This window comes from Pituophis catenifer, unplaced genomic scaffold (assembly GCF_029215685.1).
Source record: "Pituophis catenifer annectens isolate HBS135680 unplaced genomic scaffold, rPitCat1.0.hap2 SCAF_1, whole genome shotgun sequence".
NCBI lineage: Eukaryota > Metazoa > Chordata > Lepidosauria > Squamata > Colubridae > Pituophis > Pituophis catenifer.
The window spans coordinates 316,398,096-316,542,274 of NW_027256881.1; the positions used below are offsets into that span (position 1 = coordinate 316,398,096).

Consider the following 144,179-nt stretch of genomic DNA (forward strand, 5'->3'; position numbering starts at 1 on the left):
TGTGACCACAGGTTGTTATAACCAGTTATAAAAATTACCCCAGTTGCCAACATCTGAATTGTCATCATGTGACCGTGGGGATGGTAAGTTCGAGGACAGGTTGTAAATCATTTTTTCTGATGCTGTCATTTCTTTGAACCATCATAAAATGAAAATTAAAGAGTACCTGTATTAGCCTTAAAAACATTGAAACTGCATTTAAATCTGTAACAGTCAAATTAACTGCACCGTTATAATATTTTATTTTATACATCTTCTGAATAAGCACAGCAGACTCTTAATCGTTACAAAGCTCCAGCTACTGCAAAGTGGTGAGCTATCTTTCTGAGTCCCATACTTGACTAGGAAACAGATGATTCTGTAGCATTTATCCTTAAATCCTCAAACCGTTTTGCATATATACCTTTGTGCACTTACAAAGGATCTTTCTCACCAATCAAAAACTAGTGAGATAGGGAGGATTTTCTGATGATTCAATTAACTGACAACAGTGCCATCTTGTGTTGTATTTTGTCAGCCACTGTATATTTTATACGTGTCTATGTAGGTACACACAGACACACAAACACACATTTAATATAAAAGCACATTTAAGAAAGTGTTTGAAACATGTCAATTATGCAAAATACTTTACTTATAGCATGATAATGAATAAGTGCTCTTTATTGTTACTTATTTTCCTTCCGTTGGATTTGTGTTTACTGTTGGCATGAGGGCAATTCAATGATAGCAACAGGGAACTTCTCAGAAAGCTTATGTGGATATATTTTGATGGAGCTGCAAATCAATATTACTTTCTAAATTTTTAATGTTTGCTCGTGCATAATGCTGCAAATAAAATAAGCTCATCTGTAAAGACTGTTCTTCATCGTTGTGCAATTTCAACAAAATTGCTAACTACAGACTATAGCTATGGCCTTAAAAATGTCTAGACTAATAAATCAAGACTAGAATTTGAATAACCTCTAGTGGCAGGTAATTTTTCAGAACTTCTAAACTCTTACTGTAGTTCTAACAAATTGGAGAAGGTGGGAGGAGAAAAGAGCCAATGCAGTGGATTACAGATCTAAAAGTAAAATTGGAGATCCAGTTGCATTATAGCATATCTGTATTTAGTGAAGTAAAATGCAAATGATGGTATTGATTACCAATAGCACTTAGGCTTATATACCGCTTCATGGTGTTTTACAGCCTTCTCTAAGCGACTTACAGAGTCAGCATATTGCCCCCAACAGTCTGGATCCTCATTTTACTGATCTCGGAAGGATGGAAGACTGAGTCAACCCTAAGTCGGTGAGAAACAAATGGCTAGCAGTCAGCAGAATTAGCCTGCAATACTGCATTCTAACCACTGAAGAATTAAAAGTGGATACAATTTGCACAGCACATGCTGGAATTGAAAACTGTTTAGAATCTTAATAGTGTAATCCAGTAACAGATTTGTAAAATGTTTAAAGGTAAAATTGTTTCCAGCATACTCTCTTAAACTTTGCCCATTAAACTAGCCAAAGGGGAATTGACTTAGTGGATTCATGATGGAATAGTACTTAAGTAAAATGCCGGTCCCCCATTATTTCTACCCATTCCATAACAGTGGGCATGATTCATAACCCATCCATTAAGCAATGTTATTTGACAGGACTTAGGAAATGAACCAGGGGTGGGTTCTACTTACCTTTACTACCGGTTCGCAACAGGGCAGTGCACGCGCACTTGCTTCGCTCGTGCGCACGCACACTCTTCTGCACATGCGTAGAAGCATTTTGGTGATGTCAGGGTCGGTGGGCGGGACCTCCCGCCAGTTTTACTACTGGTTCTATAGAACCGGTGCGAACCAGGGGCAATCCACCACTGAAATGAACTTCCTCTGTTTTTTCACCTGCTCTGGAATAGCATCTCCATGGAAGTTCAAAATGCCTCAACCTGAAAGCCTTTAAATGTTAGAATGGGATAGATTGGAGCATGTGCATCTGATATACAGTGTCTGTTTTGGTTGGGCTGTTTGGCTGGGCTTTCATACAAGTTACGTTCACTATTGTTTTTAATTTGCCTGTAGCACCTGTATCTGTTTTTAATTTACATCCAGAGTCAGTTCTGAGATGGGCAGCCAGATAAATCTAAATCATGACTGACTGATAAAGGAACTGGTAGTTTGCTGAAGAAACCCTTTCTGCCTTCAGAATATTTCATGAGCCAATATCAAATATCCATTTTCTGGGCAAGTTCCTTGAGAAAGTGGTGCTTTCAAATATAAGCTGCATATGTTCTTGGGAGGAAATTTATTATCTCACCCCCTCTCAATCTGAGTTCAGGCCTGGTTGAGAATAGCATCAACCATAGTTATCCTAAAGGCTTCCTCCTGTGAGAGAAAGGCAGAGGAAGTATCTCTGTATTGTTTCTGCTCTTTCTCTCAATAATTGTTGTGAATACATCATCGTCAGTAGTGTATTTTCTTGAGATAGGGATTGGAGCAGTGGTGAAATCCAAATTTTTTTTACTACTGGTTCTGTGGGCATGGCTTGGTGGGCGTGGTGTGGCTTGGTGGGCGTGGCAGGGGAAGGATACTGCAAAATCTCCATTCCCACCCCACTCCAGGGGAAAGATATTTTTTTATTTTATTTATTTTATTTATTTTTATCTGCCGCCCTTCTCCAGAGACTCAGGGAGGCTTACAATGCGTTAAGCAATAGCCCTCATACTTTTGTATATTTTATACAAAGTCAGCTTATTGCCCCCACAAACCAGGTCCTCATTTTACCCACTTTAGAAAAGATGGAAGGCTGAGTCGACCTTGAGCCTGGTGAGAATTGAACTCACAGTAATTGCAGGCAGCTGGTTGTTAAATGCTGCCTTAGTAAAATGTAGTAAAAATTAGCAAAATCTCCATTCCCACTCCACTCTGGGGCCAGCCAGAGATGGTATTTGCCGGTTCTCCGAACTACTCAAAATTTCCGCTACCGGTTCTCCGAACTACTCAACATTTCCGCTACTGGTTCTCCAGAACCTGTCAGAACCTGTCAGAACCTGCTGGATTTCACCCCTGAATTGGAGGCTGTATTCTGTGGTGTTTTCACTCCAACTTCTCAAAGAGAAGTATTAGCTGACTACTGTTCTCAACTTGGCAATCAATGGACATCTGTAGGAAGTTCCTAGAGGAAGCAATGAAGAATTGGGAGGGGGAGTAGATGTCATCAGTATTTTTATAATACTCATCTATGTGTCTCCATAATACCAGAATCAAAAAAGATTGTTATGCACATGTTATGAACCATTGTCTGAATGCAATGATGAGGTAGATGAAAATTAATATACTAAAATTGAATTCAGATAAAATGGAGACCTTGTAAGTAGGTGCAACAAGATCTCAAAAATTGGAGAGTTTGCTATTTTAACAGTTATGCTCCCTAAGAAAAAATAGATACATAGTTTGTGAGTCTTCCAAAAACCATGACTGCCATTGAAGACTTAACTGAGCTTTGCATGCCATTTACCTGTTTAAGGTTTGAGTTAGTATGTTAACTATTCCCTTTTCTGGATAGGCAGAGGATCGTTGCAATGCCTTATGCAATGGTAATCTCACATTTAGTCTACTAAAAGTATTACCACTGTGAATCTGTCCTTGAGCTCAATTGGGAAGTTGTAGAATGTTGCCACCAAATTGCAGAATGGCTCATTTAGCTATACGTTTGTTAGACTAATTCTAAGCAATTGCACTAGTGCCAATTAGATAAGCCAAACTCAAGGTTTTTATTTAACCAGTGTGAAACCTGAGATATGTCCTTCACTGCTATAAAAAATGAAAATGATTCAGAGGGGTTGATGTGTTACATTTAGGGTATTAAAATTTTTTACATTTATTTTTACATTTAATTATTGTTCACAAACTGATTCAAGATTTGTAAAATGGAAAGCAGTATAAAACTTGCATAAGGCATAGATCGCTTACACAGTACAATAGTTTTCACTCTTCAAGTCCTCAAAAGCAGTTTCACAATAGCTTGTTCTTCCTTGCTGCCCAAACCATTGGATTACAAGCCTTGTGGGTTTTTTTTTCTTCCTAGCATTTTTTGAACCAACCAAATGCGGTGACAGGAATTAACTGACAAGCTTGTCTCCAGAACTTAACATTGTAAGCTGAGAGGGAATGATTGGTCCAAAGTGACTTTCATGCCTAAGGCTGTACTAGAACAGGGGTGTGAAACGGTGGTGTCACATGATATATCGGGACTTTTCCCCCCTTCGTTAAACTGGGCGTGGCCAGGGGTTTGACAGCCTTGTACTAGAAGTAAGTCTCCTGGTTGTAGCCTGGAGCCAGGGGTGGGCTGCTGGGGGTTCACAGGGGTTCAGGAGAACCTCTAGCTAAGATTCTGTGCAGTTTGGAGAATCCCCAAATGCCACTCCTGGCTGGTCCACCCCTTTCCTCCCAGGAGTTCCCATACGGCCCGTTTTGGATGCAGGTAAGTGCTGGTCACCCATGGAGGCTCGGGGAGGGTGAAAAACGGGCCTAACAGAAGTTCAGGAAGGCCAAAAAACATGCCCATTTCCAGCCTCCAGAGGGCCTCCAGAGCCTGGGGAGGCCTTTTTCGCCTCAAGGAAAGCCTCTGGACCCTGGGGAGGGCAAAAGCACCCCGCCGCCGCTGCCGCCGTAGTGCAGGAGGCCAACTAGGCCATGCCCACCATGGCCACGCCCACCCAGAAAACAGGCAGAGAACCTATTGCTAAAATTTTTGAAGCCCACTCCTGCCTGGAGCCTTTACTCCTAATGTTTTGAAAGCGTCTTTAGAATATCTCTAGAATGGATCTGTTTGTGCCACAGTTAAATAGAGTTACATCAGCTCAACTGCCTAGTAGAGACAATGGTAGAGATTACAAGAAGGCAGAGACAATTCAGCACTGACATAAATGGTACATTTATAAGAGATATTAGATCACAGATCTCCTTTTAAAAAGGAGGAGACAGGAAAATATGCTCCCAACTATGACTCTTTATATATTATATCCAGGGACAGTATCATAGCTAAATGTTTCCCCAGGTACCTATTCAGTTAGAGACGAATCACAGGGGCATCAAAACATGAAGATGGTGGCCACAACCATCTGATCAAAGCCTTGCCTCTTTACTCCCAAGCAGTTAGCAGTTGGAGAATTGTCCCCAAGAAGTCCTGCTTCCTGGCACACTTTTTTTTTCATTTTTCCCTGAGGAAGGGTTCCTCAGATTGCCTTCTTGGTCTAGAGTGGGCATGCAGATTCTACTTATGTCGAAGCATCTTAATAGTAAATTGATGGTTGGACAGTTTCTATGATTTTTTCCCCCCAAACAGGACAAATTCTCCAGTAGTTGCTCAAATGCAGTACTCCCCCTTAACAAGGAAAATGCCTTGAGAAATCTAATGGGAGAAGTTCCTTAGAAAGTGTTCAGGTGTTATTTAATTCAATTACAAGAAGCCAAGTGTGGTATACTGGATTATTATTATTTGTATGTGTGATTTTGTATTGCTACTTGGTTATTTTAGCTTCCTGGTATATGTTGTAATTCTTGCAGAGTATCTGAAATTTGTTTATCTGGAGATTTCAGAAAAGCAAGCAGCAGAAAAACATAATCTTGACTCAAGTATCATTTGTTTGATTGGTTGAAAAGACACACCAGGAAGGCTGCAATCTGCTAGACAAAGAACTGAACCATAAAGAAGGCACAGCTATGCAGATGGCCTGACCACCTTGAACAGAGCAGGTACATCATGTTCCACTTTCTCCAAAATTATCTCCTTTTGGAAGAAATCATATAAACAACTTCATGAGACTGGATGAAGACTGGTAAATACACACATACACAACAATTTATCTGGCTAGGTCTAGTTCCATTGGTCACAATTTCCCTGACCATTGGAATATCAAGCAGCAGTAGCAGCAGATGATTGCAGCTTTTTAGATTGCCCAAAAATATTTCTAAAGGGCAGAGTGACCCAAAAAGAACCTGCCTACCACCTGCTACAAAGATTCCCATTGCTAATATTAGTAATATTTTCAAATTGTCTGTTTCCAAATGCTAACAACTCTCCTAGATGTAGCCAAACCATACAGCTTTTGTATATTTGATGGGATATCCTATAACTAGGATGGAGGAAACAGTCAACTTTGCTGCTAAAGTTTTTAAATTTTCATTTTTTTTTCTATACTATTTATGAAGAAGCTTGCCAATGTTAGGAAATAGTTAGTTAGTTAGTTGGTTAATTTATATTTCACCCATCTCACTATCCAAAGAAATCTGGTCAGCTATCTTACAGAAATGTGTATGTGTACAGAGTGCAGATAAGAAATGCTGACTTTAATGTCTAGAATTAATCATATCACACCCAAAATGAAAGTTTTCTAAGCAGATTAAAAAATAAAGTGTCTATCAATGAAATTTGACCGATACGAGATGATAGATAGATAGATGATAGATAGATAGATAGATAGATAGATAGATAGATAGATAGATAGATAGATAGATAGACAGACAGACAGACAGACAGACAGACAGACAGATAAACTTACTTGAGCAAATCAATATGTTAGAGGTTGTAGCATGCTGGCTTCCTATTATTTTTCTTCAATTCATTTAATTATCTTGGAAGATTACATTTTAACACATGAAAAATTCCCAAAAGATAAAAGCAATTCTTGCAGAAAAATAATGGGAAGCCACTATGCAGCAACTTTTAATATATTTACTTGCATTCTAAGGGCATTTGGGTCCTTAGAAAAGAGCCCAAATAAGTAAGCCTTCTCTTTTGTAGCTATTTGCCTCACTTCACATAGGAAATCCTTCCTGAGATGACTGAAGACTCCAGTGAAGACTATCTATCTATCTATCTATCTATCTATCTATCTATCTATCTATCTATCTATCTATCTATATTATTTAATTGGTATAGCCATGCATCTCAAACCAGTGACTGCATGTGGACAGATACCATGGTCGATGTGTATCTGAATCTCCAACTTAGCTGAAGCTTACTTGACCCATCTACTTGTTACAGATTTGAGCTTTGTTGTCTTGTGCAGAGATAGAAACACAGTTATCCACTTAGTAATACTGATTACAATTGCTTAAACTTCACCCATTCATACCAGTGGTGGGTTTCAATTTTTTTTACTACCAGTTCTGTGGGGTGTGGCTTGGTGGGCATGGCTTGGTGGGCGTGGCAGGGGAAGGATACTGAAAAATCTCCATTCCTTCCCCAATCCAGGGGAAGGTTATTGCAAAATCCCCATTTCCTCCCAATCATCTGGGACTTGGGAGGCAGAGAATAGATGGGGGCGGGGCCAGTCAGAATTTTTACTACCGGTTCTTCGAACTACTCAAAATTTCCGCTACCAGTTCTCCAGAACTGGTCAGAACCTGCTGAAACCCACCTCTGATTCATACCCACCAAGTTTCACTAAAATACCAACTAGGTAATACAAAGAACATTGGAGAAAAAAAAAACTGGTCAATAGATGGTTGCCTGAACAGATGAAGTCTTCTGACAAGCCTCTATTCAGCTGTTGTTTTTATTTCAGGCCATTAGCCCTCAATCACAAGTCACCTCTGTTATTGTTGTGCTATTGCTTGGTTAAGTATGTCTTGCTGTCTTCTGGTTCCTTTAGCTTCTTTATTCATATACTTTTGTCTGGTTTCAGCTAATTCCAGCTGGTTTGCTCCTAAGCATGTACATCATTCTCTCTGGGTTTTTCTTGATTATTGTCACTTCTGCTTCTCTCACTTTTGTTCACTTTAGTTCATATGACACATTCTTTTACATCCAGACTTCTTCACAATGTCCTAATATAGGTAGATTTTCCTGATCTTTGCCAAGAAAAAGTGAAAGCATAAAATAAATGAATAAAAAAGCATCATAATTCTAAAATATATAATGTATGATTTCTGTACCATGTTTCTTCCTGTTCCATCAATGTGGAAAACTAAGCTGTTTTCTTTAAATCTTGTCTGTGCTTAATTCTTAAACATACCATTGTATTTTTATATTTACATTTCTATTGGCTACCTTGAACACCAGTGGTTTGGCAATGTATGCACTTGTCCAGTTTCTCAATCATACAGGTCATATTACTGATGACAAGCACATATGAATCTATCTTGATAGGCATCTCCTGGAATTTCTAAAAAGATCTTACAGAGTCTTATTGCATATCTCCTTGCAATGATTGTATATTCCAAATGCATAGATAAGAGTCTTACTAATGAATCTCATTTGCATGCCAAGAAAGAGCCACTAAACATATTTTTTTTGAATAGTCTATGCATCTGGTTCCAAATTCACTGTCTTCTTAAAAATGTACAGTCTAATTTTTGAGAAACCTATATTATATGGAAAATAAATATATATTTAAATTAAATTATAGTCTTTTTCCTTGAAGATTACAATTGCCATATGCAAACTCTGACTTTTGAAGTAAAGTCTCAATGAGAAGAAAGAATCAATGATGAGCTGAAGAAAGTGGTAAAGAAAAATGATGTGTTAAAAATGAAACATAGAAACGGAGACCAAGCAAATGGGTAAAAGAAACTTCAGTCCCTAAAACATTAAGGGCTAATTTCTAACAAACCATTAGTGGTGTGGGATATTGTCAAACATTATTAAATGTAATTTGCCACATCTGTTTTATTAGGAAATTCATTTGGCGCATACATTATTGTCATTATACAATATTGGGGATTTTTGCTATAGTTGCTATCGTCTTTGTTAAACTGATCTACATACATACACTCTTGCCTCACAGATCTTTGCATTAATTCTAATTAGTGTGAGATTGTATTTATTCCTTTAACCAGGTCTAATTTTTACTGATGAACAAAATTCTGTTTTTAAATCATTTAAAACAGAGAGAATTTCTCATGAGTGAAGTGTGATTTTTAAACTATTTGTTTGTTTATTTGTTGCTACCCATCTCACCAGATTTTATCACCTTAGCACATGCCAGGAAGGAACTTCTTTTCTGAGACTTTATCAAGCTGGAAGGTCAGCAAGGGAGGTTTTAGAGGGATGGAAATATATGGTACAAGGAGCATAAAACTACTGGCTGGTCTGATAGCAAGTACATAAACTGAAGTATTTTTACAAGAGAGCAGAAGTTTGAGAAATTGCAATATTTAATTAGAAAAAAAAACCTGGCCTTATTTCCAAATATCTTGAGAAGAAGACTCCTGAGAATAACATAGACTGCCAAGAAAACAAACAAATGGATTACCAGATAAATCAACCCAGAATTCTCATTTGAGGCACAAAAATCCAGGCTCAACTTGTCTTACTTCAGGCACAATTTGTGAAACCTAGGTCTTTGGAGAAGGTCCTAATGCTGGGAATGAAGGAAGGAAGGAGAAGAAGAGGACAACCTGCAGCAGGGTAGATGGATTCAGTTACAGTGGTGATGAGTGCATTGTTGGAGACCTGAAAAAACAGGTTAAGGACAGATTGTCATAGAAAAAAATCTATCTATGCTAGGAGTTGAAAACAACGTAAAGGTATAAAATTAATCAATTCATAAAATACTAAATACTGTTCCATCTGCCCCTCTTTACCTCCCAATATACTTGGTGGCAAATGAGTGGCAGCAATATTTTACAGTACAGGATATTTTGATGCAGAATTTCTGTGGTACTAAAAACATAGCATTGTTTTTGATAAAGACAGAGAGAATTGGTGAACAATACAAAGAGGTTCAGGATTCAGAAACAATGTGTGAATGTGAAAATAAGGTTTACTGCATATTTGATAAGTTGGAGAAAACATACTAAAATGAATACACCTGAATTAGGGAAAGTCTTTTGCCAATAGGGAGTTGAAGGTGAAGATTAACTTGAAGATTACAAGTACAGTATATGTTGCAAAGGAAGCAGGCATAAATGGAAGGTTTAGCATATGGTTTAATACTGAAGGAAGTAGGGAGTAAGATTAAAAAAAAAAGATACAATGTCCCTTTGGCTTAGTGTATTTATGAATAAATCTATATAAGATGTGCTGATTGGGAATGGAATTGTAGGTGTATTTTTATAAGCAGATAGTGATTTATGTGAGGATACCAAATGAGTTTTGCTACAAATATTTAATAGATTGATTGCATGTTGCATTGTACATACAAACTTATGTTGCAACATCTATCAAACTCAGTCAATATGGTGTAATGGTTAAGGCACCAGCCTAGAAACTGGGAGACCATGAAGTCTAGTCTTGTGATATAACCTGAGCTGAGTTTCTTTTTTAATGAATGTTTGTAAATGAAACAGAGGGAAGGCAGAAATATAGTTCATCTACATATATGTGCCATATAGGTGGAACAGCCATATATGTATGTGTGTATGCATGTATTTTGGAGTCAGAGTTGGCAGAGTCTCTGTAGTTTTCTTGACTAGGTTTTGGGAGTGGCTTGCCATTGCCTCCTTCCCAGGTCTGAAAGAGTGTGACTGGCCTAAAGTCACCCAGCTGGTTTTGTGACTAAGGCAGGAATAACCTGGTCTCTAGGTTGGTGCCTCAACCACAATGCCAAGCATATCAATGTACTGAAGATTTTAAACTATTAACCTTTTTGGAAACTTCCCCTGGGAAGTGCCAAGTAGACGAAATGAACTGGCAGATAAATAGATGGCTCCCTTAAAGGACTTTTTAGAAGCAATTAGACCAATCCTTTCAAGAGTTTTGATACCTAGGCCATGGGGTTAGTTAGATTGTCTGGATTTGGTTGATCTGCTTTGAACAACAGGAACACTTGCAAAATAGCTGACTTTGATCTTCCATGGCTGGCACCTCCAGCAAGGCAAGGATGGAGAAGAGGATTAATGTTGTGAGGAAGTATCAAGAGATTTTTAAATTCTTTCCTCCTATCCTGTAATGCACAAGGGTACTTCATGGACAAGGAAAGTAATTACACTAATAATGACACCCATGATACCTACTCATTTAAAGCAATAAAAGCAGGGGTGGGTAACCTTGTGTAGCATGGGCTATTCCACTACCAAATTTTGGCATGAGGAATACATGGTAATACACTAGGAATTTGTTGTATATTATTAAATGCATTTTTAAATTCAGTTCAGACTTATTTTGGTTTGGCTCCAACATCATTTTGAACTATAGTAGATGATAATCCTAGAACGGGAATAAAATTCACCTATAAACACTTGACAAAGTTGGGCGGGAATGATGCTGCTCTGAACTGTTGGCATCTCTTTATTTCCATCCATTTGGTAGAAATAGTAAGTGGTTGCTAACTTTGAGGGGGGTGGAGATTGACAGGGTGGGAATGTGGATAAGGGTCTGAGCAACATTGTGTGACAAATGATTGCTCTTAATAACTTATTTGAGAAAGAAAAGCCTTCACATTACTCTGAGAGATCAAGATAAAAAAGTTTTTTCTTCTTTCTGTAGATTTAGAAAAGTTATTCCCCACTGTCCATACTCAGTATATTTTACTACTATATTTACTAAAAAGATATCTTCTTTCTCTTCTCTTTCCTTGCATCAACAGACCACATAAGGATCAGGTGATCATATTAAGAGCTGTAGTGGCGCAGTACTGCAGGCTACTTCTGCTGACTGCCAGCTCCCTGCAATTTGGAAGTTCGAACTTTACCAGGCTCAAGGTTGACTCAGTCTTCCATCCTTCCGAGGTCAGTAAAATGAGGACCCAGATTGTTGGGGGCAATATGCTGACACTGTAAACTGCTTAGAGAGGGCTGTAAAGCACTGTGAACCAGTATATAAGTTTAAGTGCTATTGCTATTAAAAGTAAACATTCTTTTAAAGAAATTAACCTGAGGAGAAAGAGCCCTCAGATTACAAAGCAGGAGTAAATTAGGATGTCCTAAAAGAAAAATATATTTGGGAAGGGAACAACTCCAGCTGACTCTTCCAAATGGATAGGAACTTTCTCTGGTTCCCAATTTTCCATGGTTTTTTTCTCCTTGGGTGAGCAGATTGAGGAGGAAGCAAGATCATTTTATTCTATCGTGAGCAGGAGTGGGAAAAAATCATGTCTCTTTTGCAAGAATAAAAATCAGTTTGGGTGGGTGTGGAGATTCAAACTGCCTTTAGGAAGAACTCCAGTTTATGAGTTTCTACAGACTGTAAGAAGACCTCTAGTTCAGCTATGCCCACAGTGCAGAACTTTGGATTCAACACCCCAGACCCCATTCAATAGTCTGAGAAGATGTTTCCACACTAGGAGGAGCCCAAATAATTTTGGAGTCAGAAGTAAAGATGAAATCTCCAGGTCGTCATACAAATTGCATTAAGGTATAGTTGCATTTTAAACCGGTAATGGAAACACCATCTTTCCTTACATATAAAGACATCAAGATAGCCAGGGTAGGTTTAGAGACATCCAGAGTTCCTTTCTCCAATTCCTCTTCTTCCAGAATCTGCTGCCTGAAATGAACATATCACTTTCTACCAGACAAAGGGCTAACTTTCCTCAAACACAAGAGAGCTGGCTTGTCATATTTTGATGTCAAAGTAATAGAAATACAGATCACTATCTAGAACAGGGGTGTCAAACTCATGTCACCACGGTGTCATCACACAACTTTTTTCCCCTTCACTAAACTGGGCATGGGCATGGCCAACAGGTGACGCATCCAGCCCGCAGTCCATGAATTTGACAGCCCTGATCTAGAAGTAGAAGGCTATATAGTCATTAAGCTCAGAACATAAAAGTATCCAGTTTCATTTCAGATCTTGATTAAACCCAGCACGGAAAAGTTGGTTCTGTCATATGATCATACACTAAAGAAACATGTATACAGGTAGTCCTCGACTTATGAACACAATCAGTGGTGAAATCCAAATTTTTTTACTACCGGTTCTGTGGGCGTGGCTTGGTGGGCATGGCAGGGGAAGGATACTGCAAAATCTCCATTCCCACCCACTCCAGAGGAAGGATACTGCAAAATCCCCATTCCCTCCCCACTCCTGGGGGAAGGATATCGCAAAATCTCCATTTCCACCCCACTCTGGGGCCAGCCAGAGGTGGCATTTGCCGGTTCTCTGAACTACTCAAAATTTCCACCACCGGTTCTCCAGAACCTGTCAGAACCTGCTGGGTTGCACCCCTGACCACAATTGAGCCCAAAATTTCTGTTGTTAAATGAGACATTTGTTAAGTGAATTTTGCCCCATTTTGTGACCTTTCTTGCCACGTTTGTTAAGTGAATCACTTCAGTTGTTAATCTAGTAACAGGATTGTTAAATCAATCTGGCTTCCCCATTGACTTTGCTTGTCAGAAGGTCGCAAAAGATGATCACACTGCAACCATCACAAATGTGAGTCAGTTGCCAAGCATCTGAATTTTGATCACATGACCATGGGAAGGCTGCAATGGTCTTAAGTGTGAAAAATGGTCATAAGTCACTTTTCTCAGTGCCGTTGTAAGTTTGAACGGTCGCTAAATGAACTGTTGTAAGTCGAGGACTACCTATAGTTCTAGACAGACTCCTCAAGTGGCTATGCACAGAGACTTTTGTGTGGAAGTTAGAGTAGCAGGTCATTTTTTTTAGTATTTTTTCCTTCCATGTAATGCCTTGCATTTGTACCATTGAAGGAATGCAGGAATAGCTTTCCCATCAATATCAGTGCGCTATTAAATATTTTAATAGAAGTATGCTCTGAATTGCATTAGCTTCCTTCTTTTTAAAGAAAGTCTAATATGTGAACTGATAGCCCATAAGCATCAACATCAGCCACTTCATCGAGTTTCAGCTCTAATCTTGATCAAAACTAATAACGCCATCCATAATGCCGCGAAGATTTATTAGTTCTGACAGATCTATACATTAAACAAATCACATTGCAGTTCTGAATGCTAAGTCAAACGACGCTGTGCCTTGAAAGGGAGGTTCTTGTGTGTGTGTGATTTACAGTTGTCTGAAAACTTGATTCCAAAGCAACAAGGGCACAGGAGTTCTGCTGTTTTCATGCTGAAAACAGTGATGGAGTTGAAGGATACTGAGACTCCCCAGGGACAATAATTAAAGCTGCCAGGTCCAGAGATCATAGGGATGGGGGGGGGAGAGCAAAAGCATCAAGAAGGGCGGGGAGATTTTTCAGCTGTAATTCCTTTGATCTTAGTTGCAATCTCACCCAAAAAGTAGCACCAGTACACATTGTCATCTCATAAGAAGATACTTAAGGAAGGGACCTTGAGAGTCATCTCATGCAACTTCCTGTACATGGCATTTCCCTTGATGCAGGGGGTACCTGTGGCCTTTCATCACCCAGGAATCTCAGCTAGCATTCCAAGAGATGCTAACAACCATAATTCAGAAAACCCTGGAGGACCAGAAAATTCATATTCTTGTCCATATACACTACCTATATGACTGCTTTGCTTATGCATAATGGTATGTGGGAATGACCTTGGGAGACAAGGCAAAAGAAATACAACCAAGGCAGGGATCACATCAACGGCAACTTAGCCCATAGCAGAAATGTTGGTGGGGCAAGATGCTGAGAAGGACTCTCCCTAGTTTCTTGGACTGTAAAGGGGATGGGCGAGAGAAGTAGACTTAGGCTTAGAATAACTTTATTGTCACATTCAAAGTGACAATCAGCATACATTAAATCAGCATACATTAAAATGAAATTTCGTTGCATACAGCTCTCAAAGGGTCTCCATCTCCAATATACACTACATAAACATGACTAAATACATACATACATACATACATACATACATACATACATACATAATTATGCATATACCCACATATATTATATGACACGGAGAAACAACACAGTCTAGTTCATATTATACATGTACATGATGAGAGAAACAAATCTTGCAAATTTACCAGATGAATGGCATAGGGAACAAAGCTGTTACAGAATCTGGTAGTCCTACTAGAAATACTTTTGAAACCTCCTCCCAGAGGGGAGAAACAGAAACAAACTGTAAAGTGGGTATGTGGGGTCTCTAACAATGCTTTGAGCTCTAAGCACATAATGCTTATAAGCAGTATCTTGAATAACAGGAATCTTCTCAGCTGTCCTTATCACTCTCTGTATGGAGTTTCTATCTGAGGCATAGCTGCCACCAAACCAAATAGGGATGCAGTTTGTTAAAACGCTCTCAATTGTGCCTCTGTAAAAAATGGCCAGGACAGAAAGAAAAAGATGTGTTCTCTTCATCTGACACAGGAAATGCAGATGCTGGTTTGCACGTTTCATTGAGGATGACGTGTAGAGAGACCAGTTCAGATTGTTAATTATCTGCAGATACAATACTGTTGGCCACCTCTACTTTCAGACTTGCAAGATTCTGTTAATGTAATCTTATAATAAAGTAAAATTAGCTTATATGGTGAGGTTTCCTGTCTATTCTGATACCATGTCCCAGAGACAGCAGAAAATTATGGGTCCTCTAAATATTGCTGCCTCCCCAACACACAATTATCATGTGTTTTGGCCATTAGGTAAAGAGTTAGAATTGTGGCATCTCTTGGTGCCATCAGATGATCATCCAGATTTGTGCGGTTGCTGAATAAGTGCCATGGAAGAGCTAAACTTTAAAAAGGAAAAGGTTAATGTAAGAGTTGTAAATTGTCATATTATTGCATGAGGAAAAGAAATGAGGCGCTAAGGCTTCTGGAAGCAGAGGCATACTGACACGTCCTCTGGAAACAGTGGGTGCCTTCACCAAGGGCAAGAAGGCTGTGTTGATTTACCAATATTCACTTCTTATTTCCACATGATGATTCCAGTTCTGTCTTCTGTGTAACAACATAAAACAAAATTGCTCCAGCATCACTACAAAAGTCATTCTGATATACAAAGACTGGTACTGAAGTTTCCCTTTAATTTGCGTTTCTCTAATATATAAATGTGTGACTCATTCTTAGCATAGTTTAGAATGATGATTGAAATCATGTTTCATAAGGTGTTAAAGCTACAAAACTGAAACCCTGAAGAAGCCAGCCTTCATTTCTTTAAATTATTGTGCTATTAATAAGCAGTGGCTTGTGGCCAATCTTATTTTGGCTATTTAGTTTACTTTCAAGTTAGATTTGAATGGAGACCATCACTATTGCCAAGAATATGGCCAAAGAAATTGTATGAATGTGTCCATCAGTCTACCACAAATGAGGCTCAACTTGAACAATATGTTCCAGTATCCCAGTCCTCTCCTAAAGAAAGATCAAGATTTACAGTAGTGCACATTTGACCTAAATGGTGTCCTCATTTGTGTTATGCTTTCAGTCAGTAAAACCTGTCATCCAGCTTTACCGTGTCAATAGTTTCTAGACCTTTTCATTGTTATTGTAATAAATCTTTCTCTCTCTCTCTCTCTCTCTCTCTCTCTCTCTCTCTCTCTCTCTCTCACACACACACACACACACACACACACACACACAGCATGCATACAAAGATGAACATACCTGCACAAACTCTCCTAGCATCTCTTTAAAACCTCAGAAATAAATCTGTACGTTCTTCTGTCTTCCTTTTTGCCAATGTATTTTTGTCACTGTCAACCACATCTAAGTACCTACTCTAGTAAGGTTGTACAGAGAAAAACAAATATCAGTACTGTCCAAGAGTTCAGTCTTGTTCAGTCCAGGACTGAAGATGCCTTCTATGCACTGGACTTAATCATGGTTAAGACAATGCAAAACCTAATAACTCTGGACTTGTGTGAGAAGAAACTTGCCAAAATGTTATCACCTCTCACCCCTACCTAATTTCCACACACAAAAAATGTATTTAATCCCAACACGAAGATACGTTTTTGTCATTTGTCCTTAAAAATGTGGACCTGTTAAAAAAAAAGAGATTGCAATCCTCAATCATCCCCAGCTTTAATGAAAACCTCCAAACTTACTGAATCACGAGGATCAGATCTTTGAGTAATTATTCTCTCTCTTCTGGACAAGTAATCTCTCATGCTTTTTCCCACATTTGAAAGATGTATTAAGAGAAAGAGACAAGAAAAGAGTTTGATTGAACCCAAGTTTTTAATTTAGTTTCAGTGATTGCTGCTACTTTTGCTGCTTTAGGCTTTTTCATCCTGAAATATTGCCTTTACCAGAATGCTTAATTTGATCATAATTAAAATTTCTTTGAGATACCTTGAAAGGCTTCCACTAATAAGATAAACTAACAAGCTTATTTAAAACAATCTAACGCCTTTGTTTATCATCAAAATAAGAGCCATTTAATAGATATGGTGGCCCAGGAAGAAAGACAGAGTCTTCCAGAAATGCGTCAAGGCAAATAAAATAAATGTCTGATCCACCTAAGAAGCAGATTACTCACAGAGGCAGTTGATAGAATGTAACTGTGGAAAAGTATCAGGTACTCTCATAGCAAACAAAATTTTAGTGGTCTTCAGGATATCTCCAAATATCACACTCTTTTGCATTAGTTCCCATAAATTTCCTGGTTCTGGAGAATTCTAAGCAATACAATTGACTGTAAATATACAGTCATACTGCATACCTCTACAATTCATTTGTGCTTGAACTCAAACAACATGCAATGATGGACATTATAATTGTAGTTGCATTCACAATCATAAATAAAAAACAATGTTTTCCAGAAGAAGGCTTTATCAAAATAATATATCTGAGTGCAACGCTTCCTTACCCCACCCCCACCCTCAGAACAACTGTTCCATTAATAGAAGAGATGCTACAGCTTATTTTCTCAACCTGGACAATTCTCAGCAATGGAAAATTCAGTAAAGCCATACTCGAAGACTCTCAAATCTTTGAGAGAAATAGTATGGAGTAATGGTCTTTGTTGAATGTTATTCTTATCAGAATTCAGAATGATCCCATTGTTTAGAGATTAAAAAGAGAGAGGGATTTAGGGAGGACTTGCAGTTTAGAAGGACAATCTGTGTTTTCAATGCAAAAGGGCCCAGATACAATCCCTGCCAACTGCATGAAGGAAAAAAATTCTGGCCTGAAACTCTGCAGAACTGCTGCCAGTCCGTGTTAATGTACCTCAGCAAAATGGTCTCAGCAGTCAATATGGCAGACACAATGTTTGCCATATGGTTTATTGTTGAGGGATTGATGGATGGATTGATCATTGTTTCATAAGTAAATGTTAGTGTAGGGATGGAGATTGGAAGTCATGGTATGCTAGAGGAGAAGGAATAAATTTAATTTATTTTAAAATATATGCTCCCTTCTGTGATTGGCTACCTTGCAATAAGGTGTCTCAGAATTACTTAGCATCTGTGCAGAACTTTGAGAGTTAAATATCTCTGCTCCAGCCTGGGCTGAGGAAGATTAATTCATCACCATGGCCACAGTTTTCATCATGCCTCTTCCCCAGCCTAATAAATCTCTCTCAGCCCTTTTAGTTCCAGCAATTTGTCCAGAAACAACTCCACCATAGCCCTTTACAGTTTTCAGCACTAATATTCAGCACTATTGCAGCTTTTGTCAGGGTTCCAAGTAACAGATCCAACAAAATCAAAACTCTGAGGCCTGGAGTTTCCTCAAAGTAAAATTTTATTAGGAATGCCATCTTGGCACAGCTGGTGAAAACCTGACTCTGAAGGATCCAAAGTTTTCCCCACCTAAATCAAAACCCAAAGTTCATGCCCCTCAGGTCACACATCCATCACATGGCCCAATCAAGTCATAGTCCTCCTCCAGCTGTTTTTGGTCCATGCAGTGGTGAAATCCAATTTTTTTTACTACTGGTTCTGTGGGCGTGGCTTGGTGGGTGTGGTGTGGTGGCTTGGTGGGCATGACAGGGGAATGATGCTGCAAAATCCACATTCCCTCCCCACTCCTGGGGGAAGGATATTGCAAAATCTCCATTCCCACCCCTCTCTGGGGCCAGCCAGACGTGGTATTTGTCAGTTCTCTGAACTGCTCAAAATTTCCACTGCTGGTTCTCCAAACTGCTCAAAATTTCTGCTACTGGTTCTCCAGAACCTGTCAGAACCTGATGGATCTCACCCCTGGGTCCATGCCTTCCAAGCACCTGGTGGGGGCATCCTTAACTCCCATGGGAAAGAATGATATTTTGCCTACACTTTTCCCCTAGCTATCTCTATCACCCCATTCATGTTCCCATAGCTGTAACAGGCCTTGCTGTGGCAGTCCTGAAGATTTCCAAAATGGTTTCAGGGCTGACAGCTTTCTCTTTTTTCCTGAACCCAACCCAAATCCAACTCTTTTCTAGTGTTTTGATGGCCTTCTTATTCCCATCCTGGTATTGATCATGATATCCCTGACTTCCAATTCTCCTCCAGACTTTGAAGATACTTGCAAGAGCCAAAGGTTTTTGTTCAACTGACAAGGTCAAAAAGCCCATCCAAGTTTTCATATTTGCAATGGCTAGTTTACCTTCGATGCTGGACTGAATGCACAATATATGTAGCCAAGTATTAATTATCAGAGCCCATAAATCATAGTTCAAACTATGGTCTAGCCATACCAGGACATGGGCGTTTGAAATTTTCTATCTGATTTCTCTAAATATCTCTAGAGGAAGGATAAATTGTCCATCAATTATTCAAGGGCAGGATACCTGTCAGCCCATTAGGCCATCTTTTCCTTTGGATCTTCAGGGCTGCCACACTTGGTGGATGGACATGCTGTCGGAAATGGGAGGGGGGTTGGATGGAGACGGGGTGAGATGTATAGCCATAACAACATTCTTTTCCCTGGGAGTCAAGGATGTTCAGCCTGCACCTGGAGAGGCGTGACTAGGAAACAACTCCAGTCACCATGGACCTGATTATACCATGTGATGGACATGTGGGTCCAGGGGAAGGGACTTTGACTTTCCTTTGGGTGGGGAAAACACGGGGACATTTCAGATTCGGGTTTTCCAGATGTGCCAATATGACATCTCTAATAAAATGGAACTTTGAGGAAAATACCTGCCTTAGAGTCTTACTTCTGTTCAGGGTTACTTGTCAGGTTATTTGGAACCCTGACAATATCCTTTTAGTAGTGACAGGGGAATCAATCTTTTTTTAAAAAAAGCCAGTGAGACGAATTCACTCAGGAGGACTTAACCTAGATTTTAATTTCATTATAAGAGCCTAGGAAGCTTACAGATCATTGGAGAGACATCAGTTCAATAAAAGTCCAATCATTTCTACACATCTCATGTCCACTTTGTTACTAAATGAACAAAAAAAGAACCTGGTGCTTAAAACAATTTTTCAAAAATCCTCTTCACCTTTTAAAGAACCTTTAATGCAAATTCTCAGAGAAAGGTGAGTGACAATTTTGTTCTGAGCCCAAGTCCATAACCTAATCCAGGCAACCAAAAACTGCTTCCATCCAGAGGTTTTGAAGTACAGCTCCTATTAAATCAATCCCCAAGCACCAATGTCTAGAGATTGTGGGAGGCCTATTTCAAATTATATCTGGAGGGTAAAAGGTTGCCTACCCCAATTTCTGGTTTAAACGGAGATGAAAAATTCCAAAATTATAGCTCCGAGCCTTCTTTAACACCAATTTAAAAATCTTTTTATTACTGTATTATCTGACTCATGTCCTTAAATGCAGATTTTTAATACAGCTACTGAATCATATTATTCTCTTTCTCAAAAGAGTCCTAACAGGAAATTGAAAGAGGAGCTTTGGTTTTCAGCCCCATATTTCCATTAAGAGCCTCCATCTTCCATGATTCATTGTTTCAGAGGAAAAGAGTTTATGAGTAACTGAGAATTTAATTGGCTGCCCTTTTATTTTAATTTCCAATGCTTTGTATTCAAGAATAAAATATAAAGAGGGGGATTTCTAATAAACAGTACTATGTCAGATAATATTTGCCCTTTGTTTTTGTTGTTGTTCTTTAAAGACATTGGGTTTGGGTCTTCCAAAAATCCAAAGACTGTAATGGAAATCTGCCTTCAACATCTCAAAACAAAGTGATAAGACCACTTTCCACATGAAAACAACAAATACTCTCTTCACCGTCGTTATTTTTACAGCTCACCTACCTAACCTGAAAATCATAGACTGAACCAGCAAGAGGAAAGGCAGGTCCAAAATGCCATTAACATTGACACAATATGTTCTTCTCCTGCCCCCGTGCTCCCTACAAAAGACAGCATCATGTAAAGTTTTTTTCAAAATGTTTTTCACACAACAGAACTAGAATTAGAAGGCAAGAACACTGCTATCTTAAGAAATCCTGCCATCAAAAAATAACAAAGGTGAACAAACCTTTTAGCATGGGGTGCAGTTTATGGGTCAATGTCTCTCCCCTCCTCTCTCTCTCTCTCTCACACACACACACATACATACACACACATGGAGGGGGGGAAGAGACTTTTAAATACAATGCACTCATACAAAGCATCCCTCCAATGATATCACCACCAAAAGTAGAAGGCACAGCCATCTGTTTCATTAACATTGCTGGATAAGGAGAACTAAAGTCTGAAACCCCCATCTCTTAACTGCTCTAACTTCATCAGGGAGAAAGATTTTCTTTTATGTGGTTTCAGTGGAGCCAAAGCAGTCGTCTCTTTGCTGCTCTAAGCACTGGGGAAACGGTCATTTGAAGCAGCATCAGCAAAAGAGAAACAGCTTTAATTTCCACACCCAAAGAATCTCAGCTGCATCAAGACCCCTTGGAAGGGAAAATTAGAGTGGGCTTTCCCCCATTCTTCACTGAGATCGCTGGTAGCAGGGGATGAGGAAAGTTCAGTGGAGTAAAGGAGTCCAAGAATATATGGCACATTGAAGAAAAGGACTTCAGGAAGCTGGATGCAGTCCATATGTGTTGCCTATATTTGCACTAAAACTGATGCAGTGCAAGCCTCCCACCACCCCCTTCTCTCCTTATTTTGCTAAGGTTTTCTATCTCTATTTTATCCTCTTAAGAATCTGGCTGGCTGATTACACTAAGAGGTAGTGTTTGATGGAAGATCATCATCAAAACAGAGACCCAATGGATTTGGGCAGAGGTGGGTTTCACATAACTTTACCACTGGTTCGCCGTGCACCAAAAATGTGAGTGTGTATGGCTTGCACCCATGTGCGCTGCTTAGAAAATGTCGCTAAATAGGACACCATAGCACCAGAGTGGGTGGCCGGGCCTACCCACAAGTTGCCACTTACCAGTTCACCTGAACTGGTCCTAACCGGCTGAATACCACCACTGGATTTGGGTCTTTGTATTTCTAATTCAAAATAAAGCATTACACCATTTGACTATGTTGACTTTTATTGTGTTCTCTTCAGTATCCAGTTCTAGATTTTAATTTTACAAAGACGTACTGGAGTTTATTCTGAGGATAATCATCATGGCTGAAGGATCTGAAAAGAAGGAAGAGCTTAGCCTGGAAAAAAGACAGCTGGAAGGAGGAGCGCTGTGATAGTGTTCAAATATGTGTTATTGGATCAGGCATGAAAATTACAGCGAAGCAAAATTCTCTTAAAATTTAAAATAGAATTCTCAATGTGAACTTTTAAAGAACAAAGCCAACTATTTGAGACAATCTCTCCTTTATGGAAGAACACTTAAGCAAAAGATGGGTATCCTTCTCTCTGCACTCTCTATGCAACATCCCACTCAACAGTAGGACTCCGTTCAAGATCCTTTCCTGCTTGCATTTCAGGGGTTTCTGAAATTCTTTGGAAATGTATGGGCAGCTCCTAAATGAAAAGTCTGACAATAATGAACCAGTCACTGGAAAATGCCTTGTTGCTTGTCCTTTTTGATTCCTTTGCAATGTGCAATATAGGAAGTCCTTTTTTGTGTGTGACTTGCTGACCTAGGGGAACCAGAGGCTTGGACAATGCAGATTTGTAAGAAGTATATTAATTCTAGAATATGCCTTTTGAATTATTTACAACATGCTAAACTGCTTGATCTCCCAGTATAAATAACTCGCTTCAATCCTGTGTTGATTCATTTCACAAGAAGTGAAGCAAAACTTTCTAAATTCCTGATAACTTCTTTTCTTTGATGAACCCAGGATGATAGCAAAAGCCTCCATAGGGAATGGTTGCTCAGTAAATGTGAAAAATTATAGAGATGGTGGGAAAGGAATGGAAAAGGTAGCGATAAGTCAGTTGTCAACTAATTTCATAAATGGCAAATCCATTCAGATGGGGAGAAATCTGGGAAAAGGAATCTGGGAATTTAAGTATTTATAGCAGATATTTCAACAGGAAAGAGAGGTTAATTATTTTGCGGCTCACTCTCTCTGGAAGCAGTCCTGATGAATTTGCACCCAACCAGACAAACACACCCAATTTGGAGAAAGAATATGAATTTGTGCAATTTCCTTCCCTTTCTCATCCAGGGAATAGAAGCAAGGGGATTTTTTACTCTTAGACTTAAAGCAGCTCGGAATAGATCAGTGATTGTTAACTTCTTGTTCTCAGAATCACAAGAAAGAGACGATTATCATGACTCATTTTCAAATAGCTTTTTCAATAGAAATGATGGCAGTGTGGAATCATCTCTATTATGATTACTCCCCTGTGTTTAATAATTGGCCCTTTTATGCTATTAAAAATTGCAAACTGCCGGCAGTTTTATAAGAGACCTAAACCGTTTAAGACTTCATGTTTTGCATCTCTGCTCTTTATTACGGCAATGAAGTGAAATTATTGCAAGATAGTGGGGAGGAAGGCCAAAGCTGACAGTGTTTGTTCAATTTTCTGGAGCCTGAAATGTTCAATTCAAGACATATCCCATGTAAAACCAATTGAGCTTATTTCAAGGGGAATCTAGTACGGATGCCTCAAAAGAATATTTCATAAAAGCAAAGCTGTGCATAATGATGCCTTTTACAAGTCTGCATTTGATACATCATTACCATAAATTTGTGCAAAGAAAAAAGAAAGGAGAAGGGAAAGACCACCACTCTCTCCATTCTTTTCAGAGCTGCGGAAAAAAGACAAGGGAATGCTTTTCTACTCTATCAGGTCTTGTAATACAGTGCAAGTCAGACTGCTGAGCAGACCGAATAATACCAAAGAATCTCACTAAGTACCCAGCCACAGCTTCAAATTACAAAGCTCTGACACTCTTCAATAATCTTCTTTTTAAAAGAAATAAAATTGAAGGAAGCATGTGGAATTAAAGAAAGGAAAATAGAAGGCATGTGGAAAACCCCAAAGGTACCTTAAATGCCTTGGAATGCCATTCAGAGGGATTATTTAATGCCAGCTGAGATGCTGAAAACATGCTGGGTTTTCTTTGCTTTTAAAAAATATCTGACTCCTTTAGGTTCAGTAAATCTCCAATAAGATAATTCATATACTGTGTGTCATGCATTGCCTTCCAACAAAGAAGTAAACCCTGGATTATCTGTCGATGCTGAAATAAGACACTTTTTATCAAGCATAGGCATCACTAGAAAGTCTATCGGCTCCTTGATATGATTTCCCATATCTTTTCCATTCAAAGGGATCAGTCAAAGATAACACCTCCTGAAAATTAATATATGCATTCATAGAAAATATTTCTTTTTGTTTTTATAGAAAAGCATACCTAAGGCTAATCAAAATAGTTAAAAATAAAATAGCCACTTCTAAAATAGCCGTCTGGAAAGTTGAAGCCATCAAAATTATATTTTATCAAAACTTCAAAAGACAGGGAAAATATCAGGAATTCATTCCATTCTTCAATATCGTTTGGAGAAGAAAAGGTAAGTATGCCCCCTACAGCCCCCCCCCCAAGATAATTTTTTGTACAGCTCCTGAGTCCAGATGGCGGCTACTGATGGTAAATTCCAGGTGTAACAAGACCACTTTCATCCAAGATTTAATTGATGATGAGCAAGCAAACCTATAATTCCTTAGCAAAACCTGGTTGGGCAGGATAAGTCCTCAACTTACAACAGTTTATTTAATGAACTGTTTCAAAGTTCATTAAATGAACTTTCAAAGTTACAACTGCACTGAAAAGAAGTGACGTATGACCATTTTTCACACTTATGACCTTTGTAGCATCCCCATGATCATGTGATCAAAATTCAGATGCTCGGCAACTGGTTCATACTTATGACCGTTGCTATGTCCCAAAGTCATGTAATCACCTTCTGTGACCTTCTGACAAGCAAAGTCAATGGGGAAGGCAGATTCACTTAACAATCATGTTACTAACTCATCAGCTGCAGTGATTCACTTAAGAACTGTGGCAAGAAAGGTTGAAAACTGGGGCAAAACTCACTTAACAAATGTCTAATACTTAGCAACATAAATTGTGGGCTCAGTTGTGGTTGTACATTGAGGGCTACCCATATAGCCCTTTCTTAAAAATGCCCTTCAGGGTTTGGGGATCTTTAGCAGTTCAAACACCAGGGATGGGAATGACGTAGCAATAGTCTTAAAAGAAACCTTGCATGTAGCCTGCTAGACAATAGAGACAATTTGAGAGGCCTGTTTGTATACTGACTTTTCTCCTCCCTAATTAAGTCCTTGAGCTTCTGGATCCTGTCACTGTGCTGGTAATGGAGTTGCCTTGTGGTGCTGAGAGACTTCAATGTTCATGTCCTGACAGCAGGTTATTAAAAAGCTCAGGGCTTCATGGGCTTATCCCAAGTAATACTTGGACTAATTCACATAGGCAGATATGCATTAGACCTAGCTGTTGCCTTGGAGTGGATGGTATGTGATCTGGATGACCTTTGCTATAACAGGATAACATTCCGGGGATGTCTGCTAGATGGTTGACCCTATTGATATGGCCTGCTTAATGGATCCAAACAGATTCCAAAAATGTGCTTCAGGAATTTTCCAGCCATTTGGCAGGCAGCCCTATTGCACATCAGTTTGCTTCCTGGAAAAGGGAGACAACAAAAGTCCTCAATGTGACTGCTTCCTCCCAAACAGCTTTTCACTGTTGGCCAATCCCAAGGAATTCCTTGATTTACTGAGGATTTCCAGGAAATAAAGTGGCAAAAGAGGCAATTGGCATGACAGTGGAGGAAGACAAAAATGTATCTTACCTGAGTACAGATATGAGTTTCTGAGCCTACACCAACGCAATAAGAATGGCGAAACATTCGCCCTTCTGTGCTTTTATTATATAATGGTTTGTATTCCAGCAGTCTTATCTGAGGTGGGGACCAATGAGCAGGAAATTTTGCTGTCTGGTCACGATGACCTGTTAGCACAACATGTTGCTGATGAAGTCACTGCAGAGGGAAGCGGAGATAATGAACAGATGCAAAAGCCACAAATATATAAAAGAGATGGTAAACTAAATGTCAACTTTGAAAAAGAAGTGTAAGGCAGAGACTTAAAAATAACCTGCCTTGATTCGGATTAATATAAAGAAAGGACAGAAGGAAACTTGGGCAGACTTTCAAGATTCTGTTAATACACCCAATCACAATAAAGTTCCAAAAATTATTGTACTATCTGATTCCTGATTGGGATTACCTTGAAGGGCTGTCAGTCATTCATATTTACCATAATTTTGAGCAGAATCTAATGTGAGGCTTGAGGAAATGTCCTGTAAAGTTGAAGAAACATCTTGTAAATGAAGTAGAGATGATGCCCTGTAGTAGGACCTGTGCCACCTGTGGCCTTGATTCCTACTCCTTCATATTGCTGAAAATGAGATGAGTCTAGCAAATTGGGTCCTGAAAATAGTCCATACTTCACAGGAAAAGCAGGGTGGGGGTGTTTCTGCCAGCAATTTTAGTCACTGATCCAACAATGAGAATAAATTACTGAGCAGTGTCAAAAAATGAAGTAGTTGTAGTGAGTGCAAACAAGGAACATGAGTTCTTTGGAACTCACAAACAATAGCAATTAAACTTTATCCTGCATTTAGTTATTGCTTTCTTTGTTCAATTTCTCTCATCTTCTCCAAAAGATGCATTGGACATAATTTCCTTTAATTTCTCCTCTCAACAAGCCACACTTCTCTTTTTTATTTCCTCAACTCACTTACTTTCTGCTAACACATCTAACAAAAAAATATACCTTTCACATTGTCTTCACTTTTCTCCCAACCAACTACCTTCTCCAATTCCTTCAATAATGGAATCATTTAACATGTTTTTCTTAATGTTGGTTTCTTCCCTGCTTATGTCAACTCCAACAAAAGAGCCATTTTTCACTGTTTCCCACCCCTTAATTTTGATCTCCAACCCTATCCACCTTCTCTACTAATAAGGCCAGCATATTATTCTTTCACTTTGAAGTCTTTGATTCTACTTTGCAGCAGTCCACCTAAGATAGCAGCTATTATTCTGGGTAAGTATCGAAGTCAAAGTCTAGCTGTTGGGAGTTCTTTCTTCTTTTTTCAGAGTGCAGAAGTAAGGCTTAGCTGTTCCCATTTCCTCCACCTTCTTCTCAATTACAATTGAGAAAGAAAACATTTTTTATGGCATTGGGATAGTAGCATTAAATCCAGGCAGCAGTAGCTATCATACCATTGACAAAGCGAGAAAGAAACCAGCAAAGAAAGGAAAGAGCAACTTAGAAGAATCCATGGAGAAGGCAAGCACATTGAGGTCAAGCTATAAGATGAAACAGGCAACATTTTTTTGTCTACTTTCTAAAATATTTAAGGTTTCATTTGTTTGGCTTCCAAGGAACTCAGGAAGTATAATGTTGAGAACTGATGGCAGCTGAAATGATGGAACTGAACTCTTAAGTCTTGTTTTCATTTTGAAGTAACTTGTTGGAATCATTTAAATACTTATTTTCAAATAGCAAAGAAAGAAAGAAAAAATCACACCACCTACTCATCAGTTTGCCACAAATTTTTCACTGCAAACTTAAGCCCTATCTTGAGACCCAACAAAAATCAGGTTGGGACCTGAATGTAGTCTGTAAGTCTTGGGTACTCTGTCCTTGCCATGGGTAGAAGATGTCAGTGGGAAAAGAAGATTGGCTTACAGTGCAGTAAGGGTGGCTCTGGCCTTAGAGAAATGGGTTCTTAACAATCAGGTGCAGCCATCATAAGCAGATGTGGGGAACAATGGCCCAGCAGTTAAAGATGCTAAGCTGTCAGCCAGCATTTAAGACCAGAGCACCTTTTGATGGGGTGAACAGTCTATGTAGGGGTTCTGCCACTGTTGCCTTGTCTTTTAGGAAAATGGCATAAAAGTTTAATAGTCCCAGGAAGGCCTGTAACTCTGCCTTGTCTTTGGGGATGGGTGCTTCTCTGATTGCCCTGATCTTGCTCTCTGTTGGGTGTATGCTGGTGAGTAGGGTCAGGTTTGACCTCGCAAGCAGCCTTCTCTGGAGCCGGCTATCTCTCACTCCACAGATTAGTTGCTCTAGGAGCATCTCATCCAGGTCTCGGTACTCACATTGGGTTGCGGCCTTACGCAGGGCAGCGACGTATTCGCTGATCGATTCGCCCTCCTGCTGGAGCTGTTGCCAGAAATCATAGCGCTGGACGTACTTCGATGGCGTTGGTGCATAGTGGTCTTTTAGCAGGGTCTGTAGCGTCGACCAGGAAATGTTGTGGACCAAATTCGGCTCCGACAATGCTTCGGCTGTGTCGAAGACCCTAGGCCCGCAGTGGCTCAGGAACAGGGCTTTCTTTTGAACGTCCGGTAGCCCTTGCATGTCGTTTGCCACCATGAAACACTCGAACCGAGACATGTAGGATCCCCACTTCTCTTCCTTGGGGTCGAAAGGCGCTGGCGGGGTATAGGCAGACATCGTTTCGGGATTCTCCTGTGCTCCGCTCGCTCGCCTGGCTGGATTCGGATGCGGTCTCCGGTCCCCTTCTCCGAATGTGGCTTCAGTCTTTTTCCTCGAGTGTGGCTTCAGCTCTGCTCTGCTTCTGGCCTCAAAATCCCACCTTCATCGCCAATGTTAAGTTGGGTAAATGAGGACGCAGCAAGCCAGAGTAGTTAGTGACAACAGCTCTTTATTATATGGTGAGACTCCAGCAACTGACCCAGGGAGCCAGCTCCCTTTATATACCTTGCAGCTGTGGTGGTCAGCCAATCAGCTGATGGTCAGTTAATTCGAACTTCCCGCCAAACAAACCTATTTACATAACACCATGCACCTTGGTATACATGGCCACGACCACAGAAGTATCCTCAGCAAACGCTGATTCCTCAGCTAAGCAAAAGAGATGAGCATCACCCTCTAGAGTCAGACACAATTGAACAGAGGAAACCTTTATCTTCACTTTTATCATAAGCAGAAGTTAAATAAAGTATGTTCAAAATTCCGAAGGGGGTGCAAGTATAATATGAGCCATACATTTCCCACCTGTAATCTGCACTGGTTATAAGCAGTTCTTGAAAGACTGCTTACCCAGCCTTTCCTAGGAAAACCAGGGACAAAACCTGATGCAAAGCACTGTGTTCTGTCCATGAGCTATAATGTTTCCCTTCAGTAACTTTTCTCAGTTACTCACTTCACATTCTCTAAGGATTAACTGATTGCAATGGATACAGGTGAGCCGTGTTTTGTTTTAGCAGCACATTTACAACATGGAGAAGTTCCTTTAGGGATTATGGGTTACCCATAATTTGTCTGACCTTTTCTTCACTGTTAATGGCACTATCCATACAGTAGTATATCATCATCATCTTCCTCACTCTCATGATGCATTTCACTAATAGATCACTAGGAAGGAAGCTCCATCTGAAGATATATTAGTGTAATACATCATTGTGAGAACAGATGTGCTCCCCCCATGGCAGAAGAAGGCAGTAACCAAGAAGAGGCAACACCAAGAACCAATCATTTAATTATGTAATGATTAATAGTCCCTAGTTGCTGTTCATTATTACAAACAACATTTTAGATTATTAAACATCAGCGTTCCTTGCTGTTCTACATTATACTTTCCACACAGGAGCAAATGGCTTGTCAATTTCACACTCATTTCTAGTTAGTTTCATTTTCTGGGTCTCTTGGAAATTAGCACAATGCTTACTGTTCAGATTGCCAATTATCCAGAAGAATATTTCACCATTTTAAAACAGCACAAAAAGCTTTTTGCAATTAACATACTGAGTAACAGCTTCTATTAAACTCACTATATTAGCCATTGGAACAATATAATTTCCACTTTGGAAGTCATAGGTGGAAAACTTCTGCATTAAGTAATCAGATATTAGTAAGCTGATAGTCCCATTTTACAGCACCTCTGTGATAACCACTATTACCTGAAGAAAGAAAAAACAATACCAAAATAAATTTATTTTCTCTCCATAAAATAGCATGTATTTTATTCCTAAAACTCTGTTAGTCCTGATTTCAGAAAGTGAAATATTCCTAATGCATGAAACAATATACAACTTCTATTACATTTAATACATTTTAGATTGCTTTAATAATAATAAAAAGCCTCCTTTTTATTAAATTATCCCTTTAATATACATCGTCTAACATACTAATGATTAGAGCTAAAGTGGAAGAAAAACTCAGGAGTCAAATGGAGGGCAAAGTGAGAATACAGGTTCAGTCTTCCTGAGTTGGGAAAGGGATTCTTTTAAAATATCCAGAGCATTTGCACTCATCATAGGAAAGAAAATGCATTTATTTATTTAGGTATGGCAAAAATGTTAAAAAGCACATCACTATTACATTCTCAATAAACAAATATAAAATTATTCTATTTACAAATTCAAAGGTAAACTGTTTATATAGTCAATACAAGATGTTCCACAATATGTCCCATTGTCTGCTTTTGGAGCACAGGTGCATTCCGAAGAAGAGAGCTTTCCCCATTTATGGAAGAGACTAGTGCATCTGACATGTTGAGTCCAAATCCTGTTGAGGATTGACTTTTTTTTTTTTATTGCAAAAGTTTTACAATTACATTTTCACCCCTTCCCCCCCCCCTCAACCCACCCAAACTTCCCAACCTCATCCTCCCTAGCCCTCCCTAACCCTCCCCTCCCCCCGGACTTCCATACAGTATACTCAGATCAAGAAAAAAAAAACCCTTTGTATAAAACTTGAACCCCTCCCTCCCCCTTATAGTTTTTCATCCTCCTTACATTAAAATATTTCTATCTTAATATAACATTTTCAAATAAAAGCTATTTGATACTTCCTGGTTTGATATTTGTTCTGAACATAATCTATCCACTTTTTCCATTCCCATTCATAAGTCTCTTGTGAACAATCTTTTAAATATGCTGAAGCTCAAGGACTTTTTTTTTTTATTTGATTTATATGCCACCCTTCTCCGAAGACTCAGGGCGGCTTACAATGTGCTCAGCAATAGCCTTCATCCTTTTGTATATTTATACAAAGTCAGCTTATTGCCCCCACAACTGGGTCCTCAATTTACCTACCTTAGAAAGGATGGAAGGCTGAGTCAACCTTGAGCCTTGGTGAGATTCGAACCCTGCAGTAATTGCAGGCAGCTGGTCTTAATAACCAGCTTAATAACAGGGTGCCTTAAACCCCTGTACTACCAAGGCTCTTGATCCTATGGGTACATTGAATCTTTGTGGTTCAGCTGTAAAGCAGGGAATGTGTGACACTCTGGAGGAGCAATAGAGGACCATTTTTGGCCATAAGCAGAATGGTCCTCTATTGCTCCTCCAAAGTGTCCCAACATTTGGAGCTGAACCAAACTAAGACCTGGTCAATCCTCAACAGGATTAGGACTCAACATGTCAGATGCACTAGTCTTTTCCATAAATGGGGAAAGCTCTCTTCTTCGGAATGCACCTGTGCTCCAAAAGCAGACAATGGGACATATTGTGGAACAGTGGTCTTTGAGCACATAGCAGAGAAACCCCAAAGACTTTCTGTATACAATTCCATCATGTATGGAGAAGAACATTAAAATGTAATTCAGGAACATCTGAGGGCCATATGTGCTCTATCTAATCTATTGTTTCAGATTTTCCAAGTGATAGTGCTTAGTTGATCATGGTGATTACAAAAAAAGCTAAGTAGGGTTTGACTTGATCATTTTTTAAATAGGCAACTGTCAGCAAATTCCTGTGCTATAGGCTAGATTGGGAAATTTTAAAAAAATCCTATAAGAAAACAGCAACAAACCACTTCTGTATCAAGATTTGTTGAAAGAAAAATTTATATATTATACCCAAAGTATTTATCTGGATACAGAACATTGCAGGTTTAATCCTTGGAACATCTTAAAGATAGAGCAAGAAAAACTACTGTCTGAAATCTAGACAGTAGCTGACTGTACAATGCATACATCATTCAGACGTGCACATTCATAACCCATCCATAAATTTCATTCCTGCGCCCAGCGCTGCACTTAAGTTTTAAAACAGCCTTCATGAACCTCCATCATAACTATTTTAAAGCCAGGTCAAAACAGGGGATGATTTCTTTAATGGGATTCACCATGGGTAGCAGTTAGTCTTCCTCTCCTTCCACAGAAGCCTCTCTCATGCAAGAATTAAACAGCTTTTGTCCATATCAACAGTTATTTTAAAGTTTTCTGAAAGGCTTTTTCCTATTTGGACTGTTCGGAGGTTAGACCTGTTATCCTATCCTGGATACAAGGACAAAGCCTGAAAAGGTTGCAGAACTTGGAAAACCTCTCTTCCTGCTTTACAATAGTGGCTTGATAATTCCTGCTGCTATCTCATATCTTCTAGGAGTATTTCACCAAATATAGTTTATAGTTTACTTTATTGTCATTGCACATGGTACAACAAAATTAAGTGCCGTCTTCAGTGTACATTATAACTATAAAAATAAAAACACAAACATACATCCTTTACGTTCTATATATAATTGAAATTGAAAACCCGATATTGCACTATACAGTAGAATTCAATATGGTTATTGCCCTGGGATAGAAACTGTTTTTCTGCCTATTTGTCCTTTTTTTTATTGACCTGTACTGTCTGCCAGATGGTAATAGTTCAAAAAAGGGGTACCCAGGATGAGATGGATCTTTAAGAATGTTTTGAACTTTCTTAAGGCAGCGGGAGCCACAGAGCTCTTCCAAGGAGGAGAGAGGGCAACCAATGATCCTCTGGGCAATGATGTTGACCCTCTGGAGTGCTGTCCTATCTGCCACTGTGCAATTGGCAAACCATACACAGATGCAGTAAGTTAAAATACTCTCTATGGTGCAGCAGTAGAAGGTCACCAGCAGTTTTTCATTCTGTTGTTGTTTCCTGAGACATCTCAGGTAATATAATCTCTGCTGGGCCCTTTTGACCAGTGCTGCAATGTGACTGCCCCAGGTCAGGTCCTTTTTTATGATAACAGCCAAATACTTAAAACTGGCCACTTGCTCCACTCTGTCTCCATTGATAAGCAAGAGCTGGATGTCTGATCTATTCCTTCTATAATCCACTATAAACTCCTTGATCTTATTTGTGTTAAGGACTAAGTTATTGTCTCCACACCACGAAAGCAACCGTTCCACCATACTCCTAGAATCCTTCCACTATCTGCAAGGGATGTGAGAGAGAGGCACTGTTTTTCTGATCATGAAAAAGTATGAATGTAAAATCTCAATAGTGCCACCATTTGCATAGAGATGTGCTCTCAATCCTACATCTCCCCCTTAACAAATAATAATAATAATAATAATAATAATAATAATAATAATAATAATAATAATAATAATAATAATTTTATTTCTATACCGCCCTTCTCCCGAAGGACTCAGGGCGATGTACAGCCAATTTAAAAACACAAGACAAAACAATGATTAAAAATTAAAATAATTAAATAGATTTGGCCCGGTTTAAAACCCCGGAAATTTAAAATACCCCAGTTTAAAATTATTATGTTGATAGCCCTGCCTGGCGGAACAACAGGATCTTCAGTGCACAGCGAAACACCCGGAGGTTGGAGATCTTACGTATTTCCGGGGGCAGTTCATTCCACAGGGCTCATAGCAAAGAGAGAATGTAAAACTTTAAACTTGTTCAAATACAAGCATTCAAGTGCTGAAGGATATACAGTATATTTTTAGCCTCTCGCCAATCGATTGGCAAAAGTGAACAAACAGGTATTTGGCAAGAGAGCTGGAAGAGGCAGAAAAGAAGAGAGGAAGAGCTGAGGGAGAGAGATTGCTGACTTTGCTCTTCATGCTGCTGCAGATTTGACTCTTAACTGCTGCTGATAATTTCTTAAGTGCTAGTGGTTCACTGCAGCTAGTTTCCCGAGTCTTTGATTGGATCTTGGTTTTGCTGACCTAGATGAACCAGCTCAAGGTGGCATGTAATAAACTCCAGTTTCCAGGGGTGAGTTCATTGCACTGAACTGTCAGCTTGAAGTCTCTGAAGGACGAGGTCCTCAAGCAGATTGTTAAATTGTTTGTATTTGTAAATACTTGGATATGCATATGAGGGGAAAATAGGATCCAGCATAGGTTGGTTTCAAACAAATCATATACTAAACTCATCTTTTTCTTTGACAGGGTTACTAGCTTAGCAGATCAGAGGAATTCTGTGTACCAGGGTAATAGCAGAATCTTCAAAAGAGGGACTCATGACATTCTCCTCACAGCAACTGTCTTCTGAGTGTATGAATCTTCACCTCAGATGTGTATTTCATAATTTTGTCTCCAGCTCCCATTTTAATTCATCCTGTTCATACTCATCATGCTTCACCCAAACACATTTTAATCAGTTCCTGTGAGGTACCACTTATCACATGTTAGCAATTTAGGTACCTCAGAAACATTGTCCCCAACAATTCCAATCTATAATTGCATAGGAAATTATTTTCTGATTCTTTCCACATTTCCAGATGTAAATGTGCAGGATCTGAATCTCCACCCTTTGTCATAATGGAGGAGGCAGAGCACCATTTCAGTCCTAAAACTGGTGCATGCTGACTTCTAAGAATGCAGAGTTAAAAGCATGGGACAGTTAATCTGCTTGGAGATCCTTCAGTTCTGTTGTCATTTCCTCCATTGCTTTCAGTTTAAAGCCACAGTAATGATGTGGCAGGCAGTGAGAAGTTCCCACACCCATCTCTACCTGAAAGATAGAACACTGATACTTGCAGAGGCTGTACTGGCACATTTGCTTAAGTCTCTGTATTATTATTTTTTTTAATTTGATTTTATATGCCACCCTTCTCCGGAGACTCAGGGCGGCTTACAATGCGTTAAGCAATAGCCTTGATACTTTTGCATATTTATACAAAGTCAGCTTATTGCCCCCACAAACTGGGTCCTCATTTAACCTACCTTAGAAAGGATGGAAGGCTGAGCCAACCTTGAGCCTGGTAAGGTTCGAACCTGCAGTAATTGCAGGCAGCTGTGTTAATGACAGGGTGCTCTAAACCAGTGGTCCCCAACCCCCGGTCCACGGACCGGTGCCGGGCCGTGGAGTACCTGGCACCGGGCCGCGCAGCGGCCGGGGGACATGAACGCTGCAGCGCAAAGGCTCCTGGGCCGTGCACAAAAGCTCCTGGGCCGTGCGCAAAAGCTCCTGGGCCATGCGCAAAGGCTCCAGGGAAGAGAGCCCCGCGCAGGTACGCACGTGTGGCCCAAAGCCCCCACCCCTGCGCGCGCTCAGCGGGCCACGGTAAAATTATCAAAGGCTGATTGGTCCGCGGCGATAAAAAGGTTGGGGACCACTGCTCTAAACCACTGTACTACCAAGGCTCTGTATTGTGACTGTAACACATTAGTGCCATAAATGCAATAACGAATAAATAAATTTCTCACCAAAATGCAAAGAGGGTGTATAGTGTTTTGTATGACGGCATACAAAACATTTTTATTTTACAGAAAGCTACAAACGAATGAATGGATCCAGTTTTTAAAGATTTAAAATGTAAATCCATAAAAAGAAAGAAAAATAACAGATCAGAAGACTTTCCTAACTTGTTCTCCCATCAGCAAAGGCTCCATCTACTACGAGAAGCAGATGGACTGTTATAAAAGAAAATGCACTATTTAGCATAAGCAGAATGGATGGATCAGGCCCAATGGGTCAAACATATTTATCTTTCGAATCCAACTTCTTGTCAAATGATTTACTGCCTCGTTCTATGGGATATGAAACAATTATTCTACTTGTGGCGCTTAGACAAATGATACTCCCAAACTGACAAGATTCGTCTGCTGGCATTTATAAATCTAAGACTGCAGCTGTTGGACTTGATCTAGCTGTCTCTTGTGGACACGGGGTCTAGGAAGGAAATACCAGGGAATCCCCCCCTACAAGAGCATCTCTGTTCCTTGAGAGACCGCTTCTTGTATAAAAGGAAATACATGCCAAAGACAATTAACCTCTTCCAAATGAAGACCGTCTCCCCATACAGGAAGTATTAAGTAATGGCCTGCTATCTATCAAACCACATCATATGAGGTTAGATCAGTAATTGGCAACCTCTGGCATTAGGGCTCTTTTGGTCCCCAGTATGTACCTTATTTTTTCACTTAATTTTAAACCCAAATCAGCAAAATCAGCCTTCAGCCACTGTTAATCATAACATACCTAGTTCACTTATTCTTTTCCATTCCAACCCAAACAAAAAACAAACTTACAGAAAAGGAAACCATAATTCCAGCTCCATCTCCTCTGTTAAATTCACTGAGTCTGCAGATACTCAATTCTAAAGAAGGAAAGTGCAGCATTTGTTTGGGGTTAAAAATCCCTCTTCTAGGGATAAGCAGGCCTTTCATTTGAACTTCTGAGAAAACTGGAGAACAGAGAGAAAGAAGAAGAGAGAAGAGAAAGGAAAATAACTATTGCAGAACCATACATTGAAATTAAGCACTGGGTATCTCTGATCGAGAGATTCTTGTTTCAATAGAATAGCAAAAATATATTTGGGATAAAACTGGGTTTGATGCCACTTGTGAAATACATGTGGAAGTATATCCAAACTGAAGGCTGATCTGCATTTTTTGTTTCCCTCAGCACAAAGACAGGCCATCTAACTATTCCAGGAGGGTATATTGGATGATGTTGTTGTCATCCTTCCCCTATGTTGCTGGAAATGCATGCTCTAACAATGTTTTCTTGCTCTGCACCAGTGATATATGTGTTTATTATATAGGTATACACTTTTGAGAGCAAGAAACAGAATTTCATTTTAATGTGTGCCACTGTACACATGTAAAAAATGACAATAAAGGTTATTTATACTGGACTGCCTTCCCTGAAAGGCTGCTCCTTCCTTCCGTCCTTCCTTCCTTCCTTCCTTCCCTCTCCCCCCCTCTCTCTCTCTCTCTCTCTTTCTTTCTTTCTTTCTTTCTTTCTTTCTTTCTTTCTCTTTCTTTCTTTTCAACAATGGAGACAGAAAACATATGTCCACCAGTAGGAAGGCAGTTGCTTTTTTTATTTTATTTGCATGAGTGGGAGGAAAATTAAGTAAATTGATCCATCAATCTGAGTCACATTAACCATGGTGTGGACAGTACATGAGACCACCACTTTAGTCAAAGCAGAGGAAGAAGCTAAAATCCAGAAAGGAATTTGTCAAACTGGCTTCATTTCTAGCCAGATTATGTATGAGTGTCCAGCTGTTGAAGCAGCATCCCTAAATCTGATACAGATTTTTTTGTCAGGCAATAAGGGGTGATCGGGTGAAGTATAATCTGATGTGGCAAGAACAGCCCTTAATTTATTGACTTTATTAGCATCGATCTTGAAAGAACTTCCTGACTCAAAGGCTGCAGATAAAAATGGATATTAAGGATTACTGGATATATTGTATAATATATATATTAGAGAAGTGTATTAGCAAACTTAGATGCTGGAGAAAATTACTTGTAATTGCAGATTTACTTACAACTTTAAAAATAGAATTCACTGAAAATTGGCAAACTTACCAAAGTTTTGAAAGCATCAAGTGCTTCAAGGCTGATGAAAAAAACAAAAAACGTGGATTTGGGGAAAAAATTGATTGCTAATATGGCAATTTAGCAAAATCTTGAAAGCCTGCCAAAGCAATTCTCCAGATCAATTTATACCTAATGCAATTAAGAATTACTCCCTTCTCCATGTTCCCAGCATTTGTTAAATATTCCATCATAAGAAGTATGGTGTATTGGCCCAGATTTAGATTGATGCATTTTAAGCCTATACAGTACATGGCCACTTAGATTTGAAGAATGTTTTTCATTAGTGCATAGTCTTGTAGGACAGCTGCAGTGGCTGGACAATGCTTCTGTAAAATTGTGAATGCTGAAGAAGTGGATCGTTCTGGCAAGGAAGAGCAACGGAGGCATTTTGCTTCAGTATTAGAAGTGAGGGATACATGTTATTCTACAAAGCAGCTTCATGGAGGAGCTTTCTTTAACTCTTCCTCCAAAATCTGTACCAATGTTTCTCAATTTCAGTGTGTTTAAGATGTGTGGACTTCAATTCCCAGAACTCCCCGGTCAGCATGAGTTGAAGTCAACACATCTTAAACACACCAAGATTTGGAAACAATAATCTATACAGGCCTAATTTACATATTTTAAATACTAGCTGTGCCCACTACTGGCATGTTGACTCTGATGAACTACATTGAAGGAATATAGTCCTCAACAACAAGTTTTCTTAATCTTAGGGACATCTGAGGGGCACCTGATGGTTCAGAAAAGTCAAGATGACAACTGTGACACCATTGAAGTCACAACTTTTTTTAATGTTTAAAGAGGGACTACCTTCAATCACATAATCATGGCTGACATCTTCACTTTTTTGCGACTCCCTACTCCCACCTACACCAAAGAGACTCCCGCTTGGTCCTTGGTTGCATCTTTGTCCTAACCCTACACAAAGCAGCCTAACTGAGTGAGACCATTTCCTCTTTTTTTTCCCTCTGGTTATACTTAAGAATTATAAACTTACAGAAAATTATTTTAAACTCTTGCATTCTGTCTTAGTCTAATGGCTCCTTCTTATTTCTCTCTGATGAAATAATATAAAAAATATACATAGCAGAGCCATTGTAATAATTTCCAGTGGATTTTTTTTATTAAACTTCCATAAAAATTCAATTAAAAAGCAATGAGCTCCAAGAGTTTTCTTTCAAATATGCAGTAAACAAAATTATTCAATTTTTTATTTTTCTTCCTTTTTTATTTTCTTACAAAGAATATTTCAGCATGAAAATAGTGTTGCTAATCTCAGGGGAGCAGTGTGTAATGTCTGCCAAAAGCAATTTTCTTTTTATTGTTATGCTGCCTTGAGCAACTTACTGTTTTCTGAGATGTTTCAAACTCTAGAAAGATCCCAAAGATCATGCACTGAGACCCCTGAAGCAAGATGTCATCCATCCTTGAAGTGTAACTTTCCTTATGAATAATTCCTTTGTACTACATAAAACCTGAGTTATAAATTCACCATAGATGCCAGCAAGAAAAGCAGAGCCTGTACAGTCCTTGTCTATTGAATATACATAAGACTCAAGATAGGCAAATTCTGCAGTCCTTAGCATTTTTCATGAGTTCCCCATAAATCTATTTGCCCCATTTCCACATAAAATGTTTTATCTAATTGTATATATCGCCACCGATGGAGAATTACATGTCTGGGATTGAAAGGGGTTTAGAATGGAGGATATATTGGCTATATTCAGAATCCAGCAGAAAGATGCATTGGGAAAACTTGTTTTTCCATTTTTTTTTCCATAGCCCCTGGTCACATGGGGCTCATTTTCAAACTCAGTCTATCCTTTGCCAGTTTCTCCCTCCATACCTAATTTGGTCCACTTCTGTTTAGTTATGGGTAAATTATTCTGTTGACAGCTGGTGTTTCAAGCCCCCTTACTATTCTATTTTATTCAGTTGGAAAGAGTAAATTCCTAGCAAGAATGACAAGTTTGAAAAGCCTATCTGCTTTTAAATATCCATCTCATTCTAAAGCAAATCTTAGAAAAATCAGCTGCTATTAATTCTCCTTCCGTTTTTTTAAAAAATAAATCCCTACCAGCAACAATTTCCTTGCTCAGGCAATTTTGCAGTTTTGTCGTATATTTTGACACAGTGCATTATTGTTTTCTATAAAAGGCAGCTTTCCTCTACTCAAAGCAGCTTCTGATCTTGAAAAACTGTTATGAAGTCCTTGAAACAGTTGTAAGGTTTATTCTTAGCATGAAAGTATTGCTTTTAGAATCTTATTCCCTCTATAAGAATCTGAAGCTGAAGAAGGAATTTTCTCACAAAAAGGAATGAATTATAAACCAGTGATAGGAATGAGGGGTGTTTATGAAATTTCCTGACTCTTTCCCAATGTTAGCCAAATTAAGTTCCCTTCACAGCCCTTGTAAAAGGAGAAGCTATTCTCTTTAATTTCCACAGATTCACAATCTCAAAGAGGAGCTGCCTTCGTGTTATTTCTGGAATATGGAAATATAGAAAACTAATAAAGATGATTTTCTAAGGTTGAGAAGAGTTCTCTTTCTCCTGAGTGGGGTAAGAAAAACAGTAAAAACAAGCTACTAAGAATTTCTTCAATTAAAGCAATCCATAACCAAATAAGGTCTCATAAACTGTCAATAAAACAATCAGTGTGGAAATGAAAATAAAGTTCATGTAAAATTGTAGTTGGGCGTGAAGAATGGTTGACAGAAATATAGTATCATATACTAGGACAAGGAAAAAGACTTTCATATGGTCAACATTTCTGGAATTATTCTATTTATAAATTAATTTTCTAGGCTTCCCTTTTTCCTTTTTTCCCTTATTATTATTAGGCTTATTAATTTTGAAGCTATATTATTCCACTAATATTCTTGTGTGCATTTATGCTTTTTGTTAATTAGTTCTCCATATTAGTTTAATATAATAAAATATATAAATGTAATATAATCCAATTAAAAAGGCAGGATCCTCTGTTTTTTGTGCTCTGTAAGCTATGTTCACATTCAAAAACAAATACAGATTTCCTTTGTACTTTTGGTTGAAAGTTTGGTTGAGAGATGGAGAAGATAGAAATTAGGTTTAGCACTTGTTCATCTATTTTCAGGCTCTCAGAAATTCTGGTGAAGACTTGAGATGAGGTTGTTTCTAGTATGCCCATCCTATTTCCTCTATTGTGGGCATAACTTCAAGCAGAACATGGATTATTTCAGAAGTTACTCTGGAATCCTCTGCTGCTACCCCTGTCTTTTCACCCTTTACCTATTCTAGAAGGTAGAACATAAGTAGTTCCACCTTGTAACTCCAGAAAATATCTCACCTAACAAAATGTTCTCTCTTCTCCACAGGCCTGATCCCCATTTTAATTACCACATGCCACATAGAAAAATGCCTCAAACTGCACAAATGTGAGCCCCCTTTTGGTCTTGTACAGCAGTAAGTCTAAAGATTTTTCTTGAACTAATAGATAGATGCAGCCCAGTATACTAATGCATTTTCTCATCTTCTTTTCTCATCTCTTTGTTTCTCCAGCTTCTGCCTCCGGAAATTACTATTGCTCCTCCATCCCCTGTTTTGTAGTGATTATAAGTTAAAGCTTTATTAATATGAATGGAAGGCTTGCCAGAAACATTATACTTGAATTTAACCACCGTGCAACTGACGTCCATATGTATTTCCTTTTATGTGACCTTGATAGATGTGGCTGCCTTAATAAGGCTAAGATGAATGAACCAATAATTTTAGACAAGACGGCTGACATGCGAGACCCTTTGATTTACAGTGCTGTGGTAATAAATACCAATGGCATGTTTAGTTTTTTAAATTCCTAGATGGGTCCCAAGCTATTTTCTTGCTCAGGTTCCTGGCTCATATTCCACCAGGGTGTCAGCCATTCATTTTAAAATATGCAAGTATTGCACAACCGGATGGTAACTCCATAAAAAAATAATTTAGGTTTTTTTTAACCCCCTCTTGACATGCAGATCATAATGCATCAAATATCAAAATAGGTGATTAGAATTACCAAGTGTCCGAAAAACAAACTAATAATGGAGCAGAGGAACCATGGTGGATAAAAGGGAAACCAAGACTTAGGCAAAAGAACTATGTTTCAAGAGTGAACCCAGCACTCTTGAATAAGTAAAATGAAGATTAAGTCTTGGGGGAGGGAGTTGACTTTGAAATAAATCAGGTAAAGACATAAGCACACACAAAGTGTATCATGCATTGTCTGGTTACTCATTGTATCTAGCAATTTCATTGTATTGGTTTCCTTCCTGAATTATGGGAAGTTTCTCTCCCTTAATAAGGGGCAGAATGGCTTAACTTCCCCACAGCCAACTGCTGCTTTCTAGTGAAAATTCTGAATAATAAAAGCAAATTCCTGCCTCACTATTCAATCTCAAGAGGAAATTTTTGTTTGCTCGGGGATTTAGCCAACTGGCCATCTTTCTTGAGGTAAAAGAGATCCCTTTACCAATCAGTTTGATCTAATTGGGATTTCTAGAAGCTTGCATTTCTGGAGAAATGAGTCAAAACTGAGGAAAATTTGTGCTGTCAGAAACTGGCAATTTTGCCTTCAGATTTCAGCTAGGTAATCTGATTATGCTCTGAGCATCAAAATAGGAATAGGATAGGAAGTTTTGAATATGAGCCACGTCGCCTAAGCCTGACTAACAGTATGTCAGGAAAAAAGGATAAGGTGTTTTCCCCAAATCCATTTCCTTTCTTTCTGCTGTTCTCTCTATATCTAATTATGAGCTGTATATTTAGAACTTCTGATGTTGCATCCCATAAAGCACCACACATATGAATCAGTGGTGGGTTGCCCCCAGTTCACACCAGTTCTATAGAACCGGTAGCCCACCGACCCCACCATCATCAAAATGCTTCTGCGCATGCGCAGAAGAGAGAGAGAGCACGCGAGCACAGCAGCCCCGCTCCAAACCAGTAGTAAATGTAAGTAGAACCCACCCCTGATATGAATGGTATTATGTATTTATTTATTTTTAATTGTCTAGTGTTAATCATGTTCCAGGTTTACTGCTTTAGGACTAATTCTAAATGTAGTTGAGGCCAGAACAAAGAAAGGATGGGCAGGTAATTTATAGATGTATTGTAATGTTAAGAGTATTAATGTATTTGCAACCCATTTAATGTTATTTAATAAAACATAACTCAGTTCATTGTTTAAATGTTAAATGTGCTGCTTGATATCTACCCCATGTTCCAGTTAATCATGTTACCTCATATACCTAGGATAAAAATAGAGGAAAACCAAAAGAAAAGACATTTCCAAATCAGAAAGGTTTGATGGTAGCAATAAAACCAATAGATCCTTTAAAAACACTACTGGGTTAATTTAGAAGGAAGGAAGGAAGGAAATGACACCAAAAAAAGAAGAGCACACAATAAATAGCAAGAAAAAGAAGTGGGAAAGGGAAGAGACAATTAAATTGGCATTAGCGCAATTTAAATGTAATTAAAAGTACACTTGATAATTGTACAGCTTAGAAATGTAATTCTTGTAAATGGTATTTAATTATGAAATGTAGCTTACATAAAATAAGGGCTACATAAAGGCCATGACTAACATTATGTACTGCTTTGCTAAGGAGATCTCAGCCTTTGGATAATCCTAGTTAGACAGGATTTACGTTACTGGATTAGATAGATTAGCACTCTTGCTCAGTATAAAGCAGCATCACGCATCCTGGGATTAAATAGCATTCAGTTAGTATGGTTTACTTCTATGTAAATAATTTCTTTTTTTCCCCTAAATTTGATGGGAGATTGGGATTTCTCCTTTCTTACAAATCGTTCTCAGTAAAGTGTGTTAAAGATTCATGCTACTGATCTGCTATGTTTCCTGTCTCTAACTGACAATAAAGTGTTGGTGCTGATAATTCATGTTTACGATGCTGTACCAGAACAATGGCATGATTCAATATAAAACATCCAATAGAAAAGAAAATTTGTAGCTTCAGCTCGGTACCCTACAATATAAAATATCTTCTTATGTTCTGTGGATTCTTATGTTCCTTGTACAAAAGGAAGAAGAAAGTTCTATTTATTTTATTTTATTTATTTATTTAGAGAATTTATATAGCCGCCCACTCACTCTCAGTGACTTTGGGTGGCTTATAAAATTTTCCCACTTCTTCCTTTTGAGTTATTTTTCATTGGAGTAAGCTCAATTGTTTAACAAAGTCATTAATACTCTAGTGACTTAGAGTATTAATGTTTTCTAGAATCCTCCAACCATCACTGAGATGATACAAAGTCTGTCTGCTTTATTGCTATATCAGCAAGATAACTGGATGGTTCCAGAAGATTCTGTAGGTCTTTATCAAGTATCCTGATTATGATACGTTAAGATCATTCCTAATTGCTGGAATCCCTTACATCTGAATTGTGGTCTAAGCATTCAGACAAATGCCTGAAAGTTTTCCTGAAGCTGTAAATCTTTTCTTCCTTTTAATTAGAAAAAGCATTGCCATTTTAGACTCTACAATCTGCAGCATTCCTAGCCTTATGGTTGATACTTGTTGCTTAGAAAGTGCTGTTTCAGCCATTCTCCATAATCATCCTTGCTGTGAAATAGCAACCTCCATAAGAATTTCATGCAAGTATATTAGACTTATTATAACAGTCATCCTATTTTAATAGCAATTAACTCATAATGGGAAAGGATATTAAATTTGAAGCAGTAAGGCTATAAACCCTGATGCATAATAGGAATCACATCAGTTTAAGTGTTGGTTGAATTTGAATTTCCCACATTTGTAAACAGAATGAACAAGCTTTTGTTGGCTAAAATAGCCATTCAGTTCTGAAAGAGCACTTCTGCTTCCACACTAATTATTTTTTCTTTTTCATAAAAGCATTGACTATGCCTTTATATACCACTTTAATGTCTCCAAATATTTCATCTTTTTAACAATCCTGTAAGATAAACCAGTTTATTATTTTGACCTTGCAGATGGCAGAGACTGGATGAGTTGTGAACAAAGAATTTCAATGCTCACAGCTTGCTTCTTTAGTATAAGGTGGGTAGAAGAATCTTAATCAGAGTCTCCAGGAGTCAATTCTAAGGCCTCTTGTGCTTCCAACATTTTAATTCCTGTCAAAGATTAGACAGACTTGATTATGTGGCAGGGATGAAAAACTGCTAATGTTTTCCAGCTGCTGTTGGACATATATCAGCATTTGGTCATGCTAGCTAAGGTTCATGCAAACAATCCTATGAATTGTCATAGCCTCACCTCAACTGAGATGCTACCAATTCCTTCCTTCCTTCCTTCCTTCCTTTCTTTTTCTTTCTTTTCTTTTCCTTTCTTTCTTTTTCTTTTTCTGCCTATCTTGCTTTACAAATAAACTCTGAATATCTTACAGTTGAATGAATAAATATTAAAATATTAATAAGATTAGGTACCAAACTATAAAAGCAAAAGCAAAAGCAAAAACAGTATAGTGGTGGCATCTTCCCTATCAGTCCACCAGCCACCTCCTTTGGCATCTATTACTTCTGGATCTTCTCTTCTTTGTTCATATGCACTTCTTTGGTGTTCAGTTTCAGCCACCCTGGGGTCTATGACAAAACCTGGCATGTAGCAATTAATATGTTTATAAGTGATCCCAACTAAAACTGGATCCAGGAGTACCTTAATGTTTCTCCAAAATAGAGGTAAACAGTCCACCCAATCATGAGGTTTAAGCAGCCTTCAGCTTCATTTTCTGCTGAAATTTAGTGGCAAATTGCCAATTTTTAGAATCTAGATCAGGCATGTCCAACTCATGGCCTGTAGGCCACATGCAGCCCTGGACAAAGAAAGTTTGATCTTTATTTGTTTGTTTACAAAATGTATTGGCCATCCATCTTACCTCAGGGTCAGTAGTGAAATGTAAAATTTGTTACTACCGGTTCTGTGGGTGTGGCTTGGGGGGGGTGTAATGTGACTGGGTGGGCGTGGCCAACTTTTTTTTTTACTTTTAAAAGCATTTTTCTACAACCTTAAGAGGTTGCAGAAAAAAATGCTTTTAAAAGCCTCTGACGATCCCAGCTGAGTCGCACGATCATCAGAGGCTTTTTTTTTTACTTTTAAAAGCATTTTTTCAGCCAAAGAGGTTGTAGAAAAAATGCTTTTAAAAATTAAAAAAAAAAGCCTCTGATGATCACGCGGCTCAGCTGGGCATGGGGGGGGGCAGAGATTTTTGCTACCAGTTCTCCGAACCACCCGCCGCCATCGCTACCGGATTGGGCAATACAGTCCGAACCGGGAGCATTTCACCCCTGCTCAGGGTAACTCTGGGCATTATATACATTGTGTAAATGTTCCACTTATGACTGCATGATTGTAACTTTGTTGCTTGTATCCTTACTTGTATTGTTGCTTGTATCCTTACAATTTATATTGATATTGATTGTTTCCTAGTATGACTTGATTGCTTATTTGTACCCTATGACTATCATTAAGGGTTGTACCTTATGATTCTTGACGAATGTATCTTTTCCTTTATGTACACTGAGAGCGTATGCACCAAGACAAATTCCTTGTGTGTCCAATCACACTTGGCCAATAAAGAATTCTATTCTATTCTATTCTATTCTATTCTATTCTATTCTATTCTATTCTATTCTATTCTATTCACTGTATTATATATTATTATAAATGTATAATTATATATTTATATATTTTATACATGACCCAAGTCATTCCCTCTTGATTCAATGTGGCCCAGGCAAGCCAAAAAGTTGGGCGCCTACCTCCTTCTCCTCCTTCTCTTTCTCTTCCTGACAAAAAATAAAAGCTAAAGTAGATGCTTTATGCCATATGTATGCCTAACACATCAATGTTGCTTAGCTCCTCACTAACCTTGCACCAAGTCTACATATCCTTCAATACCTCTGAAGACTATTTTTTTTAAAGTGCAGGTCCTGGCTTCCATAAAAAAAAAATAGCCATCTAAAGATTCAAAATGAGGCTTTTTGTTACATGCATTCTCTAAAGCTCTATTCTTTCCTTCTTGGCTCACCTCCCTGGTTTTATTCATAGTTTCCAATTTCATGATACTATTGTTCGCTGTTATATCCATATAAGCGCACCACAGTGTTACTAGTCTTACCAAACCAATATTACAATGTATAATTTTATTGTGGTTCATTTTCTTGGAATAGAGAACATATTCAATTTATATTTTAGTCACTTATGTATGACAAATATGGGCTGAGCTTACTTGCAAGTCATTCTTAACTCAGGCATGGAATGACAGGAGTTAAAGCACAGAAGTAATTTTAATTCTGGCTGCACCAAGAAACATTCTAGAAGGTCATTGGTGTGAAAATATGAAAATATGTCAAGACTGGATTATGTTGGGTTTTTTTTAAGAAAAGGAAAAAGTATAAAACATTCCCACACAAATAAAAATTGAGTGTAGCAAAGAGGAAACTATGGGAAATACAGTATTTATTGCTACAATGTTGTAATATTCTCACATCAATCAAATTAATATTGCCTTTTGATAGCATGACTATCTTATCATAAGTTCAATGTACAATGGCACTCTGTGATTAATTTAACATCCTATATAACTTTAGTAAAGAACAGATAAGTATGGATCAACCAAATACAGGCAGCTCTAAAGATTTTATGGAAATAGTTTTAAAATGAATTCTAAATCATCTTTATTGAAAATTATAACAAAACACATTCAGGCTTTGGAGAGACATTTGGACTTCATATGTGATTCTGATAACAATATGGTTATTTGTTAGTTTAAGAAATGCTGGAGTCTTTCTTCCAAATAATGCTCTCTTTATTTATTTATTCATTTGCTTGCTTGCTATATTTCTTTCATTCCTTTTCAAGGCAACTTGAAAAATTCATAAATTAAATTCACAGTTTAATCCAGTTAGAAAGAAATATGCACTTAAATATCGCAGTGAAAATAGGGTAATGAAAATAATATACTGCATAAAAGTAACACAAATTTTTTACTTGTTGTAAAAAAAGAAAACAGTCCAAAAAAAGAAGAAGAAAGAACCATGGTATTAAATAATAAACAATGCTTTTCCTAGTCTCCATTAAATTTCAGTACACAATGCATGATTGCCATAATGTCACAGAGAGTATAGAACTCTCTGACACAATATGATGCCTTCAAATTTAAATTGCTTTAAAGGCAAATGAATTCATCAGGGAACCATCAACTTTTTTAAAATACCGCCACATGTTTTGGAGGCATCAGGTTGGGAAATGTATTTGGTGACATTTATGGGAAAAGAAAAACTGTAAGAAAATGGTTAGTTTTCTTTAACAGCAATAGCTCCACTCTGTAAAGGTTTTGCCATCTTATTTGCCATCAAATTTCTGTCAAGGAATGGGAGTTTAAGAATCATCTTAGCTGAGATTTTGAGCACTGCATCCTATGAGTGGTTACTCTGATGGAATAAAAGGGTCCATCCTTTACTTCCTCCTTTTATCATTTCCTACATCTAGGTAATTTCTGCTCCTGTCATCCAATACTAATGGGAGGGCAGAGGTTGGTGACTATGAACAGAAGCTAAGTTGTCCATTAGAGCAACTTGTCTGTTAGGATATGTCAATCAGGGGGAAAAGGGCAAGGAACCTCCTGACTTCAACACATGCCTCATTTACTCTTCTTCAAAACAGAGAAGCTGGACCTAATGATCACCCAGGCAAAAATTTTTCCTAGGTTCAGCTCCTCATCTCTTGGACTGAGAGATGCTGCTTGATTGATGGGGTGGGGAAAATGTCTTTGTGTATCCAACAGTGCTTAATTCCTGAAGGGTTTTAATGTATTTGGAAAGAATAACCATTGATGTGAATTCATAAAGCTGATTGAAAAACTAAAAGCAGTGATTAGTTGTTTTTGAGGGTCCCCTTACCAGGGTAAGGGGGATGCGCATCCCCCCTTCCTTTTAATTGGCATCAGATATGTTCTTCTATTGCTTTTTTATTTTTTTATTTTTGCTTTCTTTCTGTTTTTAATGCTATGTTAAAAGGATGCTACCAGAGTTGCATGGCCAAATCAATAAATAATGAAATAAATGTTGTCTTGAAAGGTAAGTGATTTCCTTTCAGGTCAACAAAGCCTAACAGAGTGTTCTTGAATAGTCGTAGAAAAAGTGGGGAATGACTAATTTACGGATAATTGTACAGCTTAGCTTGTCCTAGTCATGGTCACACATTAGATGATAGACAGTCAGTCAGTTGACAGATCATGTTGGTGCCAGGGTTTAGGCAAGAGGTGAAGGGCCCATAGACTTGAAAATATGTCAAGCCCTACAAACAGAAAATGTTTTTTGAGAATTTCTACCTCCCCATTTTCTCTACCTCAAAAGTCACCAATCCAGAACAATATTTTAAATCAGGCCCAGTAGTATTAAATGGAAGAAGTTATTAGAATTTTTAGGAGATGGGGAAAAAAAATTGAAAATCTCAACAGGAGGTTCATTTTTGCCCTTAATTTATCTTTTGTCTTTTTTGGAGAGGGACTCTAAACTCTAGAAAGAGTGCAGAGAAGAGTAACAAAAATGATTAGGGGACTGGAAGCTAAACTGTTCATCAACATATGATGAACAGTTGCAGGAACTGGGTATGCCTGGCCTACTGAAGAGAAGGATTAGGGGTGACATAATAGCATTCTTCCAATATTTGAAAGGCTGTCAGAAAGAAGAGGCAGGCAACCTATTCTCCAAAGCACCAGAGAGAAAAACAAAAAGTAATAGAGGCAAAATTATCAAAGAGAAATACAAGCTAGAAGGAGAAATTTCCTGACAGTGAGAACAATTAACCAGTGGAACGGGTTGCCTTCAGAAGTTGCAGGTGCTCCAACAATGGAGTTTTTAAGAAGAGATTGGACAGCCATTTGGGCCAATGTCTGCTTGGGCAGAAGGTTGGACTAGAAGACCTCCAAGGTCACTTCAAACTCTTGTTATTTTATATTCTGACAGTTTTGTCTTATGCTTTCTGGAATGTGGTCTTTCTTTAGAAAGATTTGCTTATTTTTAACATCCACCTTTGATTTTGGGGATAATCTTGCCTTTTTTTTTGCTTTGATCTTTGGGACTGGGATAAATTCCAATATGCTTATTTTCCTGGTTTCCTAAGTTTTCTCCCTCATCATTTTTATTTTAAGGCATTTTGTTGCACTTTTGTTGCTTAGCAGCACTAAGTTCTATTTTTGCACTTCAGTTTCTGCATTCCATCATGAATTATTTTCTCTGTCAGGACCTTTCTGAAGAACTTTGGATTCATCCCAATTTTCATCTGAATCCTCAGGATCCTACAGTCTGCTGCTGTGGAAAGCTTTGCTTCCCTTTGTTTAACATCTGATATACTTTAGTTGGGAAAGTTATAAAGAGTTACTGTTACAGAGCTGGATTGCAGGAAGTCTAGATGAAGTTAAAATCAAATGATTGCTGGCATAATTGCATAGGCTGTTTGAATATTATATTAGTAGGCTGCTTCTAGCCAAAGTGATTGTTTTATTTATGTATTTCTTTCAAAGTGGTTTGGGAATCTCATTTTCAGAAGAAACAAAGAGAGGGAAAGACGACAGACTTCTTGATGGTGCCTGATTGACAAGGTAGGTATTGAACTGCCAGCTGAGAAACAGTAAAATTTCAGAGCCATCTGGGACTGGTAAGATCTGAGAGTGATTCGGTGGAATCAAAGGATAAATTCAGAAAACTCTACTCTGGAATTTGGAAAGAAAGAAATTTGGCATACAGTTGAATGTGTAGGGAATCTAGGACTAGGGTGGAAGGCAATTGAAATTAGGAATATCAGTGGGAATACGCTATGATTTGGGGTAGAGAAAACATGTTTGGAGGTGGGTGGAAAGAAATGTGGTCTGTTCCTAAAAGAAAAGAATATATAAATTCAAAAAAATATATTTTTGTGTTAGGACCCACTATAGCTTTGAATTCTGGTGCAAATTATTTTAGCTTATTGATTTACTCATTTGTGGAATGGGCATTCTATAAGGGACCTCACCCACTACAGCCACTATTCTGTACATGAGTATCCCATCCCTGTGACATCTGTGTTCTGACAGTTCCCATAACATTTTCTTCTGTTGCCACTGCCTCTGAAAGTCTGGCTCTTTCTATTAATAACATTCACCCAAACAAATTCCAAATTGTTCATTAAAGGCTTCATATCAACAAATTGTGAAGTAGGACTCTTTAGGAAGACTCCTCAAATTTCTGAAATATTTGTTACTTGGTGGTTTCTGCTTGGGATGTCTACAGTTTGATGTTCTGAACATCAAGCCAACCTAACATCAAGCCATGTATCCCCACATTATAGTGAACTAAGTCTACTCACAGCTCACAGGCTGCCTGCCATGTCCTATTTACTTTTTGCAAAATACATGGGCCAATAGCCACAGGGTTTCTGATAAAGTCAGTAGGTGTGACTCTCCCAGGAACATAGTAAAGAAGCTGGGTTGCACCAATTACCTGCCAACCGTAGCTTAGACTACCAAAAGCTGTTGGTTATTTGCTAAATGAAATCTAGTTATTTATTTAAAGAATGCAGTTTTATTTACAAGTCACAGTGTCCAAATGTTTGCTAGGCAATTTAAGACAGATGCAGGGATTCCTAATAAATCTCTTTAATTGTCATCTCTTGCTTATCATCCATTATGAAAAGAAAGAGAAATGAGAAAAAGTGGTGCATTTTGTGTTGAGAGCCCAACCTGTATTCTGATTGTTCCAATTATCCAGTGGTGGACCTGCTTTAAATCATCCATTACAGAAATATTATTCAAAAGGCAGAATAAGTTCATTTCGGTAAATAGAGTGCTTTATCAGATACCTACTGAAGCTCATATTTGGGACTGGCCCATGATCTTTTATAATGGTGCCTCTTATCCCAAATCAAGATATACAATATCCAAAACTGATAAAGTTATTGAACTTACTTAAAAAAAAAAAAGTTCTTTCTAAGAATAAAAAATACAATAAAAATGCATTAAAGAGTCACCACTTGCTGTGCTTAATGGCAGATTTAGATGGTTTTGGCCACCCTGCCATGCTGCCTAATGTGAAGGGAAGCTCTGAAAAAAGCTCCAGGGCTCTGGAGCAGATCTTGGATTGCTGCTTCTCCAGCTTGCTCTTGCTGTTGGTTTGCAAGGCAATGTAAGAAGGAACAGCTTCTGCCTTATTCTAACATAAAGCTTGTTTTGGGCATCCCAAAAGAAGCAGTAGTAATAATGAGGAAGAAGAAATAAAGTGACAGCAGGGAGTCTGGGAGTCTCTTAAAGGCAAGTTCTACCCTAAACGCCTTGGGAAATCCCTACCATTCTGGATCCTTATTATTTTTTTCCCCTGGTTTACATTTTCTGAATAACAATGCAATTGGGTCATTGACTTCAATGTTCTCCTAGTGCATGAGGTTTGGGATCCTTTGAGAGCTCAAGTATTGTACAACTATGAAGATTAGATTAGAGATTTATTTATTTATCAAATTATTTATCAAATTTTTATACCCAAAGGGTATACCCTTCTCCCAAAGGGACTCAGGACGGTGTACAGCCAAGATAAAAAGCAACAATATAAAAGGTAAAAACAATTTAAAATTATTACATAGTTTGGCCAATCATCTAAAACACAATACTCCATTAAAATAATATTTTAGGCCAGCCCTGCTTGATGGAATAATAGCGTTTTAAGGGCACGGCGGAAGGTACAGAGGTCGGAAATCCGATGAATCTCCGGGGGCAGCTCATTCCAGAGGGCAGGTGCTCCCACAGAGAAGGCTCTCCCCCTGGGGGTCACCAGTCGACACTGTCTAACCAATGGCACCCTGAGGAGACCCTCTCTGTAGGAGCATACTGGTCGGTGGGAGGCTATTGGGGCAGAAGGCGGTCTTGTAAATATCCAGGTCCTATGCCATGGAGCGCTTTAATGGTAGCGACCAACACCTTGAATCGCACCCGGAAGACCACTGGGAGCCAGTGCAGCTCGTGCAGGAGTGGTGTTACATGGGAGCACCGAGTCGCCCCCATAATCACCCGCGTGGCCACATTCTGGACCAGCTGGAGCCTCCGGATGCTCTTTAGGGGAACCCCATGTAGAGAGTGTTACAGTAGTCCAGACGGGAAGTGATGAGGGCGTGAGTGACTGTGCGCAAGGTGTCCCGGTCCAGAAAGGGGCGCAACTGGTGGATCAGGCGAACGTAATAGAAAGCCCCCCTGGCCACAGCCATCAGATGGTCTTCTAAAGACAGCTGAGAGTCCAGGAGGACACCCAAATTGCGAACCCTCTCTGAGGGGGCCAAAGTCTCACCCCCTATAGTCAGTGATGGAACCAACTGACTATGATGGGATGCCGGAAACCACAGCCACTCGGTCTTGGAGGGGTTGAGCCTGAGCTTGTTTCTCCCCATCCAGATCCGTATGGCCTCCAGGCACCGGGTCATCACTTCAAGGGCATCATTGGGGTGGCCCAGGGTGGAAATGTACAGCTGAGTATCATCAGCATACTGATGGAAATCCACCCCGAAGCCACGGATGATCTTACCCAGCGGCTTCACATAAATGTTGAACAGGAGAGGCAAGAGGACTGACCCCTGTGGCACCCCACAAACTAGGTGCCTCGGGGTCGACCTCTGCCTCCCTGTCAACACAGACTGCATACAGTCAGAAAGGAAGGAGGAGAAGAACCACTGTAACACGGTGCCCCCCACCCCTAACCCTCCAACCAATGCAGCATGATACCATGGTCGATGGTATCAAAAGCCGCTGAGAGATCTAACAGGACCAGGACAGAGGAACAACCCCAGTCCCGAGCCCTCCAGAGATCATCAACCAATGCGACCAATGCCGTTTCCATGCTATACCCAGGCCTGAAGCCCGACTGGAACGGATCTAGATAGTCCGCTTCATCCAGGTACTGGGGAAGCTGTCGCACCACCACACTCTCCACAACCTTCGCCACAAAGCGAAGGTTGGAGACTGGACGATAGTTTGATAAAACATCCAGATCCCGAGAAGGCTTCTTGAGGAGGGGCCTCACCACCACCTCTTTCAAGGCGGCGGGAAAGAGACTCTCACTCAGAGAAGCGTTGACAATCCCCTGGAGCCAGCCTCGTGTCACCTCCCGGGAAGCCAGCACCAACCAGGAGAGCATGGGTCCAATAAACATGTGGCCGCGTTCAACCTACCCAGAACCCTGTCCATGTCCTCGGGAGTCACAAGGTCAAACTCCTCCCAGCTAACATTCTCAAGACCCACCTCCATCATCCCATCTGGCTCTACCCAGTCGGAGTCCAGACCCTCCCGAATCTGAGCGATTTTGTCATACAGATATTGCACAAAATCCTCAGCCCTGTCCTGCAAAGGATCTTCCCGCACTCCCAGGTCGAGGAGGGAGCGGGTCACCCTAAACAGGGCAGCCGGGTGATTATCTGATGATGCAATAAGAGCAGAAAAATAATTACATTTTGCTGCTTTTATCGCCACTAGGTAGGTCTTAATATAGGACCTTAACAGTGTTCGGTCGGATTCGGAACGGCTGGCCCTCCAACCACTCTCCAGGCATCTTTTTGGGTGCTTCATCTCTTTCAGCTCCTCAGAGAACTAAAGAGCCAATTGAGAATGGCGCCGGGTCAGAGGCCGCAAAGGCACAATGCAATCTAAAGCCCCAGTGGCTGCCCTCTGCAAGGCCACCACTAGTTCTTCAGTCGAGCTGTGAGCCAGTGCCTCAGGGAATGGCCCAAGCTCCATCAGGAACCTATCTGGGTCCATCAGGTGCCTGGGACGGAATCATCTAACTGGTTCCGTCTCCCTGCGGCGAGGGTTAGTGGTTTGAAAATCCAGTTGGAGGAGTGAATGATCAGACCATGACAAGGGCTCGGTGACTAAGTCCCCTATTTCTAGACCATTCTGCCACTGACCAGAGACAAAAATCAGATCCAGATCCCCCCGTGTGTGGGGGGCCATGAACTAACTGGGTCAGGTCCAAGGCTGTCATGGAAGCCATGAACTCCCGAGCCATTTCACCGACCGATGGGAGGTTGAAATCCCCCATAACCATACGCCTGGGGGTATCAACCGCCACCCCGGCTATCATGTTAGGCAGCTCAGATAGGGCCGCTGTTGCATAGCAGGGAGCCAGGTATGCAATCAGCAGGCCCACCTGCACCCCCTGGCCCCACTTCACAAGAAGGGACTCACATCCGGCTATCTGAGGAACAGTGGCCTCCCTCGGACATAGACTTTCATTAATAATAACCACCACCACCACCACCCCCCACCCCTTCCCTGAGCCCTCGGCTGATGGAATGCCCGGAAACCCAGCGGGCACATTTCAATGAGGGGCACCCCCCCTTCCGAGCCCAGCCAGGTCTCCGTAATACCCACCAGGTCCACATACCCCTCCTGGATAAAATCGTAAATGAGTGGGGTTTTATTTACCACGGACCTGGCATTGTACAACATCAGCCAGAGGCTCCAGCCCTGAGGAACTGAACAATCTGGGGAACGAGAAAAGCATTGGGGACCGGAGCGTGCAATCGCTTGAAGATAGCGAGTGCGCACTCCCCGAACATGATATAGCCCCCTGCTGCCACCATATCTGCCCCTCCCATTCACAGTACTGATAGAACAGCCCTACCCAAGTCGAGCTCCAGCCCCCTCCCTAACCTCCGACCCTTGTCCCTAATGCCACAGCCCCTCGCAGGGCCCGGCCTTGACCCTGGTGGATTACCCCCCAAACCCACCCTGGTCCCCCGCGAATCCCTTAAAATTTTAATTAAAAACCCACTTAAAAAAGCCCCCTGTCTCTTCTTTGCCACATGCCACTTATAAGAAAACAGTGACTATCTGTAATAGTATTTGTAACTGAATACATGCTTAGCTGGTACCTCTGAGTTTAAAAATTTGGAAAGCAAGAAGTTTGGAGAAACAGCTGCAGCTTTGTTGGGTCTATTTCAAGAATAGCAAAAGAAAGAAGAGAGGTAATTTAGAGAGATTTTGCTCAGCCATTTTGTATATAAGTGAAAGCTTTTGTAGGTCAAAATAAGCCAACATTTATGGCCCAAGCTATAGTGCTTTTTTAAAAAAAATTGGCACTGGTGTTTTTCTCACTTGCTACTCAGACAGGAGCATTAAACATCCTACCCCAGTATAAACACATGGGAACTTTCTGTATTTAGCTCATATCCAGATGGAGTCTTTAGCAAGCTGTATCATGCATGGAGGTTCAGGCAAGTAAATGACTTGATAGTTCCATAGGCAACTGTACCTGGGTGTGCATTGTTATTGTATGCTTTGCTGTGCATTTTTATAGATATACTGTATCTATACTAGAAGCAAGAAGCTCCTTTCAAGGTGATGTCTGGAATTCTCCATTGAAAAAGCATCAAAGAAGCACAACAAAGAATGTTCTTTCTGTGCCAGCTCAGAAAGCTCAAACTGCCCAAGGAGCTGCTGATTCAGCTCTACAGAGGAATTATTGAGTCTGTCATCTGCACCTCCATAACTGTCTGGTTTGGTTCTGCAACCCAACAAGACAGACACAGACTTCAGAGGATAATTAGAACTGCAGAAAAAACAATTACTACCAACCTGCCTTCCATTGAGGACCTGTATACTGCACGAGTCAAAAAGAGGGCTGAGAAAATATTTACAGACCCCTCGCATCCTGGACATAAACTGTTTCAACTCCTACCCTCAAAACGACGCTATAGAGCACTGCACACCAGAACAACTAGACACAAGAACAGTTTTTTCCCAAACACCATCACTCTGCTAAACAAGAGACATTTCCCTGATTTCTGCCTTTCAACCTTGTTCCTGGTTCTTTCTTTTCTTATTTCTGCCTGTCTCGCCTGCTCTCATTCTACTAGTTGCTCCAACCATTTTTTTTTTTTTTTTTTGCTTTTTACTTTCATTTCAACCCTTTTACAATCCTTTGGATTTTTTTCCCTCTACTTCATCAACCCAGGATTGACCCTGAACCTAATTTCACTCTTCTGTAAGTCTTCTCCAGTGGTTTTGGGTGTGACTAAGGCCCACAGATTAACTTTTTATATACATAGTTGTTTCTTGCCAGCCCCACCAGTTAGAAAAAGGCATGTGCTCAGAGTTGCTGTCCTTTTCCTGTTTATTTCATTTTTAATGCCTTCTTTCATAGACTGACAAGTACAGGCAACACCCATGCAGTACTGAACCAGTTCATAAAACAATGACTACCTTCCACATCAACACCTTTTCTTCTGCCTAAATACAAATGTTCTCCATCTTTCTTAATACATAGATTTCAGTCTTGACTTTCCTGCCAGATGCATCTGGCATTTCTGCCTTGGCCTCTCATTACACATTAACCAATGGATATTGTTAATGGCAAGCTGCAAAGCAGGAGATCCAATTGTTGGTAGGGACCATTACTAACTACAAATGTGTAGGCCCTTTGGGTATCTTAAATCCTCCTCTTCTGCTACTTTCTTTGCAGACATAAAACAAACTGCAATGTTTTTTGTTTGTTTTGTTTTCCAAATCTATTTTTGGGGCTTTCACATTACAGACTTGATCAAATAAAAGCTTTGGATTATGCATCTTTTTTAGCTTCTGCTGATTCTCCGGTAATAAAACTACTCAGCTGTAAGAGGGGGCGGGAGTTGCCAGGAAAACCGCACAGCTAAACATTCAATCCTTTGCAGAATTTGCTCCCATCAATAAATGTTTTAACTGCTTTTGGATTCCATTATGGGCCACATAGAATTTTATCTCACATCAGTTAAAGAAGCAGCCCAAAACATCAGTCCTGCTTAGCCTTGTTGAAGCTTTGTTTTTCACTCTTGAAACAATTCAAGTCCCTTCATTTAATTTCAATAGAAACGTTAAGTGTTCCAGCCTTAGTCCTACTGCAGCTGAACTGCTCATCTCTGGATCTTATTTCCAGGTCTCAGGAGGATTGGGTTTGATAACCTCATCTGATTACAACATCTTTGACAGCTTTAAAGGAATTTGCAGACAGAGAAGGAGAACAGCTGCTACTTTTTTGAAGGATTTGCTAAGCATGCCTCCCAACTTAGATGCCCAGACTTGAGACTTCAGAGTAGTTTTTAGCACACCATGGAGCAGGTATGTGTCTGATCCAATGTTGAGTTCTGATCTGAAACAGTATTTTTCTTTGCAAATTTGTCTTTGGTAAAATACTTATTGTCATACTTAGAGTTTTAAGAGTGGGGAGAGAAGCAGATATGAAAAGAGGAATCAACTGCACTACAATTGGGAAAACATGGACAGACTTAATGGTAAAAACCACATAATAAAACAAAATCTAAACAACACAGTCCAAAGAGTAACATAGGAATGTTGGGAGGAAAAAAAAACATCCAATAAGTTCATATCATTCCTATATCCAATGCCTGGGGAATGTTATGAATCTTCTTTCAATAGAGTTGTGTATTCCCAATTATTTAAAACCCTGAGAGGTTCTTAGCAGCAGAGGTCAAAGCCAGTGCATATTAATGCATGTATATTCAATGGATACTCTAATATTTAAGAGAACAAAAATATTAAAATTGTATTGGGAGGGAAGTAGCAATCAAGATCAATGAACATACAGAGAACCCCAAGGAGACTTTTCAGTAAATTTTAAAGACTTGCAATACCAGTTGAGAAGATATTAAATATTTTCTAATACTGAAAATCATCTAAAGGATATGGTATCCTTTAGGCAAGAAGGTCTTGTTGAACATTTTAGAAATCGCAGTCCAAGTAATAGGTTAAAAATCTGCTGACCTTCCTCATGTTGGAGATCCCAGGCATATTTTGACAATGCTCGTAGCAAGCATAGGGTTAGACTGCAAGACCTACAGAGCCCTTTCAATGCTCTTCTAAGAATAGTTTGGTTGCCTTTCTGGTACATCTAAAGCAGAGCCTCAGTTATGATTGATACAAGAGTGGCATTGAATCAAGATTCTCATCATGAGCCATTTCTCATGGCTCTGAGTGTTTCCTACATAATGTCACAATTTTTCAGGGCCTTCACTGGCTGCTGAGATTGGGAGATCTTTGGGAAGATGTCTTTGTGGTGGGTTTGAATGATATTCCAGGAGTTGCATTTCAAAAAGGAATGGGACTAGAACAAACACTGTTAGTTTGCATTTATAATTAAGTGATACTAAGAATATGAATATATGGCCATGCATTTAATATATTTCTCTTCCCGATACGTGCAAAATTACCATTTGGTAATAATACTTAGACATTGTTTTTGGTTGCAGATAATTCTGATCCTTGGACCTTACACTGGGCATTTCTGTGATAGATAAAGATAATTTAATGCAAGACAATGCTATGTATATTGAGCCTCACCACATTTCCTTAATAATAGGAAATGTTTTCTGATAAGCTGGCAGATAAGGGAAATGTCTATATCATATCTATAGATGTTCACATAAGTGTGAATCTATCACTATGAAGCTGTTTCTTCCTAGCCAAAACTTGTGCATATCCTACAAAGTGTGGAGATGAGACAAAGTGATCGTCCAATTTGCACCTGGCAAAAGGGGCTCCATTCCCCTTTGGAGATGGATCAGAGGCAGCACCTTATTTTTTTACTTAATGGAATATTATAGCAGGAATCTTGAACAGGGGATCAGTTGGCACCTAGGAAGCTAAAAGAACTCTGGAAGGATCCTTCCTTATTTATTCATTATTTGTTTCTTCTGTGAGCCTTGATATGCAAGCTTCCAGTTACATCGGCATACTTTGCTGCCTGCTCTTACATGGTTTTGTTTTCAGATTGTACAAGATAAGGTTACTTCATTATTAATATATACATAAGTGCATGAACGTATACATATGTATGTGTGCATTCATACCTGTGTGTTTGCACCTACACGTATATAAATGTTGTATTGGGGCAGACACACACAACCCCTGGAACTGCTAATAGTTAAGGTAAACTAAGTCCATTATTCATGGGAACAACTATTCCTGTGACCTTATTTGCAATAAAACCAGATTCAATGATATGAGAAAATTGTTAGGTTTTGGACTAATCGAACCATGCTGTATGAACCCATACAAAGACATCATTTACAAAATACTTTGTTTGTCTCGAGTATTTATTCCTGCAGAAGGAATGTGGGGAGAACATAGAGTTCATATTATTTCTGCTGCTCTCCCGTGTGCACAAAAATGGGTTGGGGGAGTATCACAAAAGCTTTATTGTTAGACTTTTTACCGCTGGGAAGTATAAAAAGGAAATGGTACACTCCTTTGCCTTTTTGCAGAGTTATAATTCTTGGTGGTCTGCTATAATACCGCTACTCCATTACTACACTGTAAATGATTGCAGAATTTTTTGTGAAAGCAGAGTATCTGTGTTATTATATTTTAACAGCAGTTGCAACAGAGAAATCTTTCTGTTATAAGAGGAAGTGAGCTGGCTGCCTCAGGCAATGGATTTTTTTTTTTCACACCAGACATTATTAACTGTGCAATTCCATACAGAATGAGGTGATGGCCCTCAACTCTGATGACTTGGAAGGGGGATGAGGCCAATTAAAAGAGAATAAAGCTACTGATGGCTGCTAGTCATGCGGCTATATGTTACCTCAAGTAGGACTGACAATATGTCACTCTGTTGGTTATTGTGGAGCCCAGGGAGGTGGATATTATTACTCATGTTCTGCTTATAGGATTCCCAGAGTGGGTTAGGTTTTATAGTGAATTAGGAACAGCTTGCAAATTAAATTAGTTGTGGTACAGGTCAGTATTAAGGCTGTGCAGCAGTTCAGATTCAGAGAGGAAAAAATCTTCAGAGTGCACAAAGTTGAATGTAGCAACTGTTCACTATTCCTTAATCCAAAGGCATATTTTCCCAAGATTGTGTTGCAGATGTGAAGGGCAGCTAGGCAGTCCCAGTAAAAGATACTGCTTTAAGAATTACCAACAGGTGCCACATGAAGCCCTACATGGACGCCAATACATTCTTTCCTTCAGATCCCAAGTCCTGCCTGGCCCTACTCAATATTGGTCTTGGGGAAATGAGATTAGTGGATTTGATTCATGGATGCAGATCAAGCTGTTAATTTATGCTTTATGATAATAATAGAGAATGCTCTGTAGTGTCTGCCCCATCTCTAGTGGAATGTATTGGGCTTGGTGTTTGGATCAGCATTCTTGTTTATGTATTTTCATCAAAGAATAGAGTCTTTGCACAATTTCCTTCAATTCAGTTTATAGCTAAGTCCAGTGGTGGGATTCAGCCAGTTCACACCACTTCGGGAGAACCGGTTGTTAACTTTCTGAGCAGTTTGGCAAACAGGTTGTTGGAAGAAAGCATTAGGGCAAAGAACCGGTTGTTAATATACTTGAATCCCACCACTGGCTAAGTCTTATTCATGTGTTTTAATAATGAGTTAGGGCACTAAATATGTCAGGGAATAGGGTGCTTCAAATTAGGACTGTCTATGTACACCAGATTTGCCTCTTTAGATCCCTTGCTATGTTGACCAATGAGGTCTCCACAGAAATTTTATTCATGTTTTCTTGAAGCTAAGTCAAATTCTACTCTGGCAAGGATTTTGCATTACCAAGGGCCTAATCATGCAGAGATTTTATCCAAGTCCATATGAACACTGGTAGAAATCCTGCTCATTTCTTTCTGCTCAATCCAAATAAAGTAGGATTGCAACAGAATGGCCTGACCTATGGCAAGAAGCAAAGATAGAGGAAAGTGTATCCAGCCATTGATTTACTCAAACACTCAAAGGTTTTTTTCTACTGACCGCGTGAATAAATTTTAGAGCTGATGTAAAATAAAAGGTTAGTAGCAGCAAAACCACTAACTCTTCTTCAACTTTGTTTTTTTCTGAAGAAAAAGTAAAAGGGTCTTTACTAAATGAGGGGTGATGTTGATCATGAGAGTAGCATTGATCAGTTTGCATTTCTTTATTTTATTTATGTGTGTCATTCTTCACAGATGTATTGAAGGAACTTCTTTTCCAAGGCTTTCAGAAGTTCTGCAAATGTCGTTTTTTTTTGCAGCATAAATGTCTGCTTTCAGTTTCTCCAATGCACAAGAAAAAAAAGGTAAGAATTCTGGAATGCTTGTAGCAGATAGTCACAGATGGTAACTAAACCCACAATTATGCCACAATGATCCTGACTAGGTACTGGGTATGAAATGGAAAGCCATCTGGGCTAAAAAGGTTAGGGACCAGAGGAAGATGTAATTTGCATTCTCTAGATCCATAAATTTGTCTGGTTTTACTAAAAATTTTACATTTAAGACAAGCTACACACTTTCAGGTGACTTTTTCAGTGTAGACGCTTTGAGATTTTATTTCTTGATGGCAACATTCAGGGTTTCTTATAACAAAAGAAGGCTTGGATGTTTTGATGTGATTGGGTTTAGTATATAAAAGTAACCGACACAATCTACACACAAAATGGTGCCATTGCAAATTAGATTCAGAAAATGGAACAAACCTCTGGATACATGCGTTTCTCCTTCTAACTCCCACACACAAACACAGACACTGAATGAATAGTGTTATCAGCCCAATGTAATAATTTGTCTGCAGTATTTTCCTTGAAGGACAAGATCTTTCTTGCACCATACAAATGCAATATTATTATTAGGAATGTAGAACTGGGAATGAATCACAGCACGATGTAATACCATACATGCAACCAGGAACCTTTTAAGAAAGAAAGTCCATTTAGGCAAAGGGTTTTGCAGCAATACAGAAACAGTTCCAGAGCTGCTCCATTTCACAAGATCAACTGTTTTGGAGAACTACATTTTCTTCTGCTGGGGTTTGTATTTCTTTACTTGAAAGTTAAGCAAATGTTTTTATGTCTTTGCTAAATGCAAAAAATTCTACATTTTTTATTTTTTGCTTTAATATACATTTTGTCCATTATATCCTGTATGTTGATGTTAATGTAATTTAATGTGATGTTAAGTAATCAGGCTAGAAGCCAGGACATTGTGAGTTCTTCTTTTTGCCTTAGGCAAAAAGCCCAAAGTCTTAGGCCCAGTACTCTTCAATATCTTTATAAACGACTTAGATGAAGGAATAGAAGGGGAACTTACCAAATTTGCAGATGATACTAAACTGGAAGGAATAGCTAACACCCTAGAAGATAGGCTCAAGATCCAGATGGATCTTGAAAGACTGGAACACTGGGCCCTGTCTAACAAAATGAAATTCAGTGTAGAGAAAAGAGTAAAGTCCTACACTTAGGCAAGAAAAACCAAAAGTACACATATAGACTGGGTGAAACCAGGCTTAATAGCAGTGACTGTGAGAGCCAGCAGTGTGCAGCGGCAGCCAAAAAAGCCAATGCAATCCTAAATTGCCTTAACAGAGGGATACAATCAAGATCAAGTTAGGTACTAATACCACTCTATAAAGCCTTAATAAGATGACACTTAGAGTACTGCATCCAGTTTTGGTCATCACACTATAAAAAAGATGTTGAGACTCTAGAAAAAGTGCAGAGAAGAGCAACCAGGATGATTAGGGGACTGGAAACTAAAACATATGAAGAATGGTTACAGGAACTGGGCGTGGCTAGTCTAGTCAAGAGAAGGACCAGGGGAGACATGACAGCAGTGTTCCAATATTTGATGGGCTGCCACAGAAAGGACGGGGTCAAGCTATTTTCCAAAGCACCTGAAGGCCAGACAAGGAATAATGGATGGAAACTGAACAAGGAGAGATTCAACCTAGATATGAGGAGGAACTTTCTGACAGTGAGAACAATCAACCAATGGAACAGCTTGCCTTCATAAGTTGTGGGAGCTTCCTCACTTGAGACTTTCAAAAAAAAGATTGGACTGTCATTTGTCAGATATGGTGTAGGGTCTCCTTCTTGAGTGGGAGGATTGATTAGATGACCTACAAGGTCCCTTCCAACTCTGTTAATCTGTTAAATCACTCTTTCTCGGTCCTAGGGAGGAGACAGTGGCAAACTATTTCTGAAAAACTTTGCCAAGAAAACTTCAGGGTCCTGTCCAAGCAGTCTCTAGATGTGAACTACATGTGACTGAATAGAGGCAAAATGTATTCTAGTATTTTTAAGAAGGAACTATATAATAAAATTAGGAGAAATTAGGAGAAAATATAGAATTCCTATGTATTCTTCCAGGGCATGAAAATCAGCTTAGTTTAAAACATGAATCAAACCATTTCTCAAAATCCTTAAGTGGTTCCTTAAAAATGTGCCCCATGAACTGTCAACTTCGAAATGGATCAGGCCTGTTACAGCCATTTTCTCCATTTTGCAGCTTGACACACTTTGGGGAGGGGGGGGAGGGAGCTCTGGAATGTCAGACCAAACATCAACACCTTAGTATCTTGTGGGAACCAAGGTCATCCCAACAGGTGCTGCCAGAGACTGGAAGTGGTTATCAAGAAGACCCCAGAACATCTAATTGAACAATGAGACCTGTGACAAGGAGGGAGGGAGCTCTCTATTCTTTAATTATACTGAAAGTGCAGGAAATAGCCAGAGCTGGTTTTGCTTTCAAATGTGCCGATAAACCAGTCCTTTGAGAAAGCTGAAAGTCTCGGAGTGCTGAATTGGTTGAGTTCATTAGTCAGAACCTTGACATGAACATTAGAAGAGAAGTCTAGAATTACAAACACTTTTAAACATTTTTTTTCCCACCTGGTGTGCAGAGTCGCTATGGATTCCCTCACAGTTCAGTTCTTGTTGAGATTCTTAAAATGGAGGGGGGGATATTAATAAAGGCAACAATTTTCCCCTTCTCATATGGCAATTCAGGTAGCCTTCACTTACCAACCACAATTGGGGCTACTAAGCAACATGGTCATAAAATGAAAGAACATGTGTTAAACCTGACAATGACATTAATTCCAATTGTGGTTGTTAAGTGGTCACCACAGATTGTGAAGCAAGGAGTCACATGACTACAACTTCTGGCTTCCTGTCAGTTTCCCCACTAACTTGGCATGCCAAAAGCCAACTGTGAAGACCAGAAACGTGATTGAAAAGGTGCTGTTGCCAAGCACCCAAATCATGATTACATGACCCTGGGGACACTGTGACTGCCTCAACTTTGAGGACTAGTCATAAGTGTCCTTTTTCAGGGCCATCATAACTTTGAATGATTGCCGAATGAATGGTTGGTAAGCAAGAACTACCTGTAAAAGGCATCATCTCTTCCCCATCTGAAGAAGAGTCCAAAACAAATAGCTTTAGAAAAGAAACTCTTCCAGGTGCCATTGACACAGCAGGAACCAATTTAAAAAACATGTTTCAGCAATCAGTGCTGAGTCATCTTAATTCCAGGTAGTAGAGTAGAGCAGTACCTGGGATTAAGAATTAACTAGAGCAGGACTAGAGTATTGAAATCCTAGACTATGGTAAACCACATTGCCTCCCAACAAAAATTTCTAGAATAATTTTATTATAATATTGAAAGGAAATGCTAATGTTCTAATTCCACTTTATTATTAAAAGTGATCTAATTTGTATCATATCTGTGTAATATAATCATATTACATTAGCATGAGAAAGATGAATGAGCTGTCCACAACTAGGCTGATTTCTGAGGGCGTTAATCTATGTACAAAAACAAGCTAAAAGAAACTATTGTGCTATTGAGAACATTGGTGTTTGGCCCAAACTGAAAGAACATACTGTACTTCAGAGCATACGTGAGAATATTAAAGTAGATGACTTGCATGGCTTGGTAGCTGAACAATCCCAAGGATATAAGATATAAGATGTTACCCATACTTAACTGTATGAAGATCCACATTTTGCCCTTTGAATCCAGATCTTTATGTAGCCCATATTAATATTAAATACATAGTATTTAATACTATTTGCTGTACATAGTACAGCAAATAATATTTTGTACTTGGGTCCAGATAACTAACATCATTTCTGTATCAGCTACCCACTGTTAAATAGATATAAAGTTTATCTGCATTACTATTATTTTGGCACAACAATGATTGGATGACTCTTAAGAACCCTTTAAATCGCGTTGGTTGATGATCTCTGGAGGGCTCGGGACAGGGGTTGCTCCTCTGTTCTGGTCCTGTTAGATCTCTCAGCGGCTTTGATACCATCGACCATGGTATCATGCTGCACCGGCTGGAAGAGTTGGGGGTAGGAGGCACCGTGTTGCAGTGGTTCTCCTCCTTTCTCTCTGACCGGTCACAGTTTGTGTTGGCAGGGGGGCAGAGGTCGACCTCGAGGCCTCTCATCTGTGGAGTGCCACAGGGATCGGTCCTCTCGCCCCTTCTGTTCAACATTTATGTGAAGCCGCTGGGCGAGATCATCCATGGCTTCGGGGTGAGATACCACCAGTATGCTGATGACACCCAGCTGTACATCTCCACCCCAGGCCACCCCAATGATGCCCTTGAAGTGATGTCCCAGTGCCTGGAGGCTGTGCGGATCTGGATGGGGAGGAATAGGCTCAAGCTCAACCCTTCCAAGACTGAGTGGCTGTGGCTCCCGGCATCCTGATATAGTCAGTTGACTCCATCACTGACTATTGGGGGCGAGTCTTTGGCCCCCATAGAAAGGGCTCGCAATCTGGGAGTCCTCCTGGATAGGCAGCTGTCCTTGGAGGAACATCTGATGGCTGTAACCAGGAGGACCTTTTGTCAGGTTCGCCTGATTCGCCAGTTGCGGCCCTTTCTTGATCGGGATTCCCTGTGCACAGTCACTCATGCCCTCGTCACCTCTCGCCTTGACTACTGCAACGCTCTCTACATGGGGCTCCCCTTGAAGAGCACCCGGAGGCTCCAACTGGTCCAGAATGCAGCAGCGCGGGTAGTGACGGGAGCAACATGGCACTCCCATGTAACACCGCTCCTGCGCGACCTGCACTGGCTCCCAGTGGTCTTCCGGGTGCGCTTCAAGGTGTTGGTTATCACCTTTAAAGCGCTCCATGGCATCGGGCCTAGTTATCTTCGAGACCGCCTGCTGCTACCGACGACCTCCCATCGTGCTCCCACAGAGAGGGCCTCCTCAGGGTGCCATCAGCCAATCAATGTAGGCTGGTGACCCCCAGGGGGAGGGCCTTTTCTGTGGGGGCACCTACCCTCTGGAATCAGTTGCCCCCAGAGATAAGGAGAATCCAAGACCTTAGTGCCTTCCGCCGTGCCCTTAAAACTCACTTTTTCCAGCAAGCCGGGCTGGCTTAAGAAGAAATTTTAAATGTTTTAATTGGTTTGTATTTTTAATCTTAGGCCAAATTTATATATATTTTAATTGTTTTTTAATATTTGTATTCCATGTTTTTTAATTCTGGCTGTACACCGCCCTGAGTCCTCAGGGAGAAGGGCAGTAGATAAATTTAAAAATAAAAAATAAAAAATAATAAAATAAAAAATAAATCATTAGTGAAGAAGGGGTCTTGTGGATCGCAAGGAAAGATTTGTGGGCTTCTTTGGATGGCCCAATGAGGGAAGTAATGTCAAAGTTGTTTGCCATGTTTTTGTTCCAAGATATTTCTTTTTTAACTTTGTCATGTAGCCTACAGTCATGGGATTTCTGGTAGTCTGCCATCTATACACTAGTGAGCTCTAATCCTGTTTAGCTGTTTGAAAAACAGCCAAGGTCAGCTGGATGCTACTATAAGCTATAGGCTTCATATTATCAAACATCCATTGCTTAATTCCAACTGAGATAACATAGCATTATGGACATTTTAACTGTTGGACATGTTATTTAAGAAGAAAGATTCAGTACAACCCTAATTGTACTAATCTCTTTTAGTGTTTCATGGATCAAATTTCCCTCCTCCATTTCTTCTGGAACTTGATTTCCACTCAAAGCTGATTCCAACTAATGGCCCACATTAAACACATCTTTATTATCTTTATTATCAACTAAGCTTCTTTGAATATTGCTTTCCTATTTAATAGGATTTATTTCCTTCAGTATGGGATACTGAGATATGGACGTTACCCTGTTTTCTAGTATGTTATTCTCATCAACTAAAGCCTACATGGAGGATTCAGAGGTAATAATTATCTGGAATGATGGTAATTTATCCCACTTGAAATGATGTACTTGCACATATAATTACTGTAGACATCTCATTATGTCAAATTCTTAAGTGCTTCATATTGTTACTTCCTCCTAACTTGCTTTTTTTAAAAAAAATAGAATTGCTAAATCATCTCCTAAATCTTATCCCAGATTTCCTTCCTTTTCTTTCCTTCTAATACAATGGTGGAATTCAAAAAAAATTACTACCGTTTCTATGAGTTTGACTTGGTGGGCGTGGCATTGCTTGGTGGGCATGGCATTGCTTGGTGGGTGTGGCAGGGGAAGGATACTGTAAAATCTCCATTTCCTCCCCACTCCAGGGGAAGGTTACTGCTAAATCCCCATTTCCTCCTGATCAGCTGGGACTCAGGAGGCAGAGAATAGATGGAGGTGGGGCCAGTCAGAGGTGGTATTTACCAATTCTCTGAACTACTCAAAATTTCCGCTACTGGTTCTCCAGAACTGGTCAGAACCTGCTGAATACCACCTCTGTTCTAATACCAAGTAAGCCATTTCTCAATTATCTCCCCATTTTATTTTCTTTATCCATTTATACCGGTAGTTGCTACTAATTGACTTGAATCTTCAGCAGCTTGCCAATCAACCCTTTCTTACAGTAGGACAAAGAGATTCAAAGAATCTTATAACCAAACTACATGTAACCAATTGTCACACCATCACATAAACTAACTGGACATTTATCTTATGCTCAAGTGTTTTCTTTTTTCTTTAGCCACGTTTTACCCAATGTCCTCCATCCATACTAAGGAAAAAATCTTCCATGAAACAAGCATTGAGAGAAAAGGAAAAAGTAGAGAGAAGAGTTCGATTCCGGGAACCAGGAGAAATGATTACAAATGGTACTGTATGTTTCAGGCTTTCTCAGTTATGATCTGTCATATTCAATCTTTTTGAAGCGTTCTAAAGTAGCTTTGAGTTATTTTTAAGATATCTTTATTGAATTGTGGCTGTATCCCTATGCAACCCCTGAAGTGACCCCTAAAGCGGAATACGAGACTCACTTTTCTAAGATCAAGAGAAGAAAATCTTATCTTTTGGGGGTTGCTCTTTGGTGCACAAGACTCATTCTTTAGACTTAAAGCATAGTCAATGAATAACCATAGATCTCATTTACACATATTGTATGGATGTTGTTTTGTTTAAATATGTGCCTAACTCTTCCCTACATGCAAATGCTTTGGTCATAAATAATCAAAAAGGAAAGGGCCTAGTGGTTGAGTACATTGTTTGCATGCAGAAAGACCCAAATCAGACAAAGAAATGTTTTGAGGGATCAGATTCCAAATATGAGAGGACTTCAAAAGGACTCTTGAGAACCTGACGAGTTGCCATCATTCAAAAAGGATAACTAAGATTTATAAGAATAAGTGGTCTGAGCAGGTATCAGGAAGTTTATAATATAGCTTCACATGAAGATTGATTGATGTTAGAATTTTCTGTGTGAGCTCTCTAGGTGACATACAGCATACACCAACTATCCCCCAATTTTTCTCACAACAAAATGCTGTTGTATGGATTGGGTTGAAAGAAAGTCATTCAGTGAGTTACGACTGAGACTGGAATTTAAGCTGGGTTTCACTGATCATAGCTCTACACATTAAACATTATGCCACTTTACTAAGAAAAACAAGTAGGCGCAGGTAAATCTTCCATGACACACTAAAATTACAAATAAATGAGTTTCCAAAAACTCCTCCATCGTTGTCTCAAGATTTAACCAAGTTTTTACAAACCCATCCATCCCCACAATGTTCCACAAGAACATTCAAAAAAACCTCTCAGATTATGTTTAATTTGTGTTTTTATTTCATAAGTACACTTTACTCCCAAATAAATGAATGGAAATCTTTGAGAAAGAATTTCAGGATAAAAATTGAGGCTGGAAGCTAAAATCAAATACAGAAAGACTACCTTTCGGTCCCAACACTGATTTTATCCTGCAAGTATAACTTTCTCATGCACTAATAGTGTTAGTGGGGCTCAGAGAAGTTTCATAAGTGTCTAAAGGGTACTGGGATGTTCCTTTACTCTTGATTTAAAAACTGCTTTTCACACTACCATAGTGCAATAATACGTAATAAAATGTTTTGGAAATGTCCCTCTAAATTATTAATGTCATCTATTAAATCAACTTCCAAGCAAGGTCAGGATTACAGTTACTCAGTGACTTCTATCTAGAAAGTATAATTTATCTTCCATTATTTCTTAAGCAACTGCTATTAATAGTTTGAGAACAATACAAAAATGTGAAAGCCAGGATCCAATTTGAGAAGAGAGGAGATTTGAGATTTTATAAAATGAAGTGGGCACCTGAAGTCCTAAAATATCACAATTTCTTCAAGAAATACAAAAAAAGGCAATATTTTTTTGGGACAGACATCCTCAGAGGAACTGCAGAAAGGATGCTAAAAGATCCACTTTTTGCCTCCTCACCCCATTTTAGAAAATTGTTGAACAGCAGTATGATAAACTTAGATGTTAATTGTTCTGTCTGTTCACAATTCAACAATACTTCCTAAAATGCAGTTGCTACAATATCATGTATGCAGTAATATATACTAGCTGAACGTGTTCATTAAATGCCTTATTATAGACTGAAGTACGTACAATGTACAAATAAAAAATGTATACAAAATTGCACACAGAAAAGGTTCACAAATGCAGATATTTTTTAAAAAGAAAAGTGCTACAAAAAGTGAAAGCATATCAAACCAAATTCAAAGTTGTAAACATGAAAAATTGAGTGAAAACAAAATATATGAATTGTTTGTCCCTACTTCTATTTAAAACAGTTACTATAAAGTTACATGAGCTATTATAAAGTTGCTATGATGACAAAGCTCACAATGAAAAATCATGTTTGGAATAGTGATAAGAAATCCTCATTTTCTACTGCCAACTCACCCATTTATATCCTTTAGTGCAAATGGTCTCTGATAAATTTTATGTTGCCAAATGACAACACAAACCATCAATGTGGCTCAGCTATATAGACTGAAAAATGAAAGCATTTTGGCAGAACAGACATTTTTCCATTTGCAGTAGATTTCTCCCTAAATCAAGATTTGGATGGCTTTTATCAACAAATATCATTCCAAGATACAAGCAGATGATCTATCCTTGTGTACCATGGGTGACTCTAAAAAAAAAAGCAGATTTTTTTTTTATTCTGTCACGTTTTGGGGGGTTGGGAATAAAATAGAAAGCATGGTTACAAAATCATTGTTTTCTTACAACAGGCTATATTTCCACAACAAGCAAAGTCATTTCATCATTCTTCTTATAACTGAAATGGATTTATAAAATGGATGTCTACTCAAAATGTTCCATAACATAGATTTGTCTAATTTGGTATCCGTGATGTGGGTTAGTCTATAATTTCTAGAATTCTCACCCCACATGGATTAAGTATTCCTAACACACTGACTCCCCATCTCCCCAAGAACTCCCTCCCCAAAGTTTTCTCCATGTTCCAAACCTAGCTAAGCCACACGGCCAACAATTGCATTGGGAAGATAATACTCAGGTGAATATCCATGTGAAATGTGTGTGTGCACATATGTTTGTGTATGTGTGTGTGTCAGTGGTGGGATTCAAAAAACTTTATTACCAGTTCTGTGGGCGTGGCTTGGTGGGCGTGGCAGTGGAAGGATACTATAAAATCTTCATTCCCACCCCACTCCAGGGGAAGGATACTGCAAAACCCCCATTTCCTCCTGATCAGCTGGGACTCAGGAGACAGAGACCAGATGGAGGCGGGGACAGTCAGAGGTGGTATTTACCAGTTTTCCAAACTACTCAAAATTTCCGCTACCAGTTCTCCAGAACTGGTCAGAACCTGCTGAATACCACCTCTGGTGTGTGTTGGGGGGGGGTCTGAGTAATAGAAAATAATGGCATCCTATTGGGATCCCATCCTCATCCCCCATTTCATCGTGTGTAGAAAGCAACCAAAAAAACCTCTCTATGTCTAAAATGGAGAGTCCCATCTTAATATAAGAGAAAAGCCTAATAAATTAGGATCCTAACCCATATGGCAATTCCATTGACAGGAGGAGACATCTACTATAGATATTTATCTTGGAGGAGGACAGACCTAGCTGCTTGATAATAGTTCCCTTAAAGATGAGTAGAATGACATTTTCCAGAATATCCAGAGAAGGATCCATAGTTATTTTTGGAACTCCTTTCAAAAAGAGTAGCATGATTACAAAAGAGGTTTTTTATAGGGTAACATATGTTCTTCAACTGGTAGATTTAAGACACCTGAATAAGTAACAAACCAGTTCAAAGTTGAACTTTCTTGTATAAGGCCCTCTGTCATTTAAAGCTGCATATAAGGAGAACATTCATTTTGTAACAAATCAAGTGCAGCCTGTTTTAATTTATTTCTAAATGAAGTCATATCGCAACATCTTGCATGGAAGTTTGTTTTTAAAAACCATTAATTTAATAATTGTCTTTTAGGGCAAAAAAGGCAAATAATTGGTTTATTGTTTCTCATTTGCTTTCATTATTCCACAATTGTTCAACTCTTCCTTTTGCTTCAATAGATGAGAATAGTGCAGCTAATTTTTGTGGCAGTTCTTGATAGCCACCATTTTGATTTACTGAAAATATTTCAGAATATGCAAATATTCCTCACCCTGGGGCATCCTGTGAAAAATAATCACACTCCACAAGGGGAATTCAGCATTGTGTAGAGTCATGTGTCTAATGACTAACATTGTTCTTCAGATACCCCCAGTAGTGCAATATCTGACACATTTTGAAGAAATGAAAACACATCTGCAGAGATGAGATTTTCTATTACCATCTGTACTTACAATATAGTTAAAGATAAGGGAACAATGAACTTAAAAAGAAAATGAAATGCCAAATAATGGATTAGTGACAAAACCAGTATCAAAGAAAGACTGAAGAAGTCAGTAAAGAAAATTACTGCATAGAGTAAGATAGAGGGGTCAAAAATTCAAGATGGCAGTCATAGCCATATACTTGAAGCCCCACCTGTTTTTATGTGCCTCAAGCAATGCATTTGAAAAGTGCCTCAACTGCATCGGTTGTGCCCAGTGGTGAAATTCAAATTTTTTTACTACTGATTCTCTGGGCATGGCTTGGTGGCTGTGGCTTGGTGGTGTGGCAGGGGGAGGATACTGCAAAATCTCAATTTCCACCCCACTCTGAGACCAGCCAGAGGTGGTATTTGCCGGTTCTATGAACTACTCAAAACTTCCGCTACCGGTTCTCCAGAACCTGTCAGAACCTGCTGGATTTCACCCCTGGTTGTGCCTATTGCCTTGATTTTTGACATACACACCCTGAAGATACCCTTGATTGCCTATTTTTCTGTCCACCTAGGAACATAATCATTATTTAGCAGAAAAGGCAACATCGGAGTTTTGTCTCAGTCACCATCATATTACCAGAGTTGCTCTAATAGTGAGATGGGTGGCACATAAATTTAATTAATTAATTAAATGTTTAGCTTGGGACGCTGATATGTACACAAAACACAAAAACATATTTTATATTTGTTACCTTCCTTATGCATTGGACTTGTCCAATGCATAAGGAAGGCAACAGTGTCCAGCCAAAAATCCTAGAACTTTTTAAGAAGAAATCTGAGCAGGCATGTTCTTTTACAGAAAGAAACTGGAATCAGCTAAATTAAATTGAATGACTTTTGAAATAGAAATCTTGCTCACTTTGTTTGAAGCTTTATAAAGCTGTTCATTACATTTGCAACTAAATAGATCAGTATTTGCGTCTTAACTGGGCAATTTCCAACCTTATCCAATTTGCCTGTTTGAATTAATCCCCAAAGATTTTCTTTGTGATATACTACAAGTTCGCGGGCTATTTTCTAGACATTGCCTACTGTGACTGAATAGTTGTATGGCCATAACCTTTTATACACTGACTGTGAGACATATATTATTTGTTGCAATTATTATTAATAATGCCTAATGCATACCCGCTATAAAAATACAAATCAGTTGGAATGGATCCAAAGTATTATAATTCTTCCCTAGCTCAAATATCATTCTGACAGGAATTCATTAGGTGATCTTGGGCCAGGCTTTCCATCTTAGCATTAATCCCTCTATGTTTTTGAAATAAGTGGTTATGTAATAACAATGGCCTGTCTTATAGAGCTATTGTATGTATTAGGTATGTACATACCACCTAACCTGGTAGAGAGATGCATCAATCAAAGAAATGAAGATGGTATGTAGCAATGATGAACTAGCTGTAGCAGGCTCCTCACACACACTGGAGTGCAAGATAAAATTGCCAATGACAGACTTCATTTTACTTTTATTCTGCCACACAAACACACACACACACAGAACTTCTCAGCGAAACTTCAGAGTGAGAACAAGCAATTTTATGGATTAAAAGAAAATTTTAATACCAATAAAAAGAAGTATGACTACTAGTGATGCAAGCATAAAACAGGAGAGAAAGGATAGTCATAAATCATCCTTCTCAGTCTAGGTGGACCTTCAGCAATATGGAATTGCTGAGAATTCCCTTCTCAGCATTGTTGTCCTGAGTATTCTCAAAGTTGAGGTCTACTCATTTAAAAGATGTGAAAGTTGGGTAAGACTGAGATATATTCTTAACCATTTCTCCTTTTGAATCAGGACTTTTAGAGAAATCCTGAGTGCCTTCATGCATTTATCTGGCCATTTGCAAGCTTGTTGTAAAGACTTACTAAAAGTGTCCTTAATACTTGACATGGGGACTCTGCAGAGCTTTGAGATTTGGATTTCATAGAATCTATGGAGGTAAGGTTTGCAGGCATGCCCTCTGTTTTCACCTGGCACATGGCAGCTGAAAGCCTGGTCTAAAAGGATAAATTCCCAAAAGCCAAAATGGCTTCTTTTAAAGATTTGCTTTCAAGATAGATTGAGACTATAGCAACCTACATGCTCTGTCCACATGTTCAATAGCTAGGAATTCTGGGAAATCTAGTTGCAATGTCTCTGGGGCAAGAAGCTAATATAAATTAAAGTACTACATTTCTGAGTACATAATTTGAAGATATATGGAAGCAGTTGAGCTTTCTCTTGCTCAGTTAAGAAACAAGCAATCTCAGATCATTTATTTCAGATATTAGAAGTCATGGTACAGTAATACACTGCACTGGTTGCTAGTTTGCTTCTGGGTGCAATTCAAGATGTTGATAATCATCTTTAAAGCCCTTCATGGCATAGGTCCAGCTTACCTGTTTCATCACCCTGGGATCCCCCCACACCCCCGGTCCATGCCAGCAGAGATGGTATTCTGTTCCTGTTGGTCAGGGAATTCTGGATGACAGGGTCCAAGAGAAGGGCCTTCTCTGCTGTTATGCCTGCCCTCTGGAACACATCTTCCTCCACTCTGGAGAGAGGCCCTCTCCAACCCTTCTGACCTTCCTAAAGACCTAAAGACCTGGTCCTGCCAGTTGGCTTGGGGGTCCAAAGGAAGAGCTTCATGTTGGAGGTAGCTTGCAGATTAATATCAGATTCTACCTACCTCCCTGCTCATCCTACTCCTTCTCTCTCCATCTTTTAGGTGTCATATTTTCTATTTTTATAGTTTTGCAACATTCTATTTATATAGTTTTATTTTTAAGATTGTAAGCTACCCAGAATTACCCTGTGGTAAGATGGGTGGCTAATAAATTCGATAAACAAACCAACCAACAAATAATGAACAAATGCATAAAAGCTGGAATTGAGAAGACAGCAACAACAGCTAATGCCAGCTCTGTAAAGAAGCTGAAGAAACCTAGTTAGGCACTGCAAGAAGATTGCACAGATTGACTACAAACAATGGCCTGACAAATTAGCAACAATGGTGCATTGGAATAGCTGCCAGAAATACCATTTGCCTGCACCAAAAATTGGTTGGACCACGAAACCAACAAAATAATAGAAAATGAAGAAGCCAAATTGTTCTAGGATTTTAGAATTCAAATAGACAAGCACCTGCCACATAAAACCTGAGATTTAACAGTCATCCAATAGAAAGACTCTACAGATTAAAACAGTAGGCATGACAGTATCTGGAGACAGCAAAATAGAAAACAAAGAACTGGACAAAATCACAAAATACAAATACCTGCAAATAGAAGTAGAATGACTGTGGTAAAAGGTCTTGGGTACAATCTCAAAACATCTGGAGCATCACTTGAACACCTTCAACACTGACAAAATCACCATCAGTCAATTGAAAAAAACAACACAACTCTATTTGGAACAGCTTACTTTCTGTGACAATACCTTTGACACCATGAAACAACATCTGCCTTTCTCCCCATCTTTGGAAAGGACTTGATGGATGGATAAAAATGCCAAATCCAGTCTCAACATCTGGCTGACTATGTGACCAACAATAATAATAAATGAGATGGAAGCAAAATAACTTTTTGAATCAGTACATGCATGGAGGAATAAGCAAACAAGCTACTGGCAACTATTCACAGAAGGGACAAAAGAGAGTAATTTTAAATAGCAATCGATTTAACAAAGAAAATGGAAGGCTGTTCAAAGATAATTTGCAAGCGGAAAGAACGGCTTCATGAAAGATGAATAAATCATTTGCTGCAAGTAGTTCCCCCGACTCTATTAGAGAACATTGATTCAGTTTCTTGGGTGTTTTAAAACGATTTGCTCTTAGCATTGTGCTTCCCCCTCACACATTTTGATACATTATTATGGGCTGGGTTGCCTGACTTTATGACTTCTCCTTTCGTCATGTGCCTTGGCCTGACAGCTTAAGTGTGTTTACCATGAATCCTGGAGCGGGTAATAGCAGGTAATTTAAATAGGCCAGAGTGAATGGTGGACCTTTACCCATAATGATACAGCAATGGCAGGGTTTTTGTTTTGTTTTTTTAAATTCCACTTACGAGCTATATGCATATAACAGACAAATGGCTGTAGTCTATTCAATTTTTTAAAATCATTATCTGAGGCGCAGATTTTCCATGCACAAATAGCTTTATAAAAGAATACCATTATTACAAAATAATAGCAAAGCACCTTAAATAAAAATTGCCACGTTGGGTGAAGCAGATGTTTTATCTGGCTCTGCAACCCATCAGCATGTCCTAGCTTGACACTTACGTTAGTTCCAAAACAGAGCTGGATAGAGAGAGGGGAAGCTGCCTTATATACAAACTGCTCATAGATTTTTACATCTTATTATTAATATGATTTATGCAGATTAGTCTAAATCTAGTCATTGTCAGGATAATATCCATTCAACTGTTATTCTGTCCCATTATACTTTGGATAGATTGACTTTGAAAAAAAATTCAAAAAAATACTACTATTCGAGGAAATTACTGTTCCTAAAATGCTAATTCTAAACATCCATCTTTAATATCCTTATGTTTATGGACAATTGACCCTGATGCCTCTCAGAGTGTGTGTGTGTGTGTGTGTGTGTGTGTGTGTGTGTGTGTGTGTGTGTGTATGTGATAAATATTTGGTACAGACAGTACAGGTAGTCTTTGACTTACAACAGTTCATTTAGTGACCATTCAAAGTTACAGTGGCACTGAAAAATGTGATTTATGACTGTTTTTCATAGTTAAGACCTTTGCAGCATCCTCATGATCATGTGACCAAATTCAGCTGCTTGGCAACTGACTCCTATTTATGATGGTTGCAGGGTCATGTGATCCCCTTTTGTGACCTTCTGACAAGCAAAGTCAATGGGGAAGCCAGATTCACTTAACAACCAGGTTACTAACTTATCAACTACAGTGATTCACTTAACAACTGAGGCAAGCAAGGTCGTAAAATGGGGCAAAACTCACTTAACAAATGTCTCACTTAACAATAGAATTTTGGGGCTCAATTGTGGTCGTAAGTCGAGGACTACCTGTGGCATGTTTTTGGGAGTGACTTACCCATTGGTGCTGTTGTGACAGTCAAATTTTTAAGGTGTTGTTTCACTTACAAAGAAATCTGTGGATATCTGTTGGAAATGATGTTTTTCTATCTTTTATACTGAAACACATAGGATTGCATACTGTTCATGCAAAACATGATCTGATTCAGCTTTTCTCCAGCAATTAACTTCATCTCCTATCATTAATCAATGTTATCACTGTGGGAGGTGGGATGATTCTCCCCATTGTGGTAATTCAGTTCTTAAATGATTTAGTATAAGGCTCACCACCATCAACCTTTGTCCTCATATAGGATACAAAAATCAGGAGGAGTTTTAGATTATGTACCTTTTTAGATTATGTAACAATTTTTATTGAAAGACATGAGGTACTGTGAACTTATTATGCCTTTTAACATCATGGAGATTTAACACATTGCAATTGTTAAGTGATATGGTACTTATAATCTCACATTCAACCTATATAAAGAAGGTACTTATAGCCTCACATTCAACCTATATCTGTATAGCCAACCTCCCTTACCTGCACTTTCCTTGCTCCGATTTCACCTCAAATTACACTGAAACAAAAGATAAGGAGGTGAAAAGTGGCCAAAGGTGGTAAGGATGCCAAATATTACACCTATTAATGTGACTGCTACCTTGAGTTGCAATGTAAATTAAGCAAGAAACCAGCTGATATGTGAAAATCCCAAAAGTTCAGCAGGTTGCCTAATCAACAAGCAGCCTTATTGGTCAGCAAATTATAGTTTCCAGTAATTCCTAGTGGATGGGCTCTGTTCTGGGAGGAACAAAGCAAAGGTATAAAGGTAAACATTTGGGAACTGTAACTTGGTGTAAGCTCTCAAATTAACGATGCTTCTGGTCCAAGCGACTTGCCCTGTGCGTTCCTTGCATGACCTGGATCGGTTCTGAACCCTGAACTTCTGACAGTTGTATTTCTTCTTCAGTTTCAAATAGATATATATTATGAGTATCAAGATGGCCGAGTTAGGGTGAGCCTAGTAGGGTGCAGCAATCCAGGTGCTGAATAGCATTAGAGACAAAGATTTCAGTAAGCTGAGTTCAGTTCCTGAGCATTACATGCAAAAAAAAAAAAAAAAAAAGGATGTCTGTCAACTTTCCAATCTAGCCAATATCTCTGAGATTTCATGATATTGTCTCACTCAGGTACTCACAAGTCCTGCTGAATTTTTATTAAACTTAGCCAAGGTGCTGTGAAATGCTTTGCTGAAATCTTTGCGCAAATCCTCATTCCGTTCTGGGTTTCATTATATTTCTACCTTTCCACTTTACCTCACAAAGATATGATAAACCACAAACCAAGAGAGAGAAGGGGGCTCTTCAAGCTCTTCTGAGCTTCCTGGAGAAAAGCCTGCATAAAAATGACAATAAAAACAATTCTAGAAAAGAATTGCCTATATTATTTAATTGGAAATGGAAGCAATAAAGATTTTAACCCTATTTTTTAATGCTTAGGGTTGTTGTTTTTTATATAAAATACAGGTTTATACCTTAAAACAAAAAATGAGATTCCTCAGTTATGGCTTCAAACTTCACCAATATTTTGAGCATTACTCTAGAAAGCTGCCAAGGTTTCTTCAAATTTTTCAGTGTTTAAGGAAAGATTATTGAATGGAGAGTAATTGTAACACTGTACTACAATTTTAACAAAACTAAAATTAAAATCATATTAAAACAAATGTATCTTTGTCTGATCCCACCATTAAAGTCCAAAATGGAACCCACTTATACGCACATACCAAAAACTAAGAAATACATAAACGTGAAAATTATTTATCAGGTACTTTATGAAGTATAAATAGACAGTACAAATAGGTGGAGCGCTGCTCTGTGAAATGTATAGTGTCAGGTAGTCCTTGCTTAATGACTAGTCACTTAGCAACTTTGAAGTTACAACAGACCTCCGTAGAGCTACTTACAATCCTTTTCCAAAGTTCTGATGGCCACATATACAACCCCATGGCCACATGATTGTATTTTGGGCACTTAGCACCCGGTTAGTTTTGTGACCATTTGCAGTATCCTGTAGTCATATCACCAGAATTTTTAGCATTTTTTGCTAATTTCCAGTATTAACTTCTAGTTTCCAGCAAAAAAAAAAAAAAAAGTCCATTGAATAAAACAGGTCACTTAATGACCACAGCATTTGCTTAACAAAGCAGCTTAACAAATACAGCTGCAAAAAAGATTATTAAATCGGTGTGATATTAAACCATCACACCGTATGTATTAAAGTATTAAACCATCATTCTGGACTCAATTACAGTTGTAAGATGAGGACCAGCAACTCAATCAATGCATTACAAGAGGAAACAGGAAAAAAAGGCATAGGCAACAGGTGAACAGTACGCGCATTTTTCTGTATTGATTAATTTAATAGACATAATAGCTTCCCTTTATCATATATACCAAGAATGAATAATCATTTGGCAATGGGGTTCCTTAAATAGGTTTCAGGACTAAATAGGTAATCAAACCAATAGGAGTCATAATATCCAAATGCCAGTTCCACAGGTTACCATATTTTTCGGAGTATAAGATGCACCTTTCCCCCCCCCCAAAAGGGGTGAAAATTTGGGTGCATCTTATACACCAAATGTAGCCCCGCCCACCCACTGGCCCCCACCCTTTGGCCTCTGCCTCCCAGCAATCCTTCTTGCAACAAGCAAGAAGAAACAGCCCATTTCAGTTTCAGCACAGCCTAATTAGCACAAGTTGATTGTCCCTTGGATCGGCCTCCCGACTCACAGCTGTTTCAGGATGCAGGGATTGCCATTGCCTATTGCTGCGCGGGCCTCTGCTGCTTGCTGCAAGGAGGTAAATTGCTGGGAGCAGATTTTTTTTTTTTCTTGTGGTAATCAAGCTATGCTAGAAACGAAAATGAAAGTAAAGCAGGCTATTTGCTGTTTGCTGCAACGAGGCAAAATTGCTGGGAGGCAGAGGCAGATTTCTTTTTCTTGTTTTCCTCACCAAAAAAGGTAGGTGCATCTTATAGTCCAGAGTATCTTATACTCCGAAAAATACGGTATTTGGTTGGGCTCCAAATTGTCCTAAGAGCAGCCCCACATATGCAGTACTCCAATCTGCAATGCATTGCTGTTGAGGCAAGGTTACAGTCTATCAGGCTGAATTACAGTAAGACAGTAAGTAATTACAGTAAGACAGTAGTTATTACAATAAGACAGGTCCCAGGGTGCTATGAAAGACAATATAGGTTGTTGAGCAGCAATCTTAAAAAAGCCAAAAAGACACAGGAGCAGGAGATGGTGAAAATTCTTGAGTTGGAAGAACAATAGACACCTCTTCACAAATGCTCAGAGAAACCCATACTCCTTCTCAAGTTCTTCAAGATTTTTACTAACTGCAAAAAGGTTTTAATGTGATAAGGAATTCAATATTTAAAGGAGAAAGCTAATCCATTTCTCTGTTTCTTTTGCAACACCCCAGCTCACAAGCAGACAATCAGGATCTTACCTTTGTTCCTGGGCCTTTCCTTCTGTGTCGTGATGCTGTTAGCCGCAAGTCTATACTACAACAGCAGGAAACAAGATTTCAAAGTCCTGGAAGAATTTCACTCCCACCTTGTTACAATCCTTCTTCTGATCAGACGTATTGCTTTGAAATGTTGGACTTGGTTTTTAAGGCAATAGGCCCATAAGGCTAGAAGCGACAGCTGGTTTATTTTAGATTAACATCTGAAGAACTCTGGAGTGAGGGGAAAATGCTTTTAGGAAAACTAAACAGGACAAAGCATTGTCATATGGTAGAATAAAAGTTTGTTTTCAGACTGCAATTATCATCTATCAGCCATCTTGGTAGCAATTAGAGCCCATTGTTTTAAGATAATTAACATACTGAGAATAATCTTGGGGATGTGTGGGCATTACAAACAAAATAGCAAAGTATTGCTAGTCAATTTCTTAAAAAATAAGAATTCTCAAACTAGACAACACACAAATAGCTTCTTTGTGACTGCTAATGTGGAAACAAATGTTGAACATCATCTACAGAATGATGTATGGACATAAACATGGAAAGGTGAATATAATAAAACATTTTTTCCTTGGAATTATCAGCTCTTCCTTCAGACCTGGAATGTCTAAACACAGCTCAATTTTTTGTGTTTTCTGACAACCAGATGCCGTATACGAGATGCTATGTCCTCAACTTACCACCATTTGTTTAGTGACTATTCGAAATTATAGTGGCACTAGAGGGAAAAGTGACTTACAACTGGTCTTCACACTTACAACCATTGCGGCGTCCCTGTTGTCACATGATCAATATTTGGGCACTTGGCAACTGGCATGGCAGGTTGCACTGTCCCAGAGTCATGTGATAACCATTTGTGACCTTCCCAGTCGGTTTCCAACAAGCAAGATCAATGGTGAAAGCATTTAATGACTGCATGATTCACTCAACAAGTCCAGTGATTTGCTTAATAACTATGGCAAAAAAGGTTGTAAAATGGGGTGCAACTCACTTAACTACTGTCCTGCATAGCAGTGGAAGTGTTGGGTTCGACTGTGGTCATAAATCAAGGATTACCTGTAAAACTGAACTGGGAATTGCTTCTTCTTATGCAGATTATATTTTTGGCCATAAGTAGACAAGGTGGTTTGTATTTATAATACATTTTATCCATTTTATTGTTTTTAATTATCTAGTCTATCATTAAATTATGGGAAGTCAGAAGTCAGAATATGGAGAATCTAAACATTAAACTGATAGAAATGCTGCTATAGCTTAATGGTATATTTACAAACACTCTTTCTAAAACAATCATTGAACCATTTTTTTCTAAAAGTGGTATACTATGTATATCTTATCATGAACATACTAAGTATTCTGTAATTTAATACAGTGCAAAATACTTTTTGTTTTAGATTATAATAAAAATATGATCCAATGTTTCTCCACATCAAAAGGGAAGTCTGTTTATTATTATGAAACATAACTTGAAAGGTATTTTTTATTTATGTATATTTTATTTATTTATATTTATTTATATATCCATTGTTAATGGCCCCAATTGTGTGATTCTATATGCAAAGTAATAACGAAACAAAAATGGCATAACAGACACTACTACTTAAAATAAATTATATAATTCTGGTGATTGGTTGTAATCAATAATCAAGTGGAGCTCAATATCTTATAAAATAGGGAAATTTTAGCAATCTTTCTGAAGATAAAGTGACAGTGCTACTCTGGTCTTCAGAGGTGGGGGTTTCCATACTATACAGGGGCTTATTTGAATACTCAAGATGGATTTTGACACTGCCATTTTCTCCATATCCAGGAACTTCACATAGAGAAGGGACTATCAGAAATACTTTATTAATCAAATGCAGTGAGCTAACATGCAGCCTTTGGAATTTAAACATGAAGTATGGATTTGTTGAAAGTATCTAGACATAGCTTGATTATATTAAATCATAAAGGCCTTAATATCAACTTTGTCCATGCTAAAACAACAGAGATCCATCCAACCAGATGGTACAATCACTTCCATTCTAAGAAAAGTACCAGAGCTATGCTCTTTCTCCCCTAGGATATGAGGCAAATCCAAGGAAAATTATAAAAGAAAACTATAGAACCCAGATGTTATTTTAATGCTACCTTCTTCAACCTGATACCATACATAGGTAAGCAAATGTGGAAACTCCAACAGTTACCTTTACAATTTATCACTCACCTTATTTTATATGATATTTCTAGCTAAAGGGGTCCAAATTAGCTTCCAAACCCTTCATAATTAAGGTTAATAATAATAATAATAATAATTAATAATAAACCCTTTATTGAGGTTGTTCACACAGTCAACCAGATGTTTAGTCTGGATTTGGCATTTTTAAAAAAATATTTTTATTATACATTTTCCTTTATAATACATCACATTTCCAGTTTTGCAACAACAGTGTACTGGCTGTATCAAATCCTTTTTAAGTATACATAGTATTATACACCCTGATTATAACCATTATTCTTGTAGTCATACAGTATATTCTCTTTTAAATACATAATGTATGTCATAGTTATAACCATTATTTTCATAATTGTACTATAACACTCTATACATTTGCCATTCTATACATTTTAATCTATAGTCACATACATCCAATAGTACTATTGCTTACAATATGTATTCTTATATATATCTATATACTGTATTTATTTCTATTTTGTTAATCTTCTTTCGTTATTAAGTTACTAACCTCTACACCTGTTATCTAACCATTTGTACAATAAATCCCATGTTAAGTAATACTCTGATTCCTCTTTATCCTTAAGTTCCATCGTTAACCTGACCAATTTGGCGCGTTCTAATATTTTATTACCTTTTTGTCTATAGGTATGCTTTCGTTTTTCCAATTTTGTGGATATGTGATTCTAGCTGCTGTTATTACATGTAACATTAAGTATGTGATTCTTTTATTGTATTTCCCCAGTAGTATACCTAATAAGTAGAGTTCTGGTTTTAGATCTATTTGTTGTGCTGTCATCTCTTCTAACTACCTTTTTATCTTTTACCAATATTTTTTTGCCATTGGACAGGTCCACCACATATGATAGTAGGATCCTGGTACCTGTTTACATTTCCAACACTCTTGTGACATATTTGGGAACATTTTTGCCACTCTTGCTGGTGGCAAGTGCCACCTATAAAACATTTTGTACATGTTTTCTTTGTATGCTGCTGACATTATTAACTTGTAATTTCTTTCCCATAATTTTTGCCAATTATCTAATTCTATAGTATATTGAAAGCCTCCAGTGATGAAGCTCCCACAACGTCCGAAGGCAAGCTGTTCCATTGGTTGATTGTTCTCACTGTCAGAAAATTTCTCCTCATTTCCAGGTTAATCTCTCCTTGTTCAGTTTCCATCTGTTATTCCTTGTCTGGCTTTCAGATGCTTTGGAAAACAAGTTGACCCCCTCCTCTCTGTGGCAGCCCCTCAAATATTGGAACACTGCTATCATGTCTCCCCTGGTCCTTCTCTTCATTAGACTAGCCATGCCCAGTTCCTGAAACTTCTTCATCATATGTTTTAGCCTCCAGTCCCCTAATCATCTTGATTATGTTGCATGGCAGATGTTTGAATTCTAAAGTCCAACAACTTTTTTTCATTTTCTATTACTTTGACTATTTCTTGATTCTGGGCAAATGGTATTTCTTGTAGATACACCAAAGCACCACTGTTGCTACTTTGTCATCTTATTGTTTGTCTGTGAGATTTCCTTGCAGCAGCTAACCTGGTGAGCTGCCCTGTTTCTTCAGCTTCTTTGCAGAAAGCACTTGCTATCTGTGCCGTCTATTCAATTCTGACTTTGTATGCATTTGTTCTTTAGGCTTGGTCTTATGCAGCCAGGATTCACTCCTCTATCTCTTTCTTCAACCATCCTGGTCTTAGCCATTGCCAGATCTTGTTGTTTTTCCTGCTAGTTTTCTTATGTACAGTACTAGCCATATAATACTTTGCGGTACATGTGGGATCCAAGCAATATGGCCTTTTGCAAATGACAAGTAGAAATTTTGTCAATGTTCAGATTTTCTAAGTGCCATCCAAGATTTTTTGGGGGGTATGACACCCAGGGTGCCAATAATCATTAGGATCGCCATGGCCAATTTATGCCATAATCTTTCAATTTCAATTTTCAGATCCTAAAACTATGTAATCTCCAATTCTTTGTCCTCTATTCTATCTCATGAGGTTGCCAAATCAATTTTCTGCACTTTCTTCTTTTCAACAACAGTTATATCTGTTATGCTTTGAGCCAAAACTTTATCGGTCTATATTCAAAAATTCCACAATATTTTCATGTGCTTATTTTTTTTTTACTACTTTTTCAACTATATGTTTCCACCAATTTTACATTACTGGTTCATGACAATTTTTAAAGATGCTCTAGTGAATCATTTTGGCAACTCATTTTTGTTATTATTTATGATCAGTTGGTGGGATCTTCTTTTTGTGCTTCTTTGCAGAATCTGCACTTTGAATCATTATTTTTTCAATTCTGGCCTGATTGCCTTAGTTTGAATGGCTTGCGCTTCAAAAACTAATGCAAACAAGCCTTCAGTTTCTTTTCTAATGTTCCAGTTGTAAACAATTGCCAGGTTTTATCTTTATCCACTTTCCCCTCGATCTGTTGCAGATGTTGATCATGTAATGATTTTTCCTGCCAGTATTCTGTTCGTGTTTTTATTATATTATCTCAGTATTCACTTTTTAATTTTTTAATGTTAATTAAATTTTAATGCTAATTAGCTTTTTAATGTTCCAGTTGTAAGCCATTGCCAAGTTTTATCTTTATCTACTTTTCTCTCAATCCCCCAATGATGATGGTGGTGATTTTATTATAGGGATAGTAAAAAGCTCCTAAAACCTCTGAAAATAGCCCTGGAATGGCTGATCCTGTTTGTCACATCTTTCTGAATGAATGAAATTGGAAGAGTTTGAAGCCATTAAAAAGGAAAGGGGGCCCACTAGTTAGGCTATTTCATTTTGTACCCTCTTTAGTTGTTTTTGTCTTGGCTAATTTTCCTTCTGAAAGCTCCTATAGAATAGGGTAAAACAAAAAAAATTCAAGGAAAAGCATTGATTCTAAGACACTTTCTTTGTTTATGTATAGACACAATGTGCCTGCATGTGTAAAAGACACTATTTTCATAAACATAATAATTAAAATCAATTTAATTTGTTATATAGGCTAGCAGCATTTTTATTTTGACAGATGCTCCTTGATTACATTTAAGCAATGAATCCAGCAGTGCTAAGTTCATTTTAATTAATGTTATTTTTCATACAGTCAAACTGGACTGTTATCAGGTTGATTCTGATCATGAATTGTCCTTATCTTCATTAAAAGATCTTTGATGAACACTGTAATACTACTCCAAAATAAAGGAACAAGGGGGAGGCTAAGCATCAAACATGATTTAAAATGTTATAATTTAAAATCTTATAACATACATATTCACTCCTTCCATACCACATAATATAATTTTGGTGATCTAGAAATCAAACCAGAAATGGAGAAATATTAAAGGAAGTATTTTAGTTCCAAAGTTAAAAACTAGAAATGTAACACAACAGCCAATTAGGTGGGATAGATATTGTTGTTGTGTTATTTTGCACCACAGCTTGGAAAAGAAGTATATTAAAAGAGTGGTAGATATCAAACTCAGCAGCAGCCTTAAAAATTGATAAATACAATCCAATTATGATTCCTTCTAAAGATGAGAAGAAAATCTATCTTGAGAAAAATATAATTTGATTTATAAACATGCTTATTCAATTCTTCTGAAATAACATGCCAAAATACACTAAATTTTACGACCATTTATTTATGCATGGCACTGTATCAGAAGCTCAGTATGCTCTCCAAAGGGAAGCAAAAGCAGTTGATATAAAACACATTCATTAAACAACAACAAGAAGAGTATACAACACTACAGTACAATGCTGTCTAGGCCACCTAAATCCCCCCCCCAAAAGCCAACATAAATAGGTCAGCCATTCACATGAGAAAAGTAATGGATCTTTAAATTTCAGCTTTGCTTGATATTCATGAAGCATTGCAATATAGAATTGGCTGCATGTAAAAAAAAAACCAGTTCTAAAAGAAATAAACATCATCAGTATTGTTAAAATTTCAAATTATTCTAATATTTGCATGCTATTCATGCCTGAATAAACAGACTCCAAAACACAATGGAAATCAGCCAGACGTATATGCACTTTCATAAAGTACAAAACAAATGCAAAAGATATATTTTCAATTTCATTTTATTTTATTTTGAATTTCATCTGTTGACCTGGTACATTTTAATGTGTTTAGAAGCTCAGAATTCAAATTTGAGGACACAAATAGATGAAATGAAAAGTTCCGCTTATGCAGCGTTTGGTTATATTTTTTTATTCTGTCCTAACCTTATACCTAGATGGGTATTAAAATTTGGAATAATGTCAAATTCTGACAAGGCAGTAGAATATTAGATCAGTTTGGCAATTTCAGTGATTAATGATTGGTGCTCAGATCTAATTTTTCTGTATTAATGAGTGATTTCTGTTTCAAAAATCCATCCTTAGCTAACCAAAACATTTTTAGGATAGCTATGAAGGTGTGGTTGACCACGTGCATTGTTCCTTTATAACTGACTGTACTGTTTCATATGGAGATCACTGGCATTGTTTTAAATTCTCAAATTAAATAATATAAGATTATTCACAAGATACTTCTCAGAAAATGTATTCACGGAGCAGCATCCAATCTACTTTTTCAAAAGACATTTGGAAAACAACTATAATGTAAGGACAAGAATCCAACCTTCTACTATGCAGTAGGATTGTAAGCCCTCAGAGTCAAAATGGAATTTGAATAGCAAAGTGCAGTAAAACAAAAATAATAATAATAAAATACACTACAAAATAATAGTTATTTAGGATTCTGTAGATGATTTTAAAAAGTAATTTAAGAGTTTATAATTTTTGATTACCAAACTTGCAAATCTAATAGCCAGAAGGCATAAGAAGCAGTAAAATCAAGGCATTTAATACCGTACCTACATAATATAAAATTAACATCAATGATTGATTCAGAAAACAATTTCATTTTTTAAGAAATGTCACCTCTGCAACATTATAAAAAAGGGAAGCATCTCAATCCAATGTAGCTGCAATACTGCAAAAATGACCAAGAACAAGTGTCTCCAGAGACATATGCCCATTGTCATGAAGATCAAACAAATTATCCCACCACTCAAGTCTGTATTTCTCTTGGCAATCATTTCTATTAAGAAGATTGATAATGCATGTCTTCTCCAATGACTAATATCCTGATGTGATGGGTCCACAATTGTCAGTCAGCACTATCTCTACCTATGTGAAATGATCCTATACTACACAAAAGCAACAAATATATTAATTCATCATTAAATGTCTTTAATTTGTTGGAGTAAATTCTAAAGCTATAAGAAGCCAAGAACAAGATAGATTCCTGCATTATGAGAGGGTTTTGATTTCATCTTGAAATAAATAATAAAAGTATCACTGTGTAAGACTACATTTATTAAAGGTGTAGGAAAAAAGCAGGTTTATTGTATTATTACTCTCATTAAAGCTTTGGAACTAAGTAGTTAAAATCCCTACTTATAATTCCTTGGAAGAGAGCCCCATTGAAAATGTTTTGTTTTTTAAAATAAATACCTTTGGGACTGACATTCAGGTTATCAAATAAGTAACTTCAAAGAGATACCAGAATAAGCTGATGAATTACTCCACAAATTGATTCTTATTTGTCAAAAAATAGCTGTAACTATCCATCGATAATGCAGACTAAATTGTTTTGCCTCTTGGAACATGGGAACATTGCACCTAACTTTTATGTAAAATTATAATTCACTTCAAGCTATAGTATAATTTTCTTGCCTCTGCTTTTAAATTCCATGTAAATTCTATGTAAATTCCATAGGATCCCTTTCAAGGGCACAATTTATTTTTCAAATTATATTAGTAAGATGATTTGGTCAGGGTTTATACTGCAAAATATAACACTAACCATGGAAGAGTATTATGCCTGTACAAGTTTTGAAAATGGTGTTGAAAAAGATATGCCCTGGATTGCCACCACAGTAGTTTAATTAAAAGAAATTCTTCTAATTCAACCAGGAAGCAACTGCCCAATAATTTAGATGCTTATTTTATAGATCTGGGTAGTTGCACTCAATACTGTATATTACATGCACAGATTTAAGATAGCAACATCAAAAATGAACACTAGTACAGTGGAATATATAATTAACAATTTATAGCATAAATGCTAGTTCTATATATGAAGAAGCAAGCAAGATATATTAATTGCTTACAAGAGATGTTGTCAACTATCACTATATATATTGTCACTATATTTTACTAAGCAATAATAATATCTTTCCCGTGCCAACCTCAAAGTTGAAGCTAAGCAAGAGTGCAGTCTGCAATTCCTTGAGGAGATCTGGAGAGTATACTAGGATTATTCCTTACAGCAAGTCGTCTACCTCATTATAATAATATAAGAACATGTACCAGCAGGACATTGTTTGTCAACTTTTCAAAATGAAACTTGAAACTAAAAAAAGGCAAAATTCAAATCTGCAACTTCACACAGACCATTGCTGCTGCATATTCAGAAGCATTGGAAATGTTGTGTTAAATAATAAATAAGTGTAACAAATAAGTGTAACAAATTAACTGGCAAATCTGCGACATCACATTTTTAGATGCCGATTCTGAAATATTTTCGGTTTAACCTTAAATAACCAAGATAATATTGTTTCAGTTTAACCTTAAATAATCAAGATAATATTATCTGTAGAAGACTAGAACTTTTGAGTCACATGATAAGCAGCTAATAGTATGCTTGAATAGTTTCAGTGTTCCAATGCACAATTGAAATATTAATATCATTAAGTGCTATACTTAATGGGCTAAAATCATTAAGTGCCATATTTTCAATACTGAACCACAATTGCTATTGTTCACATAATTGTGGTGTCAATTGATGGAAGCTAAATCATACATATCATGGTTTCAGACTACATCAGCAGAAGCTCCCCCCACCCGTTTCACATGCATCAGATATATACAGTTTGGCACATAGCTGTGTTAAAAAAATAAGTGTTCATTTATCTTGTTTTTCGTAATTAAGATTTTGTCATAGAAGCCAAAAGACAACATCTAAGGCTTATTCATTGAAATTATGGAAAGAGAGAGAGAGAGAGAGAGAGAGAGAGAGAGAGAGAGAGAGAGAGAGAGAGAGAGAGAGGGAGAGAGAGAGAGAGAGCGCACCAGTGGCCACAAATAATTTTGTCCAAGCCATATGGCCAACTCCTACTGAGGTATATACTTAACATGAGTGTGTAAATTCCCATGGATTTTACCTATTCCATGGATTTTAGCTATATCATGGAAACATAAAATCCCTCCTTTCAACATTATATTTAATAGATACCCAATCATTGACTTCCATTTCCACCCTACTTTAAGAGGAAAAGTCGCATCATTTGGATAAATACATGATTAGATATCAATGTGGATTGTTTATATCATGCAGAACGTCATTTCTGAAAGGAAGTGGAGTTCAGCTAAACAGATGGATCAAAATTATGTCTTCAAACATCTAAAAAAAACTCACAGGAATGGCAACTTTAAGTAAGTAAACAAATCTACACAAATGGCAGTCTAATACTTAGTTTAAGCATATATGACATATCTACTTGCAGCATCATATCATGATTTGCCCGTGTGAATTAGTTTTCCTAAATTAATCCTGAGAAATTGATTTGATATCACTGGTTATTCAATAGAAAGAACTTGCACACATGGTTGAAAAATCACAAAGCGCTGAACAATTAAAGGAAGCATAAATTGTGATTCAGGTAACTGTGAGAGCTATAGTTATATTTGAACAGGGATATTCTATGGACAATATCTATTTAACAGAATGCTAAATTCCAGGTTCCATTTTTCTCCTTAAAGGTTTTCTAGACATGCCAATTCAATTTCTATCTTTACCTCCAGCTAAGCCCCATAATATACAATCTACAACCTGCTGTGCAGTGAGGTTTATTAGATATTAGATTATGCCACTTTTCTCTTCCTGAAAAGAAGTTCGTGATGAAGATCGTCCCAACAAAAATTCCTTCTCATGAATCAGGCTATCCAAGAGGTCCTCCTGCCGATAATTATGATAAACCTTCAAAAAGGCCAATATTGTAATTCCTAACCAAGTCAGCCAGGCAGCCCAGAGGCCAAACTAGAAACAAAAAAGAGAAAGAGATGATGAGAATATTTTAAATATATAATGTATACCTTTCCAAAAATTATACCCTCTAAAACTGTTATCTCCTACAATCCCTAAATTATTGGAATTACAGTCCCAAAATACCTGTAGACCATCATACTGGGGAAAGTGAATCTAATACAATGTGTAATCAGTACATTTTCCCCAAGAGTCTTCGGCCGAATAATAGTTAATGTTGAAGATTTTCTCTATTCACATATCCATAGCCTACAATTTATCAAAACTAATGGCTGAGTTGATACAATATGTTACGCTTAATTCAAACAAACAACATTAATGTGAGTTTTGACTCTAGATTTTTTTAAAAAAAAATCTGTAACATCTTAAAAATTGCATTACAGTAAGTGTATTTTCCTAACCCCAGAGATCTCAAAATTGTATGAGAATGAATTTTTCAGCAAATGTTCAATTAGATATTTATAGATAATTATTATATTGAAAGCAAAGCTTTTAAAGTATCCAAACAATACCCATGCATTTTTATCATGCTTGCAGTTCAACTGCAACTATAGAAAATTGATATATACATTTTAAATAATACAGTCAACTGATGAAGAGCAATAGTGAGGCCTGTGAGGTATAGTCATTGAGTATTACCAGGATATGCCTCTAGAATTCTCTATATTATGCTTGACTACAGTTAATGAAACATCTGAAAATTACTGTATGTAGCCATCAAGTTCTATTCCAACTTTCTGAATGACCCACTTTCTATAACATCTCAGAGAACAGCGGCCCATCTCTTACATTACTAAAAGGAATCCAGTCCAGGTTGATATCACATATTCAGCCTTTATATTTCTTAGTTTAGTCCTTTGTGCTCCATCACAATCTTGCCTTTCCTATAAATCTCAAGAATGTCATCTAAGAACCAATACACATAACAGTATTCCTTGTAAGAGACTAGGGGTGCAAATAAATAGAAACTTGTCTTTTTCTTGAAGATTTATTCTTACCATATTTATGTCTGGGTGTGCAGCTTCCAAATAAAAATAACTATGCTATCATCTTAGGGTGAGCTAAAATAGGCATTTCCATAATTTCATGACTGCAAAATTCACAGAATCACCGAGCTGGAAAACTAATTAGAGATTATCAATTCCAATTCTCTGTTTAACATAGAGCCTGCAACTACAGCTGCTGGATATCTACGCAGCTTCTTCTTCAATATATGTAATGAAGTAGAGGCCATCATCTTCCAAGTTCCACTGTTAAATTGCTCATTGTTAGGAGGCTTCTCTCAGTATTTAGTCAAAATTAGCTTCCTTACAATTTCTATCCACTGGTTCCAATTGTCTTCTCCGAAGTAATAAAGCTCTAATGTGTTCCATCTTCCAAAGTTGACAGATGGTAATAACATCTGTCTCTTAATTTTCTCTTCTGCATAATGTCCAACCATCTCTCCCAGAATTTGGCTTCTACCATTTTTTCCATCTTAATTCAACTTTGGATATGCTCAAGCTCAACTAGTTTATGTGAATGAACCATGTCAGATCTATGATTAGACAGAAATGTTGTTTCAGCTGAAATACAATGCAAATCATCCAGTGCAGATTGAAACAATGCTGAGTGTAACATCTGTGAACTGATTCTAAATTAAGTAAGGATGGTGCTATTTTAGTATGCAGAGGACATTTCATGACATTTGAAGTCTCTCCAAAGTTCTGTGAACAAAAAGGCTTAACTTACCTGTGTGATGGCAAACTGGTCATAGAATGATGAGTTTTCTAAATTCAGCTCAAGATCTATATCTTGTAATTCTTCACAACTAAAAGGAGAAGGCATTTTGGATGAAAGAGAAGGGAAGGAAAAGTAATTCAATAGTTATAAATTATCTTTCATAGAATCCATCCTCTATATCACTAACTCGCTAAATCACTCTCGCATACACTGCTTCTCTGTCAAACACGCATACCACATTCACGAAGTACATGACAACTGATGATATGTCTTATTATCACACAATCTTGTGGCTGTCTTTGAAACACAGATAAACTTTTGTATTACAATCTCTTTCAAGTGTTTCATGAACCAGTCATAACTCATTGTAGTTTTATTGCAGACAAGAAATAATAGAGAAAAAGGTCAACATGTCAATGTCTTCTCCAACATTCTGTCAACTGTTCCCATTCTGGCCACTTTCCTGAAGATTATAAAATGAGACAAGCTGATGAAGGTTTTCAGCTGAATTGGTGTCATCTCAAACTACATTCTTACTTTGCCAGGACCTCTCCTTATATGTCCTTTAAAAAGGGGTCACATAGCCAGTTAAGCCGTTGCAAAAGACTCATATTATGGGAATTTTTTTTTTTGAAGACTCAACGGCACAGCAGCCTGTCACTGCATATAAACCATGGAAGGAAAACCTTGTTCAGAACTTTCTGTTTTGTTAATTCCCTGTTTCTGTGCAAAATTTCTAGTGTGGTCATCTGGAACAGTTTCATCTGGTGACTAATCTTTCATTGTGTCAGGTACAATGAAAGACTAGATGAAACTTCACTGTAAACCTGCAAGATGCCTTTTAAGGTTCTTCTTCATATGAATGTTCCTCTATAGGAGAAATTCAGCAAAGAGTAAGTATAAAACAGTGATGGCTAATCTTTTTGCCATCATGTGCCAAAAGTGGGGAGAGTGCAGAGGGGTCACGTGCGTGCGTGCCCCCACCCATAATTCAATGCCCCCTACCCCCCCATGTGCGACCCCCCCCCCCACGCATGTGTGCATGACCCCCCCCCCCCCGATGGCATGGTGGGCCTGGTAGGCCTGTTTTTTCGCCCTCCCCAGGCTCCAGAGGCTTTCTTGGAACCTGGGGAGGGCGAACATGGCCTTCCCCATCCTCCCCGGAGGCCCTCCAGAGGCCGGAAATGGCCCATTTGCCGACTTCCCTGGGCCTACCAGGCTCCTAGAAAGGCTCTGGAGCCTGGGGAGAGCAAAAAAATGGGCTTTCCCCTCCCCCCCACACACACACGGAGGCCCTCCAGAGGCCGGAAACAGCCTGTTTCCTGACTTCTGGTGGGCCCGGAAGGCCCGAAAATTAGCTGGCCGGTGTGCGCATGCGCGCCGGAGCTGAGCTAGGGCAATACTCATGTGCCCACCGATATGGCTCCATGTGCCACATGTGGCACACGTGCCATAGGTTTATAATATTGTATAATTATAATAAATAAACTGAGTAAATAAGTTCAAATAAAACTTATTTTTTACAGAAACTTGTCAGGAATGGGCAAAATTAACAAGACCACCAGATCAACGGCTGCTAATAATGCACCAATTGGTAATCTACCTAATTATAATTAGGTATTGTTAAATCAATAAAAGAATAAGATATTTCCAGAAATAATATATTGCATTTTCAGTGCACAGGATGCATTATAGCCTTGCTATAATTGAAGCATTTATTTAAGAGATTATGTACAAACTGTACTGAGAGGTCAAACCTCAGTGGCCAAGTGATTTGCACAGAAAAATCTCAGGGTGAAAAACAGCCTTGATCTGGGACTTTGGAAATTGCTGCCAGTCAGTAGAGACAACAATGAACCAAATGCTCATTGCTATGTCAGAAATAAATTTTAATAATCCTATCAGCTGCAGCTACTATTTTCTCTCTACTATTTTGGCATTGCAGGGATGCTGGTTCATGATAGCCCATCAATGACATTACCACCCAACACAGGATATTATATCATTGGTCTGTGCATGGGTATCTACTGGAGGGAAGTGCAGAAGGACAGGGTTGGGGTCATGATCCATGTTGTAGTTTTTGACTTTTCCAAGTCAATGCATACTATTTCATTGGCCACGTACTATACAACACAGAAACTTTACCTCTACCCTCCAATATTCTCCATAGCTGATTTTTATAAGGGCCTAGGATTTCTAAGTACTGTACAATTTAAAAGCCACACAAGCCTTGTTTCCAAGAATATAAGTATATCATGTTTATATGTATTGCATCAACAAAAAAAGTCTCCAGATTCTAAATTTAAAATCCATACACAAGTCCTTTGTATTATCTCTCCAATCATCCCACTCATATAAAAACGCCCTCTTTGGCATCATGCCAGGGACTTTCAACCATGATGAAAAGAAGCTGTTGATCTTCAGAAGAAGTTAATATTTGCATGTTTTATTTCCAATGATCCTGGCAAAATTCAATCAAAAATAAAGTCTGCATATAGATGGTTTTCTGTTTTCATTTTTAATAAGTATCTTGGATTTTTACTTGACAAATCATAGGGTTTGAAATTCCCGAAGTCATCTCTCTTTCTTATCTTTCTAATACTGTCAATCACCTTGTAGGCTTATCTAAATATTTGATTAGCTTGTTAGATTTAAAAAAAAAAACCCTGAGAGAATATTTTAGCTAAATATTCAAATAATCATGGCAGTCCTAAATAAAACATTCACTAATGGCACATACAACTTATGGCAAGGCAAAATGTAAAATCAGTGCTTTAATCATTATAAGACATAAAATCTCACTACATACTTTACTTATTATTCACAAGATTTCTATTAAATCACACACAGTCATTTAATCATTTTATACTCTTTTCCAAATTAATCCCATAGTGATTGACTACATTTATTTAATATGAATATACTTAATGCGCAGTATGGAACTTTACACACATCTGATTTCAGTAGAAATTCCCTGAGGCCAATTCAGTCGTATAAAGAACTGAATACATTTAGCTTAACTCAGTGCAGGCCCAGTGAATATTTTTGTTCACCATAAGGCCGTATTCATCTCTCAAGTTCTTATATTCATTTTGAGATTTCAGAAGAAACTAGCGGATCTCAGCTACATATAATTTGCAGTGTTCTAAATATGGCAAGAAAAACTTTTATCATTTTGGAGTACAATGACTTCACACTCCAAGATTTTTCAGAAAGATATGCTGAGGTCTTTTTATTTATACAGTTATCAAATTTTCTTATTGATTTATTTGATTTCTACAGCTGCCCATCTCAAGCAAATGATTTTATGCATATTAGGCTTGTGCCAGGCAGCCATTCAATGTAGTACTTCAATAGGGATGATGCTATTCCCCATGATGTGTCACAAACATAAGACTCATTATATCAAACCGCTCTCTATTGCTTTGGTAGCACACTGGAAGTGAACTCTGTGAATACATGGGTATCCTCCTTTAGCTGTTGGGGTGGAGTGCCCTGAAGCAATGCAAAGCAGTTGCTTTGCTCCTCAAAACCAAGGAGCTATGCTGCACGGCAAAGCAGCTTCAAACACAGTTCTAGGCTGCATAAACAGAAGGACAGAATCAAGATTACGTGAAGTGTTAATACCACTTTATAATGCCTTGGTAAGGCCACACTTGGAATACTGCATCCAGTTTTGGTTGCCACGATGTAAAAAAGATATTGAGACTCTAGAAAGAGTGCAGAGAAGAGCAACAAAGATGATTAGGGGACTGGAGGCTAAAACATATGAAGAACGGTTGCAGGAACTGGGTATTGATGAAAAGTTTGATGAAAAGGACTAGGGGTGACATGATAGCAGTGTTCCAATACCTCAGGGACTGCCACAAAGAAGAGGGAGTCAAGCTATTCTCCAAAACATCTAAGGTTAGGACAAGAAGCAATGGGTGGAAACTAATCAAGGAGAGAAGCAATTTAGAACTAAGGAGAAATTTCCTGACAGTTAGAACCAGTGGTGAAATCTAAAATTTGTTACTACCGGTTCTGTGGGCGTGGCTTGGTGGTGGTGGTGGGGGGTAATGTGACTGGGTGGGCATGGCCAATTTTTTTTTTTTACTTTTAAAACCATTTTTTACATGTAAAACCATGTAAAAAAATGCTTTTTAAAAACCCTCTGCCGATCAGGCAACTCAGCTGGGATCGTCAGAGCTTGGATCATCAGAGCCATTTAAAAGAAAAAAACTTTTTTTCTTTTAAATGGCTGTGACGATTCCAGCTGAGTTGCCTGATCAGCAGGCAACTCAGCTGGGATCGTCAGAACTTGGATCGTCAGAGCTTAGCTCGACAAAGGCATTTAAAAGAAAAAAAGCCTCTGATGATCGCGCAGCTCAGCTGGGCATTGGGGGCGGGGGCAAGGATTTTTGCTACCGGTTCTCAGAACTGCCCGCCGCCATCGCTACCTACTCGCCCGCGCCGGTCTGAACCGGGAGCATTTCACCCCTGGTTAGAACAATTAATCAGTGGAACAACTTGCCTCCAGAAGTTGCTCCAACATTGAAAGTTTTTAAGAAGAGATTGGATAAACACTTGTCTGAAGAGGTGTAGGGTTTTCTGCCTAAGCAGGGGGTTGGACTAGAAAACCTCCAAGGTCCCTTCCAACTCTGTTATTCTATTCTATTCTATTCTATTCTATTCTATTCTATTCTATTCTATTCTATTCTATACCATACTGTGCAGTAAGTATCATTAAAAACAAAGCAGCCCTTCAAAATTTTGCATAACCCTAATACATCTCCAATTTTTTATATGGAATTTGGCTATATTGGGGTGCAGAACTCCAAGTTCTGAAAATTATATGTAATTCATAATTCAATCACTTATTTATATACTACCATCATTTATACCATTTTTTCTAAAAGCTAACAAAAGGGCACACAATCATAAAATATGATGTAGTAAATTCTACATTTTAGCTGGATATAGGTACTCTAATATTTTAGCTACATGCAGTAGGTCTCCTCAGCTTTGGTTCCACCATACTTTGTGAATCATGGAAGACAAATAATTTATTTCTAATTATAGCCATCAACTGAAAAAGAATTGTGTAACCCTTTTCTATGTAATAGGAACCCTGGACCCTAAGAACACGATGACAGAGGCTAAATCTCTTATGTAACTAGTCTTGCTTTAATAAAGCTCTAAATTATAAAGTTCCTTACTTGCTTTCCTTGTTTTGTTATCTGCATATACCTATGTGCTATTTTCCATTTCTCTACACCAATGTATCACGTTCAATACTCACCTATTCGGCATGCTTCCTTTTTCAGTAATAGCATCACACCACATGTTAAACCCAACAGTCACAATAGTGCTGGCAATAAAGATGACAAAAACCACGAAGGCACTAATCAGAAGATTCAGGAAAGCATAAAAGAAAGAGCTGCAATGAAAATTGGAGATTGGGGAGAAGAAAAAAAACATATTTAATCTGTAACACAAGCAATAACTCTGAACCACATGCAATGCTGGAATCAAATCAAAGGAAAGGAACCTAATCCACATATAGGTCCACCTTCCCCTACAGGTCTACTTCCGCCTGATTCTTCAAACCTTCTCTGGTTTGAGTCATTTTTCTAACTTGCCAATTAATACAAGGTATCTCCCTCCTCAGGATGGAATACAACAAACAAAAACAACACTGAGTTTTTCACATTCTCTTTTGAATGCCCACCTGAGAAGATTTTTTTTTTCCTGATCCCAATCAATTCTTCAGACTTTGATTTTCCCAGGCTCTTATGGCCTTTCCCCCTACCTAGATTGACAGATCAGATTCCTTTCAGTCCTTCCTGTCTGAGTCTTTTGGGATGGGATTTGTTCCCTATCGCTACCATAATGAAGACAATCTATTTAAGGTTGATCTATATAAGCACCAGCATGCACTGACTCTAGAACAGGAATCTCCAAATTTGGCGACTTTAAGACTTGTGGACTTCAACTCCCATGCTGCCTGGGGAATTCTGGGAGTTGAAGTCCACAAGTCTTAAAGTCGCCAAGTTTGGGGACCCCTGCTCTAGAACCTCACATGATAATTCCTATTTTTGGTTGCAGTAGGTAGAAGATGACATTTTTAATTATTCTCTCATGGAGAAGGGTTAACAGTTACATGTACATACATGAAAGGTTCTATCCAGATAGTTCTAATCATTTGGCAAGCCATAAGGAATAATTTAAATGACCAGCAGAAAGAAAAACTAAAAAAAAGTATGATCAAATAGAAGGGTTTGGTATTTAAAAGTAACTATAAATATTATCTTGCAAACATTACCGCCTGAATGCAATAGCCAAAAACTTAATGTTTCTCATCACCTGCATTACTTTGAATAAATTAATAGCATCAGAAAACTTCTGAAATTGGTTTAAAAACTGAATATTTTCATATGATGACAACTGGCTTTTAATGTAAGTGCTGGTGCTAAACTGTTTAAATGAAATGCCACACATAATCCCCTGAATGTAATGTGGACCTCATAATATACTAGACATGTCTCTCCAGAAAACACCTCCACAGAGGATATGGTACTCTCTGAAAAGTAATTTTCTCATGAACGCATCATGAGGGGATTCCTCCACATTGGAGAGGGGAATCCTAAATCCTTAAGGGAAACATCTTTGGACTTAAAATTCCTTCTTGGGATATGTAGTGTCCCCCTTCTGATTCTGAAAAAAAAAAACAAGTCTTTTTAACCTTCTCTTGATAGAACTAAAAAGTTGATCTTCTCATGAGTAGAAACACTGCATAGACTTTCTGATTGGCTGCAGCTGATCTCAAAGAGTGTTCTGATGTTAAGTTTCAGAGATTTTGGAAACCATATTCATTGCTGCTATAATGCATTACAGGAGGAGGTCTGAATATTATTTCTAGGCTGTTCAGAGCTTCAGATTTGATTTGAGAATGGTGTCTTAAAATCTAATGGGGATTTTATGAAAGTCCTTGTAGTCAGCTATGTAAATTACAATAAAGGTAAAGGTTCCCCTCGCACATATGTGCTAGTCATTCCAGACTCTAGGGGGTGGTGCTCATCTCCGTTTCAAAGCCGAAGAGCCAGCATGTCCAAAGATGTCCCCGTGGTCATGTGGCAGGCATGACTAAATGCCAAAGGTGCACGGAACGCTGTTACCTTCCCACCAAAGGTGGTCCCTATTTTTCTACTTGGCATTTTTTACCTGCTTTCGAACTGCTAGGTTGGCAGAAGCTGGGACAAGTAACAAGAGCTCACCCCATTACACGGCACTAGGGATTTGAACCGCTGAACTGCCGACCTTTCAATCTACAAGCTCAGCATCTTAGCCACTGAGCCATTGTGTCCCTGTTACAGTAGACCATTTTAAATGCAGAATTGTCTGTACCAATTGAAAAAAGTAATCCTAGCTGCAGGATTTTGCTGTTTTAGAATGAATAAACAAGCACAAAATATGCATCACAGGGATACATAGAAAAATGCAGCTGCTTTAATGAGTTGCAGACATTTTGGAACTGATATGAATCATTGCAGCATCCAGAATGTTTCTGATCCTCAGGTGCAGCAGATCCTAAGATAATTTTACATGCTGATATTTTATTTTATGTTTATGAAATCTGCTAAACCAAAAACTTCCTCTCCCCTTTCTTTGATCAAGTCATAATGAAGCAGTCTTAAATAACCTCGTAGTATAATATCAGCAAATGATATAGAAACACATTTCCACAGAGATCAAAAAAGTATTTGTTATACAAATGTGCCTTGGGTTGCTTAGCTGAACATGTCTGTTTAGCCCACACTAAAATAGTACATATTGTCTGTTTTAGCATCTGCTCATCATTCTGCTTTGGGTTAATCTGGCTGCTAATTTTAAGGAAATAAAACTATCCCCAAATCACATCTCCTCTTTAAAAATATTCATTTCTTTCTTATTCTTCACAAGGTTTGAAAAAATTCCATAGTGCAACATAACATAATCTTTATATCTGATGAAACTTTCATGCCTGAGATGTGAGATTTTCTTCTATTTTCCAAATGTTATAGCTTTGATACTCTTTGATACTAAAGAGCCTTGGTGGTGCAGCGGACTAAAGTGCTGTTAAGTGCTAGCACTTAGCTGCCAGCTGCCTGCAATTAGTGCAAGTTCGAATCTCACCAGGCTCAAGGTTGACTCAGCCTTCCATCCTTTCGAGGTAGGTAAATTGAGGACCCGGATTGTGGGGGCAATAAGTCAACTTTGTATAGAACAACACCGCTTTGGGGGGGGAGGCGAAAGCCCTAATAAGCAGGTATATACAAAAAAAGTACGCAGGCTATTGCTATAATGCATTGATGCATTGTAAGCCACCCTGAGTCTACGGAGAAGGGCAGAATATAAATTGGACTAATAAATAAATAAAAATAAATACTTCATTTAGGCTATATGGAAAAAATGCTTTCTACTTGGAATGGAAAAGATATGTAAAGACAAGATTCATAGGTGATTTCAAAACTGCACAGTAATGGTCTGAAATTCTGGTAAAAAGAAGTATATAAAACACATATATACATCCTCAGAACTAGAAAATTTAGGAGAGTAAAGAGCCATACCATTACAGAACAGTCACATCTTTAGAGTTATGGAGCTAGTAAGAAAAAAGCTAGACCGAATGGAGGAAAAATTTTGCATTGATGTAGGTCTTCAATAGCTGTCACATAAAATTACAATAATGAACTATGCACAAAGCACATTGAAGAAGCTGACTGGAATCACGCCTACTTTTCCATTGAATAGACAATGCCAACATAAATTTTCTAAATGGTCTGATTGACTTTTATAGCAATAGAGTAACACAGGATATGATGGGATTAATTCAGTACAATGGAAATTTTGGGAAAATTTTGCAAGTATTAACCAAAATCTTGTATCTCCAGATCTATTGTACTACAATTTCCAGCATCTCATTCATCTAATACAGGGCTGTCAAACTCATGGCCCATAGGCTGGATGTGTCACGCACTGGCCATGCCCACGCCCGGTTTAGCGAAGGGGGAAAAATTCACAATACGTCATGTGACGATGCCGTGACAACGCAAGTTTGATATCCCTGATCTAATACATCCATAGGGCACCCAACTGGGGAATGAAAGGTCTAACTAGCATTAATCACTTATCTTTAGTTATGCAAATGTTTTTGATTTATTTAGCTTCTTGGTATGTATCTATTCTATTACTGGTTTTACAGGTAATCTTCATTGAACAATCAGCAATTAAAGTTTGAAGTTAAGGTGATGCTGAACAAGGCAAATGTATGACTATTCATCATAGCTGTGTTATCTCAGCATCCCCACAATCACAGGTAGTTGATTCAGGTAGTTGACAACTGGCTCACAATTGCAACAGTCATAATGTCCTGTACTCATTTGTAAACTTCACTGCCAGCATCTGACAAGTAAAGGCAATGGGGAAGCCATCAGGAGGTTGCAAAAGGCATATCATATGACCAAGGGACACTGTAAACCACATGGGATTCACCTATCAATGACAACTGGGACTGCTACCACTGCCATTATAAGTTGGTGTGGTTACATGACATCATGCTTTATGACTATGTTGCTTAGCAATACAATTCCTGGTCTCAATTAAGATAAATCTGTATTTATACATTGATTTGGACACTTAATATATATATTTAAATAGCTTTAAGATGTTTTATCCATCTGTTTGGATGACCTTGCCTGCTACATTAGGTCATCATCTTATGCAGCCACACTTCAAAGTAAATCCCATTAATCAAAGCACTTGGTCAAGTTATACAGTTGTACAACAATTAAACAATGAGTATCTGCTACCCTTTCCATCAAGATACTCTCCAGATTGGATTTACCATAGCTGGCTGTGAAAATCTGGAAGGCCAGTAAACGACAGTAGAGAGATACACCCCAAAAAAAAAAAATGATACCATCAAGTAGTTGGCTGGATTTATGAAGTCCCAAAATGGTATGCCTACCCCAGTTGTTTGGATTAGTGTCTCACAGACACTACTCTAAATGACAGGGTTGTTCAATATTATGGGAGGTAGTGTCCATTGAAGTCGGAGAGCTCCATATTATAGAATCTTCCCATCCCAGATTAGTCATTGTTTATTTAACCATAGTTTATTTGATTGGCCCCAACTTCGTTGTGAGATAACACAATGAAGAACTGTAAACAGGGGTGGCTAATCTCTGGGTAGTGTGTTGTAGGAACAAGCCGGCCAGAGGAACAACGGAAATCCCCCTCCCCAGGGAAATCAACTTTTGAAAAATCCTATTTGTCCTCTGGAGCCCCAGGCATTGCATCTGTGGGGCCCCAAGAGCAGATCTTTCCCCTTTCTTCTTCAGTCCCCTTCTTCGCCTCCCCCCCCCGACCTCTCAATAAGCAGCACCCCCGTTCGCTTCGGTTCCCGGGCCAGGTGGAGGCAAGACCAACACTTACTCCTCGTGGCCTTTGCAAAGGAAAAAGAGGGTCCTCCAGGCCTGCACTGCGGCGAGAAGAAGGGAGAGGAGGCCGGCGAAGAGGCTGAACCGGCAGGCGGATTCGGGTCCCCACTCCTGCACGGTGAAGCGCTGCCGCTCGGCCGTCAGGTTGGCGTTGAGCCACATGCCCTCGGTGAAGAGCAGGCAGCGGCCGTGGAAGTCGTTGCTGTTCTCCGATAGCGGCACCACCACGATGAAGCTGAAAAGGAAGGCGAGGAAGTAGCAGATGCACTGAGCGAAGAGGAAATTGCTCAGCGCCATGATCGTCCGCCTGCCGCAGACCCAACCGCCTTCAGCCCAGAAGCAAGGAGCGAGCCCGAGGATGCGCAATGAGAAGCGCGCCCACGCCTTTTCCCGCAACTGCCCTCCCAACCCCCGCGCCTCCGAGGGGAGGGGAGCGGCACCTGCCAAATCTGGTTTCTCCCGGGTGTCATTCTTCCTGACGGACGTTTGAACTCTTTGCCTAAATAGGGCTGGGGGCTAACCTCGGGCCTTCGAGATGAGTTGCCTGGCCTTGGGAGTAAACTAATAATAATTTTAGAATATCAGTTTTACCTCGGAAATACTATTTCACAATGCAGTTTTTTTTAAAAAAAAATATCCAAGTAATTAATTCTCTGAGCGTGCAAAAAATACCCAAGTCATGCAACCTCCTCCACAATCCTGATGTGTAGAGTAGACTGGGAAAATAACGTTAAGGTGACCTCTTGGAACACAACCATGGCAAATGATTTGTGCATTGTGCCAAGAAAAGTGTGTGGATGTGTCCCTGTAAGTGACCAAACTTTTACTTTCTTTAATATGCCACAGAATTCTTTATCTTGCTGAAAGAAATGTACACAGCTGTCTCTCTAACTCCTAAGTAATTGTGCTTAAAGTTGAAACAATAATTGGGTGAGGAACCTTTAGTTATATAGAAACTCTGGGCACTACAATCTACTACATTTCTCAGTAGTAGTGCTTTTCTCATGTCATTTATTTATTTACACAAGAGGATAATACCTTATGATATCTGTGCTTTTAGGTTAAAAGGGATTCCTCTAATTTCAAGTTACACCCCAAACTTCTATACAATATAAATTATACAAGAACCCCAGTTCTCATATTGGCAGTGTATTTCCCTCCCCCCCTCTCTCTCCCTCCCGCCCTCCCTCCTTCCCTCCCTCCCTCTGTGTGTGTTTGTGTGTGTGTGTGTGTGTGTGTGTGTGTGTGTGTGTGTGTTTGCATGTGTGTGTGGTGTAATACATTGTGAGACATCATTTGTCCAACATGGACCAGTCATTGGTCCAACAACATTGGTCCAATTGCTTCAAAGTGTTTTCTGTAATTGATCAGCAATCAGATTCTTGTGGAGTGCATTGATTTTCCCCAAGGGACCATCTCTTGCCATATGTTTCTACCAATCCTGCTCTCCTTTTATAAGGCAGTAAAGATTTGGTAGTGTACTCAGGCCCGGGGCATTGAGTGTGTGAGAGGCCCTATCCCTTGGGTGTTTAGCATCTATTGATTTGATATCTTCTTCAACTGCTATGTTGTATTTTGTGTTTATTTCAGCAAGGAGAGGAATAGGAAAAAAAACAGCTTCATGCCAGGAACTAATGGTTCCAGTGCTTTTTAAAAACAATTGTTTTTTCTTGGCAAGTTTTATCATAATAATCACGGCCATACAACTCTATTTTATACATGATCAAAAATGTAAATAGCATTAATCAGCACCAAGAAGAGTTCCCCGATTCTGAGTGCAACCAGTGCCCTTGCTTATAGGAATGCCTCTGTCCATGGTCCTGACTTTCACATTGCCCTACGGTACTGTTGAAATTAAAACTGATTCTGGTCATGTTCCCCATGAAGTATGGGGACTTCAAGTAAATGAACTGGAAAAAATATGTTGACATTAATAGCCATGAATTAAACTTATATAGATTTATTCTTAAGATATATGTATTTCTAGCTATTTTTATTGATGTATTTTAGAGCTAGTGTGTGTTTTCTAGGATCAAGCTGCAGCATTTCATTGTTGATCATGCAAAGATCTTTTTGACCCAAGAGATGTTATGTACATGCCCTTGCATGCTCCACATAACATCTCTTCATAGCCCTACTGTCAGCTCTGGAGGCCATCTTTTTCTTTAAATCTTCAGGGCTGCCACACTTAGTGCTGTGGAAAACTGGGAGGGGGGGGTTGCACAGAGTGGTAGAGATATTTAGCCATAATAACATTCCTTTTTCTGAGAGTCAAGGACATCTGGGTCTGCACCTGAAGTGGTGTGACTGGGAGGCATCTCCAGTTAGGACGGTGCATTGATTGGACCATGTGATGGACATATATATATTAAAGTCTTATTCGAATATTGATTCTTATATATCCAGTACATAATTGCCCAAATCAAAGAAGGATTGATAAAATAACATTTTAATTATCTTTTACGAATTTAATCTAATTTAATATTTCATCTGGCCTCATCCTCTTTTTAGAGTGCAGTCTCCAGTATGCTTTTCATAGTCAAATTCCTGGTCTGAGAAGGTTAAGAAACTTTTAAGAAAAATGTCCTATGAAGTAAAGTGACTAAATATGTCCACTGAGCTCAGTGGGCAAGAATTGTTCAATGACTATGGGGGGGGGATTGATAAAGGTGAAATAGTTTCCTGAAAATGGCTATCTAGAAACCTTTGTTAGTTTGCACAATTGTAAATGGCTGATCTCTAGACTTCCACATCATGTATAAATAGAAGACAAATTTTCATATTTGTTTGTATTACCTTTGTTTGTCAGCACTATTGCAATCAATAATCTTGTAATAATTCAAATAAAAATAATTGCCAATACCCCACCATTATCAGTGAAGCATTCTTCCATTCCCACCCCCCACCCCCCCTACCCCACACACACAAACCCTCAAATCTTTCTTATCTTAGGCTGTCTTGAAAATATGCTTGATCACTAAACAACCACATTGGGTAACCAATGAGAGGATTATTCATAAGATATTAGAATGTGCCAAGATGTCTAAGCTCACATTAGAAATAAAAGGCAAGGAAGAAACAGAATTTTACAAGGTTTGGGATAAGTGGTATAAGTGGTTAGAACAGAGAAAGAAAAATGTATAGAAATAAATATAGATAACTGTAAGAGACACATCACAGTACTGTTAAAAAATGCTTATTGTTATGTAAATTGGAAAAATGGAAAATAAAAATAAAAAAAAAAGAAAATATGCTTGATCACTAAACAACCACATTTTTGGTATTTAAAAAAATCAGTTATGAACTGATAGTGGTACTCTACACTTCAGTGATAGGTACTATTATTTCCAATAGTGAAACAAAGAATTTACTGTGGATTTAGATACGCTATCCAGATTATGGCTATAATGGGAATAGTGCACAGTGTACATTTGCATGCTGATGATCTCTCCAAATGTACCATTTGGAGACAGTGGTAGTCTGAAGCGGCATCTAGGTTGGACAAAAAAAGCACAGTTAATTTGTGCTAATTTTGTAAGAGGGGATAAATATAACAACATTTGCCAACTGGTAATCAGGATGATGGCTGTCTCCCATATGCCCAATCCACATTATAGAAAAATCATCATTGGAACAGCAATAGAAGAAATGTCTTCAGAGTAATTTCGCATTTGATTGTGTAACATACAATGATTTCTCCTTCCAGACTACCTCATTGCATTTTGTATCCAAGGATAGACAAAGTACCTAGGAGTGAATACAGCTATTTTTGTTGGGGGGGTAGGAAGTTTGTTGGGGGGGTGAAAATTACAGAGCTAATAGACAGATAAGGTCCTTCTGAAAGATTAAAAAATGCAGCTTCAATTCTTGCCTTACTAAAAACAAAAACTCACATCCCGAACTCTGTTTTCATTGTAGGTGTAATCTATTCTCCTGGAAGTTGTGCAATATTCTATTTCCACTGCTGAGAAATTGATTAATTTCTAGTAGAGCCCTAGCCCATTTTTCAAAGAATGGAACAAATTGCAAATGATGATGCCCTGGGGCAAAGTGATTTTGCCGATAATTCAAGGTCTTAAGTGTGAGGACGACAGTGGATAGCAAGAGCTTTTTCATTAGATTCCCAGATATTTCATTTTACTTGTGTTGGGAAAGAGAAAAATCTAAATTACTGAATAGTATTCTTAAGTTCTCTTCTATGAAATGTAAACCTTTATGATTCCTGAGTATTTTCTAAAATTAAAATGGGAATCAATGAAGACGTGAAGCTCAGTTTGTTCTTTACTGGAGAAAAAGTTGGATAAAAAGTAAGAAAATGTGTTTCAGTTTGTATCATTTGACTTTTTTTTCTATTGCAAAGTGTGGAGGGTGAAAGTTTTACTCACTGTAAATTCTCTTAAGACAATTCCGTTTTCTCTCCAGAGACCAAATTCCATACCATCTATTTCTTAGAATAGATACATGTATTCACTTTTGAGACCAAAGTCAAACCAAAGATTTAAGATAGAAACTTCAGAATTGACTTGAGATGGTGCCCCACATTATCATCACCTATCAGCATGTCTCTATAAGGAAATCTAATTGTTAAGGATACAAATTACATTTACAAAACTAGGAAGGAATGATAAGACTATTCATGTGAATCATGTAAGAGGTTCTCAAAACAAAGGCAAAATGTAAGAATGGGTTTTAGAAACAGTCTTGTGCAATCCTACACAATTCAATCAGCAGCAAAGACATCAACATAAAAAAAGTCCATATGAAGCTGATGAAACTGAACTATTGAAGATAGTGGAAAAATTCGATAACAATGGAATCACAACCAAGAAGGATATCACTTTGTTTGCTTGCTTATAAATATATTTGCCGCCCATCCTGTACCCAATGACTCTGGGCGGCTTGCAACATAATCACTTGTAGAATATTTCTCAACAGCACCACCATAAAAATTGTCTCAAAAAATAAAGCAGCTACATAGTGGGAGAAAACCATGTTTGTCATCTTAGAAATCAGAATGCTTATATTGCTAACAATACTTTAAGGAAACCATTAATTGTTCAATGTTAGTAGTAATCCCCTTCTAGAAACTGTCTTTAAACATAGAGAGTTGCAACCAAGACTGGTACCTAAAGGAGATTCATCCCTTCAAATTAAACAAATGCTATTTTAAAAATATCTCAATCAAAAGCCATAATCTTTGTTCTGGAGACTAGGAACCTAGGAGTCTCCAGAACTTTCAGTAAGTTCAGTCAACATGGTTCATATTGAGGGACAGTGGGAATTGTATTTCACCTATATCCACAAGTTCCCCAAACTTGCTATAACATATTTTAGATTGTGCCTGGCCCAAAGCTCCAAGACTGAAAGGGAACTGAATCCAAGGCTCTCTAGTCTTAATCCAACACTTTAATCATTATATCTAAGGGCCACAATTCAGTAATTCAGTATTTTATAGTAATCTGTTAAGGGTACGTTGAAGTACAGTATTCAAAAATAATTTTCTTGAATTAACCATTTTTTCCTTTTCTTCTGTGCAATCTCAGACTATAGCTTTCGTTGAACCTGATAAAATGCTGGGAAAGCGTGAACAACAGTCACTGAGCACCCTTGCAAAGAGAAGCTCGTGTCTGCACGTGTGCAGAATATACAGTGCTATCTCAGAGACAGAATTGGCTGAGCTGAAATGAAATCAAAGCTAAGCCTCTCTGTTGCAATTTCCAGAGAATGGGCAATCTTACTTAGCTCAGTAGTGTGGCAGAAAAGGTCAGCCTGACCAGAAGAGAAAAACAGCTTTCTGTGATAGCAAGGAATATTCTTTTGCATGTTTTCTTTTGACCCTTTTCCTTTATCAAACAAAAAGGTGAAATTCTCTTAAGTACTTAAAAATAGCATTGTACTTAAAGGCGCCAGTCAGAAAAAAATAGCCAAATGCACCATAATACAGAGGTCCTTGGCAGGGTCTTTGCAGGCAGAATCTGCAGCTGCCAAAAGTTCATCTTCAAATTAAAGGTACATGAGAAAGCCATTCATGAATATTTGCACTAATGTTGACATCTCCATTGCAGGGATGAAATCCAACAGGTTCTGACAGGTTCTGGAGAACCGGTAGCGGAAATTTTGAGCAATTCGGAGAACCAGCAAATACCACCTCTGGATGGCCCCAGAGTAGAGTGGGAATGGATATTTTGCAGTATCCTTCCCCTGCCACACCCACCAAGCCACGCCCACAGAACCGGTAGTAAAAAAAAGTTGGATTTCACATACACTCCAGTGTATGTCCATCTGCCCTGCCTAAGCTGTGTTAAAGCATAATGAGGCTAAAGGCTTTTTCCACATGTGCATTCCCCAGAAATATTGTCAAAATTATTAAATGTTCCTTAACATGAACCTCACTCCCTGCTTCAATAGTTTTCAAGTGTTAAAAATATTCCATAGTGGAAAACCATTTCTGCCTTTTAGGTGTTATGTATATTAGGCAAATATCTGATAACTTTCTTAAAAACTATGGAATTCATAGGTGTAATGATTTTGCACACATGGTTTTTCCCCAACCATGCTGGCTGGGGAATTCTGGGAGTTGAAGTCCACACATCTTGAAGTGGTCAGGGTTGAGAAACACTGATTTAGCATACCATGGGCATCAAATCCTCATTCAGGTTGAAGTTTTGGATCTAGCTTTCTAGCATCCCTCAATACCAACCACACTGGTTGAGTTGGCTGTGAGTTTTAAGTCAGAAACTTCTGAAGAGACACAGTTCTATAACTCTGCCTAATAGGGTTGTTTTGAGGATAAATTGGGAAGTGAGATAAACCATGTTGCCATCTTGAGCATCCAGAATAAAGAATGAGACTTTTAAAAAATGTGAAACCACAGTAGCAACAAGAGATATCACTAATTTCATTATGCAGTTCAACCCCTCACCATGACTTTGATTTATATTAAAAGTGATACCTCCAGTCCCTGGATCTCTGTCAGAAATATGTAGTGGCCCCAGAGTATAACCCGTCACTAGTTCCTAGCTTGTGAGATACCTAGCCAGCATTACAAATCAATCATAAAGGTCTTCAATGTGATTCCTCTTTTTCTCATATCTCTATCTGACCCCACCCATGCAAGGTAAACCAAACTGTATACTGGGAGCATTTTTTTCTCCACAGAATGACTGATGGGGGAATACATTTTTATCTATTGCTTTCTGATCCCTCTCAGGTCATTAATTATTCTACCTGACATAAGTAAGGCTCTCAAGTCAATCGCTGTACAATAAATGATAGATTTCTTTGCCTCCAAAGAGCTCATTAAGACATGTTTTATTAGGGGGGGGGGGGAATTTGCTGATTAATCAACCATTCATTTGTTTCAAGAGCATCTTTTCCTCAGAATAAGATATACTACTGAAATGTCCCCCAATCAAGGCCCCAGCTTCCACAAAATATTACTCTTTATTCCAAACATACAGGGTTACCTTGATGTCAAAGATGATTCTCTACTTTATTAAAAAGATGCAGAGTTTTGAGATTCTAATTACTAATCGGCAAGTTGAGCTTCCCTGATGTACTCCTGTCATAATTAGAAGGCCTAATCCCACACTTTAAATAAACAGCAGCTTTGGAGTTGAAAAAAAGAAATTACATTGATGTTAAATCCCCATTCAGCCTCACCGCCATCAATAGAAAAAAAGATTCCACAAATATGGTTTGTGTCAATTATATAAACCAGGGCTCAAATCAAACAAGAATATTGAACTATGTTGTTGTGCTCTCAAAAAAGTTGCCAATATTTGAAATTGTGATCATGACGTTGCAAATACTATAAGACCATGTCCCTTTTGATACATATTAATGCAGTTCTGACTGCCATCTTAACTTTTTTGACACGCGTCTGTGGACATCCCTTATTTACATACACATATCTGGGGGTGGAAAGAGCATCCATTTAACAGTATGGAGGAGAGAGAGTTATGGAAACATGAAAGAACAATGGCTGAACCTGACAACAATGTAACTTTGTCATGCACAGCATGGTTCACACGTATCCTAAACCACAAAATGTTGCTTGTTGATTTAGTGATGTGATCTCTGAACCAGTATACAATAAACTAGTTTCATAAATGTAGATGCAGGATTTTTTAAAGAAGCATAAATTGCTGGTATTCAGGGACTAAGCTTCTGGACCTTTCTCCAAAGGCCTACTCAGACTCATATCTAAATAAAACATTGTGTTGATTATTCATATTGAAATAATAAGCAATACAATTCAATACTGGAGAAATTGGACATATTTAGAGGTGAGGCACATAAAGGGATACTCTGCTACTTTCCAAGAATTTGAATAACTATCGCTTAAACAGTCATGACCTGTTCTTGCTGTTAACCTAGAATGGAGCACGCAGAATAAAGGATTTAAATTATAAGGAAGGAAAAATTTAATTCATTGTTATGAATGGATTGATTGGTCAATTGATTAACTTACTGTTAGTACAAAATCAATAATTTACAATTTGGTTAAAAATCAAGACTTTAAAAACAATGAGATAATACAAATGATTGGAGCATTGCCCTCGAGAGCTACAGCATATTTAAAAGAAACAGACTCAACATGGATATAATCTGCATAAGTAATTTTCTGCATGAAAATCTAAAGTGAACTAAAGGGATGAGCTGATCTTTGGGAGATATGCCCATATCCATACAAAAAAAGGCTTTTTCAGTATGTGAGAATAAAAGAAAAACCAAAGAGGATGAAGGGCTATTGCAAGGAGAAAAGAATGAATTGATTGTAGGTGATGGCAGAAGGCAGAATGCAGTAATTCATATTTTACATGTCTTATATCTAGAAGGAAATTAAGCCCAAGATGATCATTCTTGAGCCACTAGGGGAAGAAGGTAAGTGCAGCATAGAATAAAGAAGGTGAAAGAACTCTTAACAAATTTAAATGAATTAAAGTCTCTAGGGCCACATAGATAACATCCTAGGATATGGGAATAACTAGTGCATAACTGTTCTCAGTCAACGTTTAGAACTCTTGGAGAAAAAAACTTGAAATCCCAAAAGAACGGATAAGACCAAATGTCAAAAAAAAAGGAAGAAGAAGGAAGTTACAGATGTTAGCTTGTCATCTATAACGGCTCAGGCCCTTAAATGATTAAACATATTTATGAACACTTGAATAGAAAGACACAAGAAAAGACAGCATAGCTTCTTCACAAGCATGTCAGACTACACTAACTTGATTTCTTTTTTCAACAAAATTAAGTTAACAAAGTTTCTTAAAATATCCTCATTATTAAATTGGTAATATATGGGCAAAATATTAACTGTTAGGTGGGATCATATTTATTGAATCCAGAGAATATTCATAAATAGTTGCTTATCATTTTGGAGAGCCGTATTAAAACCTAGGCTCTGCTTTGTTCAACATTTTTATTCATGACTTGGATGAAGGGGATTGCAGGAATGATTATCATATTTGCAAATGACACAAAACTAAGAGTAGTGGCTAACTCTAGTACAGGAAAAAATTGAAAAAGATCGAGACACACGCAAGCTGAACAGAATTTAACAGGGAGAAATATAGACTCTTATAATGGTGGGTAAAAACAGGAAGGCACAATAAAAAGTTTCATTGTATGAAAAAGATATTAATATTTTAGTAGCTCATAAATTGATCATGAGCCAATAATGTGATGCAGCTGCTAAAAAAGGCAAATAATATTTTAGATTGTATGAACAGTAAATAGAGTCCAGATCAATGGAAATAATTGTCCCTTTCAGTTCTGCTTTGGTCAAACCCCTTGGATTATTTATTTATTTATCTATTTATCTATTTGCTCATCTCATAAATGCAACTCTGGATGGTTGACAGAATTTAAAAGGTACAACATAAAAACACATTTTACAATTAAAACACAAAATAGCAACAGCACTTAGACTTATATACCACTTCATAGTGCTTTACAGCCCTCTGTTTACAGAGTCAGCATATTGCCCCCAATTATCTGGGTCCTCATTTTACCAACCTCGGAAGGATGAAAGGCTGAGTCAACCTTGAGCTGATCAGAATCGAACTGCTGACATTGGGCAGTGAGTTAGCCTGTAATACTGCATTCTAATTACTGTGCCGCCATGACTCAGTATACTGCAGTGAATCTCCATCTATTTTACTGAACAAATGTTTTCAATACTTTACATGTATAAAGTTTCCCAAAAATTAGTTAGAGTTAATGTAATCTCAGGCAGTATGGTGTTCCATTCCAAGGGCAGGCATAGCTGTGGAAAAGGCATGCCTTCTGGGTCCCACTAAGTGACCACTCTTGATTGATGGGAGCCAGAGCATGCGCTTCCTTCCCAACCTAATGGGATGGGCAGAAAGAATGGGAGTATGGCAGCCCCTCAAATACCATTCTTAGCTTCACAGTCTTAAAGGATATTGGCAAATTTTTAAAAAAACTGTTCTCTTGTTAGATTAACAAGAGCAACCCAGAAAAAATAGGAATGGATGAGAAAGAAGCAGAGTTTGATGAGATGGGCAGCTATGAAACTTTGATTAATGAATAGTAACAAATAAATAAATTCCACATAGATCTGCCTTGACTCTCTTTAGAGGAAGAAGAAAGAGAGAGAGAGAGAGAGAGAGAGAGAGAGAGAGAGAGAGAGAGAGAGAGAGAAAGAAAGAAAGAAAGAAAGAAAGAAAGAAAGAAAGAAAGAAAGAAAGAAAGAAAGAAAGAAAGAAAGACTTCCAATATTTCTTGTGGTGTCTATTTACTGACACTTCGCTGTGCAAGCAACAAACAACTCTTACAAAAGATTGCTCATGTGGAAATACCCTAAACCCTTAGGACTCTTTTGGGCTCAACAGACCTTGGTTGATTTACACCCATCAATAATCTGTCTACTCTTCTGTCTCAATAGTTTCTGTACTACATCTACAGACATGTATGCTAATAGCAACTAATGGATGATCTGCCAATTAACTGCATGTTCTTGCTTTTATGTATGACATATTGTACTGTGCATTGATTTTTAATCTGCCTAGGCTAGCATTTATCATGCAGGATAAGAAGTCTGATGTAAAGAAACAGCCTCTTTATTTTTCTTGACAATTATTCATCAACCTGGTCTTTCTGACCTTTCTGCTATAGGCAATGGCACCCAAAAGTAAAGAAAAAGGGGAAATAGAAAAACAATATACAGAACATCTTTTAAAATTAAATTAACCCTTCAAAAAAAACAACCCAGACACTACATGCCTAATCTTCAGTCTTGAACATCTGCAATAGAAGAATTTCAAGTCCTAAGGGCAGGGGGGAAAAATAAGGCAAGATATTTAAGAACCACTGATTCAGAGAAGTCATGTTTCTCTAAATTGGTATTTCCAACTGAGTTGAATTTCAGTTGATTTAAATTTCAGCCAGAACAGAGTTGATGTTCAATAAATCCGTAGAGCACTATTGTGTTTCCCCGAAAATAAGACCCTGACTTTTTTTTTTGAACCCTGAAATAAGCGCTTGGCCTTATTGCCATGCACTCAAAAGCCCGATTGGGCTTATTATTAGGGGATGTCTTATTTTGGGGAAAACATGGTAGTTTTTCAAAAATCAAACAGATACTACTGGACCAGCGGGGAGATTCAAAACATTTTACTACCGATTCTGTGGGCGTGGCTTGGTGGGCATGGCATGGCATGGCTTGGTGGGCGTGGCTTGGTGGGCGTGGCAGGGGAAGGATACTGTAAAATCTCCATTCCCTCCCCACTCCAGGGGAAGGTTACTGCAAAATCCCCATTTCCTCCCAATCAGTTGGGACTCAGGAGGCAGGGAATAGATGAGGGTGGGGCCAGTCATAGGTGGTATTTACCGGTTCTCTGAACTACTCAAAATTTCTGCTATTGGTTCTCCAAAACTGGTCAGAACCTGCTGATTACCACCACTTTACTGGACTAGATGATCCAATCTTTCTCCTAAAACTAGAAACAAAGGGGCCACCTTATTTGGTTCAGAATATATCCAGCCCCTACTTAGCAAAGGAAGAAAAAGTCTTTGCCTCACAAATTGAAGTTAAGCCCCCAACTTCATCCGAACATTAGAGGAGGAGGAAATAATAATAGAAAACAAGAGGGCAACTGGGTACAAGTGCAGTTGTATCCACAAAACTCTAAAAATGGACAGGGGTAAAAGTCATAGAAGAACGCTACTATGATTGCAAAAGTAAATTATAATACCCAGCAAAAGTCAGATTTATTCAGTTCATGGGATGTGGCATTTTTATTTATTATAAGGACTGTTTATGTAGAGTTCCCAATCATTTTCAGTTGGCAGTCTTAACCCCAAATAATTAGCTAAATTCCAAATAGGTAACCTTGTCCAAACAAGCAACCTTCCTTTCATTATTTATTTATTTATTTATTTATTTATTTATTTATTTATTTATTTATTTATTAATGCAATTATCTTTGCAGCATCATGGAAAATCATGGTTCTCTTCCTCCCATTCCCCATCCTGTGGCGTGGTAACCAAGCAAAGAATTTCTCAGTGAGAACTGCCATTGAAAGTTTGCTTTTGAATAATATTCTTAACCAATACAGCTTTATAAAGTATATAAAGAAAAAAAAATTAAACACTACACCTTCTTGCCCATGCAAAAGAAAACAATAAATAACAACAAATATTTAATGATTCACAAACATTAAGAGGAAGAGATGGAATAACAATAACATTAGCATGCAGCGTTGAGAAATCAACCGACATTTTAAAAGGCCTCAAGCATATTGATTTTAAAGCCATTAGGGCTACATGTTCTGCGTTGATTACAAATAATTAAATTCAGAGACACTGGCTGATATATATGCAACGTCCAAAACAAATTATGTGTTAGATTACTATAGGAATTTCATGTCAAATAATTAACGGGTGGTGGTGAAATGAGTTAGAGATATACATTAACATTACAGTTGACTAAGAAATAACATTAATAGCATTTTCAGCTCTTGGTATTAATTATAAGATTTGCAAAATATTTGTACTAAAAGCCTTAAAGATATAGGAGAAAATCTGAACTGTAACTAAATATATTTTGGGTCAATTAAAATAATTTCAGCAAAAGACTTGCTGAACTCATTTTATCTTTTTGTTTTGAGCATTATTTTGCACAAGGTTTTTGAAATTGCACAAGGAGTAACATATGTTGCTTTAAGATCATAGACTGCTTGTTTCATAATAAACATTCTGATATAGTAGTGCCTTTTATAGGTGTTTTATAGGTGTTTTGAGGGTTTCTCCTCAAAACCCAGCCTAGCCTTTGTGGTGGCAATGTTGGAAGATGAAACTCCAAATGTCTTCAAGATACCAGGTTGGAAAAAGTTAGGACTGATTAGATTGATAGGATTGATGGGATCAATTATTTATTCATTCACTCATCCACTCATTCATTACAGTACATGCCATCAAATTGGTGGTAGCTGCTAGTGACCACATAGACATTCTCCAAGATGATCTGGCCCTAAATTGGTCCTCAGATCTTTGAATGGTGCACCCTTTGTCTTGCTCTGTGACTGTCTGGCTGCTAGTCAAACTGTTCTCTTTTCTTCCACTTTTTCCAGCACTATTCATTTCTCTAGAGAGTTAGGTCTTTGCATGATGATTGCACAGGGTGTGTGAGTGTAAGTGGTGGAATTCAGATTTTTTTACAACTGGTTCTGTGGGCATGGTGTGGCTTGGTGGGCATGGCTTGGCAGGCATGGCAAGGGAAGGATATTGCAAAATCTCCATTCCCAACCCCACTCTGGGGCCAGCCAGAGGTGATATTTGCCGGTTCTCCGAACTACTCAAAATTTCCGCTATCAATTTTCCAGACCCTGTCAGAACCTGCTAAATAATACTCCTGGTGTGGGTGTGGGTGTGGGTGTGGGTGTGGGTGTGGGTGTGTGTAGACAAGGCCAGAAGACAGTGATGCTGATGTCATGGTGCCAAATGACAGTAACATCAAAAAGAAGGAATATGAGAAGCTGGAGAACTACCAGGCCTGAAGGAACAAACTGGAAAAGATGTGGAAACTAAAGGCCAAGGTGGTCCCACTAGTGATAAGAACATTAGGGCTGTGATTCCTTAACTGAGAGAGTGGCTCCAAAAGAACCCAGGAGTAACATCAGAGCTCTCTTCAGAAAACCAAGAACCATCACACTCTCAGATCTCTGGTAAAGGTGGTATTGAGGAAGCCACATATCACCCATAGAGATGAGAAGGGACATAGCTAGCTAGCATGGGACTAGCTTATTTGAGCAACTCTTCTCCCCTGTTACACCTCCCCATCCCATGCAGGAGAGGATGTTAAGGGTCCCATCTATTAAGGAATGTTGTCTGATAGGATCCAGAAGGACAACCTTTTCTGCCATGGCACCTGTGAAGAACAGGCTGCTTGACAAAATTTAAGGCACTCATGTTGCCTTCTTTCCTTCCCATTTGATCCTTTTCCCAAGCATCAACATAGGAGAGTTCATAAAACAAGCAGCATTTCTTGTTTTTCTGTGTCTGTTTCCATCTTCAATGTCAATACAGATGTCTTTATAAAATTGCTTCTTGTCTTGTTGACAACTATCTGAAATCTTTCATTACATTCCTTTCTGAGATCTTCTTGCCTTTGGCTTTTCATCTCTTCTTAACAATTTCTGTTCTTATGTTCAGTTTGCATTTTCCTGTTTCTTGGTCTTTGACAGCTGGTTATTCACATTCATCCATTGCAACTTATTTGATTTCATTCCATAGTTCTTCTGGTTCCTTGTTGACTAGGTTCAGGACTTCCAAGTGATTCCTGATGATGGTAAAGTCCATATATGGGCATAATTTTGGTTAATTAATTATTATGTTAGCTACAAAGAAAACATGTATTTGGCAGAAATTGATAAATCATTCTCCTGATTCATTTCTGTTTCATCTTCTGTTTCATTCCAATTATGTTTTCCTTCTTAACTTTTTCCACCTTTATTGTTTTAGTACCCAACTGCAAACAGGACTTCTTTCTTGCATGTTCTGTTTATTTCAGATTGAACTTGGTTATAAAACTCTTCAGCTTCCTCTTCTTCTGCAGCAATGGCAAATATTGGCTTCGCTGTGTACTTCCTGCCTATGGAAGCAATGCCATTCATTCTTTGTTTTTTATGTCCTGAGTAGTAAAGGACAGGATCATCTGACAATGTTTAATTCCAGTCAATTTCAATTTCCTGATGTCTGTCAATGGATAATCAATTCATATAATCTTTCACTGTGTGGAGCTTTCCCCATGTTCACTCTCCACCTGTTCCATATTCCATACGTATATTTATTTTGGATGTTTTTATTTTTTCATTTATTATTATTTTAAAATGTTTTAGTGTATTAATTGTAATTTATTTTTTTGAATTGTAAGCCACCCAGAGTCACTGACTGAGATGGGCGATTATAGAAATTGAATGAATGAAATAAATGGATGGATGGATGGATGGATGGATGGATGGATGGATGGATGTTCCCACTGTAATTCTGTCTTTGCAATTTCAGATTTTGGCTGTATCAACAATGAGATGTCCTGGAGGCTTTTATCATAAATGCCGTTAGAATAGAATAGAATAGAATAGAATAGAATAGAATAGAATAGAATAGAATAGAATAGAATAGAATAGAATTCTTTATTGGCCAAGTGTGATTGGACACACAAGGAATTTGTCTTTGGTGCATATGCTCTCAGTGTACATAAAAATACATGCATCAAGAATCATAAGGTACAACACTTAATGATAGTCATAGGGGCCAAATGTATTTTTAGTACCTTGAAAAATCCGTAGCTCTTCCTCAGTAACATGTTGGATGCTACCTTACCAAAGGGACACATCATCCTGCATTATATCATCACTTGTTTTATTTCATCTGTCAATGAATTTTTCTAGATAAATTCCAGATGTAGTTTACCATGATAACCTAGAACTAAAGAGAAATTTCCTGACAGTGAAAATAATTAACCAGTGAAACGGCTTGCCTCTAGAAGTTGTGGGTGCTCCCTCACTGGAGGTTTTTAAGAAGAGATTGGACAGCCATTTGTTTGAATTGATATAGAATTTTCTGATTGAGTGAGGGGGTTGGACTAGAAGATCTCAAAAGCCCCTTCCAATTCTGTTATTCTGTTTTGTTATTCTGTTGTTCTTTCTGAGTTCGTATGTATCCATCCCATCAAATCCAAAGAAAGTCTGGAATAGTATAAGATCTCCTGTCATGGCAGGGGGTTGGATTAGAAGACCTTTTAAGTCCCTTCCAAACCTATTATTCTATGTTGTATGTTCTATTGCCTTCACCTGTAGAGAATGAAATGGTGCCTCTGCCTTTGCCACTAAAGTGGCCATCTGTCTCCAGCATCTTCCTGTATTGCTGTTGCTCAGTATAAGCGTGTGCTTGCATTGGCTCCCTTTTTTAATTACTATGGATTTTATTGTTCACTAATGAAATACCTTCTATAAAAGTAATCATACAGTTATAGCCAAGGTATTTTATTTGGCAATCAATTTTATAAAATTAAGCAGGCAGGTGTGTTCTCCTTGCTTCCATAAAAAAGTGTAGATCACATTGCCCCAACCTTGTCCTTCTAGCTGAGTTAGATGATTACTTGCAAATTGCTATTCATATATAATTATCTTGTTCTGGTCTTCATTACCAGCATAAAGATATTGCTGAAATGCTGAATAAAAATTTATAACATCAATACAATATTCTCATATTCTCTCTCACTCTTCTCTCTTCTCTTTCTGTCCCTCCCTCCCCCTTTTCCCCTCCCTCCCTCCCTCCCTCTCTTTCGCTCTCTCTCCTCTCTCTCCTCTTTCTCTCCTCTCTCCTCTCTTTCCTCTCCTCTCTTTCATTTTCTCTCTCTCCCTTCTCTCTTTCTCTCTCTCTGTCCCTCCCTCCCCCTCCCTCCCTCCCTCTCTCTTTCTCTCTCTCTCCTCTCTCTCTTTCTCTGTCCTTTCTTTCACTTTCTCTCTCTCTCCTCTCTCCTTTCTCTTCTCTCTCCTCTCCTCTCTCCTCTCTCCTCTCTCTCTTTCTCTCTCTCTCCCCCTCCCTCCCTCCCACCCTCTCTCTCTCTCTCTCTCTGTGAGAGAGAGACAGAGACAGAGAGAGTGTATGTATGTGTGCATATCTTGAAGGGAGTATTTAGGTTTTAGAATTCTTTATGTAATATTTATAAAATGCTTTGTATTCCAAAGCATTAGCTCTACTAAGACCCGCCAATTAGGATGCTCCGATTAATAATAATGTTCAGTCTTTTTCTGGCAGCCATCAGATCACTGTTTACAAGATAAACATTCTACATCTCAGATACAAAAAGCAAACGCTGTTATGTGATGTGGGTTTTTTTTTCCTTTTAACCCCTCAGCAATACAGAATCAAAGCATCAGTTGTCTGAATCAATATTTCACGACTCTCTGACATCAGTTTTCCAAATGATCAATTATCATCTTGTTATTAGTATGTCAGACACAACACAGCAGTTCAAGCACACGGGTATGGGAATTATTTTCTGAAGAAAAACAAAATGGAAAAAGCAAATGAATAGTATGCTGCCTGTATATAAATGGATAGCTGATCCTTGAAAACAATAATTATGCAAATGACCTCTTCCACAATATTGATGCATGAAAAATGTACTTCTAAAATTTTAGGGTTTTTTTTCTATGTGTCTGCCAACATGATACCAGTGTTTCCAATATTTGAGGAGCTGTCACAAAGATGAGGGGGTCAACTATGCCTTCCAAAGAAGGCAAGACAAGGAACAATGGATTTTAATCAAAGAGAGAAGCAACCTAGAACTAAGGAGACAGTTTTGACAGTGAGAACAATTAATCAGTGGAACAACTTGCCTCCAGAAGTTGTGATTGCTTCAACACTGGAAGTTTTTAAGAAGATGTTGGATAACCATTTGTCTGAAATGGTGTAGGGTTTCCTGCCTGGGCAGGGTGTTGGATTAGAAGACCTCCATGGTCCCTTCCAACACTGTTATTCTGCCTGCAAGTCAGTTAAAACTCCTGTCAACTGCAGCTTTCTTAGCAAAAGTTGGAGATTCTTTGTCATTGCCTACTTCCTAGAGCTGAAACAGAGTCCCAGGATCATCCAACTGACTTTGTACCTGAGGTGGAAGTATAACTCACAGTCTCCCAGTTTCTAGTTGGTACCTTAACCTTTACACCAAACTGGCTATTTTGATTACTATTAAAGAAGATATAAAACAGTTCTTTAAATATTTGATTTATATATTACTTTTATATTATTTTCTTTGTTTCTTTTCATAATTGCTCAGACAACTTGGTAGACCTTTTTTTCATTCTTCTTCTCTTCTTACTGTGCTCTCATTTGTTGTGGGTCTCCTTAAATTGTGTTGAACTAAACTTCACTAAGATTCCACAAAAAACCTAGGAAACATAGTTTTGAGAGCTAGGCATTATATCCAGAAATGCAATTTCTAGGATTCCTGTCTAATAATTTCCTATCTTCTGTTTCTTGGTGAATCAACAACCTGTAATCTCAAGGCTTTACATATAGTTCCTGTAATCAGAGCTGCCACAAAGTTAATGCTATAGTTTCTTGCAATGATGTTGTAGGAGACACACCATAAAATTTAATGTTATGTCCTAATATTAGATAATTTGTAAAAACAAAGACCTCCCTAAACTCTCCTTTAAAAAGAACTCCAAGGAGAAAAAAAGAATCAGAAAATCCTAATTCTTCTACACCATATCCTGCTCACTGGATCCCTCAGCTCCCTGCAAAATATACAATGTAATTTCTAAGCCAACAAAGACTTGTCCTCTCCTGAATTAGGATATTATCCGGGTTTCTTGTGACCATTCCTCATCATACACCATTTATCAGTTCCTCTACATCTGGTATACAGCAATATTTGAATCCCCTCACATGTAAGAATAGGGAAATCACAAGAAAACATATGGGGAAAATAGATTTGTCACCGTTTGTCACCGTACAAGGTAGACCAAACCAATTCACTTCATGTGAATTAGGGAGAGCTTGTCTAAGGCATTTTCTCAAATTATTTTCCCTGTTGTTCCTTGGTCAAGCTTATCGGGTTGTTCTTCCTTCTGTCTGTCAAGGCCATTCACTATGTCTTTTATCTATCTGAGGGGAGGGTAAACAGGAAACTTTGCTTCCTAATTCAGTAATTTACATTTAAAAAATCAAAGAAGGAATCTATGGATCCTACCAGTGGTGGATTCAAGTAATTTAACAACTGGTTCTCTGTTCTAATTATTTCTTCCAACAACCAGTTCACCAAACTGCTCAGAAAGTTAACAACCGGTTCTCCCGAAGTGGTGCGAACTGGCTGAATCCCACCACTGGATCCTACTCAGAACAAATAGGTATCAGTTCTACCATATTTCTTTTCTGGGCATTTTGAGGTTTGCTTACTTACTTACTTAATTGCATTGAGTTATTCTATGCCCCCTGTTCTGTTTTTCAGAACAACCTAATGATATTCCTAAGAACATTTGGTTCTCCTCACCTTGCAAATCATTCAGAATGGCTCCTATTACTGGGTGAAGGAAAATGTATGCTGAGCACTCCTAACTGCCATATGTTCTTTCTAGGCACATGTTTATTATTAGCATTTTACAGTCACAATATCTGTGCCCATGGGAGACAATGTCAAATGTCTCTTTGAGTGACATTGATTTTTCCTGCAGCTGTATGTTTCATCTCTTTGCCTGAGCAGCTAGCAAGGTAGTTTCAATTTTCATTGTGATCCACCTATCCTCAACATTAAAAGAATCACATGGTCTCTGTTTCTTGAGAAAAGGGCTAAAAGCACAGTTCTAGTCATAAGCAAACTGCCACTTGGCTTGATTTAGAACTGGCTTGGTAATTAAAAACTTTCTTGGTTAGAGTCTGGGGAAAAGAACATTTGTTTTTCAAGAATTCTCTCCCCTGTTGTAAATTTCGGTCTACATATGTTCACTGATACTACAGTGTATATTAACTTTATCAATTACCTTGGAAAATCACACTTCCATGCACCAGCTATAGAAATTCAACCATCTGTTTCTCAGAATGAATGTACCTGGGAACAAAAGAGCTGAATTTAGATCTGAATGAAGATCCCAACTACAGGAAACATTACTTAACCCAACACTACAAATATAATTGAGGCTGTGGGATCAATGTTCCTATCAGTGCTGTCAGTGAGAGGACAGACATAGCATGCTGGAAGAAGGCTGTTGTCAGGTCCCATATACTTCAGAACAACATTGGAAGTCAACTTCTCACTGCCTTCTCTGTACTGCAACTCTTCCAACAGGATACTCTGACCTTCAGCTACACTGCAAGTCAACAGGCCTTCAGCAAGCTGCCAGTCAACTGCATTGTGACAGAGAGAAGGAGTCTGTGATTGGAGACTGCTTAAGTCTGTGGTTGGACTCATATTAAATCTTGAAAGTGGGACTGAGAGTGTTGTGGAATCTGTAAGCTGCTTGATTGAGATGGCTTTAGTCCTGGACTACTGCAGCAGATTAAAGGTAGAAGAGAAATGGCTTTTAGTCATGATCCTTTGTATGAAAGGTGGAGTTTGGATTGGAGGGTCCTACTGCAATAACAGGACAAGTAAGGAATTTTATCTTTGCCTAGAAGCTTAATAAAAGAAGGGTTGTTGGAACTGGAAGGAAGAGGTTAGAATTCTGTTGCAAGGGGGTTTGAAGGATCTGTACTGCAGTGTGCAATCCTGCTTCAATGACTTGACTAGGGATAAGCTTGTTAGTCCTGGGGTATGATCAGTAGGGGGCAGGGAATGAGGTGAGCAATGTGTTGAAATGAGATTGAAGGTGCAATTTTTATATTGGGGCTACTATGTGTTATATAAAGGGATAGTTATGGGAAGGTGTGGTTTTGGACAGTATGAAACCACCAATTTCATATGTAAAGGATGAGTAAACAATGGACTGAAAGAGATATGGGAAAGGGACTAATCCATATGAATGTTGATCCCCTCTTTTGACCCCATGACTTTAATCCTAGTAGTCAGATCATTGGTAATTTGGGCTGAGGTTGCTGCTGGTAAATACCAGGTTCATTTCCAATGGAACTATTTTCATCAATACACATGGATAAGCAAAAGGACAGTTTGGGTGATGGTAATGATAATGTTTAGAGATCTGCTGTTCTGGATTTTGTGTCCTATAGGAGCCACAAGTCCAAAGCTGGAAAGGGAAAGTATCTTTCAAGATATTAACCCTGAAGGAGACTATTATGTCTCCCTTTCTAACAAGCCCTCCTTTGATTTAAGTTCTGTTTGATAAAGATTATCTGAGAAACCATCTCACCCTAATGGGATTGCCCCACCCCACCCATTTCAGCAGAAGGGACATGTTGTAGACCCCATCAGCCAAGGAATTTTGGTAGGTGGGATCCAGGAGAAGAGACTTTACTGCAGTGGCTCCTGCCCTTTATTATTATTATTATTATTTATTAAATTTCTTTAGAACATGTATCCCCACCCCAAGGTGAGATTCCACCCATCCTCCTGACCTTCCTGAAGGACCTGAAGACCTAGCTCTGCCAGATGTCCTGGGACCCCAACAGGGGTGCACCACTCTGGGGTAGCTATCAAATTAAGAGAAGACCCCCCCACCTCTCCCTGTGTACTTCATCCTTCCATTATCCCCATCCTTTAATTGTAAATTATTATTGTTATTTTTTTTGTTTTAATGTTAACTGGTTTTTAATGTGTGTAAGCTGCCCAGAGTTGTGTCTAGTCGACTCGGGTAGGACAAAAATCTAATAAATAAATACATACCCCCCCCCACAATGTTGCAGAGGGCCCTGAAAGGTATAGACTATCTCTAGACCCTTTTCAGCCAGGTTTTAGACTTGAATTAGTACAGAAACCGCATTACTGTTGGTAATGCTGTTGGTAACAGCATTATTTGCTGGTGACTTCTCATGGAGCCAGGACAGGGGTTGTCCAAGATCCTGGTTCTGTTTGACCTTTCAGCCACTTTCAATGCCATAAATCACAGTAACCAACTGGACTCCCTATGGAGCATGAGAGGGAGAGGCACCGTGTTCCAGTGTATCCTACTTTCTTTGTGTCTGGAACCAGTTGCTATTGGCAGTGGAGGAGAGATTGAATCAGTGACCTCTGACACATGAAGGTCAGTGCTCTCACTCCTCTTGTTTAACATCTCCATGAAGCTGCTAAGCAAGGTCATTCATTGCTTTGGTGATATTGTATTGAAGATGATACCCAGCTGTGCAAATTGATGCTGGGCTGACCAAGTGATATTGTCAAGATCTTTTCCCAGTGTCTGAAAGCTGTGGGGGGCTGAATAGGAAGTAAAAAAAAAAAAACCTCAACCTCTGAGGTTTAATCTGAATTACTGTAGGTATTTTGACTACCCAAATCTGGAGATATTCCAGCTTTCATCCCGAGTGGGGTTGTATTGCATTTTTTCAGAACTGGTATATTGTTTGTGGTCTTCTTCAACCCAAAGCCTCAACTTAAGGAGAAGGTGGCCACTATGGCTAGATAATCCTTTGCACAGATTCATTTTGTATGCCAGTTTTTAGCTTTGCTAAACACCACCTAAAGTCACTTGTTTTGTGAGAAGGGACGCTATATAAATTGGACAAATAAATAAATTGTACCCATATCTAAACCATGAGGCCCCATAATACTGATGTTTTGTTCATCTTGCATTACTGTGTCATGCTCTTTTTCAACCTCTCCTTCAAGATCATTCAGAAGCTGCAGCTGGTTCTGAGATAATTTATGGTGCCACAGTGAATGCCCACAGTGTATGCCCACACAATACTTCTGTAAAACTGGTTACCAGTAAATTCCTAGATGCAATTAATAGTGCAGGATTATCACCTAAGAAGCCATTCATGGCATGAGGCCTGGTTACTAGAGGTACTACCTTTCTTCCATAGTTGCTATAGAGTCTAGCAGAGTCTGCAGGCTCTAGTTCCCATTGATTAAGCAATGCCACCTAATGGGACCCAGGAAGCAGGACTTCATTGTCCTAATGGCTTTTTTCTGGAATAACATCCCCACCTCAAGTTTCATACAGCTTCCTATTTATAATATTTAGAAAAAGCTTTAGACCTGGCTCTTTCTCTGGCCTTGGACTAGTATGGTGGTTATTTGAGATGAATATTTCTTTTTGCCATATCATAGATAGATGTTGTTCCAAATTTCATACATGCTATTATATTTATTTCCCTATAATGACTTATCCAAGACAAAAAAAATGTTATCTTTTAAACTTCTGGTGCTTTCTTAGCATTGATTTGTTTTTAAAATGAAAAAAATATCTCTCACTGCTATCATCCTCTGGGCTTCTCTGTCCTCCTTCTCTCATTGGCATCCTTCAGTCTCAAGAGACTATGGTATCGTGCTCTGGAAAGAGGTCCTAAAACAGCATCTGGTGTGACTAAAAAGGCCAATTCGAGAGTAGCAATCCCTTCCACATTGAGGGCAGATACATTCTGTCCCCTGCCCAGCCCCCAGATTTCACTGGTTCCGGGACTGCCTCTTTGCCTCAGCCTGCTGAACAAGTATCTCTTCAAATTGGAGAAGGCCATGCTGCGTCTTTAGCCTCTAAGCTGAACGATCGGAGGTCAAGGTTTCCCAGTTGTTAATGTCCATTCCCAGGGCCTTTAGGTCCCTCTTGCAGATATCCTTATATCGCAGCTGTGGTCTCCCTCTGAGGCGCTTTCCCTGCACTAATTCTCCATACAGGAGATCTTTCGGAATCTGACCATCAGCCATTCTCACGACATGCCCCAGCCAGTGTAGACGTCGCTGTTTCAATAGTGTATACATGCCAGAAATTCCAGCACATTCCAAGGCTGCGCTATTTGGAACTTTGTCCTCCTTCTAAGCTTTTAATTTCTTTGTTTCCAATCCATCAGCCCCAGGTTAATTGGATTCTACAGGTCTATTGCCTTCAGTTTTTGTCTAGTTTATTCTTCTGAAGCTTGGGTAGTTTCCAATATTGGTCCTGTAGAACAGCATAGTTGTTGTTTTTGTCCCCTTAGCTATAATCTTCTCCAAAAAAAACTAAGAGAGCATATGGCAGGTGCCTTGGGACTCCTGATCCTCTTTGCTAATCTTCAAATTGCTAGATTAGAAAAGGTTGAACTCCAAAGTCCCCAATCCTGATGTTTTTGAAAAGCATCTTTTGCCATCTCAACAAATGATTTTAAAAGCTTCTATTAATTCTTTACAGATTTCCATTCTGATTTCACTGCCTTGTGACGAGCACACCTGTATTCCAGACAGCTATTCTCTATTAAGCCCCACTAACTTTTACACTTTTGCTACAACCATTTCCTCTCCTCACATTAGCATCATAAATGCAAGACTTCCATTTTCTGCTAAAAAATTACCTTATTAGTATTGGCATCTTCAGGTTTCTGTCCCTTCCTGAAAGGTGTAATACAAATAATCTTTTATTACTGTCTCAAGAGGACATATTTCATAACATCAAAAATCACTCTAAATTTTATAGCCAATTCACCATTCCCATTTTAAATGTAGAGGCAATGTTTGTGGTTCAGGTTGTTTTTTTCCTCCCCTTACCAATCTCATTTTATGACTTAACAATGTCTTAGCCAACAAGAATTTGAGATAGTCACATTTTGCATTAAGGTTATGAACTGTAAAGAAAGACAAGGAGAAGAGATAATTGGAGAGGGAGAAAAGTCTTTCTTAGGCTCTACAAAAAGGACAAACATCCCTCCCACATAAAAGCTAATCTTCAGTTTAATCTCCAATTTAGGCATCTACCTTTTCAATAATGAGGTCTGTAATCATTTGAACCTACTGCAAATTTATAGCCTTAGCTTAGTTGATCCCTCAATTCAGTTTAAAAAATTAAATTAAATTAAATTTAAATTACTCATTATAACCATGTATAATAAAGTGTTTTATGGCCTTTTAAAGGCCATCAAAATGGTTCAGTTCAATGGTATTTCAAACAGCAAACATAAATAAATTTCTTCAGAGGATCTCCATCATACTGATCAAACCACTCTAAACTCTGTGATTCAATCTAAATCCCCTTAAAATAAGTCAGGATAGCATGATTCCTCCAGGAATGTAATTGAGAAGTTCTCTAAATCACTTTGTCCAATCATGGAAGGCTAGATGTTGCTTATATAGGTAGTTCTTGACTTTCAACCATTTACTTAGTGACTATTTGAACTTATGAAGGATCCCAGAAAAGTACTTCCACATAGATTTGAAGTTCCAAGGTGGACTCCCCCCACCCTTGGCAGTCACATGATCACATTTTGGGGACTCAGTATTGGCCTGTATTTATAGCCATTGGCAGCATCCGACAGTCCATGACCATAATTACATTATGTTTATGCCAGAAACTGGCATTGACTTCCAGTTTCCTACCTTATAGAGAACAATGAGTTTGCTTAAGGACCACAGTATTTGCCTACCACAAAAATAGGTCATAAAATCAATTTTTATGTGGTGATGACATGGAGACTTGTTTAACAACCATCACAACTTGCAATTGAAATTGCAAGCTCAATTACGGTTGTAAATCAAGGACTATCTTTAATTAATAACCTATCTTCAAAGCATCCTATGTGGACTTCCTTGAAAGAAATCTATTATGTGCTTCTTTTAAATTAGGAAGAGAAAGAATTATGATGTTAACTAAGGGGCCTTTAATATCTTCTCTGATAGAACTTACAAAACAAGTTGTGCAATGATTCATAAGACATTCAAGTTCAAGCCATGTTCGTTAATAGAAGATATTAAAGACTCCTTAGTTAATATCGTAAGATCAAAAGCCAAATATAAATAATCTAATAAGTGAATAATGACATTTTGTGTTCAATTCACAATGGTCATATTTATCAAAACTGGCCATTCAGTGCCCCAACTCTAGAATGGCAATTTATTTTCTTGCCCTTGGGGAGAAGGATCCTTATTTTGAATTCAGGAACCTTTTGTTGCCCTTGCAAGTATTAATTAAAAGTTGTAAGTAATTAAGATGACAATTAATTCCTTCATTTTAATCTACAGGGTAATCATGCATGCCTGATCAGCATGGACAGCAAATGGCCTTAAGTAGCATGAAATAAAACATATCCTGTTTGAGGTACAGTTACAAATGTAAATTAAAGAAGGAAATATTAGGCCAGTGATCCAAGGGGAGAAAAATCCTTCTCTGAATAAATAGCATCTCAAGCATGTCTGCTTTTCTAATTGTTTGATGGAAAACTGTTCCATGAATTCTGCTGCACAGATTCTTTCGCTAATAAATTCACATAGCTAAGGCAGTGTGTAAAAAGCGTTAGTAATATTGTAAGTTTTTCTATACTTTTTGTTATTAGAAGACTCTTTTATAAAATTGCAGCTTAATGGGTAAAAAAAAAGTTATGAATAGGAAACTATAATTCCAGTGGGCCCTATTTCTGAATACATAGCATATATGTGAATACATCACGCTTGAATAAAGTTGAGTAAATTACAAAGCATATGAGAAGAAAAATATGGACCCATTCTTATCAGGGTTCAGGCCCAGGCATGAGATGGAGATGACATTTGTCATTCCTTTTTGATAGATGCTAAAATCTGGAAGGCACTAATGTGACCTTCTTGGTCTTTTTAGATTTCTGAGCAGTCTTCAGTACTGCCCTACATTTGGCTGAGCAGCAAACATGCAGGAAGCAATTAGCATGTTTTCAAACAGTTGTATTAGTTTGATCATAAATCACTTAGCAGATAATGGTAGGTCTAAACAACTGTAAATTAGGCAAAGAAAGATCTACAGAGAAATAAAATCTTGCCTCTAACTCCTATCCGTGGCTTAAATACTACCAAGAAGAGCAGGTATTCTGCGGTCCAAGATCTTACAGCCAAATCGATCCATTATATCCATAATATGGATATTTATAATTACAGCCCAGGTTTCAAAGCATGCCTGCCTATCCTAGACAAATGTTAAATTGAAATATCAACCAAATATACCTTTAGAAGAGGGAAGTCTATCAATGGATAAGTGGAGTCTCCAGATTCAGAGATACTACCTCTCTCTTTAATGTGAAACTCAGATGTCCAATGTAGATATTGAGATATGACCCTTATAAAGAACAGCAAGATTTACAGAGCTACCTTCATTTAGTTTAAGATGTATCTTAAAGGCTTACTGAAAATAGGATGTCAGAAAAAGAACATAGAAAATTGGAGATACAGGAGACAACAAATGCTATATTTCAGTTCTTTTAACTTAAGAGAATTCTGGAGAACAACATAAGTAATAGAATGAACAGGGTGGAAAGGTTATTGTTCAAAATGCTTGTGCAGATCAAGTCCCAGTTGCAGCACTGAATGCCAAATAGGAGAAGGGTATTATCTGAGGTTATAGGCATCTGGTTGAGTACTATCAGAAACAAGGCTACTTGTTCTGATAGTACTCAACCACAGTCTTCTCTAGGACAGATCCTTTACCGGAACTCCTGCCTACATCTGACACTGAAAATCTTGATAGTCTAGTACAGGGGTGTCAAACTTGATTTCATTGATGGCTGCAACAGGGTTGTGTTTGACCTTGGGGGGCGGCCAGGCGGGGTAGCCAGAGTGGGCATGGCCAGCTCAACATCATTTGGTCAGGGTCGCCTGCAGGTGCCTCCTGTAGTGCTCTGCCAGAGAAAATGGGGCCTGGGAGGACCGAGCTCCATTTTCGCTGTCAGAAGCATCACGGGCCGTCCTTCGCTGTTTCCAGGGCAGCCCCATGGGCCAGATCTAAGCACCCCACGGGCCTTGAGTTTGACACGCCTGGTCTAGTAGATGTATTTGGAACTTTGAGGGTATATTATGAACTCTGTCATAAAATGGGGTTTTGAGATGGCTGTAACTAGACATTAATCAGCCATTTACAGAAGACAGACTACACGTAACACTTATAGGTGCCAGAATACTTCCTACTCCCTATCTCTTTATTTTTCCATAAATAGGCAGATAATTGAACATTTTCTTCTGCAGCCAAAGCATTCCTATTTCTCTTTTTAAAAAACAGCTATGCAAACTCCCAAACCATTTTTGGAAATAAAGATAATAATAGAGGTTCTTGTTTCGCTTTGCAGCATAGACACTTTTTCCCTAATTAAAAAGTTTTAAAATATTACAGTCAGATATGGGTGCAAAGTAGATGTCTGTCTACATATGAACAACTACGCATCACCTGGCAGGGGTTTTATCTTACTTGTATCTTAGTTTTCTCTTGCTCATTCCTTTTAATTGTCCTAATGTGCAAAGCTATTGTTTGGTAACAGGCTAACTTGTTCATATGCCAACTGATTATTATGCTTGCTTGGTTATGCTATTCCTAACCTCCTACTTCATTAAAACAAAATGTTTCCTTTTTTTAGATTTTGATGACAGTAAAACAAATTAAACAAGAAAGCTAAAATTGATGGAAGGGACATTTCCTTCCTTTCTAAGGAGTTGCTTTGAATTCATGAGTTTTTTAAAAAGAAAAAGCAATAATTTACATGTTTCACTTCCATGGATATTACAGTCATTCTCTTGGGATTTTCTTTGCATACAAAGCTTGCTAAATTGCAAAGCAAAGATAGTGCTAAGTAGGTTTCAATACAATTCTTGAAAAAGTTCCCACAACTTCCAAATTAGCTTTACAATATGCTGTTTACCTGTGAACCATTGTCCCCTTAACACAATTAATGTTTCATTTCCTTTTAACCTCTTTTTTGAAAAATGGCATTGTTTCTTGCTTCCCCCTCTTTCTCCCTGGAGTAGTTTCAACCCTCTCCAGGAATGTAATAAAAGGTGCATCCTGTTGTATTCTTCCCTCAGATTCTTAAGCATTGGCAAAATCTTCTCTAAGAGTCAGTATGTGGGTTGTTCAATGTGGGACAACTCAAAATCAAACATACCAGTAGTAACCCATGCAACTCACAGAGTATATATAATATAACAATGTTAAATTTGCAGGCAACTCCCTTTTGGATCATCTGAAGTTTATGTGAGTTCTTCAGGACAGCCCTATGTAGCATGAATTACAGTAGCCATCATGAGAAGGCAAGAAGATGATTGACTGTTCTCAGAGCATACTGTTCCAGATAATGCCACAATTGGCATGCCAGCCAGTCAAAGCCCCCTGGCCAGAGCTTTCACTTGTTATTCCAGCAACAGCTATGAATACATAATGGGTCCTCTGCTGGGCCTGCTCTCTCACTGCTAGAATAGAATAGAATAGAATAGAATAGAATAGAATAGAATAGAATAGAATAGAATAGAATAGAATAGAATAGAATAGAATAGAATAGAATAGAATAGAATAGAATAGAATAGAATGGAGTGCCTAAGAGTTTGACTTCTCCTCTTCTGTTACCACCTACTCAACCCACCTAATCAAGTAACAACAGAACCACTCTAAAGCTGTCCCTCCAACTCCAAACCTTTGCAGGTGGCCTAAGAGGATACTATGTTGTGAGAGATGTTCACACTCTTTCTATTCAAGTCCACCATAAGTGGACACCATAAGTGAAAAATTGATGCAGTTTCCCGCTTATATTATGTACTCATATACATAATATGTATTCGGGATATATTAGTTGAGTTTATTTGGGACATTTAGATGGCATAAATCAAAGTGTTTAAGTCATAGTATGGGCAGACCCAGCGTTTCATTCCCAAATATTCTTTTCTTGTTTCTAATGTTTTTATTTGTGAACTGCCCACAATTTTTGGACATTGGGCAGCATATAAATTTAAATAAATAAATACATTTTTGTATTTAGATATTGTAATTGATTGCAATATTGATTTAAGTCCTATCCTCCAATGAAATTGCAAAGAACAAGAAATAAATCATTTCATTCATTCAGAGCTATTCTCTGAAAAACTGCTCTTCTCTGTTTTTCAAATGCAATGTCCCATGCAGTGGTGGGTTTCAACCAGTATTACCATTGGTTCACTCTGTGCAAGCGCATTGCATTTCGGAACAGCTGAGCTGCGGCAATTCGTTCTGCCGCGCCTTTCAACTGGGCTAAAAACAACTGAATATAGGTAGGTATAACTCAGGGGCAGGCAGGAGGGCCCAACTGACAGTCAGAGCAAACCAGTTCACTCTCAGCTCACCATCGTAGCTACCGGCTTGCCCGAACTGAGGCAAACCGGTAGAAACCCACCACTGGTCCCATACAAAATCTTAGACCAATCTTTAAGAGAAATTACTTCCAAACCATCTCAATCTCCTTTTGGTAGAGGCCAGTTGAGCAGAATAAGAGGATGGCAGAGAGGGAGATTCTGAATAGCACGACTTAACTTTCATATTGGTGTACATTTTTTTCTACCAATATGGTATTACCAATAAAAGAGAATATTTGTAGCTCAGGGTTGAAATGAGGGAGTCCTTGGTGCTCTTTGAGCTTGGTTGGCTTCTTGCAGATGTTTCATTACCCAAACTAGGTAATATAATGAAGAAACCAACCAAACTCAGAGAGCATCAAGGACCCTTCAACCTGGCATTGTATTCAGTTTTGCAGAAACAATTTGACAGCAGCTTTTTTTTTTTTTCCCAGTGGGCATAATCCATAGATTGTAAACATTATTCATGTCTTTCTGCTTCTAAATTTTAAATTAAGGCACAATTTGTATTTCATACTTGCATGGAAGAACCCAAAGCTTAATGGACATTTGTATTTCACCATAAGTCATGGGTTAATTTTGGGACCTTTCACCAAGCATGGTACTCTACTCTACCCCTATCTCACATCTCAGTTATACAATATTTTATCTCACAAGTTTTTTATTCCCATCATTATTTTTGTTATTTCATGTTTTAGTGCTTTGTAATTAAGCCCGAAGCAGTGACAGTACTTGAGTTATGGCTGGGGCGAGTCACGCCTTGTGTGCTGTTAAGCGCCACAGAGAAGGCCAAGTGTTTCAGGCTGGATTTACTGTGTCGTAAACAATACCCTTGTGTGTCTTAGTGGAAAAGTAAACCTGTGCAAGAACAGGAATGGATTTCCATGCTAACCGTATGCTCTTGTGTTAAGGTGAACTCACATTGTCTGCAAAACTAGATGTAAGCATTTTCCTTAGAATAAAGGGCTAGGAACTAGGTGATGGATTTTGATTCTCTTTCCTTCATTATGCAATGTGCTATTTCATTTACATATAAGGATGGGATCATCTAGAGAGGTAATCTAACAGGTCCCTAACAAATAGTCTCACCATGATCTCTTTCTGAATTGAGTTTTTCATTACCTGTGAATAACAGAAGGATGAAAGCTAATAATGTATCCTTCCTCAGAGAAATATCTGACCTAGCCTCTGAAAATGTGCATTTTTTTTAATTGTCCATAGCTTAAGTGCCCCACATTTCACAGTACAGTTGAATTCTCTGAACATTCTGTTTCTCTGCAGCATTTTGGGGTAAAGAAAGAAAAAAAAATAGACTATCAGATCTTTCAGACCATTTTTCACAAACATGAAAACCCAGATCTTCCTTTCAAAACAGCTGAAAAATATTTACGTATAACTATCAAAATCGCAAAGGGGATAGCATAGTGTATTAGATTTATCCTGCTCCATGTAGTCTTGCTAAGGAAGAATGTTGAGATACAATCGATGAAGTTGCTGCTTTTTGACAAGAATAAAGTTGCCAATATCTCTGGTTAGTTTGAGCTGTATGGCATGAATCAATTCATATAAAGGAGGCAATTATGATGTAACATGTTGTAATATTAAAAGAGCACTGTGATATAATCCCCCTAATGAGAGAAATGAGTTCCCGTTATTATTATATGCATTACCACTGATCGTAGTGCCATTCTGACAGCCTGTTCGTTACCATATTGCACAAGCTGTTTGGCATGGGAACAGAAATGTATGAGATTTAATGTGCTATGGCCATACGGTTATATATTCATCTCTATCACTTCTCCTTTGGTTATGCACCCAACAGAGAGCAAACTGTCTTGTCACCACGTTGGGATGAGGACTCTAAATTAGTCAGATTGTACATAATGATTTTGAGTCTGTGGGTCAGTGTTTCCCTGTCTAGAAATTACAGTGAGATTGATAGAATTGGAAGAGGAATTTAAAGGCCAAGTTACTGAGTTCCCAGAAACCCAGACTTTGAGTATCTCCAATAATGAAGGTCCAATTTTTTTTTTATTTTTCAAATCATCCAACCATTGTTGTGATATTTCCCTCCTACACTCTTGTATTTCAGGGCTATGAATTCTGATCCTGACTCTTGGAGGAGCAAAAAACAAGAGAAGTAGCACTTTCTAGCGAGAACTTAATTGTAGCCTCTGCCAATTTAAGGAGGGAACCTATTTTTTCCCATGGCAATGAATGAGTGTTGAATTATTAATGACTAAGCAAAACTGTGAGGGGCATCCTTTTTTTTTTCTGTTCCTGTTCAGACTCTCCTTGTTTCAGCCACTTGTCAACATTCCTCTTTTTTCCATCTCCATTAGCAAGCTGCTGGAGAAACTAATCATTCTAACTGAAGTCTGAATTCATCACTGATAGAGCTTTGGAAATTAGGGGTAATTTTAAAATGAGTCAGTGGGAACTCCCAGAATTCCCCAGTCAGCATTCTGGGAGTGGAAGTCCACACATCTTAAACTTGGAAAAGTTGAGAAGCACTGAACAGGATCAGCAGTCCCCAACCTTTCCAATGCAGGGTGTGTGTGCTTGCTCTTGTGCATGAAGCTCCACTTGTGCGAGAGGAGGCTGTTTGTCCTTGCTCACGAAGCTCCACTCATGCAAACAGAGCAGTGGTGAAATCCAATTTTTTTTACTACCAGTTCTGTGGGTGTGGCTTGGTGGCATGGTGTGGCTTGATGGTCGTGGCAGGAGAAGGATACTGCAAAATCTCCATTCCCACCCCACTCCAGGGGAAGGATATTGCAAAATCTCCATTCACACCCAACTCTGGGGCCAGCCAGAGGTGGTATTTGCCAGTTCTCCAAACTACTCAAAATTTCCGCTACCCGTTCTCCAAACTGCTCAAAATTTCCGCTACCCGTTCTCCGAACTGCTCAAAATTTCCACTACCGGTTCTCCAGAACCTGTCAGAACCTGCTGGATTTCACTCCTGAAGCAGAATGCTCGCGTGCAAAGCTCCATTAGCGTGAATGGAGCTTCACACACGAGCGCCCTTCACTTGTACAAGTGGGGCTCTGTACATGAGCACAAGAGCCCATCACTCAAGCGCCCTCCGCTCACACGAATGGAGATTCACACATACACATGCTTGCCCATCGCTGGTGTGGTCCAGTTTGAAACAGGCCACGGTCCAGTAGTGGGACACGGCCTGAGGGTTGTGGACACCTGGATTAGATGATACAATGTAGTGCATAGAATAGAGTTGAGGACTGCAGGTATGATTTAGGCTCCTGGAAAAGACACTATTGGCATCATTAGAGAGTAGCAGACAATGCTATCCATGCAATATAGCTTCAGGTGAAATGGAGATATATCTGGCCATCCTTGATCAATGTGTAGGATGCTGCACAAACATTTCAGCATTGCAGTATGTCCTTACACAGAACACAAATAACTTATCTTAATCTCATAAAGTAGAGCAACCAACAAGCAAGTTCAGTTTAATTTCTATTCAGGTTCTTCCAGTCTCCTGCATATGGCTTAGCATCTAATCTAAAGAGCAGATCAGCTAAATGTCTCCCACCGTCCTTCCTTTTGACATAAAGGCTATAACCGTATTCATCATTTTTGCAGGAAAACAAAGAGAACAATTTAAACACTTACACAGATTTCTACAACCATAAGGATGTGTATAATACCATATGCACACATGTATACATTTCATTCAAAACTCTATATCTCATGCAAGCAAATTACCTCACAATCCATTATGAAAAAGCTAATAGGATTTCAATATGTTTTCTCTTCACTTCCTCTCCCACCCCATACACATGTTTTATTTTGCTCTGCTAATTACAATCTTCCCAACATCTCCCACTTTTCAGCTCCCTTTATAGAAAACTAATACCTCATTCCTGTTTTTATGAAGTTAGCTAAATTCTTATTTTATAGATCTGATATATTTGGACCAATCCATCTTTTATCTCTGTAGCAAATTTAGAAGCTGGCACTGATTAAATGCTTATAATAGAGCCCATTAATTTCCCCGTCAGTTGAAAAATCACCATTGTAAATTTTTTTCAGTCACTTTGTATACCGTGTAGAAGGATGCTCACTGACATCACTCTATGTGCCTTGTTTGTGTACTATGCAAATGTGGCTTTCAAATGTCTGGCCTGGAACATATAGGAAAAATCAGGATATTTTGATGCCCCAAGGCACAGCATCAGATAATGCCCCCAGCCATGTGCAGGCTACCCAAGGCTTGTCATACTATTTTGGCACCCAAGTGAAAAAATTAACTGCATCTCTCCTCCTTGGCAGTAAAAATATAGCCCTAGTAAATTAACCTGCCATATCCTGCCCTTTCATGACATCCAAAATCTGCTGATGAAATAATTGTTGCACTCTATGCTTGTTGATAAGGTGGCTTCCAAAAAAGCAGTGTAGCCTCTCTGAGGCAGGGGTGCTATTCAGCACATTGTGACAGGTTCTGGAGAACCAGCAAATGCCACCTCTGGCTGGCCCCAGAGTGGGGTGGGAATGGAGATTTTGCAGTATCCTTCTCCTGGAGTGGGGTGAGAATGGAGATTTTGCAGTATCCTTCCCCTGCCACATCCACCAAGCCCTGCCCACAGAACCGGTAGTAAAAAAATTTGAATTCCACCACTGGTCTGAGGCCTATATTTCAATCACTACAGATTGCTTTAGTTAAAAAAAAAAAACTTAATAGAAGCCCATGGCTTGAATTAGACTAGAAACAGAAAGCATTGGATGTTGGCAGGGACATCTTCAACAATTGGTAAAGACTAAGATGGTAAGTGCAACCGCATGACCAAAGACCTTTCTCTCTATATCTCTACAGGTGCAAAGGACAAGGCTTTGACTACATCGTTGTGCCACTATCTTAGCCTCACCAATTCTGTCCCTCAGATGCCCCTCAGCACTTGAGACTGAATGTGACTTTTATATCCAACGTTTCCCCTAATTCATTCACGTCAGTTATATAGCCCTTCCATTTTGCCCTCACAAGAAGCCTGAGAGGAGAAGTAACAACACAATAAGCTTCTTACTCTGAATCTCATACTTTACACATTGGTTTTTGAAGACTTAAACTAACGTCTCTCCCCAGAAACCCCTGAATATTGTCATCTATAAGATGGCATATTGGGTAATAGAGGGCATATGCCTCTATTGTATGTATGTATCTATGTATTTACAAGGGATATTTATTATTGTAGCTGTGATGTGAAGATTTCTCAGTACCTATTTGGTTCATTGCAACAGAGCCTCCATCTCACAGCTAGGCTAAAATAAGATTAAGGTGTTTTAGCATTAGTGATTTAGCAGAAGATTTCACGTGGATGTTCTTAGTTGCACAGAAGAGTCATCTTCTTCTCCTGTGATACAAATATTGAGCTCATGGAAGAATGGTTGCAGTCTTCCAAAATATTGATATTCCCATTGGAAACTTAAAATTGAAGACTCCAGGACTCCCAGGGTAGCCTACATCCTTCTTCCTACATCACAAGAACTTAAGCAGAATATATGATCTGCAACCTCTGGATGAAGAGAAGCACTTCAACAGAAGTGAACCCTTGCTTGTGGTGTAGGAAAAAGGATGTAGGCTACCATGGGAGTCATGTGAAATTCACTATCAGAGAGGCTCATAGTGTTCCTCTAGCAAAGTACCATCATGGGACAGCTTTGGGAGGCAGTGATTGATGGATTATTTTCCTGTATGTGAGTGAGATGGTGTGAGTATCACTAGGTAAATCAGACTGGAAATTGAACTCCACAGGAACGCTATTCTTTATTGAGATAAGCTACAAATAACAAAACCTGCTATATATCCTCTCCTTATACTTCAGAGGATTTGCATGGATGAGTGAGGATCTGAATCCACTCTCCAAACTGTAATACTATATTGACTATATCACACAATCTCTTGTAATGATGCTTTATTATTCTGGACATGGCACAGGAAAAAAACAAAACTTTCTTTTAACCACATGTGACCCATTCAATCAATTGGCAGAAACATGGTTTCTTCTCTGATCCCTTTGCCATGGAGCAAAATATACACTGCTCAAAAAAATAAAGGGAACACAAGCAGAAGACATCCGAGATCTGAATAATGAAATAGCCTTATTAAATACTTTGTTTGTTACATACAGTAGTTTTGTGTTCCCTTTAGTTGTTTGAGCAGTGTATAAACTACTGTATGTAAAGAACAAAGTATTTAATAAGGCTATTTCATTCATTCAGATCTCAGATGTCTTCTGTTTGTGTTCCCTTTATTTTTTTGAGCAGTATATTTTCTCAGAGTAGCAAGTTTCTTTTTTGTCTCCTGTATGAGGGAAGGCGGTCACTTTCTGATCTGAGGAACAGGTGCAACCTGCATCTAGCAGTAATAAACCCCTAGTGTATACCGCCACCTCCTGGCTAACTTGGAAGATACAATTTAAAAACAATAACCGGCCTAAACAGATAGTAGTATTGGCTCCTTCCCTGGCATTCAAGAGGCAAAATAATATATATCACTTGCTTGTGGAAAGTCAGATTTCGTTTGCTGACTTAATCCCAGAGCCAAAATTAATCATACAACTCAGCTAACTGGATCAAGAAAAGCAATAAATTATCCTGCCTCCCATGTAACAGTGGCATTAATGGTACAAAAAGAGGAGGAGCTTCTGTGTGATTAATCACTGTTGAAGTTGCCTAAAGGGCCTTTGAAGCTTTCTGCTGACTGGCAGCGTGAATCCTGTTTTGCATTCAGCGAGAGGAAAAATTGCCTTTAGATGCAACTGATTTGGCACATGCAGCATGGAAGAATATGAGATGCCGACTTTTTTTTTTCCCCAGAATTTTCGTTTATGTCATCCAATCTTAAATCAAGGTATTTAAATCCTCTGTTTTCCAGAGACAAAAAGTTGGGATCTCATTGCAGTATTGTATTTTGGTTTTGTTTCATGCTGCAGACATCTCTGCAGAATACTGACAAACAGGCAAATGGAAATGTCAGATATACACATGCTTCATTCCTTCAGTGTTTTACAGATTACAGATTACAGATTAACAGAGTTGAAAGGGACCTTGTAGCTGTGGTGGGTTTCTACTGGTTCGCCCTGGTTCAGAGAGGCTCCGCCCACCAGCCCGGACATCATCATGGATGCGCTATGCATGCGCAGAAGCACCGCGTGCAAGCGAAGCAAGAGCACACATGCGCACTCACAGTTCAGAACCGGTAGCGAAGGTAAGTGGAACCCACTACTACCTTGTAGGTCATCTAGTCCAATCCCCTGCCCAAACAGGAGACCCTACACCATATCTGACAAATGGCAGTCCAATCTCTTCTTAAAAGTCTCAAGTGATGAAGCTTCCACAACTTCCGAAGGCAAGCTGTTCCATTGGTTGATTGTTCTCACTGTCAAAAAATTTCTCCTTATTTCCAGATTAAATCTCTCCTTGTTCAGTTTCCATCCATTATTCCTTGTCTGGCCTACAGGTGCTTTGGAAAATAGCTTGACCCCCTCCTCTCTGTGGCAACCCCTCAAAGATTGGAAGACTACTGGTTCCTTCTCTTCACTAGACTAGCCATGCCCAGTTCCTGTAACTGTTTTTCATATGTTTTAGTCTTCAGTCCCCTAATCATCTTGGCTGCTCTTCTCTGCACTTTTTCTAGAGTCTCAACATCTTTTTTATAGTGTGGTGACCAAAACTGGATGCAGTACTCTAGGTGTGGTCTTACTAAGGCTTTATAGAGTGGTATTAGTACCTCCCTTGATCTTGATTGTATCCGTCTGTTAATGCAATTTAGGATTGCATTGGCTCTTTTGGCTGTTGCTGCCCACTGCTGGCTCATATTTAGCTGGTTGTCCACTAAGACTCCAAGATCCCTTTCACAGTCAATGCTATTAAGCCTGCTTTCACCCAGTCTATATGTGTACTTTTGGTTTTTCTTGCCTAAGTGTTTCGACTTTACATTTTGGCACTGCAGTCTGCTGTATTACATCTAGAGGTTTTTCTACTACTGATTTAAGACTTCAGCTGTAAGTAACATGTTATTGTTTTCTAATCTTTCAGTTCCTTTGCATCCCCCTCCCCTCCATCCTCACATACTATTTTGCCAATATATATGTGCACATTAGTAAAGCATTACTTTAAAAAGCAGCCTTTCTGATGTCTATGGAGATTCTCAGTCATCCAGGTCACAGATCTTCCAAAGGTGCTTTTTCAAGAGGCAACTGAACTTCCTTGTTTTTCTTAGAAGACATTTCACTTTTCATCCATTCTGGATTTCCAGAAATATTGCAGATTACAGAAACCCTTTCAGCTGAGTCAACCTTGAGTCGGTCAGGATCAAACTCGTGGCAGTGGAATGCAGAGTTAGCCTGCATTCTAACCCCTGTGCCACCACATCAGGCTTTGTTCATACCTGTGAAGAAGGATGTAGAATGTTCTGCCCCCTAGATATCTCAGGGACCCACTGTGTCCCAGCTACTTAATGTCTATTTAACTAACTTGTAAAAGCTTATTAAAAAATCTTACATTTTCAGTTACAATTATTGTAAAATACTAGCAAAACTAGCATTTTTTTTCCTTCTTCCTAATTCTTTTCCTTCTTTGACATACCTTTGAGATTATGAGCATAAAAGCAGAGATTGTCTAATAACTTATTTCTGAAAATCACTTTGAAATATGGGATAAAAATATGTTAGGCAATTATAAGATAATCAGTGCAATTTATGGAAAACTAAAATTGGCATAGAGAGGAACTTTCCTGCAAATCTTTGGCACTTACTGTGTGGCTTTCTAGCTTTCTCTGATGGACAATATCATCAGAGAACGACAATGACAAATTGTTATGGGCAACAACAGGAGGGAGTAAGGGGAGGCAAGTGACATATTGTGTGTGGCAACATCACAAGGCAAGCTCTGCCCTTGTGCACTAGCGTGCAGTATACAATTTTGACATCACTATAGTAAAGAAATGATAGCTAAGCGTACAAGAATGGATACATAAAGCTAGATGGGGAGAGATCTTGGCAAAACACACAATTTGAAAACATAATGAAATGTTTCAATCTCCTGCTCAGTTTCATACGATGTGTGGAAACTTAAGCTATACAGTTTTTACTCCCAAGTACTACACTGTATAGGGTTTTCATGAGGTATACAGTACATATCGTATTCAGTTAGATTTTTCTGAAATCTATGGTTAGATTTTTCTGAAATCTATGGTTTAATAAAATGGGAACCCAGGGAAATCGTTTTCACAAAATGAACAGCAGATAAAGTAAAACACCAGGATTTTCAATCCTGGAAGTAATGACTAGGAAAAAGAAAAGGTGGCAATTAATTTACAAAAGCAACCCAAGAAAATAAAAAGATTTTAAGGTGAGACAGAAAGTTGCTCAAGAGTCAGAAAGAAAAGAGTTGAATTTTTAAAACAAGTGGGGGCTTTATCTTAAATTGGACAGATTAAGAAGTTGAAAGTGAGATAAGAAATAAAGCTTTCCAGTAAGGGGTGTTAAGAAAGATTACCTCTAAGCCAGAGATAATGTGCTACTGCTATATATGTGATGCTGGTGTGCCTGCCTTCAGTTTGGGTGTATGGGAAGTGAATCGGTGAGCAAATTCCATCTATGAAGAAAATCAACCCAAGGTTGATTAGCAGAGGGATACAATCAAGATCAAGTGAGGTACTAATACCACTCTATAAAGCCTTAGTAAGACCACACCTAGAGTACTGCATTCAGTTTTGGTCATCACATTATAAAAAAGATGTTGAGATGCTAGAAAAAGTGCAGAGAAGAGCAACCAGGATGATTAGGGAACTGGAGACTAAAACGTATGAAGAACAGTTACAGGAACTGGGCATGGCTAGTCTAGTGAAGAGAAGGATTGGGGAGACATGATAGCAGTGTTCCAATATTTGAGGGGCTGCCACAGAGAGGAGGGGGTCAAGCTATTTTCTAAAGCACCTGTAGGCCAGACAAGGAATAATGGATGGAAACTGAACAAGGAGAGATTTAATCTGGAAATAAGGAGAAATTTTTTGACAGTGAGAACAATCAACCAGTGGAACAGCTTCCCTTCGGACGTTGTGGGAGTTTCATCACTGGAGACTTTCAAGAAGAGTTTTGACTGCCATTTGTCAGATATGGTATAGGGTCTCCTGCTTGGGCAGGGGGTTGGACTAGATGACCTACAAGGTCCCTTCCAATTCTATTAATCTGTAATCAGGTATCATTTGGATTGAGACTACAAAAGCAGTGAGACTACAAAAACAATGAGCAGTGTTGCCAGTTCATGACAGCTGCAGTAGTGGAGTGTGACTAGAATAGTTGATGACAATCCCTCTGGATTTGGA

General features: G+C 38.5%; 2 protein-coding genes across 2 annotated transcripts; one reads left to right on the plus strand and one right to left on the minus strand.

Annotated features, from left to right (window-relative positions):
* The first annotated feature begins 61,735 nt into the window (after positions 1–61,735).
* CUNH14orf180 (chromosome unknown C14orf180 homolog) lies at positions 61,736–81,423 on the plus strand. Its single transcript, XM_070931582.1, has 4 exons — positions 61,736–61,767; positions 67,599–67,696; positions 68,459–68,585; positions 81,130–81,423. The coding sequence occupies exons 2-4, from the start codon at positions 67,631–67,633 to the stop codon at positions 81,330–81,332; spliced, it is 396 nt and encodes a 131-aa protein (XP_070787683.1). The 5' UTR covers positions 61,736–61,767; positions 67,599–67,630; the 3' UTR covers positions 81,333–81,423.
* A 9,879-nt stretch (positions 81,424–91,302) lies between these two features.
* Positions 91,303–103,967, minus strand: TMEM179 (transmembrane protein 179). Its single transcript, XM_070931583.1, has 4 exons — positions 103,666–103,967; positions 98,492–98,629; positions 93,220–93,298; positions 91,303–91,482 (listed from the first exon to the last, which is right to left on the minus strand). Exons 1-4 carry the CDS (start codon positions 103,965–103,967, stop codon positions 91,303–91,305), a joined length of 699 nt encoding a protein of 232 aa, XP_070787684.1.
* Between the last annotated feature and the right edge of the window lie 40,212 nt (positions 103,968–144,179).

Coding starts and splice junctions, on each gene's coding strand:
- CUNH14orf180 (XM_070931582.1), top strand. CDS start 67,631: ATGGACGTTACCCTGTTTTCTAGTATGTTATTCTCATCAACTAAAGCC. Junction 67,697..68,458: donor CCTACATGGAGGATTCAGAG/GTAATAATTATC, acceptor TTTTTTCTTTAG/CCACGTTTTACCCAATGTCC. Junction 68,586..81,129: donor AGGAGAAATGATTACAAATG/GTACTGTATGTT, acceptor GCAACACCCCAG/CTCACAAGCAGACAATCAGG.
- TMEM179 (XM_070931583.1), bottom strand. CDS start 103,967: ATGGCGCTGAGCAATTTCCTCTTCGCTCAGTGCATCTGCTACTTCCTC. Junction 93,299..98,491: donor AAAGGAAGCATGCCGAATAG/GTGAGTATTGAA, acceptor TTCTCCTTTTAG/TTGTGAAGAATTACAAGATA. Junction 91,483..93,219: donor ACCAGTTTGCCATCACACAG/GTAAGTTAAGCC, acceptor TTTTGTTTCTAG/TTTGGCCTCTGGGCTGCCTG.